The sequence below is a fragment of the Callorhinus ursinus genome, unplaced genomic scaffold (assembly GCF_003265705.2).
Source record: "Callorhinus ursinus isolate GAN/ISIS: 27379988/994484 unplaced genomic scaffold, GSC_fseal_2.0 scaffold27, whole genome shotgun sequence".
Taxonomy (NCBI): domain Eukaryota; kingdom Metazoa; phylum Chordata; class Mammalia; order Carnivora; family Otariidae; genus Callorhinus; species Callorhinus ursinus.
This window is the reverse complement of record NW_027397089.1, coordinates 11,582,798-11,702,207: the sequence shown is the minus strand read 5'-3', so window position 1 is coordinate 11,702,207 and position 119,410 is coordinate 11,582,798. Positions and strand designations below refer to the sequence as shown.

At 37.7% G+C, this 119,410-nt stretch overlaps 1 protein-coding gene across 1 annotated transcript; it reads left to right on the top strand.

The window, feature by feature from the left end:
• The first annotated feature begins 11,381 nt into the window (after positions 1-11,381).
• Positions 11,382-78,724, top strand: ETNK1 (ethanolamine kinase 1). The gene is made up of 8 exons (XM_025879726.2): positions 11,382-11,802; positions 29,384-29,643; positions 49,386-49,526; positions 52,489-52,631; positions 61,816-61,899; positions 63,771-63,931; positions 72,495-72,568; positions 72,911-78,724. Exons 1-8 carry the CDS (start codon positions 11,647-11,649, stop codon positions 72,981-72,983), a joined length of 1,092 nt encoding a protein of 363 aa, XP_025735511.1. The 5' UTR covers positions 11,382-11,646; the 3' UTR covers positions 72,984-78,724.
• The last annotated feature ends 40,686 nt before the right edge of the window (positions 78,725-119,410 follow it).

Genomic DNA, 119,410 nt, shown 5'->3' with positions numbered 1-119,410 from the left:
GGCTCCCTGCTCAACAGGGAGCCTGCTTCTCCCTCTGCCTGCCACTGCTCCTGCTTATGCTCTTTCTTTCTCTCTGACAAATAAATAAGTAAAATCTTTTAAAAAAATCAATTCGTGTCTATATAATACATAAGTTTTATATTTCTTTTATGGGTAACTAGGAAACTTTATATTAATTGGATTTTTCTACCATTCTGCCTCTTCTCCTTCCCTCCCCCCAACCCAACTTTTGATTTTTTTTCCATCTGAAGGTCTGTGTATTGGTCACCTCTCATATATTTGTTTCAGACATATGGCTTTGGGTCAAGAAGGTGTAATTTGGTTTAGCTATTATTATTTCTGGACACTGACTCAAAGTTGTAGGAGTGGGTAGAAACTACTCCTGGTTTGTTTTTTGTTTTTTTTTTTATTTGACAGAGAGAGACACAGCGAGAGAGGGAACACAAGCAGGGGGAGTGGGAGAGGGAGAAGCAGGCTTCCCGCCGAGCAGGGAGCCCGATGCAGGGCTTGATCCCAGCACCCTGGGATCATGACCTGAGCCGAAGGCAGACGCTTAACGACTGAGCCACCCAGGCGCCCCACTACTCCTGGTTTTTGTAAAATGTCTCATACTTGTCACATAGATTGAAAATCCCTGGGACTGATCCTTAAGTAACCCCATTTGGCATATTTTGGCAGCTGTGGTACTGTGAACTATTTGGATAAGATATTCAGTCAATTTTCTCTCTACTGTGCAATTCTCTTTACTACCTAATACCAGATTCTAGGCCTTATGGTCCTAACATGTTGACAAGAAGAAAGAATCACATTTTACCAAAGTCCAAATACATGAAATCCAGTGTTTCCTCACTGTCACTAATGGCCTGACACCATCATAAAAGTTAATTAATTAGTTCAGTAGGCTTTGTCCTTTTTAAACCATCAGGATTTAGCTTTGCTATACTTGAAGGTCTTCTGGATTGTTATATTACTGGATTGCCTGATAAGCTCTTATCTAGTGGGCATCCTGGTTTATCTTGCCAGTTTACGATTAATAAGGATCATTCTGCCCATCTTCATTTAAAAAACAAAACAAAGTAAAAAAACAAAAACAAAAACACCTGGTATTTTATTTAACTCTTCAGCAGCAATCTTCAGAATTTTCATATCCATAAATCCTCTAAAACAATAGCCAACCTCTGCATCTGCTTTGGATTTAGGTGACTTGCCGACATTATCACCGAGCCACCAGTCACTATGTCACTCCTCATTCTTTGCTATTGTGCTCTCTTTCCAGGTCATGTTACTCAGGGCAGCTTTAAAATATACAATGGGAAGAAAAGGAGAGTAACATGAGCAGACCTAGTGGATTACAAAGGGCCAGTGAAAGTAGGTTCTTGATACTCTCCTTACAGAATATTCTCCTTTAAGCTCTGAAAGAAGAAAGAAACATCCTTGGGATAGGCAGACCCCAAAGCCATAACTCAGTTCTGGGTTTTGAAATTCATTTACTGAACTAATGTCAAAACATTGGAACAATTCCCCTGGGTTAAGTTAAGAAAGTCTTTTACCTTCTACTATTGAGTAATAATAGAATTATCTCATTTATTTATTTTTTTATTTTTTTAAAGATTTCGTTTATTTATTTGAGAGAGAGAGAGAGAGAAAGAGAGCACACGAGCGGGGGGGAGGGGTAAAGGGAGAGGGAGAAGCCGATTCCCCGCTGAACAGGGAGCCCCATGAGGGACTCGATCCCAGGACTCTGGGATTATGACCTGAGCTAAAGGCAGATGCTTAACTGACTGAGCCACCCAGGTGCCCAGAACCATCTCATTTAGTAATAATTATTATGTACCATTTCATTTAGTTCTGATAAACATTTAGTAATAAGGACTCACAACATATTTGAGATTTGAGCCCTTATTAGGGCCAGCCATTATTTTGAATATTTGACAACCATGTATTTAAATCTATTTAAATCTTCTTCTTTTTTTTTTTTTTAAAGATTTTTATTTATTTATTTGACAGAGAGAGACACAGCGAGAGAGGGAACACAAGCAGGGGGAGTGGGAGAGGGAGAAGCAGGCTTCCCGCCGAGCAGGGAGCCCGATGTGGGGCTCGATCCCAGGACCCCGGGACCATGACCTGAGCCGAAGGCAGTCGCTTAACCAACTGAGCCACCCAGGCGCCCCTTAAATCTTCTTGATATCACTGTTATTATTACTGTTTTGCAGATAAGGAAACTGAGGATCAAGAAGATTAAATAAGTTTCTCAAATTCTATAGCAGGATGTCTAACTACAAATCTCAAATCCTTTTAAACTCCTTAGTTACCTCTCTAATCTCTGTGTAATATGCTTTAAAGAGCTAGAAAGCAAAACTATGTCCTTTGGACAAGATAGAGTAAAATCTGAAGCTGCAGTTAGTGGTTCTTACTTGTGTGTTTTTCATATGTGGTGATTATACAGGTAGTAGATATTAGCCTTTTGTAATTTGTGTGTACACAGAGTTGCTCTGAAATCCTTACCTACAACTATCAAAATATTGTTTTAAACACTCTTTATGGGATATGGAGTAGGCATAAGAGGAGAGATATTAAATGTTTAACTTAGGAATTGATGTTAAACTAATTAGGTACATCTGGGAAAGTGGAATGGTAGTAAAACAATATAGAGTGATTATTCAAATCAGTATACCTTAGGAGTCTGAAAAAGTTGTTTTGTTTTTTTTTTTGAAGATCTTATTTATTTATTTGTCAGAGAGAGAGAGAGAGAGAGAGAGAAAACGCACAAGCAGGGGGAACGGCAGGCAGAGGGAGAAGCAGGCTCCCCTCTGAACAAGGAACCTGATGTGGGACTCAATCCCAGGACCCTGGGATAATGACCTGAGTCGAAGGCAGACACTTAACCGACTGAGCCACCCAGGCGTCCCTGAAAAAATTGTTTTAAACTGTAATGCAGAACATATTTATTCTATTACCTATTTTATCAACTGACAAATTATTATTAAGTGCCTATTAAATGCCAATCATCAGCTAAATCCTAGGAAAAAATGGATTTAAAAAGAAAACACAGGATTTAAGTAGGCTAAATATCTGTTCTTTTATGTGTAAGGTGATGTTTTTGCCACTGATTTATAGAATTAAAGTATTGATCAATACTTGTGAACTTTTAATTAATAACATTTGAAGAACAATAATAAGGACTGCTAAACCCACTTCATCAAATTCTATGAAAAATATAATCTCAATATTATTTTTAAATTAGTCTGCTTTCCCCATTGATTTAAAATATTACCTTGATTGCATACTAACTACCTATGTATACTTGTTTTTTTCTCTTTCTCTTCTTTTTTCTTTTGATCTATTCATTCCTGTGTCAGCCTCACAATTTTTTTTAAAGATTTTATTTATTTATTTGAGAGAGAGAGAATGAGAGATAGAGAGCACGAAAGGGAAGAGGGTCAGAGGGAGAAGCAGACTCCCCGCCGAGCAGGGAGCCCGATGCGGGACTCGATCCCGGGATTCCGGGATCATGACCCGAGCCGAAGGCAGTCGCCCCAACCAACTGAGCCACCCAGGCACCCTCAGCCTCACAATTTATGGCTTTATGAAATGATTGAACATTTGGTAAGGTGCATCCCCTTTCATTACTCCTATAAAGATTTTTTTAAACAAATCGTCTTTTATTTCATTTTTCAAAGATTTTATTTATTTTGAGAGAGAGAGAGAGAGAGCACGAAGGAGGGGAAGGGTCAGAGGGAGAGGGAGAAGCAAACTCCCTGCTGAGCAGGGAGCCTGATGGGGGGCTCGATCCCAGGACCCTGAGATCATAACCAGAGCCAAAGGCAGATGCTCAACTGAGCCACCCAGGTGCCCCTATTTTATTTTTTTAAAGTAATCTCTCTGCCCAACATGGGGCTCAAACTCACAACCCCAAGATCAAGAGTCACAGGCTCTAACAGCTGAGCCAGCTAAGTGCCTCACCACCATACGGATTTTTAAAAGTTTTTCCTCTTATATATTTTAAATGGTTAAAAAAATTTTTTTTAAAGGTTTTACTTATTTGTCAGAGAGAGAGAGCACAAGCAAGGGAACACTAGACAGAGGGAGAAGCAGGATCCCTGCTGAGCAAGGAGCCCAATGCGGGGCTGGATCCCAGGACCCTGGGATCATGACCCAAGCCGAAGTCAGATGCCCAACCGACTGAGCCACCCAGGCGTCCCTAGATGGTTAAAATTAAAATGAAAATTTCTCTGTTCAATTAAATCCATAATTGTAATTTACAATATGCAAGACACTGCCTTGAGACCATGGAAGATGATGTAAAGACGAAAAGGATACAATTCTTGCTCTCAAGGACTTCATCTATTATGTGAAATAATGGAGTAATAATCTAATTCTAGGAATATGAAAGACAGGCAAGCTAGAACAAGCACCAATAGACATATTTTATAGAGTTAAATATTAATTAGCTCTTATAACTGAGCACACACATAAGTAGCACAGCCTTTCTCAGATGTTTAATGTGGCTGTTGTAGTTTTATACATGGCCAGACCCCTTAGGCTGTCTTAAAGTTGTGAAGTGCAGAACAGGTACAGCCTCATTTTTATATAGCATCTCTGAAAACCTAAGCATTTAGAAGCTCTTCCTTTTTCATTCTGGTGATGGAATAGAACAGAGTATTCATGTCTTTTACATTTTTTAAAAAGTTCATTTATTTAAATTTTTTAAAAAGATTTTATTTATTTGACACAGAGAGAGAGAGAGTACAAGCAGGGGGAGCGGCATGCAGAGGGAGAAGAAGACTCCCGCTGAGCAGGGAGCCTGATGCGGGGCTCGATCCCAGGACCCTGAGATCATGACCTGAGCTGAAGGCAGACGCTTACCCGACTGAGCCACCCAGGCGCCCCTGCAAATTCTTTATGATATTACTCTGGTAACTAAAGTTAACTCCACCGTAATTAAAAAAATTATGACCAGAGCCTCTGGAATTATATTCAATGATCCTTTCATTCCCTCATACAAAATGCTCATTATTTAACAAGTTATAAACATTTTACTAGTCTTTTATGTGTAGCACAATCTTTATGACTTACATCTACAATGTGGGTGGCATATGGCAGAATTTTTGTTAGGTGTTCTAAAAGATGTATAAAAGAGAGAAGTAAATTTGGACTAGGAAAATCCAGATAGGCTTTATAAGGATAGAAAATTTTTCCCTTCATCCATTCTGTGGTTCTTTGGCTGGTCTAAATTAAATTGATATAAATCAGATTAACAGAAGAAAAACAAACAAAATTATGTATATGGGAGCCCTATAAAGATAGGGAGACTCAAAGGACAGTCTGGTAATCGAGGCTCATGTAACATCCTGAGCTAAGAAAAGGGATAGTGGTTTGGGAATACAAAGGGGAGGAAGGCCATTCATAGGAAGTCAGAAGAAATGTTTGGAAAACAAAGCTTGCCCTGCTATGCAGGTAAGTTTCTTAGGGAAAAAGGTACCTCTGGAATAGCTTTTTATCCAGTACAGGCCCCCTTTCCAATGTAAATTTAGGCAGTTGAGGGGGAGGTAAAGAGCTTTTCCTGAATCTGCTGGGTTTTGATTGCCTTTAGCTCAAAATAATTCTCATGCCAAAGTGACATATTTTGAGATGGTAAATTCTGCTCCCCTTCAGCTTCATGAACATGATTGCTGGACAGGTAAGCTCTGAAGAATGAGTGGGAGATAAGTAGGTACTGGAGACCCCAATGTCATGCTAAATACAGGAAGGGGATTAAAACATGTCAGACATTTTATATGGATGTTATATTTTCATAACTATCTTCAATACTCTAGACCTGTTGCAAAGTGCTGGGCAGATTTAATGATACCCTGCAGCAAAGAATTTGTTCCAAAGCCAGAGATAATGAATGGGCTGGCCTGTGGTCTAGGAAGTAATCAGGTAGAACAGCTCAACATAATCAGAGTACTCTATGGGGATGAGAAAATATAACCCTTGACTGAGGGCTATTCTTATGTAAGATTGGCAGAATTTCAGGAGCTAACTAGGTGGGCTTAAGCATTTATTTATTTTTATTGTTTTATTTTTAAATATTTTATTTATTTCTTTGACAGAGAGAGAGACAGAGAGAAGGGAACACAAGCAAGAGGAGTGGGAGAGGGAGAAGCAGGCTTCCCGTTGAGCAGGGAGCCCGATGTGGGGCTCAGTCCCAGGACCCTGGAACCATGACCTGAGCCAAAGTCAGACGTCCAACAATGACTGAGCCACCCAGGCATCCCAGCCTAAGCATTTATTTATTGAGTACCTTTTATGTTCTAGGCACTATTTCAGGCAGTGTGGCAATAGACGAGATAGACTGTGGCTTTGCTGTCCTGGGGGTAACATTGTAGTACAAAAGATAAATTCTAAAAAAGTAAATTTGTTGATTTCAAGATAACTTACATGGTGTTAAGTGACACCTAAAAAATAAAACAGCTTGGGGTGTGCCTGGGTGGCTCAGTTGTTTAAGTGTCTGACTTCAGCTCAGGTCACGATCTCAGGGTCCTGGGATCCAGCCCTGCTCAGCAGGGAGTCTGCTTCTCCCTCTCCCTCTGCCCCTCCCCCCCACTCATTCACGACACATACACTTTCTCAAATAAATAAAATCTTAAGAAAAAAAAAAAGAACTTGTTGTGATAAAGGAAGCAATGGGAAGACCTCCTGGGAACAATTTTTGGGTAAGATCTGAATGTTAGGGACATACATGGAGAAAAACCAGTAGGCAGAAATCACAAGGAAGCAAAAACAGATTAGAAGCAAAATAGAGGGGTGCTTGGGTGGCTCAGTCGTTAAGTGTCTGCCTTCGGCTCAGGTCATGATCCCAGGGTCCTGGGATCGAGCCCTGCATCGAGCCCTGCATCGAGCCCTGCAACAAGCCCTACATAGGTGTCCCTGCTCGGCAGGAAGCCTGCTTCTCCCTCTCCCACTCCCCCTGCTTGTGTTCCCTCTCTTGCTGTGTCTCTGTCTGTGAAATAAATAAATAAAATCTTAAAAAAAAAGAAGCAAAATAGAGATAAAAACAGGTGAAAAGAGAAGAGACAGAGAAGCCAATTGTTTGCAAACTAACCAGAGGTGCTGTTGGATTCCAAGAGCCACTGCTTGATTTCTGACTTCTAGCACCACTGTTATGCATAAATACATGCATATATTCCACCTGCCATCTTTATTTTGTTGTAGGATATTCTTTTTTTTTTTTTAAAGATTTTATTTATTTATTTGACAGAGACACAGCAAGAGAGGGAACACAAGCAGGGGGAGTGGAAGAGGGAGAAGCAGTCTTCCTGATGAGCAGGGAGCCCGATGTGGGGCTCTATCCCCGGACCCTAGGATCATGACCTGAGCCAAAGGCAGACACTGAATGACTGAGCCACCCAGGCGCCCCACTGTGGGATATTCCTTATCTATCTATCTATCTATCTATCTATCTATCTATCTATCTATCATCTATCTTCAATCATTTCCCTAATGAAGGATAGCTAGGTTGTTGAGAGTTTTAGCTATTTTGAACAATACTGCAGTATACATTCTTGCACACTTTCTCATGTATATGTGTGGGACTTTTGTATGTATCTGGAATCGGAAATTTGTGAGTGGTAAAGAATACCTACCTATCTTCAACTTTAATATTGCAATATTGCTCTCCAAAGTTTTTTTCCAATAAATTTACTTTCCCATCAATAATGTACAATTGGAAAGAAAATAATAATGTAAATTGGCATTATAGGAATTCAATTTTTTCTAATCTAATGGATATAAAATGGTATCTCATTATTGTTTTAATTTGCATTACTTTGATTATTTTCCTAAGCTTATTGGCTATTTGGATTTCATCTTCCGAGAATTGATATTCTTTGCCCATTTTTCTATTGAGTGGTTTGGTTTTCTTATTAGTGGTGTTCTGAATTAATAGTTCTTTTTTGATCATATTACATAGGCAATTATATTATAAAAAACTTATCAGTCCTGTGGTGCCTGGGTGGCTCAGTCAGTTAAGTTTCTTATTCTTGATTTCAGCTCAGGTCTTTTTTTTTTTTAAGATTTATTTATTTGAGAGAGAGAAAGAGGGAGGAAGAGAGAGCACTTAGGGAGCAGGGCAGAAGGAGAGGGGGAGAAAGAATCTTAAGCAGGTTCAACATGGGTCTCAATCTCATGACCCTGAGATCATGATCTGAGCTGAAATTTAGAGTCTGACGCTTAACCGAATGAGCCACCCAGGTGCCCCCTCCTTTGCCCATTTTGAAAAATTTTTTCCCCTATTGTTAAGAGTTCTTTATATACTTTGGACACAAGTCTCTTATCAGATAAGTGTTTCGCAAATATTTTCTCCCAGTCATGTGGTTTGACTTTTCATTTTCTTAACTGTTTTTCACAGAGCAAAAGTTCTTAATTTTAATGAAGTCCAACTCACTAATTTTTCTTTCATGGATTATGCTTTTGATGTTGTATCTAAACCCAAGGTCACTTAGATTTTCTCCTATGTTTTGTCTTAAGAATTTTATAGTTTTGTTTTACATTTAGGTCTATAATCCATTTTGAGTTAACTCTCAGAAAGATATCAAGTCTATGTCTAGATTCCTCTTTTCTTGTGTATGGACACCAAATCCTTCCAGCACCATTTATTGAAAAAATTATCCTTTCTCCAAGAATTGCCTTATGCTCCTTTTTCAAAGATCAGTTAACTATATTTATGTGAATATATTTCTGCACTATCATGTTCCATTAATTTGTCTATTCTTTGCTAATACTTCACTGTCTTGATCACTGTAGCTTTATAGTAAGTCTTGAAGTTGGGTAGCGTCTGTCTTATGACTTTGTTCTTCTTCAGTATTTCATTGACTAATCTGGGTCCTTTTCCTTTCCATATAAACTTTACAATCAGTTTGTCAATATGCACAAAAATAACTTGTTGGGATTTGCATTGGAACTGCATCGAATATATAGATCAAGTTGATAAGAATGGACATTTCTTATATATATACTTTAAAGATTTATGTATTTATTTTAGAGAGAGAGAATGGGTGCTCTTATGTTTGCATGAGCTGCGGCAGAGGAAGAGGGAGGAGAGGAGCAGACCCCCCACTGAGTGTAGAGCCTGACATAGGGCTCAATCCCACACCCCCAAAATCATGACCTGAACCTAAATCAAGGGTGGGACATTCAACCGGCTGAGCCACCCAGGCACCACTCTTATATAAAGTTTTGTTTATAACATTAAGGTTTTTAATCTTCCAGAATTAATTTTTTTAAAAGATTTAATTTATTTATTTACAGAGAGAGACAGAGAGAGGGGGAACACAAGCAGGGGGAGTGGGAGAGGGAGAAGCAGGCTTCCCGCAGAGCAGGGAGCCTGATGTGGGGCTCGATCCCAGGACCCTGGGATCATGACCTGAGCTGAAGGCAGATGCTTAACGACTGAGCCAACAGGCGCCCCCAGAATTAATTTTTATACATAATCTGGAGGGATAAGTTTTCCCTCATCTGAATGGCAATTGAATGGCAATTATTCCAGTAATAGTTATTGACTAGCCCATCTTTTCCTAACTTTTAATGCCACCTCATATATGTGTAGGTCTTTTTCTGGAAATTTTATTGGGTACTACTGGTCTATTTGCCCATTCCTAAACTGTTACATAATAAATCCTAGCAGAAGGGGTTCTCCCAACTTATTCTGCAACCCTCCTTCCACCACAAATTATAGCAGCTTTTCTTGGACCTTAAGTTTTGGTATGAGTTTTAATGTCATTTTAACACATTCTGTGAAAAACCCTGTTGAGATTTTAATTATTAATACATTATAGTTATTGATTAGTTCAGTGAAAACTGAGATCTTTGTATGTATCTTTTCTTGTTTATGAAAAGATTTGTCCATTAATATAATTTTATCCATTAAGGCCTTGCACATCTTTTGTTAGTTTTATTCTTAGGTACCTAATAGTTGTTTTTTTTTTTCCTGTTAACAGATGCTTCCTTAAAATTACAAACTTGTGCAGTTCTCAAAATAATTTAAGATTTAATTGTTAAGTAATCACTACACCCTACAAGGGGATCAAACTCACAACCCCGAGATCAAGAGTCGCATGCTCTATTGACTCAGCCAGGTGCCCCTCAAAATAATTTTTTAATAATTTGCTATTATTTTATAATTCAAAATATATTTCTAAAATTCCTGAAATGTCAACTCTTTTAGTATAAGATACATATAAATTGTACAAAAATACAAGAGATACTATCTGAAATGTGAAAGTATTAGTATATTATTTCTCTCCAAATTGGAAGGATTGTGTAATGTTTTTTATAGTACGTGATTTAAAAAAAAAAAACCAAAGTCTAGAAAATGTTGATTCAAGTCCCTTGCTGTATTTTTTTTTTTTAAAGATTTTATTTATTTATTCATGAGAGAGAGAGAGAGAGGCAGAGGGAGAAGCAGGCTCCCAAGGAGCAGGGAGCCCGATGCAGGACTCGATCCCAGGACCCTGGGATCATGACCTGAGCCGAAGGCAGACGCTTAACCATCTGAGCCACCCAGGCGCCCTCCCTTGCTGTATTTTAACACTATATTTTGTTTCTCTGCTTTTTAAAAAAATTTTATTTATTTTTTTATGTTTTTAAAGGTTGTATTTATTTGAGAGACAGAGCGAGAGAGAGCATGAGCAGAGAGAGGGGCCGAGGGAGAGGGAAAAGCTGACTCCTTCCTGAGTGGGGACTCCAACTCGGGGCTGGATCCTAGGACCCTGAGATCATAACCTGAGCCGAAGGCAGTCGCTTAACCAACTGAGCCACCCAGGCGCCCGAAATAAATAATCTCAAAAAAAAAAAAAATTCTCAGTATGGTCAAACATTTGGCCTTAAAAATAAATCTTGAAGTCCTGTCGTTGTTTTACACAAATATCTCAAATTTGCCCCAAATACCATGATCTCAGTATACAATTGATGGGAATTTAGTTGCCCAACCAACTGTGCGGTCAACAGTAGAGAGCAGCTCTGCGACCAGGGCGATCCACTTAATCCCCCTTGCCCATACTCAGGCCAAATTCAGAGACTTTTCCGGGGGTTATTTCAGGGCATGCCCCTCGCTTCCCTGAAAAACTCAGCCGGAACTCAAACCCAGCCCCCCAAACGCTCCTGATCAGCTGAGCTAAAGCTTCACAGCCTTTCGGGTCTTGTCAGAAATCAGGCTCATGCCCGAGGAGGAGCCTGCCTTTTCGGACTAGTAGCAAACCTGGCTGAGTGTTTTATGACTAAAAAACCGAGCTCACAGCAGCAGGCCCATTGTGCTTGAGGTTAGAATGTCGTCTTCAGCCTCTGACGCAGACCGAGGCCCCGCCCTGCGCATGACGCCAGCGTCAGGCCAGTCCCGGCATGCTCCGCGGTCGCTGGCGGTGGAGCGCAGAGGAGCGGAATTTTTCCCGTGAACATCCTCTGCTCAGTTCAGCTGCTGTCCAGACCCGGGTCGGCTAAAGTGCCGCGTCCAGCCATTCTCCTACCGCTCGCCCGTCAGTTTGAGTGCCCCTAGCCCTCCTGCGAGGGCGCCCCGGGACGGAAGGATCCACCAGCCTGTCGGCGCCCGCCGTTCTCGTGGTCGCCGTCGCCGTCGTCGTGGTGGTAGTCTCTGCCGTCGCCTGGGCCATGGCCAATTACATCCACGTTCCGCACGGCTCCCCGGAGGTGCCCAAGTTGGACGTCACGGTTCAGGATCAGGAGGAGCAGCGCTGCCGGGAGGGGGCCCTCAGCCTCCTGCAACACCTGCGGCCGCACTGGGACCCTCAGGAGGTGACCCTGCAGGTAACGCCCACATCTCAGCACGGGGTCTCTCACAGCTCAGACTGGGCCCTGAGTTGGGGGTGGTTCTCACAATCTCTTCAGTTCCCTGATGATCGGGGAGAACCAACGGGAACGTCTTCTTCCTCAGTCCTTTGGGAAGTGACCGTGCGTTTCCTCCATCAAACCTACGAAGGTCACTCCCCCTTCCTTCACAAATGCTTATTGAGGTTGTCCTTAGGGCAAATTTTCTTTCTGGAAGCAGCTACGTAAGTGACGCACCCATTCACACCGGGAAAATTCCTGTTGATAGTTGCCCCTCCTCCCACTCCCCTGTCCCTACTAACTGCAAAAGGAGCCTTTTCCATTCCCCTTGCCAGGGGTCCTCTTCAGTCGTCCCTAGGTACCTTCTTTCCTTCCACAGATAATGCAGTAATTAATCCTTCTGATCTTTTCCTTTCCCTTCCCGCCCCTCCCCCTCCCCGGCGGTTTACTCCCATTGATGTCTCACCCTGCGTTTTATCTTCTCAAATTCTCGGATTGGCGAGTACTCGATTTCAAAGTAATAACCATGGTCATGCATTACTCGATTGATTTCTTAGGTAGCACTACACATATTTTATTTGAATCGATATTTCTGAATTTTTTTAGTCGTGTTAGTAAAATTAACCATATTTGATCTTAGATCGATCAGTGTGCCATTGTATTCATAGAACAAAAATTGGGAGAAAAAAATCCTTAGGGATCTAGGTGTTTTCTAAAAACTTATTTCTAAGTTATGATTTAGTATGTATGACATTTGAGTATTTTAACTTTTAGAGGTTCAGGATATACGGCAGTGAACCTCCATTTTCCTTGCATACACAAAATAGTTAATAATTTTGAAGGCTGAGATATTTGGTGTTTGTTTCAAATCTGAGCAATAATGTAAGAAGTAGCTCAATTATCTGCTTTATTGTGTTGACTATTCAGCAGTGTTATTGACTTAACAGTATCTCAGATTCTAAAGTAGTCACCTATACAAAGATGAATAAAACATGAATGGTGCTCTAGGGCTCAGAACAGTTCCTGACACTTGGGCTTTCAGAAGTGTTAGTTTCAGTTCTTGTTGCCTAGAAGAGTTTTGAGCATATTGAAAGGACCCATATGTTTTGGGATAGAAAATTGTTAGACAAAAATTTTGAAATTTTAAGGGAGTGTTAGCTAACTAAACAGGACATAGTCAATTCAGAATGATTTTCATGTGTAATTTAAAAAAATTAGTATGCTAAGAAAGTTAAATTAATTGAAACTTCCAGAATCGAAACTTCCAAATTGAAACTCTGAACTTCTTTAGTTTATTATTCATTACCTCTTACTACAGAAGAGTTTTATATTTATTAAAATGATTTATATTCTGGCAGTCAATTATAAACTAAATAGGTATTAATTAAAGGCAGTGCTGCTTCTTGGGAAACTTTGGTGCTGGCAGACTATGCTACTTTTTAAGTAGAGACTTTAAAATTTGAAGCTTTGAAAACTGGTGTTTCCACTGATGATGTATTTGTCTGTAGAACAGTAATAATAGCTACGCTCAGGTACCAATATGCCAGGTTGTGAGTTAGGTCATGTATAGATTTTATCATTTCATTCTACAAATAAGTGTATTAGGTAGATACTTTTTTTCTTTATTAAGGTGAAACTCAGTGAAATAAAGCCAGGGTATAGGTAAAAAAGGGACAAATGTGGTTACATCAAACTTTTTGATTATCAGAAAGTACTTGGGATTGAGTCTACCTTTTATCTATGCAGCAACTTTTTTTTATTATGTTAATCACCATACATTACATCATTAGTTTTTGATGTAGTGGTCCTTGATTCATTGTTTGCGTATAACACCCAGTGCTCCATTCAATACGTTCCCTCTTTAATACCCATCACCAGGCTAACCCATCCCCCCACCACCCTCAGAACCCTCGGTTTGTTTCTCAGAGTCCATAATCTCTCATGGTTCGTCTCCCCCTCCGATTTGCCCCCCTTCATTCTTCCCCTCCTATGCATCAACTTTTGACTTTAAGGCCTTTGGCCTCCTAATCCAAACTAACTACTTATTTGTCAGTGAAGGTAAATACTACCACTTATTTTGCTGTAAGGATGATTATGAGTTAGAAATATAATCCTTCCCTGTGCAAACAATGCTTTTGATCCAGAAGCTGAGACAGCTGTTATTCTGAATTGGTGGTCATTCATTGGTGGTTTCTCACCTTGAGAAAATCTGACTCCCATATTCTGTCATTCCAAACTCTTCTTTTTTTTTTTTTTTAAAGATTTTAATTATTCATAAGAGACAGAGAGAGAGAGAGAGAGGCAGAGGGAGAAGCAGGCTCCCCACTGAGCAGGGAGCCTGATGCGGGACTCGATCCCAGGACCCTGGGATCATGACCTGAGCCGAGGGCAGACGCTTAACCATCTGAGCCACCCAGGCACCCCCAAACTCTTTTTTATGATGCTTCACGATTTCTTTAGTAAATCTCAATGGGAATATTTCTTTTGAGATTTGCTTTTATTTCCTTTGAAGTATAAAGAAAACAGTCATACTTAACACTTCAGAAGGGGAAGTATGTATCATGTATTCAACAGATTAATACTGGTATATAGCCCATTTTTTTCAAAGAAAATTTTTTCTAAAATTTTTATGTAATTAAAATATGCTTCTAATATACCTTAGAAGCTTAGTCTAGTAATACTTATTTTACCTGGCTACTACGTCTGAGCTGAACTATTCGGAACATACTGGTAAATCCAGAAGCAAGCAAAAAAGACTTTGATGCAGTCAAAATGATACAGGGCCCAAAACTTATAGACACATGGACTGCTATATCTCTTTTTACGTGGGATTTCGACAAGTTAATTTTTTGGTTTTCCTATTCACACAAGATTGAAAAAATAAAGTATAAAAGGGGTGGTAAGCTTTTTGGAGTGTACCCTACTTAGAGTAGGCAGAGTAAATCAGAAGCAACTGTACCAGTCACAGTGCTTTTTATTTCATAATATTTTATTGAAATTCCCAGTCTAATAGGGAAGATAAAACAATCACAACATAGTGTTTTTGGAATGAAAATTCATATTCATGTGCAAAGACTACAGAAGAACATTTAAGAAGCATACTGGTTTTTTTTCTGCTGTACTACAAGTTTTTCATGTTTTTGCATGCATAGTTTTAATTATTTTTTAAGCATACATATACTGTCTTGGAAACCAGTATTTGTGTTTGGTTGTGTAGCTGCATAGCAGATTTCCTATCCCCTTTTCTTTACTTAGCTATGTTGGAGATAGTCGCTAAAATACCCTATTAGAAAACCTATAATCCCTCTTATTTTAATATTGATATTTGATATTTCGTATAATATTTATTTTTTAAAAAAAGATTTCATTTATTTATTTGACAGCGAGTGCGCACACACACAAGCGGGGAGAGGGAGAAGCAGGCTCCTTGAGGAGCCCGGAGCCCGATGCGGGGCTTGATCCCAGGACCCGGAGATCATGACTAGAGCTAAAGGGAGAGGTTCAACCAACTGAGCCACCCAGGCGCCCCTTTAATAATATTTTTAAATTTTTTAAAGATTTTATTTATTTGACAGAGAGAGACACAGCAAGAGAGGGAACACAGGCAGGGGGAGTGGGAGAGGGAGAAGCAGGCTCCCCGCAGAGCAGGGAGCCTGATGTGGGGCTCGATCCCAGGACCCTGGGATCATGACCTGAGTCGAAGGCAGTTGCTTAATGACTGAGCCACCCAGGCACCCCTATTTTATTATTTTTATTTTTATTTTTTAAGATTTTATTTGTCAGAGAGCGCACAAGCAGAGGGAGCAGTAGAGGGCGGTAGAAGGAGAAGCAGGCTACCCGCCGAGCAGGGAGCCCGATGTGGAACTCGATCACAGGACCCCGGGATCATGACCTGAGGCGAAGGCAGATGCTTAACCTACTGAGCCACCCAGGCGTCCCCCCTTTAATAATATTTTAAATGAAGAATCAAAACCAAAATATATATAGTTCTTTTAAACTATGTCTCCTTTAGTGTTCTAACTTAATAATCCCCCCCTTTTTTAAAAGGATAGTTGACACACAATGTTACCTTAGTTTCAGGTGGGTTTTTTTATTTTTATTTTTATTTTTTTTTAAGATTTTATTTATTTACTTGAGAGAGAGAGAGAGAGAGCATATGAGAGGGGGGAGGGTCAGAGGGAGAAGGTCTGCTTCTCTGACCTCTCAGCTCCCCGCTGAGCAGGGAGCCTGGTGCGGGACTCGATCCTGGGACTCCAGGATCATGACCTGAGCCGAAGGCAGTAGCTTAACCAACTGAGCCACCCAGGCGCCCTTTTTTTTTTTTTTTTTTTAAGATTTTTTTTATTTATTTATTTGACAGAGACACGAGAGAGGGAACACAGGGGGCATGGGAGAGGGAGAAGCAGGCTTCCCGCAGAGCAGGGAGCCCAATGCGGGGCTCGATCCCAGGACTCTGGGATCATGACCTGAGCCGAAGGCAGACGCTTAATGACTGAGCCACCCAGGTGCCCCCAGGTGGGTTTTTTTTTTTTTCCTGTTTTTAAAAAGATGAGTTTGGGGGTGCCTGGGTGGCTCAGTAGGTTGAGCGTCTGACTCTTGATTTCAGCTTGGGTCATGATTTCCGGCTCCAGGCTACACTTCGTGTGGAGTCTGCTTGAGATACTCTCTCTCCCTCTCCCTCTGCAGGCACCCCCCCCCCCCCCTTGTGCCCAATAGTTCCCAAAAAAAAAAAAAAAATTAAAAAAAAAAAAACAGAGTTTGTTCTTTAAGTGATAGAAATCTCTGAAAAGTCTTAGGTAGATTTAAGTAACGTATTAAGTGTGCCAGAAGGACATGATATTTATAAGAATCTTGAATCCAGTAGATAAATCTAAGAGGTCATAGTTTTTTATTCAACATAACTTTTAATATCAGCATTTAGGTCCAGTTTTCCATTTTCAGTGTTTTATAATAATAAAGTATTTGGTGGGTGGTAGGCCCTAAGACTTTGTTGAATATAGCTAAGAGAGATGTATGATGTTTGATAGGCTCCTATCAAAGATGTATATATATATATACATATATATAAATGTATATTTTTAAATAGTCTCTATACCCAGCGGGGGGCTTGAACTCATGACCTTGACAGCAAGAGTTGACACTACCAACAGCGAGGCTCCCCAAGGATGTAATAAGCTCCCATGTCTTTTATTAAGATGTGACTAAAAGGGGCGCCTGGGTGGCTCAGTTGTTAAGCATCTGCCTTCAGCTCAGGTCATGATCTCAGGGTCCTCAGATCGAGCCCCACATTGGGCTCCCTGCTCCGTGGGAAGCCTGCTTCTCCCTCTCCTACTCCCCCTGCTTGTGTTCTTGCTCTTGCTATCTCTCTCTCTGTCAGATAAATAAAATGTTGAAAAAAAATGTGACTAAAAAGAAGCCTCACATGCTAGTTCATTTTCAGGTATTAATGGCTGTGTGACTTGGACTAAACAAACAACTTGACCTCTCTTTGGGGCCTCAGCATAATGTGGTGGAAAGAGGATGGTTTTTGAATCCTGATACCACCTATTTGTAACCTTTGGCAAGTTTTAAATCTCTGTGAAATGGGATTATTATCTACTTTGGAAAATAGTAGACTAGCAGAAAATAATAGAATTTTACTATAATATTACTCTAATATTGCTTTACTACTAATGGTAATTTTACTACAGCACCAGTTTTTACTACTTTACTACTAATAGTAGAATATCCTGAGAAATGAAATACATAAAGTTATGCATAGTATTTTTAATACTACATGCCTCCAACTCTTTCCCTTCCATCTCCCTCAGCAACCCCCCCCATTTGTAAGTGGAATAATTGATCTGAAACAATTGTAATCTCCTAAAATTCAGTAATTCTGACATATGTATGTGTGTGTGTGTATGTGTATATATATATATATTAAAAGATTTATTTATTTATTTTAGAGAGGGAGAGCAAGAGTGTGGGCAGGTGAGGAGGGGGCAGAGGAGAGGGAGAGAGAGAGAGAGAAGCCAACTCTCAATGAGCAAAGAGCCCAGTGCCGGGCTCAACGTCATGCTCTGAGACCATGACCTGCGCCAAAATCAAGGGCCTGATACTTAACTGACTGAGCCACCCCGGTGCCCCCTGGTATATATTTTTTATAGCAGGCATGATGCTAATTTTAAGCAGCATTCTTTTGTACAATTAACTATGACAGAAGGTAGGCATGGGAAAATATAGGAGGGGAGGCTTCATTGAGGAGGAGATACCTGAACTGAGCTTTGAAGGAAAGATATGGTCACATGGAATGGGGAAGCATTTCTGGGCATGAAAGCTACTTTCACAAAGCTATACTCTGAGGGAAAAGAAACACAGCTAGACCATGAGTATTTTGGGCAGAATGGAGTGTGAACAAGAAAAGAAGTGGGACTGAGTTTTGAGAAAGGGAGTTGTTAGATGTGAAGTTTTTGTGCAGGAGGTGGTACTTTATTATCTAGGATATATTGGGAAGCCAGTTAATATTTTTAGGCAGGTGAGTTATATTGTGTATTATTTAGAGCAGTGGCAGGCTGTATTGAAGGCAGCAATAGTTGAATGAGATGTTTTGAATTGGGGAATAAGTGATCGCTTAGGACATTGGTTTTGAAACTGGTGGTTACCCCACACTAATTGGATGTCAAATCAGTATACTGGGTTGAAACCACTACAGTTTATTTATTTATAAACTGTATGTATATATATATATATATATATATATATACACACACACACCACATGAGAGGGGGGAGGGTCAGAGGGAGAAGCAGACTCCCCACTGAGCAGGGAGCCCGATGCGGGACTCGATCCTGGGACTCCAGGATCATGACCTGAGCCGAAGGCAGTCGATTAACCAACTGAGCCACCCAGGCGCTCACCACTACAGTTTAAAAAGATGAGTTAAAAGTGATAGGATAGATCATAGAGTCTTGCAAATAATAAGGTAAGGACTGCTTGGTGAAGCTTGTTTTAGTTTCATATGAAAGTATGTACTAAATTAGATAAAGGTATATTTTTGTCTGAGTATCACATAAAAAATGTTTGAGAAAGACTTAACCTAGGAGAGCCTGTTAACATTAGTACACAAGAGGTGCTGTCACCCAAATTAGGACAGTGGCCTGGGAGATGAAAATAAAGCACGGATTTGACATTTCAGAAAATAAATATGCAGGAGTTAATGGCTTGCAGGTGAGGGAAAAGGGAAGTTTAAGAGTTTTTTTCTTCTGTGGGTGACAAAGATGGGGAAGTAATGGTAGACCTAAATTTAAGGAATCAGGTTATTTCTCATGATTTTGTCTTCTCAGGAGTTGCTCTTTGATAGAACAGATTGGCCATAAATACATTTTTATCACCCTTTTAAAAATCGTGAGATACAACAAAGATACAGGAAAATGCATGAAACATACGTTTTTTTGTAGAACAAATACTGTGTAACCCAAACCCTGGGAAAGAAAATATTATCAGCAACCCAGAATATCACCGTTTTTCCTTCCTGGTCCTAATCTCTCCTTCCCTCTAGTGGTAGTCACAATAGCAGTTTTTTTTTTTTTTTTTAAACAGTATTTTGAAATAGTCATTTCTTTGCAAGTCAGTATTATGAGAAAATAATATATTAAGTGTATGAATTTCCTTTTACGAGGGACATGAACATGAAATAATTTAGTTTTACTAAAAAGATATATTACAATATTGAAACTTTGACTAGGAAGAAAAACCATTTACTATCCATATTTTATTTAAAAAATCAACTGTTTTTTTGTTATCTTCTACTTTTCATACATATCATACCATATGTACAATTTTGTATTCCTTTTTTTCATGCTGCCTTTCACTTTCGCATGATGTTGGTATGTTATTGACTTTAATGTTTGATAGCTATAAATATAGTATTTGGTCATGTTAAACATCATGTGAGTTAATTATTAAAATGAAGTTTAAAAATTCTGAAGAGTATAAAGTAGAAAATTAGAAAGGTTCATATCCTATCTAAGCCTGTTGACTTTGTTTAAAAAACATAACATATGTTCTTAATAAAATACTTAAAACAGATACAAGGCTATAAGATGAAAAATAAAAAGTTTAACTCCCTCAACTTCCAAGTCATTCATTCTCCCCACAGTAATTAGGTGAGCAGTTTTTGAACTTCTAAAAAATTAGCAGATTGTGGATTTGTTAGGGCACATACCTACCTTTGTTAATAAATATCAGTAAATAGGGTGCCTGGGTGGCTCAGTTGGTTAAGCGACTGCCTTCGGCTCAGGTTATGATCCTGGGGTCCTGGGATCGAGTCCCACATTGGGTTCCTCCTGCTCTGTGGGGAGCCTCCTTCTCTCTTCCTCTGCCTGCCACTCCCCCTGCTGTGCTCTCTCTCTCTCTCTGTCAAATAAATAAATAAAATCTTAAAAAAATAAATATCAGTAAATATAAATATATTCCTTTTGTATACACAACAATGCATTCTGTATGTTGCATTTTAAAATAATATATCTTAGACATCCTTCTATGTCATAAGTATAGGTAGTCTGCCCCATATTTTTGCCCCATATTTTTTTTTTTAGGATTTTATTTATTTGGAGAGAGAGAGAGAGAGCATGAGTGGGGAGGAGGGGCAGAGGGAGAGGGCGAAGCAGACTCCCCGCTTAGCAGGAAGCCCCACGTGGGGCTCCATCCCAGGACCCTGAGAGCATGACCTGAACTGAAGGCAGACGCTTAACCGACTGAGCCACCCAGGCGCCCCTACCCACATATTTTTTTAAGCATTTATTTATTTGAGAGAGAGAGCGAGCATGAGTGTGAAGCATATGCATGCTTGCACAGGTGGGGGGAGGGGCAGAGGGAGAGGGAGAATCTCAAGCAGACTCCCTGCTGGACATGGAGCCTGATGTGGGGCTCGACCTCACCCTGAGATCATGACCTGAGTGGAAACCAAGAGTTGGAGGCTCAACTGCCTGAGCCAGGTGCCCCTGCCCATATTTTTTAAACAACATTGTTTTTATTTTTATTTATTTTATTTTTATTTTTTGCATATTAAAAACAGTATTGCGTGAACTGCTTTTATGTGTATATTTTGGATAACTTTTCTAAATATGTCCTCAGAGTAAATTTTTTTTTAATTTATTTAAGTAATCTCTACACCCGATGTGGGGCTTGAACTCACAGTCCTGAGATCAAGAGTCACATGCTCCTCTGACTGAAACTTCCAGGCACCCCTAAACTTTATTAGTGGAATTATAAGGTTAAAAACTGTGCCAGTTAGGGTCATTCAGAGAAACAGAACTTCATATATATATGCTGTCTGGGCTTTATTTCAAAGAATTGGCTCATACCAGTTGTCGAGGCTAAGTCTGAATTGTAGGGCAGGATAATAGGCTAGAAACTTAGGCAGGAGTTGATGCTGTAGTCTTTTTTTTTTTTAATATTTTATTTATTTATTTGACAGAGAGAGAGTGAGAGCACAAGCCGGGAGACAGAGGGAGAAGGAGAAGCAGGCTCCCTGCTCATGGGACTCGATCCCAGGACCCTGGGATCATGACCTGAGCCTAAGGCAGCCGCTTAACCAACTGAGCCACTCAGGCGCCCCAATGCTGTAGTCTTTTTTTTTTTGTTGTTGTTTGAAGATTTATTTATTTGAGAGCGAGAGAGCCCATGTGTGTGTACAAGTTAGGGGAGGGGTAGAGGGAGAGAATCTTCAAGCAGACTCTCTGCTGAGCGTGGAGTCCTAGTGCAAGGCTCAACCCCACCACCCATGAGACTGTGACCTGAGCTAAAACCAAGAGTCAGATGCTTAATCGACTGAATCACCCAGATGCCCAATGCTGTAGTCTTAAGGCAGAATTTCTTCAGGGACACTTAAAACTTGTTTTATTTTTACATTCCTTAAAGATTGGATGAGGCCCACCCATGTAACTGATTGTAGATGTTAAGTGCTTCTACAAAATACTTCACAGCTGCATCTAAATTAGTGTTTGAGTAACTGGGTATTATAGCCAATCCAAGTTTACACATAAAACTATCAGGCTGTTTCTCACTTTAATATTGCTAAACTGTCATGAGAGTTGTGTTAATATATATACTCCTCAACACAGTGTTGGAGAGTACGTTTTCCTTATACCTTGTCCAATCCCTGATACCAAATTTAAACATTTCTGCCAGTGGGATACATGAAAATGGTATTGTTTATTATATTCCTTTTAATTTTGTTATTTTGGAAGATGATGGAATCCAATGGTTTCTTCTACAAAACAGTTAACTGATAAGTATTAATTTCCACCTTTCTAGACTTTTTACTTTGTTTAGTAATCATCTTAATTGAAGCTTGTCTTTACTATTTTATTGGCCAGAGAGAGTTTATTCATTTAAATTCAGTAATTATCATCCTAGACCATAAATACATGTCAAAACAAGTTCCCTGCTTGGTATCTTAAGTCATCCTTAGGACTAAAGAAATTTCACAGTGGCTAAATAAAGTTTAATATTTTTATCATCTCAGGGTTTGTAGTTGCAGGACAGTGCCACATACTGAAAGAAGGTATTGGATTAGTGTTTTGGGGGTCTTAAGATGACCTTCAAGTTTATTGATACCAGTTTAACTTCTGTGTCATTAAAGCTATAAACTCTTTTTGCCCACCAGGTATTCTGTATTGCTGTAAATAGCATCTGTGGCAGGTTTGGGCAATTCTGTAAGTTCCCAATTGATATGGTCATAAGTCCAGACTGAAGGGTAAATTTATGTGTCTTCTGTTTTACAATAGTAAATAAGGGAAGCATTCCTATAAAACATAATCTGTTCAGTAATGCATTCTGGCAGAGGAGACAAAACCACCTCATATAATATCTGTTCCAAGACTCTAATTTGCATCCAAACTTTCCCATCAATAGTAGCCTCCCCATATCTCCAGTTCTAACTGTTGCTCCTTTTAGAGTCCCTCACATAGGTGTTAGATTCAGTGCGTTGGGCTTCCATATCAAGGAATCTCAAAAAAGTTTCTTCTCTCTAACTCTAGGCCATTTTACCCACATATTTCCATTGGTCTTGGATCCCTGGCTACTGAGGTAGATCCTACCATCAGTCATTTTTCATCTTGATTAATTCCCACATTGGTGGCACATTTTTTTTTTAAAGATTTTATTTATTTGAGAGAGAGAATGAGAGAGAGCACAAGAGGGTGGAGGGTCAGAGGGAGAAGCAGAATCCCTGCTGAACAGGGAGCCTGATACAGGACTTGATCCTGGGACTCCAGGATCATGACCTGAACCGAAGGCAGTTGCTTAACCAACTGAGCCACCCAGGCGCCCCGGTGGCACATTCTTAATATCATCTTTGTATTTTCTTCATGTTCTGGTTTTTTAAGGTCTCCCAAACTAGAGTAAATAGAGTGGATTTGTTAGGGGCCCTTCAATGCTGGGAGACTGGTAGCAGCTCCTGTCTGTCAGTCTCTGATAAATCTCTGATAATAATGTTAGAAACTTTTGCTTCAACCTCATCAGGATCTGTTTTTTTTTATTTTTATTTTTTTTAAGATTTTATTTATTTGAGAGAGAGAATGAGATAGAGAGAGAGCATGAGAGGGGGGAGGGTCAGAGGGAGGAGCAGACTCCCCGCTGAGCAGGGAGCCCGATGCGGGACTCGATCCCGGGACTCCAGGATCATGACCTGAGCCGAAGGCAGTTGCTTAACCAACTGAGCCACCCACGTGCCCCATCAGTATCTGTTTTATTTATCTGCTTTTTCAATAACCACTAAAAACTTCCATTCAACTGGGAAGTAGATTTGCCATCTCCTTATCTTTTCCACTTGCTAGTGAACCATTCTAATTTTCTTGGTATTATTCCTGAGACTCATGATGGTGAGCTTGAGACAGCAAATCTGATCCAATATTCTGAATAGTTTCTTGTGTTGGTAATAGTAAAGTTACAGGGGGACTCATGTAGTAGGAGTCATCTTTTTTTTTTTTAAGATTTTATTTATTTATTCATGAGAGACAGAGAGAGAGAGGCAGAGGCAGAGGGAGAAGCAGGCTCCCTGCAGAGCAGGGAGCCCCATGCAGGACTCGATCCCAGGACCCTGGTATCATGACCTGAGCCGAAGGCAGACACTTAACTGACTGAGCTACCCAGGCGTCCCAGTAGGAGTAATCTTTATCACACAGTATTCACCATGACCTGGGGCTGGGACATATTAAATGGTTGAAAATCTTGGTCACTATAAAGCAGGTCTAGTGTGGCCTGCATGATAGCATATCAGCTACTTCACTTTGCATGCAAAAAACAGGACAGTTCCCCTCTTCAGGATAAACAAACTTTCTAGCCACTTTCATTCATTGTACCAGACTATAGCACTCTTGTTTGGGTTAGTCACTGCCATTAAGGACTGTCAGTAGTGAGCTGTGGGTCCTGCATTAATGCAAACATGTCATGGTCTTCAAACCATAGACTGCTTCTTAACCATTCTTATGGGCCATACTAATACAGGTTTTTTAGGGAGCTAGCTTGAGCCACTAAATGAGACAACTTTTACGCTATATCCCCTGGTTTTAGTAGTTTCCTGATTTTTTTTTTCTCCTTGCCACCTGAGTCATTTTGGTAAGCAGCTGTAAATCTACTTGTTCAGTGTGATTTTTCTCTTTTTGTGTTGGTTTTGAGGTTAGCAGCTTGATGTTGCATTGGACGAGTTGGAATCTGGGTCTGTGTAACGTCACAGTCTGCCCTAAGTGTCTTTAGCTTTCTGTTCTAGGTACTATGCTAACAATAGCCAGGGAATTGTGCATTTAGCCGGTTTCTCATTTTGCATTTTATTGTGGATTCAGTGACTAAACTCCTGGGTTTAGATCTGTCATTGCTAGGTTTCATTTACTTTTACCTCCTGTAACAGATGGCAACATGCCTGCTGTTTAATACTCCGGGTAATTTGGCAAATACCTAGCATCAGGGATTTATCATCTCTAACCCCTTCTTTATTTTTTTCCCCAAATAATGCTTTAGCAATATTACAGTGAATCTAGGATCATGTTAGTGAACTTGAGGGTGGGTCTTGATATCCTTGAAACAGATTAAGCGTCATGATACCAGCTTTTTATAAACTGTTCTGCCATTGTGTAACTTTGGATAAGGAAGGGAACTTATCTAGGCCATAGTGTTCTCATTCTACAAATTGGTCATTTCCAGGGTATTTTACAATCAGTCTGTGCACAAACAAACATTTATTGAATATGTCTATGTTCTAGGCTGTTGTTTCTCAACCCTTTTAATAATTACTCTCTAAACAGAAAGCTTAAATTAATTAAAAATTTTATTGATTTCTACCGAACAGAAATTATGTACCAAAGAATAGGATTTTGTAGGGTTGAGTTTTGATGGTCTACAAACTATTGTAATACCTAAGATTTTTTTTTTGCTCCTTTGGTGGTGATATCTGTATGCATGTAATAGGCTAAGAAATTTTTTTTTAATTTTTAATTTTTATTTTTTTTAAAAGATTTTATTTATTTATTTGAGAGAGAGAATTAGAGAGTATGAGGGGGGGAGGGTCCGACGGAGAAGCAGACTCCCTGCTGAGCAGGGAGCCTGATGCGGGACTCGATCCCGGGACTCCAGGATCATGACCTGAGCCGAAGGCAGTTGCTTAACCAGCTGAGCCACCCAGGCGCCCCTAGGCTAAGAAATTTAATTTAATTTCATATGTATATGTGTATCTTTTGACTTATGATGTAGTTACATCCTAATACCCATTGTAAGTCAAAATATCCTAAATCGAAAATGCATTTTACACATGTAACCTACTGCACATCATTAGCTTAGCCTAGCCTGTCTTAAGTATGCCAAGACCACTGATACTTCGTTACAGTTGGGCAAAATCATCTAACACAAAGCATATTTTATAACAAAGTCTTGAATATTTTATATAATTTATTGAATACTGTACTGTAAGTGAAAAACAGAATGGTTGTATGGGTACAGAGTGGTTCTAAGTGTATCGGTTGTTTACTCTCATGATGGTGTGGTTGCTTGGGAGCTGCAGCTATTGCTGCCTATCATCAAGAGAGAGGATCATACTGCATATTGCCAGCCCTAAATTCATACTCAGAAGTTGTGGTTTCTACTGAATGTGTATCGTTTTTACACCATTGTAAAGTTGGAAAATTGTAAGATCATCGTAAGTTGGGGACCATCTGTATATCTTTATTTATATCTGTATCTCCTCAAAATACTAAGGTAGAAGGCGCCTGCCTGGGTGGCTCAGTCGGTTAAGTGTCTGCCTTTGACTCAGGTTCATGATCCCAGGGTTCTGGGATTGAGTCCCGAATCAGGCTCCCTGCTTGGTGGGGCGTCTGCTTCTCCCTCTGTCCCTCCCCCCACTCATGTGCATGTACGTGCACGCTCTCTCTCTCAGAAATAAATAAAATCTTTTAAAAAAATTAAAAAAATACTAAGGTAGAAATTAGAGAAAGTGCCGAAGGACCTGTATATTTCTTTCTTTCTTTTTCTTTTTTTTAAAGATTTTATTTATTTGACAGAGAGAGACATAGCGAGAGAAGGAACGCAAGCAGGGGGAGTGGGAGAGGAAGAAGCAGGCTTCCCATGGAGCAGGGAGCCCGATGTGGGGCTCGATCCCAGGGTCCTGGGATCATGACCTGAGCTGAAGGCAGACACTTAATGACTGAGTCACCCAGGTGCCCCTCTTTTCAGTTTGAAAACCATAAAGCTTTGGGGAATTTTCTCTAAGATTACTATGAATTGAAGGTAATGAGAAGATTCTTTGAAAGTACATTATTCCTGATCTGAATATTACAGTAACTCTTTTTAATAAAAATCTATTTCTTGTTGGGATAAGTGATAATAAAAAGCACACATCATCAGGCATAGAACCTGATGAATTGCTATGGGTGTTGGTATGTGATATACTTACTGTAGTCCTTGGTATAGGATTCTGACTTTGTTCTTGAAAATTGCCTTGACTTTTCTTGACTTTTTAAAATGTCATATAAGTTGCAGACTTAGCTTTTCAATTTTTACAGAAGAAACTGGGTGAGAGTTTGATACTTTGTGGAATCTATAGATATTTGAGAAGTAAAATCATTAATAATACTGTCTTAAAATCCATAAACAATGTATATCCCATTTATTTAGTCCTTTTATTTCTCTCAAACTTTTTTTTTAAGGTAAACTCTTTCCCCAGTGGGGGGCTTGAACTCATGGCCCCAAGATCAAGAGTTCCATGCCCTGGGATGCCTGGGTGGCTCAGTTGGTTAAGTGTCTGCCTTTGGCTCAGGTTATGATCCCAGGGGCCTGGGATCAAGTCCTGCATTGGGCTCCCTGCTTGGCGGGGAGTCTGCTTCTCCCTCTCTATGCTGCCCCCCTGCTTGTGCTCTCTCTCTCTCTGACAAATAAATAAAATCTTTAAAAAAAGAAGAAAAAAAGAGTTGTATGCCCTACAGACTGAGCCAGCCAGGTACCCCTTCTCTCAGACTTTTTAAAATTTTCAGTGTTGTGATCTTGCATGTTTCATTTGATTTTTTTTTCCCCTAGGAATTTGATTTTTTTTGATATTATTATAAAAGGTATAACTTAATAAAAAAGGATTGTTGGTATACAGAAATTCAATTGATCTGTATTGAATTTTTCAAACATTAATTCTTATGTTTAATGTGTATGCTTTTTGCTTTTTCTCTGTCTGCAAATAATGATAGTTTTGTTTTTCCTTTCCTATTCTTTTATTTATTATTATTATTTTTTTTAATTTTAATTTTTATTATTTTTGCCTTACTGCACTGGCCAGGACGTCCAGCACAATGTTGAAATAGGTGAGAGTGGGCACCCTTATTTTGTTCCCTGTCTCAGGGAGAATACTTTCAATAGTTTATTATGAGGTATGATGTTATGTGTAGGTTTTCTTTGTTTTTTTTTATTTTTTTAATTATTTGACAGAGAGAGCACAAGCAGGGGGAGCGGCAGGCAGTCAGAGAGGGAGAAGCAGGCTTCCCACCAAGTAGGGAGCCTGATGTGGGGCTCGATCCCAGGACGCTGGGATCATGACCTGGGCCGAAGGCAGACGCTTAACCGACTGAGCCACCCAGGTGCCCCATAGGTTTTCTTTGGATACTCTGTCAGATTAAGGAAGGTTCCTCTTTTAAACTTATGTATGTATGTATTTTCAAGTGATCTTTATACCCAATGTGGGGCTCGAACTCACAACCCTGAGATCAAGAGTCGCACGCTATATGGACTGAGCCAGCTAGGGGCTCCAAGGAAGTCTTCATTTTATTCTTAGTTTGCAAATGTTTTCATCATACATGAGTATTAAATTTTATCATGTGCTTTTTTTTTTTAAGATTTTGTTTATTTATTTAACAGAGACACAGCGAGAGAGGTAACGCAAGGAGAAGGAGTGGGGGAGGGAGAAGCAGGCTTCCCGCTGAGCAGAGAGCCCGATGTGGGGCTTGATCCAGGACCCTGGGACCATGACCTGAGCTGAAGGCAGACACTTAATGACTGAGCCACTCAGGCACCCCAAAAGTTGCAAATTTTGAGTGGATTTGAACTAATACTGCTAATCATCTGTTTGCTTTTTAAATGTACCATTTGTGCTCAGATATAAAAAAAGAACTTGAAATTCTTGACTTAAGCTCTTGAAAAGTCCCCAAGTCCCTTTTAGAAAATATTGTAAGGGCGCCTGGGTGGCTCAGTTGGTTGAGCAACTGCCTTCAGCTCAGGTCACGATCCTGGAGTCCCGGGATCGAGTCCTGCATCGGGCTCCATGCTCGGCGGGGAGTCTGCTTCTCCCTCTGACCCTTACCCCTCTCATGTGCTCTCTCTCTCTCTCTCATTCTTACTGTCACAAATAAATAAAATAAAATCTTAAAAAAAAAAGAAAATATTGTAGAAATCTCTACTTAAGCTCTCACTTCCTCTGATTAAGGTTGTGCTTTTTTTTTAGCCATAGCATTCAAGTTTGAATTATAACCTGAATGCTTTAAACAATTTCTAATGCATGTTGTGTTAAGAAACCTTTAAAATTAACATTTAAAATTAATTTTTATAAGTTGGATATTTACCATAATGTGTAACTTATGGTAGCTTTGTATTTGTATATTACACTTGGGAACGTTATTAAAGACCTTTTATATGTTATATGTCATGCTGGAGGAGGGCAGTGTTTCTGTCTTCAGAGACTTTCCAGTTTATTAGACATAGGAGAGATTGTGTGTGTATGCACACACATTTGCAATGATTGCAGGACAAGCATAATGTGAGATATAATAGGTATCAAAACACTGTGTGGAATTACTGGAGATTGAATAATTAACACTTTTGGATCAAGAAAGTCATAATGTTATAGGAATTATAGCATTCCTTTTTGTTTTAAGTGGAATTAAAATTATACACACGTTAGGCAAAATTGTATTTAAAAGTTTTTTTAATGTTAAAAACTAGATATTTTCTTTTAATTAGTATTTAATTATTTTAAGCTATCTGCTATTTCATTCGTTAAATGTGTGTAATCGCTTTTTTCCCTCATTTTTTCTCTTTTTTTTTTTGGCAGCTTTTCACAGATGGAATCACAAATAAACTTATTGGCTGTTATGTGAGTAATACAATGGAGGATGTAGTCCTGGTGCGAATTTATGGCAATAAGACTGAGTTGTTAGTTGATCGAGATGAGGAAGTGAAGAGTTTCCGAGTGTTGCAGGCTCATGGCTGTGCACCGCAACTCTACTGTACCTTCAATAACGGACTGTGCTATGAATTTATACAGGGAGAAGCATTGGATCCAAAGCATGTCTGCAACCCTGCCATTTTCAGGTACATTTCTTTTTCTAATAATTTTTCTTTTTGAAAAATAAGAGTATTAAGTGCACTAAGGAAATTATTTTTTAAAACTGCCTTTTTCTTTGAGCAACTATTTGGTTACCTTAGAAACTTACTTTAGTTAGGGTTCTGTTTTGTTTTTGCTGAAGAAAAAAAAATCCTTTCTGTCTGCCGTCTCATTGTTGACTCTGCAAAAAAAAGGACTGTGAGATGTCGTTTTGGATTAGTCTGCTGCAGAGTATCAAGACTTCACCTTAATTAATTAATTATTTATTTATTTTACTTTATTTTTTAAAATTTAAATTCAGTTAACATATAGTGTATTATTAGTTTCAGAGGTAGAGGTCAGTGATGTATCAGTTGTATATAACACCCAGTACTCATTATATCATATGCCCTCCTAATGCCTATCACCCAGTGACCCCATCCCCTACCCACCTCTCCTCCAGCAACCCTCAGTTTGTTTCCTGTAATTAAGTTGTCTCTTATGGTTTGTCTCCCTCTCTGATTTCATTTTGTTTTATTTTTCCCTCCCTTCCCCTATGCTCCTCTGTTTTGTTTCTTAAATTCCACGTATGAATGAGATCATATGATAATTGTCTTTCTCTGATTGACTTATTTTGCTTAGCATAATACCCTTTAGTTCCATCCACGTTGTAGGAAATGGCAAGATTTCATTTTTTTTTTTAAGATTTTTAATTTATTTATTTGACAGAGAGAGAGAGAACACAAGCAGGGGGAGAGGCAGAGGGAGAAGCAGGCTCCCCGCTGAGCAAGGATCCTGACACGGGGCTTGATCCCAGGACCCTGAGATCGTGACCTGAGCTGAAGGCAGTTGCTCAACCCACTGAGTCGCCCAGGCGCCTCTTTTTTTTTTTTGATGGCTGAGTAATACTCTATTGTGTGTGTGTATATATACCACGCTTATTTATCCATTCATCTGTCGATGGACATCTTGGCTCTTTCCATAGTTTGGCCACAATAGTGGACATTGCTGCTATAAGCATTGGGGTTCAGGTACCCCTTCGGATCTCTACAGTTGTATCTTTGGGATAAATACCCAGTAGTGCAATTGCTAGGATGTAGGGTAGCTCTATTTTTACCTTTTTGAGAGACCTCCATACTGTTTTCCAGAGTGGCTGCACCAATTTGATTCCCATCAGCAGTGTAAGAGAGTTCCCCTTTCTCCGCATCCACGCCAACATTTGTTGTTTGCTGACTTGTTAATTTTAGCCATTCTGACTGGTGTGAAGTGGTCCCCTTAATTTTTTTAAAGTAGTGCTTGGATTAAAGCATTTTACATTTTTTTTTAAAGATTTTATTTATTTATTTGACAGAGAGAGAGATAGCAAGAGTAGGAACACAAGCAGGAAGAGTGGGAGAGGGAGAAGCAGGCTTCCCGCCGAGCAGGGAGCCCGATGCGGGGCTCTATCCCAGGACCCTGGGATTGTGACCTGAGCTGAAGGCAGAGGCTCAACCGACTGAGCCACCCAGGCGCCCCAAAGCATTATACATTTCTTATCACTAACTTTTGTAATTCAGTTGCTCATATTTTCAGAGTTTTTGATTACTAAGATTCTTTTTTTTTTAAAGATTTTATTTATTTATTTGACATAGAGAGAGAGAGCTCACAAGCAGGGGCACAGTAGGCAGAGGAAGAGGAAGAAGCAGACTCCTGGCTGAGCAGGGAGCCTGATGCGGGGCTTGATCCCAGGATCTGGGATCATGACCTGAGCCAAAGGCAGATGCTTAACAACTGAGCCACCCAGGCGCCCCTCTTTTTTAATTCTGTTAACACTGTTAATTTTTAAACTTTTTATTTAATTCAGTATATTATGTTACTTTTTAAACTTTATTTTTTTATTTTATTTTTTTTAAAGATTTTATTTATTTATTTGAGAGAGAATGAGAGATAGAGAGCACGAGAGGGAAGAGGGTCAGAGGGAGAAGCAGACTCCCTGCTGAGCAGGGAGCCCGATGTGGGACTCGATCCCGGGACTCCAGGATCATGACCTGAGCCGAAGGCAGTCGCTTAACCGACTGAGCCACCCAGGCGCCCTAAACTTTATTTAATTCAGTATGTTTTCTGTAAGAATAATTTCTTGCATGTGCTAGATCATTTTTCCAAAATTACTGTCTTTTACAGTTCTTTTTTTGCTCTTAAAAACTAGCGAATGAGCTTGATTTGAAAACTGCAAATTCATTCATAGTTTAAACCAGAAGTTCTCAAACATTTTGTTCTCAGGACCCCTTTAGAACTCTTAAAGGTTATTGAGGACCTGAAGAGTTTTTGTGAGTTATAGCTATCAGTATTTACCATGTCAGAAATTAAAACTTTTTTTGAATACAAGAATACCAGGCATACATTGTTAGCTGTCAGGGTGATAACGTTATCACATCACTTCATGTAGCTTCTTGAAAACTACACCATGTACTCATGAGAGAATGAGAGTGAAAAAGGGGAATAAAATCTTATGAAAGTAGTTTTTAACTTCATAAACCTGAAAGGGTTTGAGTCTCTAGGGATCCTGGATCATATATATTTTTTTAAATTGTATTTATTTACTTGAGAGAGAGAAAGAGCACGTGAGCGTGAGTGCGAGCATGAGCAGGGGGAGGGGCAGGAGGGTTAGGAAGAGAGAAGCAGACTCCCCACTGAGCAGGGAGCCTGATGCAGGGGTCCATCCCAGGACCCTCGGGATCATGACCTGAGCCGAAGACAGTTGCTTTAACAGACTGAGCCACCCAGGACCCAGGTCCCAGGTCCCCCTTCTTTTTTATTTTTTTTTAATTTTATTTATTTATGGAGAGAGAGCCTGGACCATATTTTAAGAGTTGCTTCATTAACGCTGGTGAGAATGGAATGGCCTACTATTTACCTATTTTAAACTGGTTTCAAATAATATTTAAAAATATTTTGGCATAGAAATCTATCTACTCAAACCCCAGTTTTTTTTTTTTTTTTAAAGATTTTATTTATTCATTTGAGATACAGAGCGAGAGAGAAAGAGAGCATGAGGAGGGGGAGAGGCAGAGGGAGAGGGAGAAGCAGGCTCCTTGCTGAGCCAGGAGCCTGATGTGGGACTTGATCCCAGGACCCTGGGATCATGACCTGAGCTGAAGGCAGACGCTTAACCATCTGGGCCACCCAGGCGCCCCTCAAACCCCAGTTTTTAACGAGATAGTCTTTTCCCTTATGTGAGTGTACCGTTTAGAATGTATTGAAGGATCCTGATTAACAGATAATATGTTTTTTCTTTTGTGTCACATTTTTTGTGGTCTTTAGGTTTGTGTGTGTGTGTGTATATCAGATTTATTTATAAATCCTCAATCTTTTTTTTAAAAATAATTTTATTTATTTGAGAGAGCGTGAGAGAGAGAGCACATGAGCAGGGGCAGAGGGAGAGGGAACAGCCGACTCCCCTGCTGAGCAGGGAGCCCCACATGGGGCTTGATCCCAGGACCTTGGGATCATGACCTTAGTGGAAGGCAGATACTTAACTGACTGAGCCACCCAGGTGTCCCTATAAATCCTGTCTTGTTCACCATGTTTGAGATACATCTATATAACAGGATTAAAAGTGATTAGATGCATAAATTAGGCCAAAGGAAAAGCTGGAGTTAGATTCAGATACAAAAAGTATATTCTATAAGGTTCTTAGAGAAGGGCCATATGAGCTTCCTAGCATAACTAAAGCAGGGAGAAAAATGTTAGTTTTATAAAGAGTCAGTGTCCAAAAGATTTAAGAAGAAAGTTGCTTAAGGGTAATACTTTTACTGGTGTAAAAGTCTTAACTGCCTTTGTAAAACACATACTTTTATGCATTTGACGTTGATATTCCTAAACTGTCTTTAACACACCGAATTTAAACTTTTAGTTGAACTATTGGCAGTGGTTACTGTTTGCTGGTCAGAGGTTCATATTCAGATTTCTCCTTTTTATTTATTCTATAGTCTCATGATGGAAACTGGATGCCTAGGGCAGGGCAGTTTTTTTTCTCTTTGAGTGATTGTGGAAAGTTATGGAATCTAAAGCCATGTGAAATTCTATATATGGTATTATATCTCTGTCACTCAGGATACACAGTGGAAACCAGACTGTTTCAGATTTATGGGCTGTGTGAATTTGGCCATGGTACTTAAACATTTTGTGCTTCAGTTTCCTTATCTAAAAAATGAGAATAATAGTACCTACTTCTAGGGTTGTTGTAAGGATTAGAGTTGTTAGTATATGTAAAAAGTTTAGAACAGTGCCTGGCATATGTTAAACACTATGTAAATGTTAGGTTTTATAATTATTATAATTTTTTTTCCTCAAGACTTTTCATATTTTATCTGATTTAGGCAGATAACTTGGACATTAATTAAAGTATTAAAATATTTAGGCAAATTATGGTTATTGCTAATCAGTTGACTTTATTATGTCTTTATTTTATTATTTATTTAAAGATTTTATTTTTTTGAGCCAGCAAGAGAGAGTGAGAGTGTGTGCGAGCATGAGCATGGGGAGAGGGAGAAGCAAACTCCCTACTGAGCAGGGTGTTTGTTGTGGGGCTCCATCCCAGGACCCCGGGATCATGACCTGAGCTGAAGGCAGACGCTTACCCCATTGAGCCACCCAGGCATCTGTTATTGTGCTTTTAGAAACACATTTTCTGAATTTTAAAATTCAGACTTTTTTGCTCTTATGTACTATTTATTATAACATATTATGTAGTATTCTTTAAAGTGTACGCAAGCAGCATGTAGATGTGGCATAACAAGTAATTATTGCCACCACTAAACCCCCCTTCTTGTTTGTGACAGACAAAACTAATCAGTCTTGGAACTCTTTACTTCTGAACATAGATGAGATTTCAGAGTCTTTCTCAACTAAGTGATTTTAGGTAATTACTACCCATGAGTAGTCCCTTGTTTTGGTTTTTATTTTAACTTCCTCTAAAAGACCATTTTATATTAAAAAGTCAAGATTTTAGAGGCGCCTGGGTGGCTCAGTTGGTTAAGCATCCAGCTCTTGGTTTCAGCTCAGGTCATGATCTCATGGGTTGTGGGATCGAGCCCTGCATTGGGCTCCACATCAGTGGGGAGTCTGCTTGAAGACTTTCTCCCTCTGCCCCTCCCCCTAGCTCGCATGCTTGTTCTCTCTCAAATAAATAAATCTTAAAAAAAAGTTGGGGTGCCTGGGTGGCTCAGTTAAGTGGCTGCCTCCAGCTCAGGTCATGATCCCAGGGTCCTGGGATCAAGCCTGGCATCAGGCTCCCTGCTCATTGGGAAGTCTACTTCTTCCTCTCTGCCTGGCTTGTGCTTTCTCTCGCTCTCTCTCTCTCTCAAATAAATAAAATCTTGAAAAAAAAAGTTGCATACTTTTTAAAAAAAAATTAAAAAAGTCAAGACTTATTTTTAGTTGATACTAAAAAAGGTAGTAATGGGTATGTTACTATTAATTAGAGAAATGATATATTAAAGTAATGATGGTGGCTAATACTGATACAGCATTTAATATGAGCTGGACACTCTTCTAAAGACCTTTGTGTGTGTGTGTGTTTTAAAGATTTATTTATTTTAGGGGTGCTTGGGTGGCTCAGTCGTTAAGTGTCTGCCTTCGGCTTGGGTCATGATCTCAGGGTCCTGGGATTGAGCCCTGTGTCGGGGAATCCCTGCTCAGTGGGAGGCCTGCTTCTCCCTCTCCCACTCCCCCTGCTTGTGTTCCTTTTCTCTCTGTCTCTCTGTCAAATAAATAAATACATTTTTTTTAAAAAGATTTATTTTAGAGAGAGAGATTGGAGGGGGAGGGGCAGAGAGAGAGGGAGAGAGAGAATCCCAAGTAGACTCTCCACTGAGCATGGGCCTGAAGCGGGGTTCCATCTCACAACCTGAAATGTGACCTGAGCCAAAACCAAGAGTCAGACACTCAACCAGGACTGAGCCACCCAGGCATCCCTATATGTTTTTAAATTATTTATTTATTTTTTTAAAGATTTTATTTATTTGACAGAGACACGGTGAGAGAGGGAACACAAGCAGGGGGAGTGGGAGAGGGAGAAGCAGGCTTCTCACGGACCGGGGAGCCCGATTCGGGGCTCGATCCGAGGACCGTTGGATCATGACCTGAGTCGAAGGCAGACGCTTAACAACTGAGCCACCCAGGCACCCCAAATATTTTTTTTTATTAAGTAAGCTATGCCCAGTATGGGGCTTGAACTCATGACCCCGATATCAAGAGTTGCATACTCCACCGACTGAGCCAGCCAGGCCTCCCAAAACACCTTATGTGTATTAATAAAATCAATTCACAATAATCCCAGGGAATAGTTAATATTAAGATCCCATTTTAATACATGAAGAAAGTAAAGTGCAAAGATTTTAAGTAATTTGTGTAAGGTCATTCACATGGCTAGTAAAAGTATATCCCAAAAGATACTAATGAGTAACTTAATCTTTTTACTTATTGAGAAAAGATCATAAAATATAAAGGAAAATAGTAAGGCCTTTGTTATAGCACATAAAAAAAAACTTAAGAAAATTTGTAGAGTTGAAGTGAAAAGACTCGAAGAAAATAAATGCAGACTTCCCCCATTTATTGATCTGGGATCATTTTATATAATTAAATAATTGTCATTAAGCTTTCTATAGAATTTCTGTTTTAAAAGGAAAGCTTTGCATAATTGATTTTTTTTTAAAGATTTTATTTATTTTTTTGACAGAGAGAGACATAGTGAGAGAAGGAACACAGCAGGGGGAGTGGGAGAGGGAGAAGCAGGCTTCCCAAGGAGCAGTGAGCCTGATGAGGGGCTCGATCCCAGGACCCTGGGATCATGACCTGAGCGGAAGGCAGTCGCTTAACGACTGAGCCACCCAGGCGCCCCTGCATAATTGATTTTAAGTAATCTTAAGTAGAAAGAGAATAATTACAGATTATAGTCTTTTTTGACTTTTTTTTTTTAGATCTATTTATTTTAGAGAGCAAGTGAGAGAGTGTGAAATGGGGAAGGGACAGTGGAGAGGGAGAGGGAAAGATAGAATCTCAAGCAGACTTGCCGTTGGCTGTGGAGCCCCACACAGGCTTGATTTCACAGCCTTGAAATCATAACCTGAGCTGAAGTCAAGAGTCAGATGCTTAACTGAATGAGCCACCCAGGTGCCTATTCAATTAATTATTCAATTACAGTTTTTGATCAAGAACACTGAAGTTTGCAAAAGCTCGGGGTGCCTGAGTGGCTCAGTTGTTAAGCGTCTGCCTTCGGCTCAGGTCATGATCCCAGGGTCCTGGGATCGAGCCCTGCATCGGGCTCCCTGCTCGGCAGGGAGCCTGCTTCTCCCTCTCCCACTTCCCCTGCTTGTGTTCCTTCTCTCACTGTCTCTCTCTCTGTCAAATAAATAAATAAAATCTTTAAAAAAATCTTAAAAAAAAAAAGGTTTGCCAAAGCTCACTTTGGTATTTGATACATGTCATAAACGTGTTTACATTAAATTATGACATTCTGAAAAAGATAAAACTGTGGAGACACTAAAAAGATCAGTAATTGCTAAGGGTTAGTGGGGAAGGAGGGATGAATAGGTGAAACAGGATTTTTAGGGCAGTGAAAATGTCTGTATGATACTTTAATGGTGGATACCTGTCATAAATTTGTTCAAACCCATAGAATGTATATCACCAAGTGTGTACCCTGATGTAAACCATGGACTTTGGGTGTCAGTATGGGTTTTTCAGTTGCAATAACTGCATTACTCTGGTGGAGAATGTTGATAATGGAGGAGGTGATGCTTGTGTTGGGTAGGGGACATTTGGGAAATCTCTGAACTTTCCCCTCAATTTTGCTGTGAACCTAAAATTGCTCTAAAAAAAGGTCTACTGGAAGAAGCCTTTTCTTATACTTTCAGTTAGATCTCCTTTTTTAGAATATATGATACTAATGCAGGCATATGCACATTTCATTAAAAAAAAATAGTGTTAGAGACCAAATAGCAATACTTTCAATTAAGTTCTATTACAGTTGGCTTGCAATGAATAACATTGAGTTGACTCACAGTTTTGAAAAAAAGAAGCAGAATGGAGGTTGAGAAAGGAAGGAAAAGATGACAGTAAGGATATGGTTAGTTGACAGTGTGAGTAGTAATACTGGCTATTTAGTTTATTTCACAATTAAATTTACTTCAGGTAATGTTGTAATTCTCTCATGGGATATTTAAGTGTTCAGAAGGTTTTGTTAATTACTGTAAAACAGAAAATACAGAAAGAGCTAATTGAGGGAAGGGGATATTGATAAAATAGCTGAAGTATAAATGATTTTAAAAAGGAATGTTTTATTGTTTTCAAGTAAGTACAGGGTAGTACTTTCTAAAAAAATATCAAGTCAGCAATTGAATGAATGATAATTCTAGAGCCCCAAGAAGAGGTTAGGGAAATAAATATAGGATAATGTGCTTTATATATTTAGCTTTTCTCCTTTAAAAAATGAATTTTGTATATTTTTGATAAAAAAGGTCTTTATCAGTTAATAGGGCTTATTGCTAATTTTGGATTAGTTATCACATTTTGAGCCATTGTTATTAGATAAACTGATAAGCAGCCAACAGTAAGTGTTGATTGAGCCTTAGATCAAAGTCCACAGAGCTTTCTTGCTATGGTTCATTCAGACATAGCTACTTGCCTGTATTATGATTGTTATAGAGTATCTGTTTTGAATATTAAAAATCTGATATATATTTATGTTTAGTCTAGGGAAAGAAAAAGAATTCAGACAGTCCCTGCGCTCCTTCCAAGTAATTTGCAGTGTGTGACAGACAATAATCTTGGAAAAAAGTATGCTAAATAGTATACACAGAAGAATAGAAAAGTTTTTCAAAAAAATACAGATCGTTTACTGTCATATACTTGGGAAATTAGGCAGTGTTTCACTGAGATCACATTTGAACTGGACTTTATTTAAATAATTTTTGAAGATTTTATTTATTTATTTGAGAGAGAGAGAGCATGAGCTGGGGGAAGGGGCAGAGGGAGAAGCAGACTCCCCGCTGAGCAGGGAGCCCAATGTGGGGCTTGATCCCAGGACCCTGGGATCATGAACTGAGCCAAAGGCAGATGCCCAACCAACTGAGCCACTCAGGCGCCCCAGAACTGGACTTTAAAGGAAGAGGCAGAGCATATGGAAGAGGCTGTGAAGGAATGGTATGATACGTAAAGATGAGTTGCACCAGGTTAACACTTAACTAGTAATTCAGCTTATGGAAATTTATCATGATATGTTTTATTTGAACTTTTCTGTGGCAATCAAGTATTACAGAGATATTGAGAAAAAAATTTTTTTTCAAAGATTTTATTTATTTATTTGACACAGAGATAGCATAAGTAGGCAGAGTGGCAGGCAGAGGGAGAAGCAGACTCCCTGCTGAGCAGGGAGCCCGATGTGGGGCTCGATCCCAGGACCCTGGGATCACGACCCGAGCCAAAGGCAGACGTCTAGCTGACTGAGCCACCCAGGCACCCCGAGATATTCAGATAATTTTAAAAAATTTACAGGTGGGGGTGCCTGGGCGGCTCAGTCATTAAACTGAGTCTGCCTTCGGCTCAGGTCATGATCCCAGGGTCCTGGGATCGAGCCCCGCATCGGGCTCTCTACTCAGGGGACAGCCTGCTTCTCCCTCTCCCACTCCCCCAGCTTGTGTTCCCTCTCTCGCTGTGTCTCTGTCAAATAAATAAAATCTTTAAAAAAAAATTCACAGGTGTTTAGGAATTTTCTCATCAGGTGTTTCTTTGAAACTTGCCTTTTGCTAGGAATCCTGCCTGCAGTTTAATTAAAAACCACCCAGCAACAGACATAATAGGAGGAAATGCAGTTTAAAATTAATCATTGTACATTTATCAAAAAGCATAAGTAGAAAACACTGACTTCCAGTGCTGGAATGTATTGTAGTGGAACTGGTACATTGTGAGTTACAAGTAATACTGGTAATGTTCTTTTGGAAATTAATAGGACAATATATAATAATTCATAAAAGAAAGTTATATGTTTATGTCATGACAGCTCTTATATTCAGATATAACCAAGGCACATCAGCACAAATATTATGCTACTATTGAAATGATAATTTTGAATACTGTCTAAAATATGCAGAATGGCTGATGCAGGGTTAAGAGGGAAAAAAATCAGCTTAATAGCTGAACTGTGGCTGCAATTACACAATAATTGGCTTATGTGAAAATCCAAAGGGAGTATGTAAAAATGAAATAAACTATTAGAGTGGTAGGCTTAGGGATTATTTTTCAATTAAAAAATTTCTGTTATTATAATGCTCTTAAATTTTTTTTTAAAGATTTTATTTATTTGAGAGAGACAGCACACGTGACAGGGAGAGAGCAGGGAGTCCGGCATGGGGCTTGATCCCAGGATCCTGGGTTTGTGACCTGAGCCAAAGGCAGTCGCTTAACCAACTGAACCACCCAGGCACCCCTTGCTCTTAATTTTTTAAAAGCTTCCAAGAGTGGGGACAATTAGTATTAGTGGATATTTAAGAAAATTTTCTGAAGCCTTGAAATTTTCAAATGTTTTGCTTTACTGAGAATGGGATTTTAAGGTAGTATTTGCCTTGATGTTAGTGCACTGAAGCCTTACTATTTTTTGGGTTGGGGGGGCAAATTTTTTTTTTAATTTAAATTCAGTTAATTAACATATAATGTATTATTGATTTCAGAGGTAGAGGTCAGTGATTCAGTCAGTCTTCTATAATACTCAGTGCTCATTACATCACGTGCCCTCCTTAATGCCCATCACCCAGTGGCCCTATCTCTTCACCTTCTCCCCTCCAGCAACCCTCAGTTTGTTTTCAATGATTAAGAGTCTCTTATGGTTTGTCTCCCTCTCTGGTTTCATCTTGTTTTATTTTTTCTGCTTTTCCCCTATGCTCTCTTTTGCTTTTTAAATTCCACATGTGAGTGAGATCATATGATAATTGTCTTTCTCTGATTGACTTATTTCACTTAGCATAATACCCTCCAGTTCCATTCACGTTGTTGCAAATGGCAAGATTTTTTTTTGATGGCTGAGTAATATTCCATTGTATATATATGCCACATCTTCTTTATCCATTCATCTGTCGATGGACATCTGGGCTCTTTCCATAGTTTGGCTATTGTGGACATTGCTGCTATAAACATTGGGATGCAGGTGCCCCTTTGGATCACTACATTTGTATCTTTGGAATAAATATCCAATAGTGCAATTGATGGGTCATAGGATAGCTCTATTTTTACCTTTTTGAGGAACCTCCATACTGTTTTCCATAGTGGCTGCACCAGTTTGCATTCCCACCATCAGTGTATGAGGTTCCCCTTTGTTCGCATCTTTGCCAACATCTGTCGTTTCCTGAGTGGTTAATTTTAGCCATTCTCACTGGTGTGAGGTGGTATCTCATTGTGGTTTTGATTTTTATTTCCCTGATGCCAACTGCTGTTGAGCATTTTTTCATGTGTCTGTTGGCCATTTGTAGGTCTTCTTTGGAGAAATGTCTGTTCATGTCTTCTGTCCATTTCTTGATAGGATTATTTGTTCTTTGGGTGTTGAGTTTGTTAAGTTCTTTATAGATTTTAGATACTCACCCTTTATCTGATAAGACATTTGCAGATACCTTCTCCCATTCTGTCTGTTGTCTTTTTGTTTTGTTGACTGTTCCTTTGCTGTGCAAAAGCTTTTTTTTTTTTGTACAAAAGCTTTTTATCTTGATGAAGTCCCTATAGTTAATTTTTGCCAGTGTTTCCCTTGCCTTTGGATGAAGCCTTATTTATTGAGACTAGGTAGAAGAAGGACCAATCTATGATAGTGAAAATCAGAAATCTTTAAGTAATTTTTAATTACCTTCTGATACATACAAATAAAAATTCATGGTTTATTTAGTGCAGAATTATATTAATGAAGAGATTTTTTTATAGTTTTTTTTAGTTGTATATAAATTTACTGATAGAAAACAATTTCTCTGAGGGGGTTGGGAGAAAAAAATTAATCAAGTCTTGTTAAGAACAATATTTTTATAACTGATTTATTTAATTAAAAATTTTTTTTTTTTGGTAGAGCTGCTGGGCAGTGAACTAAAAATTTCTTTTTACCTGTAAAATACATATAACAATTTACCATCTTAATTGTTTTTAAAGTATAACATTAAGTATTATTAAGTACATTCACATTATTATGCAACCTATTTCCACAATTATTTTCATCTTACAAAACTAAAATTTTTAAAGATTTTATTTATTCATTTGAGAGAGACAGACAGCATGAGCATGGGGGAGAGGCAGAGCGAGAAACAGACTCCCTGCTGAACCGGAAGCCCAATGTGGGGCTCCATCCTAGGACCTGGAGACCATGACTTGAGCCGAAGGCAGACGCTTAACCATTTGAGCCACCCACGCACCCCCAAAACTAAAATTTTATATACCTTAAACTGCAACTTTCCAATTCTCCCCTACCTCCAGCCTGGGCAGCCATCATTCTACTTTCTGTCTGTATGAATTTGACTGTTGTAGGCATTTCATAAAAGTGGAATCACACTTTTGGCTTTTTGTGATGGGCTTATTTCACGGAGCATGGTGTCTTCAGGGTTCATCCATGTTGTAGCGTGTGTCAGAATTTCCTTCCTTTTTAAGGCTAATACTTCATTTTATGTATCTATACTGTGATTTGTTTATCCATTCATCCATGGATGGACATTTGGGTTGCTTCCACCTTTTTGGCTATTGTGAATAAGATTGTTACAAACATAGGTGTACATATATCTTTTCAAGACCCTGATTTCAGTTTTTGAATATATAACCAGAAGTGGAATTGTTGAATCATATGGTAATTCTGTTTGTAGTTTTTTGAGGAACCACCATACTGTTTTCCATATCAACTGCACCATTTTACATTCCCACCAACAGTGTGCAAGGCTGCAGTTTCTCCGTATCCTTGCCAATACTTACTATTTTGCTTTTTTGATAGTAGTCCTCCTAATGGCTATGAGGTGTTCCATCACTGAGGTTTTGATTTTCATTTGCCTAGTGATTCGTCATATTTAGCATTTTTTCTTATGCTTGTTGGCCATCTTATGCTTGTTGGCTTCTTGGGGGAAATGTTAATTTACTCGTTTTCTTCTTTTTTTTAAAGATTTTATTCTTAAGTAATCTCTGCACCCAACATGGGGCTCAAACTCACAACCCTGAGATCAAGAGTTTCAGGCTCTACTGACTGAGCCATCTAAGAGCCGCTGTGTATCCATTTTTTAATTGGATTGTTTATTTTTTGTTGTCAAGCTGTTGTATTTTATATATTCTGGATATTAAGCCTTATCACATACATGATTTGCAAATATTTTTTCTCATTCTATAGGCTGCCTTTTCACTCTGTTGATTTTATCCTTTGATGCAGTTTTAAATTTTGATATAGTTTAATTTACTTAATTTTACTTTTGTTGCCTGTACTGTTGATACCATATGCAAGAAATCATTGCCAAATCCAGTGTCATGAAGCTTTCTTCCTTTTTTCTAAGAGTTTTATAGCTTTATTTTTTAAAAATTTTTTAAAAGATTTATTTGAGAGAGTGAGTGGAGATAGAAAAAGAGAGCATGAGAGTGGGTAAGGGGCAGAGGGGAAGGGAGAAGCAGACTCCCTGCTGAGCAGGGAACCTGACACAGGGCTAGATCCCAGGACCCTGGGATCATGACCTGAGCCGAAGACAGATGCCTAACCGACTGAGCCACCCAGGTGCCCCAAGAGTTTTATAGCTGTAGCTCTTACATTTAGATTTTGATTCATTGAGTTAATTTTTCTTTATGATGTAAGGCATTTGGATATCCAGTTTTCCCAAGAGCAGCTGTTGAAAAGACTGTCCTTTGCCCATTGGATGGTCTTTGTACCCTTATCGAAAATCATTACCATAAACTTGAGGATTTATTTCTGGGCTGTTTGTTCCATTGGTCTATACGTATGTCATTGTGCCAGAACCACACTGTTTTGATAACTGTAGCTTTGTAATAAGTTTTGAAGTCAGGAAGTGTGAGACCTCCAGCTTTATTTTTTTTCAAGGTTGTTCTAGCCATCTGGGGGTTTCTTAAAATTACATTTGAATTTTAAGATGGGTTTTTCTATTTATGCAAAAAGCACCACTGGGATTTTTGTAGGAATTGCACTGAATCTATAGATTACTTTGGGTAGTATTGACGTCTTAACAATATTAAGTTTTCCAATCCGTGAACATGGGATGTCTTTCCATTTATTTGTGTATTTAATTTTTTTTGGCTGTGTTTTGTAGTTTGGAATATACAAGTCTTTCACCTTCCCTGGTTGTTTTTTTTTTTCTTTTAAAGATTTTATTTATTTATTTGACAAAGAGAGAGACAGTGAGGGGACACAAGCAGAGGGAGTGGGAGAGGGAGAAGCAGGCTTCCCGCTGAGCAAGGAGCCCGATATGGGGCTTGATCCCAGGACTCTGGGATCATGACCTGAGCCGAAGGCAGACGCTTAACGACTGAGCCACCCAGGTGCCGCTCCCTGGTTAAATTTGTTCCTAAATATTTTATTCTTTTTGATGCTATTGTAAATGAAATTGTTCTCTTAATCTCCTTTTTGGATTGTTATTGTTAATGTAGAACTGCAGCTAATTTTTACATTTTACTTTTGTATTTTGCAACTTTGTTGAATTCATTTATTAGTAAAAACTATTTTTCTTAACAAAGACATTCTTCACAAATTGCATGTTTTGTTGAGGCCCAATTTATCAAAAATTTTAGATGAGTATGGAACTTGTAATTAGGACTTAATTTTTTAAAACTCTTAGCAAGGACTAGTTTTCTGTAGCTGCTGTGCTTGTGGTTGAACTATACTTTTTATTTCCATGAAGATGTTTGTATTATACATAGATTTTCTTCTTAATTTTGCTAAGAAAAGATAGACCACTAGTTCTAAGATTCATAGAAATTGACGTGAATTCTAGACTTTAAGAGAAAACTTATACAGGGACGCCTGGGTGGCTCAGCTGCTTCTCTCTCTGCCTGCCTCTGTCTCTCTCTCTCTCTCTCTGATAAGTAAATAAAATCTTAAAAAAAAAAGAAAAAAAACAAAATGTGTCTTGTCGAAGAACAAGTAGTATTTCAAATGGATGGTCACTTTGTTTTTATATAGCAAGGTATTAATTTTGTTATAATTCTTACTATATGAGATTTAGAAAAAATTCAAGATAGGTTTATTGTCAGGTAGATTAAAATCTAATAGAGGGAGGATCCCTTGGTCTTACAGTAAGTTTCTAAATCTACTCGGAGTCTGTTGCCAAGATAATGACTCTCATTCATCGAGTATCTGTTAAAGTACCTTCTCCAAGTGCTGAGTGTTATAAGAGGTAAAAGAATAGTCTTTGTCCCTTATAGGATAACTTAATGGTAGTATTTATCAATAGGGTTGATAAAACAGTCTCAATTATTTTTTTTAAAGATTTTATTTATTTATTTGAGAGAGAGAGAATGAGAGATAGCACGAGAGGGAAGAGGGTCAGAGGGAGAAGCAGACTCCCGCTGAGCAGGGAGCCTGATGTGGGACTGGATCCCGGGACTCCAGGATCGTGACCTGAGCCGAAGGCAGTCGCCTAACAAACTGAGCCACCCAGGTGCCCAAAACAGTCTCAGTTATTGCTATTATTATTTGCTGCTATTCCATTTTGAATTCTATGGGAAAATGCTACAAAACATTTTATATAACACTGAATACACTTTTACCTATTATAGATATGATACTATCATTTAATATTGATTTTGTTCCTTATATAATCTAATTTTATCAGTGTACCTATAGATAGGGCAAATATATTTATAATCTACTTTAAAAGATACTAATCATTAGCTCTTAAGCTCTGTATCCAAATCTTTGATGTAGATTTTTTTTTTAAAGATTTTGTTTATTTATTAGAGCGCACTTGCACACAAAATCAGGGGGAGCAGCAGAGGGAGAAGTAGCCTCCTCACTGAGCAAGGAGCCTGATGCGGGGACTCCATCCCAGGACCCTGGGATCATGATCTGAGCCCAGTGCAGATGCGTAACTGATTGAGCCACCCAGGCATCCCTTGATAGAGCTTTTTTTGTAAATATTACTTTTGCTATAGTATGATCATTAATATTTTAGTTTCTTTTACATTTGAGTAGGTATATATTAGTTTAGGCAGACTTTTAAAAGATTTCATGTAAAAGTAGTTCTATTTCATCTGTAATTTCAGAAATTTGTTTAGAGGAGAAAATTATATTTGATAAATTTTTTAAAGATTTATTTGAGAGAGAGAGGGAATGTGCACGTGAGCAGGAGGAGGGGCAGAGGGAAGGAGTCTCAAGCAGACTTCCCACTGAATGTGGAGCCGTTTGTGGGGCTGGATCCCAGGACCCTGAGTTCATGACCTGAGCTGAAACCAAGTCAGACGCTGAACCGAATGAGTCCCCCAGGTGCCCCTAAAGATTATATATTTTAAAAGTAATCTCTGTACCAACCATGGGACTCAAACTCACAACCCTGAGATCAAGAGCCACATGTTGTACCAACTGAGCCAGCCAGGCGCCCCATATATTTGATAAATTTTTGATAAAAATCACTATCATTTGGAAAACTTTACTTTTGTAACTTCATAGTTTATGTCCATTTACTGTTTATTGTAACTGATAGGAAATTGGTGTGAAATGGGAAATCAGTCTATAGGATCTTTGTATGTGAATGTGAATGTGAAGTTCATGTTGTCATTATTAAATGTAAAGTTTTCAGTTGATTAAATTTTTACATAAGTTTTTTCTGGTATTCATACCATGTTAGATTTGAAGGAGAACATCAGGGTTATACAATAGGCCCGTAATTATGTTTTTCTTTTATCTTTTTTTTTAAGATTTTATTTATTTATTTGACAGAGACACAGTGAGAGAGGGAACACAAGCAGGGGGAGTGGGAGAGGGAGAAGCAGGTTTTCCGCTGAGGAGGGAGCCCGATGCAGGGCTTGATCCTAGGACCCTGGGATCATGACCTGAGCTGAAGGCAGACACTTAACGAGTGAGCCACCCAGGCACCCCTGTGTATGTATTCTTGTAGACATGAATATGTGACCTTGTGGAAGGTCAGTAAAACAATAATTAAATTTTATGTAAAGCACTGTTTGCTAATTTGTTTGAGAGAGATGAACCAAGGCACTTATTCCTTTTTTTAATTAATTTTTTTAAAAGATTTTATTTATTTATTTGAGAGAGAGAGAGAGAATGAGAGACAGAGAACATGAGAGGGAAGAGGGTCAGAGGGAGAAGCAGACTCCCCGCTGAGCAGGGAGCCCGACATGGGACTCGATCCCGGACTCCAGGATCATGACCTGAGCTGAAGGCGGTCACTTAACCAACTGGGTCACCCAGGCGCCCCCAAGACACTTATTCCTAAAAAGATTGAAGATTTTGATATTTTGATAATATATTAGGCCTCTTGATAATTGGAAAATTCAAACTGACTTGAAGAAGAAGGAATTTATTGGTACATACAACTGAGAATACTGAGTTTAAACATGGGTGGGTCAAGGGACTCTAACATTGTCATTAGGGGAGTATTACTCTTCTGTTTTAGTCTGTGTTAGCTTTATATTCTGGCAAATTTTCCTTAAAAGTGGCAATTATTGGGGCACCTGGCTGGCTTGGTCAGTAGAATGTGAGACTGTTGCTCTCAGGGTTGTGGGCTTGGGCCCCATATTAGGTTTAGAGATTACTTGAAAATAAAACCTTAAAAAAAAGGGATGGCAATTATAATTATCAGAAGTTGCAGGCTTATCTGATCAGTTTAGTCATGGTGGGAGGAGGGTAGGGAGTAGGGACGTTCTTCTACTAATAGCTTCAACCAAAGTAGCATCAGTCACAGTCCTGAGATCAAATCCTTTTGGCTTAGTTTGGGTAGCATGCTCAGAACCAGTCATTGTGGAACAAGTATAGAAGGATGGAATGCTCTGGGCGAAGTCTGTGTCATCTTAACTCCTAAAATTAGTGCTGTGGATAGGATAGAGAGTTAGGATTGAGGTCAGCTCTGTATGAACCACATGAAGTAAAAGTAAAGGGGATGGAGGTTTCTCTAAAGGAACATCAGAACTCTTTTGTTACTATAAACCAGGTAGAGAATATTCACTGTAGTATAAAAATATGTAATCACAGTACTGCAGTGGTAGATTCTCTGTCTTAATTGAGCAGTTCTCAAATATTTTTGCATATTTAATCTTTTGAGAAACTTTTAAACATTTTTTTTTTTTAGAAAGGGGTAGCGGGAGGGGCAGAGGAAGAAGGAGAGAATCTTAAGCAGACTCCATGCCCATCGTGGAGCTGCTGTGGGCTTGATCTCATGATCCTGAGATCATGACTTGAGCTGAAATCAGGAGTTGGATGCTTAACTGACTGAGCCACCCAGGTGCCCCAGGAAGCTTTTAAATATCTTGATGCCTTGGCTGTACGCAAGACCAATTAAATCAAAATTTCTAGGGGTAGTACTTATGCCTCTGTTTGTTTTATTAAGTTTCCAGTTTGATTTCAGTATAGAGCCAAGCTGCAGAATTGGATCATTGTATCAGTGTTTCTCCACTTGATCTTAGCCAAAGGCCGAGAAGCGATATATATCAGTGTTTCTCAAACTTTACAGTGGATTGAGATCACCTGGAGGTCTTGTTTAGAATGCAGAGTGCTGGGGCCCACCCCCAAAGATTGTGATTCAGTAGATCTGAGGTGGGACCTCAGACATTACTAGGTAGCGCAATGTTAATAGGTCCTAGAACTGTACTTAAAGAGCATTACATTAGGGCGCCTGGGTGGCTCAGTCAGTTAAGTGTCTGCCTTCAGCTCACGTCATGATCCCAGAGTCCTAGGATCTAGCCCTGCTTCAGGCTCCCTGCTCAGTGGGGAGTCTGCTTCTCCCTCTACCTTTTGCCCCTGCTCGTGATCTCTCTCTCCCTCAAATAAATAAATAATATATATATATATTTTAAAAGAGCATTACATTAGCTTGTGAGCATCTTCCAAATTAGCCAGTTTTAAGTTCTTTAATTTATAGATTACTATTAAGTCATTTTCTCACCTACTAGTCTATATAGACTGGTAACTTATTTCTGTTTTGTGTGCTTATTCTTAATGTTAGCATCTGCTGTTCTTTGTTCTACAGATAACAAAGATAGCATGGATACAAGTATACACAGTTTCAAATTTTATTGTTGAATCAAGAAGATTGATTCTGACATAAAATCTTAACGTTTGTTCAGGAAATTTGTCTTTAACACAGTTACAGAAATTAACTTCTATAACCCATTCATCTGCCCAGTTACCTTTTTACTTTAGTCCCCTTTTGTCCTTTAACCTCAGTGACTGTAGAGGATCAAAATTCAAAATGTGTCTCTGATTAATGTCTAATGTGGGCCTTGAAATCATTTATAATGTGTATTGGTCCTAACCATTATTTATGTAATCAGAATAGACCACCTGCTTCCAGACACTCATCCTCTTTTGGACACAGTATTTATTCACTGAATTGATTGTAGGTGTTTCTTCCTACTGATGCTTTAAACATTTGTTTGCCTCTCCTTGTGAGAGTTGACTTGACAAATTATTTTGAATCTTAGGTAAAAATGAAATCGTGTTATAAAATGAATGCACATCAAGTTAGTTTACTCATGAGTAGACGTGAACCCTATGATGCTTAACATTTTCTTTTTATGCTGTTTTGTTTTCAAACAGGCTAATAGCACGTCAGCTTGCTAAAATCCATGCTATCCATGCACACAATGGCTGGATTCCTAAATCTAATCTATGGCTAAAGATGGGAAAATATTTCTCTCTCATTCCCACAGGATTTGCAGATGAAGACCTTAATAAAAGGTAAATTTACTTTTACATTTGAAATCGTTTTACCTTGTTTTGCTATAAAGTTTCAGAGATAGCTTACAAGGTTTTTGTGTATATAATCTGGTTTGGTTGCTGTCTTTGCATTTGATTAAATTAGCACTGATTTATTTGACTCTTAGGTGGCACTACATTAATATAACTGTCTCTCTCTCCCAGCCAATTCAGAAACAAAACAGAACAGCAGCAACAACAAAAAACAGCCTGCAAAAGCCTGGGGTAGGGGTGGGGAGTGGGTAGAGGTGACCAGCCAAGAAACAAATATAGAACAATTATTTGGAAGTAAACATAATATAATGATTGCTATGAATGGTGCTTTTTGCACAGAATGAGTTGGCCATGGAGCCCTTTTTAAAAGCTGTTTTAAATAGGCCTAGAGATTTGCATTGGGACAGTGTAGTAATATTAGAGTGTGAAAAAGTTTGGATTGTCTTAGTTTACTGAGACTATACTAAAGTCCTAGATAATGAGGTTGAAAATTCAATTACTGGAGTCTTACTCAGCTTTTCTAAAACTGACTCCCCAGGTTCCAAGTAAGGTATTTCATTATTTTTTATTAAAAATAAATGAAAATCTAAATAATTTAGATTCTTAGCATTTAGAATCTAAATTATATGGACATGTTTTTATAGTGATTACTACTAGTACAAAAATTAGGAATTCTTTTTTCTCCTTTATATCTAAAACATACTCCCAACTTGTATTCAGGAATTTTTCATTTTAAGAACAGTAGAGACAGGCAGGACCTATAGAGTTTTTCTTGTTTCTTTTTACTTATTATAATTCATTAGAGAAAAATAGCTGTATTGTTCTGTTGAGTTATTATTTCAGAGATTAGTTTGATTCACTCAGTGTATGTGTTTTTATTTGCAGGTAGTTTGTCAAACTTTGAATTTGATAGGAATAGTATACCCTTTTAACTCGGATAGGCAAACATCTGTAAATGTGTCCAATGTGCTAAATACTCAAGAAATGACAGCATAAAACCGCAAAATCCTCTTTTGAAATAACTATTTTATTGAAAAATTTAAAAATAATGAAATATGTGGCAGTAAGGAATGTATGATTTTCTTGACTATTTTTTTTTTAAGATTTTATTTATTTATTTGACAGAGAGAGAGACACAGCGAGAGAGGGAACACAAGCAGGGGGAGTGGGAGAGGAAAGAAGCAGGCTTCCTGCCAAGCAAGGAGCCTGATGTGGGGGCTCGATCCCAGGACCCTGGGATCATGACCTGAGCCGAAGGCAGACGCTTAACAACTGAGCCATGCAGGCGCCCCTGATTTTCTTGATTTTTTAAAGATAATGCAGAGTTCAGAGGCAGTATTGTATTGTGTGGGTTAAGAGTACAAGACTCTGGAGCCAGACTGCCTAGGATGAAGCCTTAATTCCTCCAGTTAACAGTTCTGCTGTGTAACCTTGGGCAAAAGAAAAATGGAAATAATAAGAGTAGTATATTTACCTTTTAAGAGTTTTTTATGAGGGTTAATTGAGTTATTATATACAAAGTATGTAGAACAGCGTGCAGAAAGCACCCTGCCCTAGTACATGATATACAACTAAAACATTAAAAACAATTAAAATATTAAAAATCTGGGGACGCCTGGGTGGCTCAGTTGTTAAGCGTCTGCCTTCGGCTTGGGTTGTGGTCCCAGGGTCCTGGGATCGAGCCCCGCATCAGGCTCCCTGCTCAGTGGGAAGTCTGCTTCTCCCTCTCCCGCTCCCCCCACTTGTGTTCCCTTCTCTCATTGTCTCTCTCTCTCTCTGTCAAATAAATAAATGAAATCTTTAAAAAAAATATTAAAAATCTGTTTCATACTCTGTTCCTTTTTGTTTGTATATGATTGTAATTACCATGTTCAATCCTTTTAGTTCTATTATTTCTATTCAGCTCTGTATCTTTTAAATAGATTTTTGAACCATAACAGTTACCATCTTGAAAAGAGTGTATAAGGATTACTTTTGGTAGCTGTGTGTAGAGAAGAATGCAGTAGTGGGAAAATACAGGCAGCAACCACCTGAATTAGGCAAATTCATTAAAGTTAAGTTCATTGATAGAGAATCTTTATCATATTGTAAAATGGAAAATAAGGCTGTAATTTGAGAGACTGTAGAGAAAGAATGAAGAAAGCTAAGGTTAAAGTGTTAAGGGAAGAGAAAGCATAAACTAACAGCAATTTTGTAAGCCAGATGGTGCTATTGAGGAATGAGTGGTAGTACTCTATTTTTGTTTCATTTTATTTTTATCAAATGAATATAAATATAGTGTAATAAATAGTACAGAAGAGTGTAGAATTAAAAAGCCATGATCTCCAATCCTGTTTGCCACTCTACCTACCATACTTCCCTGTCTCACTACTCTGAGACAATTTCTATAATAGATAATGGAGTATTCTATGATATGATTGTCATAGATAATATCTGATGATTATCAGAATTGATTAGGTTTATCAATAGTAGATCATGTCTGTTGACTTTGATAGATAAATTTAGCTGACTTGTACTGCATTCACCCTTCAAAGCTTGAAATAGATGTTTTAGTTCTTTAATAAACTGTCTTTATAACTTTAATATACTTAAGCTTCTTTTTATTAAACTCTTTGTGTCTTGGAGATAAATGTAAAACATTTAGAATAGTGCTTAGTAAATGTTAGCTATTAAGTATATATATTACTTTCCTTCCCCAATTTTGTAATAATAGATTTTTTGCTTTTCTGCCCTGCATTTTAACTTGCTTAGTTTCATTTTATTCATATTCAGCTCATTAAGTAAAGATTTTCCTTTATTCCAACTTGCATAATAATTGGCTTGTTTTAATTCAGGAGTCTATGCAATTGAATGGAAAGAATTTACTAAAAATAGATTTTAATCTTTAAACTTGAAAAAAGTCATTAATATAAACAATATATAACACTTTTTTTTTTTTTTTAAACAAAAGGTTCTTAAGTGATATCCCAAGCTCTCAGATTCTTCAGGAAGAAATGACTTGGATGAAGGAGATTCTTTCCAACCTGGGCTCACCTGTTGTGCTGTGCCATAATGACCTATTGTGTAAGAATATAATCTACAATGAGAAACAAGGTAGGTATCTGACCTTAGCAGTAAGTAAAGTTGATTTCTTTGATGTTCTTAGTGGTCCTTTGATCTTTGTATCAGTAAATTTAATTCAGATCTAAGGATTAAAAACATTCATGAAGTCTTTAAAGATTTTCTTTATGTTATAAAGTCATGGTAACTGCTAAATTAGGAATATATATTCTCTATTTGTATAAAATATGTTTCTTAGAAAGTTTGGTTCTTGTTAAGAATTTTAAATGAACAATAATAAAATGACTGTTTTTAAATTTAACTGTGAAACCTATTTGGTAATTCATGGTTTGAAAATGTACCTGCTTATAATGGGGGTTATTGAAAAACCAACTGACATTGGACTGCTCTTAATAAGTTATAGGATTTTCTCAGTATTGGGAAGGACAGCAGTATTATCAGGTGTTCTATTACCTGTTTATTCTGATTTGTTCGATATTTTGATGCTAGGGAGAGAGCCACAGGTGGAGGAAATGTTACATGTACTGGTTGAAATTTATATCTATTAAAGTAGTAATCAAGAAGCTTTGGTAAATAGTTTTAACATTTTTTTAGGTATAGATAGTGATACATTTTGGTGAAATGTTTTCTGTGATCATATCTTGCTGTATTCAAAATCTCTGTTTCCATATTTAAGAGACACTGGTTGTATATTATTATTGGATAAAGTGGTTTGAGGTTTGGTTGCTAAAACATAGATGCCCCTTCAATGCTAAATTGAAATTTGAAAATATAATTTTGGTTGAAGGATTATTAATTCAAAAAGTTTGAAACTATGAAACTTACATTTTAAAGGAAACCAGTTTTGAGTATAGTCATTATAGTTGGGAGATTATTTTCAGTCAAGAATGTGTTTTTGTGAAGATACTAAAGCCAAACAATTCTGATTTAATGGTCATAATTCTATGAAATTACTATCATGACCATTCTTAATAGATTTTAAGTTGAGACTGTTCTAATGCAAAGGTTGTTAATATTGTAAATGACTTTAACTTGAAGAAAATCAACCAAAGAGCACTGTCAAGGATGGTAGACTGAAGCACATATTCTTAAAAACATGTTTGAGTATCTTTTATATCTTATATTTTAGTATGGATTAGAGATTCTATTTCTTAAGAATACATTGAGCTGACATCTTTATTTTGAATATTGTGAAGTCTTTGTGTGGAAGCATTTTTTTAAAAAAACTTAAGGTGTGTCCTAAACCATGGAGTACTTGACAGTGTCCTTTATTATTTATTGTCCATTTATTTTTTCTAATTGCCATGTATATATTACTTTATATACTAGTAACCAAATCTCAATGCCATTTGTGAGACAGAAGTATTAGTTATACATTAAAGCGATGTATTAGCTTTTTTAAGTTCAGAGCAAGACCAAATAACACATTCTATATAATGGAATTTCAAGTGAGGGACTTCATCTTACGTTTGAAGTGGACACTCAGCTTTATTTTTAACTGCAAGTTAATCAGAGAATCTGTTATTTCCTTTGGAATATATTTTAACTTTTCATATTTTTATTTTATAAGTTTCTTTTGCATATTCATTTCACAGAGCAAACTTATAAAACTAAAATATAAGGGACCAAAAAAATCAGATTACTTTGTCTTAGGTATTAAAAAAACGCATTTTTACTTTTAATCAGTTGCCAATCTAAATTGTTTATCAGTGATATGAAAAGTTCTCATATTTTCAAACAAAATCTTTCTGTTTCAGTTTGACTCTTAAGATTTCAAGATTGTCATTTGCTTATTTTACCAAGAGTTACCTAAGTCATATTTTTGTGTCTAATTTTTCTTCCCTACACAGAAGAATGAATTTCACAGTTCAACAAATGTAACTATTTTGATATATTTTTTTAGAGTTTTCCTTTCTTCTAGGAGTGTATTGTGTACCATTTGTTTCTTCTTGTCTTTGTTGTTATATTTGTATGTTATGGATATGTTCTTTTTCCTTACCAGTGGTTTTATAGTGTCTTTTAGGAAGGCAAGTTTGGACTTTATGGCATCCATTAAAAAAAAGGAATCAATTGCTATGTGTTTAGTTGATACATAGCATTAAGAAAATACGGTTGGAATGTTCAAGTAAGAATCTAAAACTCATGAGAGTGTGGCAAGAGCTTTGTTCTGTGTATTATCTAACTTTCAAATTAGGAGCTAATGGTTTTGAAGTAATATAACTATGACATATTTGCCTTTAGTTATAAGGAGAAGATACCATGCCTTGTGCTTAAAAAATTGTAAACTCTATAAATTTAGTAAATTTAATGAACAAAAAGATTGTAGCATTAGTACTTATAGCTGCAATCTCAAGGAGGATAATTAAAATTAGAAATAGGGACTGCAAAAGTTCTTTACCTTAACTGGTTAACTTGTTACAGTATCTAAAAGCCAAGGGTGAAGTCTTTGGAGTTTAAAACAATTTCTACATAGAATAAGTGATTAAGCTGCATATTATATTCACAGATGTGTTTAATTTGTTATCACTTGTTAAGTCATTCGTGTGATCTGAGTTCAGGACTTCACTATTTTGTACCTACTTGAGTTAAAAATATGTAAACATAATAAGATGAAAGCTAAGGGATTGGCTTTAACATCATCAAGGTTAGTATCTCTCTGTAGTATGTTTCAGACCCTTCATTTCTCAGAAGTGCAGATTTTAGTTAAACTTCATGAATTTATACTGGATCAACTTGTAGTCTCCATATGTAATTTTCAACCATAATAACTGAGATTTTGTTTATTGTCATCAGGTTAAACATTTCTAAGTAACTCTTTTTTTTTTTCCTAAGTAACTCTTAAAAGCAGATGTATTAGAGCTTAATTACAACTAAGAGAAGTTAGAAAGAATGTACATGTTGGAACCAGGCACACAGGTTCACATCCCTGCTCAATCACATATAGAAGTAGGTGATACTAGACAAATTATTTTATCTTTTTTTTTTTTAAGATTTTATCGTTAAGTAATCTCTTACACCCAAAATGGGGCTTGAATTTATAACTGCGAGATCTAGAGTCACATGCCCCACTGATTGAGCCAGCCAGGCATCTGCATTTTATCTCTCTCTCTTTTTTTTTTAAAGATTTTATTTATTTATTCATGAGAGAGAGAGGCAGAGGGAGAAGCAGGCTCCCAAGGAGCAGGGAGCCCGATGCGGGACTCGATCCCAGGACCCTGGGATCATGACCTGAGCCGAAGGCAGATGCTTAACCATCTGAGCCACCCAGGCGCCCTGCATTTTATCTCTTTATTAAGTGTTTATATTTGATCCTTGACTTTCTGCACCAGAATCACCCAGGGTACTTGGAAAAAAATGTAGATTTGGGGGTCCCATCTAAGGCTAACTGAACAAGAATTTCTATAAATGGGCTTAGGAATCTGCATGTTTAACATGTTTCTATGCACTGCTTATACTTTTTGATAATCTAGAACTTTTAATTTGCTTTATTTCTAACTTAGAGGTAATATCTATTTCAGATGGTTGCTGACAAAATTTTAGATAATGTATATAAAGTACACAGATTGGAATAGGTACTTAGCAGCTCACAGCTGCTGCTATTATAATAGGGGTTGGCAAACTTTTTTCTGTAAGGTGTAGATAGTACATATTTTAGGCTTTGTGTACCATATTACAGGATCTGTTGCAACTGTTCCACTCTGTTGTAGCACAAACACAGCCACAGAAATACATTAATAAATGTGTTCCATGCTATTTACAAAACCACACAGTGGGCTGGATTTGGCCTGGGCATACATAGTTTGCCAACCCCTTTATTATGTTTGCAGGATGAATTTTACAATGTGCTTGATTCTGAAAAAGTGAAAATAGTTACCATAAGCCAGTGGTTGACTATGTCTTATAGCTAGGGGAATTATGGCTCATAGGTATGAGATGACAATTCAGTTTGTCTTTTAAGTACAGCTTACAGATTTTATCTTAGCTATAACTTGAGTGAGTAAAGTTTAAAAATGTATATATGTATGTGTGTATGAATATATAAGTACATATTTATACACACACACATACACAAAGACTGTGAGCACCTGCAGTTTATAGGCTTCTGCACCTGGGAATGTTACAGGAGATGGTAGGCATCACAGGAAGAAATACTGCCTCTACCTCTTCTCACCATGTCAGTTGACAGGACACAGGAATATGGGAGAACAGTGAGCTTCCTTTCTGAAGGTAATGTGGTAGCTGTCAATATTTTTGAAAAGGTAGTGCCAGGAATTAGGTGATTGGTAAACAGCGGCCCCATTTCTTGCCTTCGGTGAAATGACATCTTAAAAAGGTAAGGGAAGAATACTTAATGATATGATGATAGAATATATTATATAATAAGAGAACTGGAAGCAGGGTTCTTGCTTCCAGATCTGTGAGTCATCTTTTAAATTAATCATTAATTTAAAAAAGAATTTATATTAAGTAGAACAAATTGTAATATTGCTTATAGACTAACTGACTTCAATTCTAATATAATTTCCACTAACCCTTTAACTGCTGCCATGTTAGAAGTAATTGCTAAAGCTTTTGAGTATGTTTTCTCATGTCTTGGTGCTCTCTCTGAATGTTTATTGGTAGCTGTTTCATTTCTCTCCCTCTCCCCATTTCTTCATTAAAAGTTATATAAAGATCTAATATAGAACTTTAAATTTCAGTAATGGCAGTCATTGATTATTTTCCCTGTCAGTGAAATACAAGATGCTGATTTACAGCTATTTAAAGAAATACACATGAGTGGAAGAAAAAGGAAGCTTTTTATGGGAATTACAATGTAAACCAGGGTTTTCTTTAGAGTTTACACACTGTAAAGAGAAAGTGTGTGAGGCACCATTCTCAATCACTCAGTTGGCTCTAAATCTTACCCACTCTAGTTATTATTCAAAGATATTGTGGTTTGGTTGTTTCATTGATATTTTAATGACATAGTTTTTTGTTGTTGTTGTTGTTGGTTTTGTTTTAAAATTTAAGTAAATACAAATGTATTTTTGTATTTGGTGACCTGTATTTTCCAAGGTGGAGTTTTTATGAAGGATAGTCTTAACCTTGTTTTAACTTGTATTCTAGATTACTATTTAGCATCAAATAAATTATCCTTAAATCAGGTTATTAAAAGCTTAAATGGACTGTAAAAGCCTAAACTATTAACTAAACTCTTAAGGAAGAGCTGCCTAAAATAGTTACTAGTTTAGTGTTTTTTCTTTATTTACTCATACGTTCATTCCCACTATATGTTCAAGCATATACGTGGATAAGAATGTCAGAACTGCCATACTTTGTTTTTAGTGTTTAATGCTTATTCCTTCTTCCCTACCACCCATTTAAATAATGTGTGTTATCATTGTCTCAGCATTCTATGCAAAAACCTCCATTGATAAGCATTTTAATACTTACTGTGTGCTAGAAATTACTCTGTGGATTGCATGATTAAAGATGAAAGGGACCTATTGTCCTTCCAGGAAGCCATAGTCCATGTAATGGAGAAGTCAGATCATGAAACATAATTACATTCAGAATGATGAGTGCTGTGGTGAAGGTATACACAGGTACTACTGGATGCCGGAGTGAGGGATGAAGGGAAAGTTTCTCAGAGCAGAATATTCCTTTTCTCTGTATAAGAGAAAAAGCAATTTGCTAACAGTAGTGTAATTATGGTTATTTTTTCTCTTTGTTCTCTTTCTGCCTTACCTAACAGCTGCAGAGCAAGTAGAGTGACTTGAAAAGGTTTTCAAGTTCTCATATTGGTTATTTTGCTTTTTATTTTTATCCTTTTCTCCTTAACAACAAAATAAGGGAATCCAAACAAATGTAGCATGTGAATTTTATAGCCTTAGTTAAATAAACTAATTTTTGGGGTTTTAAAGTACTTTAAAAATTGGCTGTTTTCAACTACACTGAGATTTGAACAATTAAACTCAGTAATGTGTGGATTTCATTTCTGTGAAGATATGCAGGAAATAAAGTAATGAAAGGAAAAATGTAGCTTTTGAAAAATCTGGTTTATAATTTTATTCATTAATCTTATGATTCACCCATTAGGTGTAGTCAGTGTGCTAATTATATAAAGATAAAACATAGGCTTTGCCCTTAAAGCAGTGCTTCTTTACTCTTTCAGAGGTCAGGGATCCCTTGAGAATCTGGAAAATTGAGAATGTCCTCAGAAAATTAACATACACATAAAATTTTGTAAAAAATTTTAAGGAGTATCATTTTTTTTCCACCCTTGAAACCTCAATTAAAAATTCATGTCTTAAAGAATTAACAAGATAGTCGTGCCATCTGAGCTATTAATTCTTAATAGTGATGTGGATGTTCCTCTATAAACAATTGGAAATTTTAGAAATCAGAATTTAAATTTGTATAAGAAAAAAGTTCAGTGTATTTTCTGTTAGTAGGAAAGCATTTTCCAGTAATTTGATTTTTCTGGCACCCAAAATAAGTGAAGTAGGACTCTTTAATTTTATTTTGTTGCAGAAGATTAAATTTAAGGTTGAGTTCCACTTTGTTTGCAATAGTTTGAAAAAAGAATAGTTAATGCAGATTTTTTTTTTAAATTTTCCTTTTAAGCTTTGTGTCTTGTAAAATGTGAGTTTGCCAAATTTTCTTCATCTGCTACAGATTAGGTATGCCATTGTTGCTGCCATGTGGCGGCGCACCCCGTGCTTCTTAAACGCACTGACTGGAGGTTTATCGCATCACTTGTTCACATGCACGGAGCCTGGTAACAGCCTCATCTGTATCTTGTTAGCTTCATTTTCTTATTTTTTAAATTTCATTATTTATAAACTCAACATTGCATTTAAAAATAAAGGCTAGTTTTAATGAATTAATGCTGCTACAAAAAGTCATTGCTAAAATTTTCATACTGAAACAGATTTTAACTTTTGTTAAAATGATCTATGCTTTATTTAAATTGTATTTAAAGCAGGCATTTTTACCTGCCATTTTAACTGTATTTGCCAAATTCTAAATATAATTTTGAAAGTTGAAATTGAAGCTTTTGTTTATGTGGCAAAAGTAAGCTTCAGGACTGGGCTGTGTATTTTTATTGGCATGTAACAGTTAATATGAGCTCTACAAGAATTTGTGTTTAAAGAGTTAAAGTGATCAACAGCTACGATTTAAAAAACTGTGTATTAAAACGGTTTTGGTTGGCTCAGTTGTGCAACCTGTTGAATCTTCTTGAATCCTGATTTCATAAGACCGGTTGGATAGGTATATCCCAAATTATTGTGTTTATTAGTCTCTTATCTATTGACAGTTTTGTTTAGAGAATTCATCTTAATCTTTTTAAACTGTTGTTTTTTTCCTCCTAAAAGTAATGTTTATTGTAAATAATTTAAAATACAAGGGAAAAAAGGGCACTTGTCTATCACCTGTAATGAAACCAGTTGAAATGTATTGTTTTGGTTAATTTCCATTCATCTTTTTCCCCCTATGCATTATATGTTATTTCCTCTCTCTCCAGGCATACTTTTTTAATAATTTGGATCACTGTGTTTACTATTTTATATCTTTTTTTCATATAACATTTGTAATTCTCCTGGTCATCAAATAATTTTTGAAAATGAACATTTTTTTCATGGCTGCAGAGTATTTTATCATGATGGTGATTTTCACCCTTTTATTCCCAGAACAAACTCTAAAACATGTTCTCACTTCCCATTCTGCAGTTTAGTAAAGTGATTTGGTTAACTTTAAGACTGTGGGATAGTTTTTTGAATTCAAGACTATGATACTTGTGGTTCAATTGCAGTGATTTATTGTATTCACCAACATTTTAAAACCTTAAATATATTTTGTCAGTATGCATGTAGATTTTGATAACTGGGTTTTGATACTCTGGAGATGCTTACTTAATTTACTCTAGACTTATTTATACAAGTTTAGAATTACATATTAAATGCAATTACATTAAAATTTTTTTTGCTTTTATGTAAAATATTCCATTTGCCATGATATTTTTGTGTCATGTAATTCTCTTTTTCTGAGTTTGGATATGATCAACGTATATTCCTAAATTAAACATGTATATCTGTATCAAGATCAAAAGCTCTTTTATTTAGGAAATGCCAGTGTGTGTAGACCAGGAGTTTGTTTTGTTACTTCAGTTTGACGTTTAAATGTGTAATGAGGCATTTGCTATGCATTTTCTTGGTATAAGCTGCTTAGGAACTGTTCTTACAGCCATCTCTGTTTGTGTATCCATTTTAACTGTGTGGCCCTGTAAGCCTTTGAGTTTGTGATGCCTGGTGTTGACAGTGACCCATTTTTATTTTTATTTTTTTGATGTCTCTAACTTTCTCTCTCTCTCTTAAACTTTTTCTCTTATCTCTCTTTTAAAAGACCTATTATCTTTGTTGAGACAAACTCTCTATAATACTTAGTACTCAAAAATGAATGTTCCTGAGCAGGAGTATGTTCCTTGGGCAGGTGGAACAGGATTGTCTTTGGAAAAAAAGGAATGAAATATGCATATATATTTAGCATTAATTTAGAATAGGAATCTAGCTTATGTAAAAATTTCTCAAATTAAAAAAAGTTTACAATAAGCCACTATACTTTTGTTCTTTTTAAAAGATAACCACCTTAATGCTGCTCAGGTATGCAATTGGAAATCTTATTTACCTAACATTGCAGGAAAATATGAGTTTATAGCAACCAATTTCTTAAATTAGGGATATTAAGTTGATCAAGTATCATAGCATAACTGCAGAGTTCACAGAATTCATCTTTTAAAGTTTATATTTGATTTGTATATGTAAAATAGCTTGTCAGTTTACTTTTGGACTATCATACTTTGTTAAAATTGCACAGATTATTAATTTCCAAAGATAACTATTCATTTCTAATTAAACTTGAATTTTTAAGTAACTGATGCCCCCTTGTGGTGAAAGGGATATTTTGCTTTTGTTTGAATTCGGAGAATGATTATTTTGACTTTAATATAGTGGACATTAATGTTCACAAAGAAGCTGTTGACAATATGTAATTTGAATTTTGTAAAGCTCATTGCCATAAAATTCACAGCCTTACCCTGTATTGTCTCAGAAGTGCATGTAACCAAGCACATACAATGAGACAAAATTTTGGAAGCTATTTAATTACAAATAGCATAGGGATTTTCTGATCTTATATATGATTTCTTATGTCTTTGTTTTTGTGTCTCACATAGGTGATGTACAGTTCATTGATTATGAATATTCTGGATACAACTACCTGGCATATGATATCGGAAATCATTTCAATGAATTTGCAGGTAAAATCTTAACTAATAGAACAACATATATAACTTTGAAATGATACTTTTAGAATTTTTTTTTTTTTTTTGGTTTGTAGTTTTTCTTCAGAGAAGTTCACCTGGGAGTAGGAACAACATTTTTTAATGCTTTTCTGACCTTGTTGTTTGTTTTTCTTTATTTCTGGAGGAAGGAGAAGAGATGACCCTTTCTTTAATTCCTTAAGGAAAATAAGAAAAGAAATAATACTTGTGGCTTAGAGTAAGACCTGATGTAGTATAAGGTGCTTTATAAATCTCCTCTCATTTTCTTCCTCCACAAGAATCCTGTCACTTAGGTTATTCCCAGTTTACAAATGGGGAAAGTAACTTACCAAGATCACAGTAAAATACAGAGAACTAAGATTTAAAAAATTTTTTTTTAATCAATTAAAAGCCTTTGTTATTTCCATTGTATACTTGAGCTTTAGGACTAAGAAGCTCAATAATTTGTGTTTTTTTGTCTTTGGCTATGAATAATTGAAAAGCATTCCATTTATCCCTGAAAATTCATCTTTTATCACTGTTAAGTATAAAAGTTTTAGGTTTATGTTAAAAGGAATTAATTTAAAATGCATTTTATGACTATATTTAGAAACACGACATGTTCTAAAACTAAAGATTCCCCCTGGAAATTCCCCCTGGATGGTATATACTTAGTAGGAACTTTTCATTGCTGAATTTATATTTGTATAAATTTATGCATTTCTATATTTTCATATACTTCAGGTTATCAGACTGGGAAAAAGTTGGGGAGGATTTTAATTTACATGTTTTCAGTTATTTTCCTACACCAGACTTTTCATATACATACTATATCCCCACACATGTGCTGTACATATTTTCACATATCTTTGGGAGGGAAAACAGCTGTGCATATAATGAGATATCACCATATCCTTGTTAGTATAATGGGTAGTCACTGCTATGAAAGAGGAAACTCCAGTGATCCTAGGATGATTTTCTGTAGGAAAAAATTGAGCTAAAGCTTGTAAGTTAGGTAGAATTTGAAGGAAGGAGGAAGAAAATGTCAAGGTGAGTGTACCTGCTTGTAGGATATAAAACTGATGGAGAATTTAGGGCTTGGGTTATAAGACCAGGGAAGTAAGGTTTGGATCAACTTATGCAGAATGTTGAGTGCTAGGCAAAATAGTATGAACTTTATTTTCTAGGTTAGCATTTTTCAAACTGCACATCTTAAAACCAAATTTGCAGGGTAATTATTTTAAAGCAAGGAATGGAAAAGAAAAGAAGTAGAAAATATCAGAGTTGGAAGGTATAGTTAGAGTACATATTGTTTTGTGGAACTTAATACTAGGAGAGTATATCAAGTTTCAATATAAAATGTATTTCTTACCCCGGGCATAATGGTCAAAAATGTTTTTAGAGCTGTAGTTCTAGGAAATGCTCTAAATATTAGTGTGCATAAGAATTTCCTGAAGTGCTTATTAAAAGCACTTTTGATGTTGGTGATGATGAAATGTATTGTGCTTTAGAATTTAAGTTGGAATGCATTATGATTTTTTGGTTTATTTTAATAAATGCTATTAACATCTAGTTAGGATTCCTATAGGGATTTTTTTTTTTTTTTTATAAAGATTTTATTTATCTGACAGAGAGACGGAGCTAGAGAGGGAACACAAGCAGGGGGAGCAGGAGAGGGAGAAGCAGGCTTCCCGCGGAGCAGGGAGCCTGATGTGCGGGGCTCGATCCCAGCACCCTGGGATCATGACCCGAGCCAAAGGCAGACGCTTAACAACTGAGCCACCCAGGCGCCCCGTCCTCTAGGGATTATTAAATACATAAAGATAATGTGTTTTTAAAATCTTTAGAGTACTTTTTTTCCATTTCAGGTGTGAGTGATGTAGACTATAGTCTCTATCCAGACAGGCAACTACAGGGCCAGTGGCTGCGTTCTTACCTCGAAGCCTACAAAGAATTTAAGGGCTTTGGGACTGAAGTTACTGAAAAGGAGGTGGAAATACTCTTCATTCAGGTCAATCAGTTTGCTTTGGTGAGTTTAAATATAAACAATGAAAGTTGTTTTTTTTTTTTGGTAAGATTCTTAATATAATTTTAAAAAGCTTTTAAATTTTCATCATCTTATAAAACAGTTTCCCATTTTGAATTTTGTGCATTTTTGTTCAAAATAAGGACAAAACACTGTTGTTTACAGTTCCTCTGTTGTAATGCTTTTGAGGACAGAGATTTTGTTTCATTCACTTACATATCCCTAACCTCTAGAAAGACAGTGCCTACCCACACGGTAAATGCCCAGGAATAATTTAATGAATGGATTCTAGTTAGAGTTAGGGTTAATTGTGAAGCACTTCTTTACATTATATCTATTCTCTTTATGTTACAAAAAACATATAATCAAGAACAGATTTATGGGAAATGAGGTTTTCCACAGTACAGTTAATCATCACATCTTAAGATATTAAAAGTAGATTGGAAGAACCAGTAGAATTGTTTTCATAACCAGTATTTTGTCTTTATCTTCTTTGATAAGCAGTTATTTCAAGACCCACTTCTCTGTACTCTTAAGCACATTTGTTTTTTAAAAAATAGTTCATTTAAATTACCTTTTGAGAATGTGATGAATTAGAATGAGCTTTCAGCTAAGGTGTTACACAAATTGAATACTAGTTTGAAGTTATTTTAGCTACTTATTTTTAGTTTTAATATAATTTGGTACAGTTGACATGGGGAATATTTGCTGTGTTGTCTTTACAAATAGACCCTGTTGATGGTTCATAGGTGTACTGTTTCCATTGTCTTAAGAGCAGCATTTTCCCAGAGCCATTCAGAATACATCTCAAGTAAGAGGATGTGCAGAAACTTGACTCATCTTCTATTCTGGTATCTATTTTCAGTAGAACTGTTGACTAAACTAATGGCATGCTCTCCAGCTGGCCCTAGGATGCCTGCTGTTTCTTTATATTCTATTTAAGCATGATCTTAAAGTAGGGAATGTAGGGTTTTTTTCTCACAAGGTCACTTAATGAGCTTTAGAATCACCCTAATACTTCTGTTTAGCCAGTTTCTATATTAACATGAGGAATATTATTGTTGCTATAATTTATATTTTTTATGCACCCATTAACATAAATTATTCCTAATGCATTGAATTTATTAATTTCCACAAAAAGTCCACATACCTTATAAATTCTTAGTCAAAGAACCACTGTTTACTATTAGAGAGCTAACTTGGGTTCCTTGTAAACTTTTGATGGTAAAAATTCAACAACTTTGGATACTGTGGTTGTATTATATATACATGGTATTGAAAAATAATTCTGGATTGATTATCAAATTGTTTATAAATATCTGTTAATCAGATATCTAGTAATTATTATTACTTTGGGTCATGTAGATTGGAGGCTTAAAAGAAGAATAAAACAGTGCATTTCTTCAAAGTACTTATAATTAGGAAGGGCAAATAATGTACAAAAAAGTTCTTTTTGGGTAACATTTAACGCCCATCCCTATTTAAAATACTTAGCAAATTAGAATTGGAGGGAAACTTACTTAACCTGATTAAAAAAACAGTATTTAACCTGGTTTTTTAAAAAAGAATATATGAAATATACAGCAAACATATTCATGAAATGTCACATGTTCAGTAGAAGGTCTTATAGAAAAAGAATTAGAGGATGGTTGAGACAAAAAACTTCAGTACCTTTTTAATAATGCTGCTCATTTAGCGTGTCTTCAATTTACATAATCTTTAGTTTTCATGTAATCATTACACAGTAAGTTTATGCTCTGAGATTCTCATACCAGTTTCCAGTTTTTCCCCATTAAGAAACCATTGAGAACCAGTTATGAAGCCAAGTTTCTTTGAATTCCTCCTCTTATTTAAATTGTTCTGGAATCCTCTCTCTTTTGAGGTGGGTTACTTTCTTGCATCAGGGCCTCTTTTGCTATCTTCAGAATAGAAAGAATATAGCAAAATTTAGATGAATGCTCACATTTGGCTTCAGCCCCTCTTACTGAGATTACTAATTTTCCTGAGATTTGATGAATCTGCCATTCTTTTTCAAGATTGTTTTTGTAGGTTGTTTTTTTTTTTTTACACTAGCCAGTTTATGTAATTCTCTTACCAACTCTTAATTTCATCCCACAGTCGTTTAGTAAATGTCTGTCACAGTCTCAAGTGTTTGAATGAGTAAATAATTGGGAAGGTAGGGGGAAATAAAAGCAAACCCTCAATCTTTTTTCTTTATCATCTTTCATGCGCTCTTCAGACCACTGCAGTCTTGTCTTCTCCTCTCACTATTAAAAAAAAAAGTTCATGTCAGGGTTACCAATAATGACATAATTACTAAGTCCAGTTTAGACTTTATCTTTTTTTTTTAAAGATTTTATTTATTTATTCATGAAAGACAGAGAAAGAGAGAGAGAGGCAGAGGGAGAAGCAGGCTCCCAAGGAGTAGGGAACCCGAAGCGGGACTCGATCCCAGGACCCTGGGATCATGACCTGAGCCAAAGGCAGACGCTTAACCATCTGAGCCACCCAGGCGCCCTAGACTTTATCTTTTTGTAAACTTTGTCTTTATCTTACTTGCTCTTCCCATATCATTTAACAGTATTTGCCATTGATTTAGAATTTTCTCTTTCATTGCCTTTTGTGATAACCATTCTTCCTTGGTTCTCCTCATTTGTGTTTTCCTCCTCAGTTTCCTTCCTTGACTATTTTTTCTTCCTCTTTTCCCAATCCTTTCATAATACTGGTATTCCCTAGTGTCCTGAATATGGGCTCTCCCCTCTCCTTTCACTTTATATACTTTCATTGGGTGATCTAATTCCATGACTTTTTTTTTTAAGATTTTTTTTTTTTTTATTCATTTGAGAGAGAGCGAGCGAGGGCAGGAGCGGGGGGGGAGGGTCATTGGGAGAGGGAGAAGCAGACTCCCCATTGAGCAGGGACCCTAACTTGGGGCTCGATCCCAGCACCCTGGGATCATGACCTGAGTCGAAGGCAGATGCTTAACTGACTGAGCCACCCAGGTCCCCCTACCTAATTCCATGACTTTTAGTGTCCTTTCTGTTAATGATCCCAAGTTGAATTGCTTTCCTCTGCCAATCTCCCGATTAGTATCTGCCTCTATCTGGTGTTCCTTTTGTAATTGAGCACAGTATGTCCAAACTTGAATTTTATTTCATGCACCCTGTCTTCTGTCCCATTATTTATTCTTTATTCTGTCTTGGTTTAATTAAAATATCATCTGAATTCTGTTTTCTGAAACCAGGAAAGGAGGAATTTTCTTTTACGTTTTGAGTTACTCTTCATTCTCACATTTTTTCTATTTCCAAATTCTGTTACTCCCAGTTCCTAAGATTCTCTCAATTCTAACCCTTTCTCCTTAATTGTATGATCTTTGACTAAGCTCTTAATCTCTCACCTGTGTTAGCCTTTGCCGATCTCTTTGCCTCCAGGTTTTTTCTATCTGTATTTCATCCTGTCATTTAAAAAGTTACCTTTTTTTTTTTTTTTAAAGATTTTATTTATTTATTTGCGAGAGGGAGAATGAGAGATAGAGAGAATGAGAGGGAAGAGGGTCAGAGGGAGAAGCAGACTCCCCGCTGAGCAGGGAGCCCGATGCGGGACTCGATCCTGGGACTCCAGGATCATGACCTGAGCCGAAGGCAGTCGCTTAACCAACTGAGCCACCCAGGCGCCCTAAAAAGTTACCTTTTTAATAACTAGATCTAATTCATGAATCTAATTTTATCACGTTCATACTTTATGGTTTCCTGTGACCTATAGAGTGAAATCCAAATGATAACATTCTTCAAATTCTTATTTCCCATTTTCTGCCTCCCATTTCTGCTCTAGCAGAATCATCTTGTTTTCTGTACGATCCATGATGTTTGAAGCCTATATGCTTTTTTATAATTATTTCTTCCTACCTAGACTGCCCTTTTCCCTGCATCCTCTGACAAGTTCCTCTTGTTCCATTTGGACATGTCTTAAATACCGTTTCCTCCTTTGGGACTCTTCCTTCTTTGATCACTTGTCACAAAGACCTCATATACATTATAAAACTGAAAACTGAGATGATAAGTGGGGAAAAGAGGGTTTTTTAGGATTTTATTTTTAGAGAGTGCGTGTGCATTCTCACACATGAACACACACACACAGGCAGGGAAAGGGGCAGAAGGGGAGAGGGAGAGGGAGAGGGAGAGAATCCCAGGTAGACTCCACTCCTAGTGGGCATGGAACCTGAGCATGGAACCCGACCAACGCAGGCCTCCATCCCATGACCCTGAGATCATGACCTGAGCCACGTGGGATGCTCAACCGACTGAGCCACCCAGGTGCCCTGGAAAATGGCTGGTTAAATGTTTGTTTATTGCTGAGGGCATGAGCAGACTTGTAAATATTAAAAGACTTCACGTGTCATTGATTGTTTACTGTAACTAATATTAAGATGGTAAACAAAAGTAGGTATTTGTACTGTAAAATCAACTAGAGTATACATAATGGGTTTTTAAAGCTGTTCAGAGTCTTTAGACACATTATTTTCAGACTTTGGATTATTTCTAAATGAAATCTTAAGAGTTTTTAGGGGTTTTTCAGAAAGGATACATTTTAGTTATTTGTTCATCATATAAAGCCTTGAATTTTTCTTTGCAACAGAGATGAGTAGCCTAGAAGTTAAAATGCCCTTTGATAGACTTACCTATCTATAAATTCCAAATCTGAAAAAAATAGGTAAATCACACAGAACATTACATTATTTTATTTGGACTTAAATATTCTCTTTGCCATTTTGGGGAATACAAATGATGAATGGACTCTTTCCTGCATTTCCTTTTCATCCATTTAAGACTCTAATTTTACATATAAATTTTTCATTTTTCACCCTGTAAAAGGTATTAACCTGCCAAAATGAGATTTTTGTAAAGTTTTATGTATAATTCTTGTCTAGTGTAGAATCATTTATTTATATGAATGAATGCTGCCTGAGGTGGAGGGAAGAGCTGGTTTGATGTTATTTTTAGGTGTAGAATTTCCCACTTTCAGTCTTTCCTACTTACAGAATTAGCCTAATAGGAAGACATTACAGTAGCATCTACAGATGCTTTTTGTATCACTTAAAATATACCTAAGTGATTTAGACTAGTGGATCTCAAACTTTCTGGTCTCAGGATTCCCCCTTTACACTTCAAGATTTTTTTTTAAGACCTCTATGAGCTTTTGTTTGTTTAGGTTAATTGTGAAGATTTATCGTATTGAAAATTAAATTCAAATTATTAAGTAAATATTTTTTAAAATAATAAACTTCTAGGGGTGCCTGGGTGGCATAGTCCGTTAAGCATTTGACTCTTGGTTTTGGCTCAGGTTGTGATATCAGGGTTGTGGGATTGAGCCCTGCATTGGGCTCTGTGCTCAGCATGGAATCTACTTGAGAGTCTCTCTGCCCTTTCCCTTTACCCCTCTTGATTGTTCCCCCTGCCAAAATAAATGAGGTAACTATTTTCTGAAACAAAAACAATTAGAAGAATGGCATTATTTAAACTTTTGCAAATCTCTGTAATATCTGGCTTAATAAAAGCTGGATTCTTATAACTACTTTTGCATTTCATCTGTTGCAATATATTGGTTTGGTTAAAGTATATAAAGAAAGTTCTGTTTCACACACGTGTTGTTGGAAGAGGTGAATATTTTGCCTTTTCAGATAATTGTGGATATTCTCTTTGCTACTTCACCAAAACTCAGCAAGATCATTTCTTAAAGGTTAGTTGTAATGTGCAGTCTGAAAACATCAGTTAACTTTTTGCTCCAGTACATTATAATCCATTGGTTTACCTTGCACTTTGAATGGCTCTTTTAGTAGTGTGTGATTTTGTAGTTTTAACATTAGTAAGTATTATTTGGAAAATACTGATTTGAGTTTGTATAGATCTTACAAATACTGATACATCTTATATAAAAATATCACATCCATTGATACCACAATCAGTATCATCAGAAAAAGTTTTAAGTACTGTATTGAGAAGCTGTTAAGCTCACAGGGTCAAATACAGATTTTCCAAAGTTCTAATTTTAGGTTGAATACTTGAAGACTATCATTGGCAACAACTACTGTCAATTAGTTTCATTGAAATGACAAGTTCTCTTTTTTTAATCTGAGAAATATCTGCCAAATGTCCAAGTCTAATAACTAGTTCGAATATCAGTTATTCTTTCAAGTAAAAATGATTTTCCATTAAAGATGTACAAGTTCAGTTCACAACTCAGTCATAAATGTTTTTTCTTAAAAGAATCTTCCTCCTTTGGGTAGAAATACAATAAAATGAATAGTTTCAGTGGCTTCATAAAGGACATTCTTTAGTGAGACTGGCCTTTTACTGTGTGTAGTGATGATGTGTGTGTGTGTGGATGTTTGGTACTGCTGTCTTGACATATTGTAAGGTACCAGTAGCTTCACCCACCATTGCTTTTTTAAACCATCGGTGCAGATACTAAGATAGTCAAAAAGGCAAGTAACACATTAATAATATTATAAAAAATAGTTTTGGGCCTCAGGAATCTCCCATGGTTGAGAACCACTGTTTTATACTTTAAAAAGAAGGAAGGTGCATCTCATCTCATAATTCACTTCTCAATACCTGAGACATCCTTGGGTAGAAAGAAGACCATTTTTGAAAATTTTTATTATTTTTATCATTCTTATTTATATAATGATTTATTAGCATTTTATTGAATGTTTGTTACATACTGGATATAGAGACTAGGCTCCAATGAATCTTTAAAAAAAAAAACTTGTTAACATAAACAGCATTTAAATGAAAAATAACTGTTTTCTAAAACAAAAAACAATTAGAAGAATGGCATTATTTAAACTTTTGCAAATCTCTGCAGTATCTGGCTTAATAAAAGCCAGATTCTTATATCTACTTTTGCATTTCATCTGTTGCAATATATTGGTTTGGTTAAAGTATATAAAGAAAGTTCTGTTTCACACGTGTTTTGGGAAGAGATGAATATCACATCTTCATTTTACAGATGGGGAAACAAAGGTACAGATGGGTTAATTAAATTGCTCAAAGCCATACAGCTAGTAATTTTTGCAGTTTGACTCCAGAGCTCAGCTTTTTTTTTTCCCTAAGTTAACCATTAGGCTTCATGTACATGTACTTTAGGTGTTTACTCTTTACAACATTGTTTATTCTTTCTATATTTGATGGGAAGTTATATATTCTGATAGTGATTTTTTTGAGGAAGTTAAAAACAAATGCAATAATTTTAAAATAGATATTTTTACAGCAACATACTGTAAAGAGATCTTTAGAGGGTAAAATTTTTTTTAATGTGTATAATTTCTATTAATCCTGTGTGGAATACAGAATGGCTAATAGAGTCTCATCTTTTTTTTTTTAAAGATCTTATTTATTTATTTGACAGAGAGAGAGACGATGAGAGAGGGAACACAAAGGGGGGGAGTGGGAAAGGGAGAAGCAGGCTTCCCGCAGAGCAGGGAGTCCGATGCAGGGCTCGATCCCAGGACCCTGAGATCACGACTTGAGCTGAAGGCAGATGCTTAATAGACTGAGCCATGCTGGTGCCCCTAGTTTCTCATATTTTAAGTGATGATTTGGACATTAAAAATTTGTGACTTATTGAAGGTTGCAAAAGGAGTTAGTGACAGGACCTGAACTTGAACCCTCACAGTTCTCAATTCAAATTAAGAATCCTTTCTCATACACCATGTTGTTTTACGTTACCAAATTGGGTTGTTTGGTTGTTTTCATACCAAGATCACGGCTGTGGAGTAATTTCTTTTTAGATACCTTTTGTTGTTACTATAGGGAATTTAGCTGAAATAAGACCCTTATAAAGTCTTTAAGACTTTTTTTTTCTAGTTGTAATATTTCTAGTTGGAATAGACTACTTCGTGGGAAGTGGAGTTTTATGATTATCAGAATCTTAAAATATTTTCGTGTTTAACTGGAAATAGATTATAAAGCACACAAGTAGTTATTTTACAGTCCCTACACATTCATCTGTTTTTCTCTTGAAGTCTTAAGACCCATTTTTCTCTGACATAAGTAAAATCATGTTACTTTATGTCATGGTTGGTTATGCAGAATTGTTGGGCCAGTAAAAATTGTTTTCAGATGTTATGTCTAGAACATTTTTCATATTTAAATATATCTTTTGTTTTTGAGATTTGGGCTTTTTTGTTTATATTTTTTATGTCAAAAAACAAAGTCTTTTGGTAATTATGTATTTTATAGGAAAGCCTGTTAGCAATTATAACCAACATCTATTAGTGCTTATGCCGAACTCTGTCTCCACAAAGCAGTTACAGGAATTGGGCGCTTATGTTTTAAGCAGTTATAATATATTCTAACCTCTTTTGGTGTGGACAGAAGTGATCTGTAGCCATCCAGGTAACCGCACACTTTAGTATTACCTGTGTTTTAAATATTTTATATAAAAAAAAGCATCAAGACAGTATTCTGCATGGAGTTGATGAAAAGGGGAAACATTAATTATTTGATAATTGTTTTATAGAGAAATATATTATCATAATTCTTGATTATCCTTCTCTCCTTTTTAGGCTTCTCATTTCTTTTGGGGATTATGGGCTTTGATTCAAGCCAAATACTCCACTATTGATTTTGATTTCCTTGGGTAAGTTTAATTGTGCTATATGCATTACATTTGTCCCTGCTTTTTTTTTTCTCTTTTGATGTACACGTAGAACCCATAGGGTACACTGTAGTTATTATTTTTAGTCAAATGTTATAAGGGTTGCATACATTTAAATAATTGGTCTGTAAGGAAATCCTGGTATCATCTCTTAAATACTGTATTAGGAAAGTGTCCAGTAGGTGGTGCAATAAACTAAAAATATGTCCTTTGAAAAATCCTAAAACTTTAAAAAAAAAATCGGTTTAGAAGGGTGAGTGGAAAATGAAGAAGGATTAAGTTTTTCATTTTTTATTAATTCTGTTGTTATTCATTTCTCACTAGGTATGCAATTGTTCGTTTTAACCAATACTTTAAAATGAAGCCTGAAGTTACTGCATTAAAAGTGCCTGAGTAAAGAAGAGATTTGATTATTCTCAAGTAGCTGAACAATGCTTGTGTATCTTTTCTTAAGAAATTTTGAAAAGCCAATATTTGTTAAAATTCTGTTGTTTAATTTGGTTATCTTGCTTTACAAATTATGCCTCTAAACAACCAATCTATTTTTTAAATAGACTGAATGATGTCAAGAAGTATACCTACTGCTATCAGTATGTGGTGGATTAGAAGTTTGTTAAATCTGCAAAAAGGTATAAATATGTCAGTTTAATCCTTTCTTTGATAATTTAATCTATGTTATATGTGAATTATTTATTATAAATTTAACATAATTCTGTGACTGCTTTCATCTGTTTCATCTGTTGGTTGAGTGTAAGCAATGGAAATGTTCCAGAGAAAACTTTTTTAAAGTTTTACTTTAATAAAAAAATCTAGGTGTTCAGTGTAACCTTTTTATCTTGATACACTATAAGAAATATGAATCATTCACTCTTGAAATGCCAGATACTGGTATAGATAGCTTAGGGTGTTCATAGAAAAGTATCTGTGTATGAGGGTAAACTATATTTACTGTCTACGTTTAGTGGTACATCTTTTTGAATTGAATATTGGAAAGTTTTTCTGGGGGGGGAATATATCTTAAAATTAAATTCTCCTTTCCATACATAGTCTGGCAGTATAAATATTAATATTTACCTATAATCCTGGAATAGATATATGATTTTATGTTACCAAAATCTGCATTAAATAATGTTTTCATATACTAAATATGGTCATTTAAGTTGCTAGTTCTTAAAATTTGATATCACTTTTTTTAAACCAAAAATTTTGTTTTACTTATTGAAATATTCTGTGTTTTTGTCTGTTTAGCTAGTAGAACAAATGCTCATTTTTGAAACAAAGATAGAATGATTATCATACTTGGGAACAAGAAAATAGCATTTAGATAGATTCTTTTTTACCTTTCAAGATTCATTCCTTAAGACTTTGTTTCATGTTTTAGTTTGGCTCCGTCTTTAGAGTGATAGCAAATGATTGCGTGATATATGTAGCTTCAGAGAAATAAAATTAAAAGCAGTTAAAAGAAATAAGGAACATTTAGGACATTGATCTGATACACTTAAAATCTAACAAAATGTGAATTAAACAGAAATATTCATGGTAGGAGGGCTTCTGTTCTAGTTTCTCTTGATTTTGTTTGTGTATTTTTTATTTCGTTTGGGAATGAAAGGGTGGCAATTATATGGAAGGAAGTTAGATCTTTGCAATAAGTAGGCTTCAAGTTTTGAAGACTGCTTGCTGCTGTGTGGAGTTGAGCAGTCGTTAACTTTACTTAGAAAATTAGTCTGACAAGCTTTGCACTTTGGTCACATAAGTGCCCATGTACAAAGTTGACTTAATGAATCTGCATATTCAGAATATGCAACTACAAATATATCCTCTGAGAAATCTTCTGGGGAGTTTGATGTATTATTCCAAATGACTTATATTCTCAGATAAGTGCTTTAAAATACTTGGATTATCTCAAGATGTTTAAAGCTAATAAAGTAAGTAGAAACACTTAAAGGCCATTTTAAATGGTAAATTCTAGTTACATAAATAGAATCTTAAAATCTGCTTGTGTCTATAACAGTGTTAGACTAAGATTTGTTTTCTACCTCCCCAATGTTACAAATGTTCACTTCTGTTTTTATAAACCATATTACTATAGGATCAATAGAATTTTACCTAATTGACTGAATGGAACCAATTAAACAATTAATAGCTTTTTACATAATGTTAGAGTGAGCTTGAAGAATTGTTTTTGGTGGAATTTTCATCTGTGGTTGGAACATTTTCTTAGGACAATGAATAATATGTAATACCCTTGATTTATTTTTTATTTATTTTTTATTTTTTTTGTTTTCTAACTTTACTTAAAGTGCAACAGTATATATCTTGGAGAACTATGGGAGGAGAGAAGACCAGTTTTCTACTTTACTCCATATTCTTCCAACTACTTTGAGTAGAGATTCACTGAGCCTTTGCTGGTAGATTGTGCATAGCTGCTAGCTGTGATACTCAGAGAGGTTCATACAGAACTGAATGTAAAGGTGAAGAGAGCCTCTCACTTTAGCCCTAGGAGTACGCAGTGGAAGCTGGAAACAAAATGAGACATTTAAGATATTTTCCCCACTCTGTGGCTAGATTTTGGGTGTAATGATGCTCCCACATCCTGTACAGGTTTTTGGGATCATGCTGCAGACTAATAAGAGGATTCAAAATTGCTTCCCTTTTTATTGACCATTTAAAGGATTCTAAAGGAAAAACATCCTTCTAAAATTTGTCCTTTGGCTTGCTGAGATAGTCTGTTGCTTTTTTATGTTAAGCTAAGGAACTTGAATGCCTTACCTAATAACTCAGCTGGTAGTAAGTTCATTTTGTAAATAACGAAAAGGGTTGTTAGAGAAGTGGCATTCATGTATACTCGTTGTTAGTCAATAGACCATAGTGGCCTGGATGCTTTAACAAGCAAAATTCCACATTTTTTCCTTTTGTTCCTTATATACTTGTATGATCTTACCTGACCAGTAATATATATATATATATATATATATTTTCTTTTTTTTTTTTTTTCCCTCCTGACCCTATGCTACCACCTGATTTTCTGGAAATCAGAGAGATGTGGTAGTAATCATACTGTTCACATGGTCATTTGAGATCAACATGAGCACAAAACTCAACTAGGTCTGCCTGGAATGTATATAAAACGGTGTAAATAAAAATTTGTAAAGTAGTGTGAATTGTATGTTGCATATGAGATTGAGTATTGTTTTGCATTTTCTTTTGTAGATTTTTTTTTTTTTTTTTTTTTGGTAAGCAAATGATTCAGCTCTTCGGTTTTAGACTGGAAATAGCCAAAAGTTCTGGCTGCACAGTGGGATAACAAGAGGAACTGGAAAAATAGGGTTTATCAGTTTTTGTTAATGTCAGTACTTATTTATTTAGCCTCTCAGTGCCTAATATGACTTTTCTTCATTCTTTAGTTGGCCATTAGTTTTTGTGAGATTAGGTTCCTATAAGCAGTAAATTAATACACTGCTAGAGCTCCTTTCTTTGAGTCATGATTCTAAGCTAAAGCAAATTAAAAATATAATGTGATGATTGCAGACTGAAGTATTATCCTTTCCTATTTTCAAGGTTGTTAACTTTTTTTCTACAAAGAAGAAAAAACCTTGAAATTTTACATGTCTCTGTATGAATCTAAATCCCATATATATGAGATATGATAATAGCTCTTGGTTCAACTTAAGCATATCTCATTTGGCTTCTCTAAATATGAAGTTGTTCATTAGGGGATTGTAAAAGACAAAAGATGTAAGTCATGAGTAATCTTTTAATGACTGCTATTTTCATCTTTGCTGAACTACAAATATTTATTTCAGCTTATAAATAAGTTACTAAGCTTCCAGAATTAAAGGAAAAAAATTCCCCTAAGCACTCACAATTAAAAATTAAAAACCTTCACTTTATATAGGTTATCCTTTTTTATATTACACAAAGATTTCTGTATCATTTTTAATTCCTTCATAATAAGAATGAGAATACTATCAGTTTGATTTTCTGCTTTAAATTGCTTTTAATAAGCATTTTAGATGCATTCCAAAGTGATAGAGACTTAAGCTTCTAATATTAATCAGTCATTCAGTTGATAGACAAAGTTACCAATGCTTTATGCTAGGAGGAGAATTTTGTTATGGGCAGCAACTTACACTACTTTCCTCAAAAGGCAAACACAAGTAATTATTATGCACAAAGGAAATGAATTATAAGTATGTGGTAAAGCAGCATTCTCTTTATTTCAAAATTGATGTGCTCTGATTTTTCTTCCTTAGTTCATTAGATTTAGAATGTCCTTTGACTGGAAACTTAGCTACATATTAAAGCAATCTGTTTTGCTTTTCTTTTCTTTCTTTCTTTCTTTTTTTTTAAAGATGTAGTTATATTGAACCACCTTTTTTTCCCCAGTTACATATCACTTGTGTGATTACAGTGTTATGTCTTGGGTTTGATGTTTTTGGACAGAAAAGCATATCAGTTATTTTAAATGATATTTCCCCCCCCCATCTTTGAAGCTTAGTCTGTAAATGTGTTGATATAAAAGAAAATGCTTGGGTTTGCATTACTTGAATACTTGAAAACTGAAATTAGTAAGGTATCTTACATAATGAATTAGATTTTTCTTTTTTTTTTGAATTAGATTTTTCTGAACACGGTTTTTACACAAACAACTTTCATTTCTGGATCATAATTTGAAATAGAAGGTTTCAACTCTTTGGGAAAAAATGACAGGCTTATAGAAAAATACCCTTTTGTGTTTCAGGCATCCCAAATTCAACTTTTTTTGTAGGTTTCTGTCCTAAAACCTGCTTTCTCTTTTCTCCTGTAGTTAATGCACTTACTACGCTATAGATGTTATCAAACAGCAGGTTAAAGTAAAATCTCTGTTCATTATGAATCTTTCAGCTTTTCTAGTTATGAAAAATTGCTCTGTAAAATACTCAATCCCTAAATATAGGCATTTTTGTTTACATCTTACCCATTAATGGTATAAATACCATTAATCATTTTAACAAAACACAAGATGTTTATAAAAATTGAAAACATGTTGTATTTCAGCTAGTTAGTGAAGGGTAAGAAGAAGCTGGCTTTGAATTGTTTCATTAGTTAAATTTCAAAACTCTTTAATAAAGGAATTTTCAGAGATAGGTTGAGACCCAGTAGTATCCATGTAAACTAGCTTTTATGGCCTGGAGAAAACGCCCAAAAAACAGTAGAGGAGACGAGAAGATTTACTTGCCATGGTTGTGGTGTGCTGCTACTTCAATTTAGGTAGTGACATACTAAAATTTTATTGTCCAGTAATCTGAAGAAATTCCCTGTTGTTTATGTGTACTAAACTAACTATAAATTGGTGAAATCTGCTAAGCGGAAACTTTTTAACTGTACTGTATTGAGGAACCTTTTTACAGCTGGGTGAAGTTTCCATGATACGAAGTATTTGAATTTTAAAATATACTGTTATCATAAGAAATAAGACATGGCATTATTCCATGTTCTCAAGTAATAATTTCCTTATTGAGTTTCAGAAGAAAAAAACAAAATGAATAATTGTAACTGCGTTAGCTGTATGTTGAATTGGAAAATTGTGGCATAAAGCTTAAATTTGTGTTTATCAAATGTGAACCATAGTAGTATAATGCTGCTTTGTATATACTGTAAGTGCTACAAATAGTCTCAGCACTGAAAATGTATTGATACCTCTCAAATGAATGCAAATTTTGATGTAGGTGTTTTGATATGCCTCAGAAAGTATCTGAGTGTCTGAGAACTTGTTAATCTGTTAATGGAGATACTTCCTGTTTTTCATTGCATATTTTCATGTTTAAAATCTAATTTTTACATTTTTACTACTGTTAATTTAAGTGTAAAATTTGTTCTGTGGATAAAAATGAGGTTGCCAGTGAAGAAAATTAAAAACAGCCTCATTCATGTAACTGCTTAAGTAAAAATACATTTTTGCTGTATGTTCATAAACTTTTAATGAAGTTGTTTGTATTTCTGTTTGAATATAAGTGATGTTTAGGCTTTATTTCTGTTTAATAAGGCCTTTCACCATTGATTAAATGAAGGAATGTATCTTTTTGAAGAGATTTATATTCTGTAAATAAAAATTGGTTGTAACAATAAAGTTGGGTTCTAACTGCAGTGTACCATAAATCTTGTTATTTCAACTTATTTTGGTGGTTTTTCTTTTTTGAGGGGGCAGAAAACAAGACTTTTCAAAATGTGTAACTATGTATTTGAAGTGATTATTTTTTTAAATTTTTTTATTAACATATATTATTTGTTTCAGGGGTACAGGTCTGTGATTCATCAGTCTTACACAATTCACAGTGCTCACCATAGCACATAACCTCCCCAGTGTCCATCACCCAGCCACCCCCTCCCTCCCACCCACCTCCACTCCAGCAACCCTGTTTGTTTCCTGAGATTAAGAGTCTCTTATGGTTTGTCTCCCTGTCTGGTTTTGTCTTGTTTCATTTTTCCCTCCCTTCCCCTATGATCCTCTGTCTTGTTTCTCAAATTCCTCCTATCAATGAGATCATATGATACTTGTCTTTCTCTGATTGACTTATTTCGCTTAGCATAATACCTTCTAGTTCCATCCACTCCATTCCCACCAACAGTGTAGGAGGGTTCCCCTTTCCCTGCATCCTCGCCAACATCTGTCGTTTCCTGACTTGTTGATTTTAGCCATTCTGACGGGTGTGAGGTGGTATCTCATTGAGGTTTTGATTTGGATTTCCCTGATGCCGAGTGATGTTGAGCACTTTTTCATGTATCTGTTGGCCATTTAGATGTCTTCTTTGCAGAAATGTCTGTTCATGTCTTCTGCCCATTTCTTGATTGGATTATATGTTCTTTGGGTCTTGAGTTTGAGAAGTTCTTTATAGATTTTGGATACTAGCCCTTTATCTGATATGTCATTTGCAAATATCTTTCCCCATTCTGTTGATTGTCTTTTGGTTTTGTGGACTGTTTCTTTTGCTGTGCAAAAGCTTTTTATCTTGATGAAGTCCCAATAGTTCATTTTTGCCCTTGCTTCCCTTGCCTTTGGCGATGTTTCTAGGAAGAAGTTGCTGTGACTGAGGTCGAAGAGGTTGCTGCCTGTGTTCTTTAGGATTTTGATGGACTCCTGTCTCACATTTAGGTCTTTAACCATTTTGAGTTTATTTTTGTGTGTGTTGTAAGGAAATGGTCCAGTTTCATTCTTCGGCACGTGGCTGTCCAATTTTCCCAACACCATTTGTTGAAGAGACTTTTTTCCATTGGTCATTCTTTCCTGTGAAGTGATTATTTAAATTTATAATTCTCTGGTTTTATATAGTGTTAAAAAGTTTTGAAAAAAGTTTGCTTTCAGAAACTTAATTGAGATGAGAGTGGAATATTATGTAACTCAGTAAACAAATTCTATTTATTTAGTTTAAAAATTCATTCTTCTAACCACTATACTTTGTATCTTCACTGTGATTAGGGCCAAAAACAGATAAATAAACTCTCTGGGACTTAGCATCTTAGTCTAGGCAGGGAGTATCCATTCAATCAGCATTTATTAAGCTTTAATTATCAGGTAATGTGATAGATGGTGGAGATACAAAGATACAATCTCTACCATCAGATAATCGTGAAGATTAATACTCCATAACAAAAGTAGTCAGCTCTGTGTGTGTGTGTGTGTGTGTGTGTGTGTGTGTGTGTGTGTGTGTGTGAGAGACAAAATGTTTTCCAATTTGGGTTTATCTAGTGTTCTCTAGATATATTTCTATTAGAATGAGGTTATGTATTGCCAGCCAAAATACTACAAAAGTGATGTGTCTTTATGAGGGTATCACATCTGAGGAACTCATTGTTGATGTTGATTTTGATCACTTGGTCAAAGTATTGTTCTGTGTCTTCACCTTGTAGTGTTTATTTTTCCCCTTATGGGGGAAATAAGCAATCTCTGGAGAGAGAGAAACTTTTAAGAGTAACTATGTTGCTTGTCAAACATCCCATTTCCCTCCCCTGACTTAGCAACACTTGATAGTCGTCTAAACCAATCTTTATGATGGCTGCCAAATCTCATTTTTCAGTTCTGTTACATGATACACATATATCAGCATTTTATTGTAAGGAATCCTCCGTCTGTGTGTGTGTATCTATATCATCTACCATTCATGTAACAGTATTTTAAGTATAGACTCTTAGGCTTCTATTTTATTTAGTAGATTATAATCTGTTACTATACTTATTTACATTGATGTTAAAATGTCTGAGATTTGGCTTGGGGGAGCCCCATCAGATCTGGCTCCTTCTGATGTACCAGAACATGTTTTGAGCACTTTATTACTTTATAGTAAAATAAGATGTTCCAGACTAATTTTGGAACCTTCCAGAGCCTTGGAATCAGCCATTTTTCCAAGGAACTTTTTTTTTTTTTGAAAATGGTATTTAGAAACTTAAATCTGAGAACTAGGTATGCTCATTAGTTCTGGGATATCACATCCTAGGCCCTTTTAGCTGGCAGAGCAAGGAAGCACACATTTATATGTAATATATTTTAGAAATTGTGAGTGAATTTTGAGTACATACTGACACTTCAGTTTGCCTCTCCCATTTCGTATTTATTTTCTCCCTTTACTCTGATTATATTTTGTTAAGAATACTATAGAATTAATGTGCCCTTTTCATTCATTGTATTACATGAGGTATGAAATGTTAATATGTTTTACTAGTGATTTTAACCTTAGTCGTTTGATTAAAGTGGTGTCTGCCAAGTTTCTCCCCACCTTTTTTTTTTTTTTAAAGATTTTTTTATTAGCGGGCCTGAGAGCTCTAGCACGCTAGCGCGGGGAGTGGGGAGGGAGCAGAGGGAGGAGAAGCAGACTTCCCGCTGAGCAGGTTGCTGGATGGGGGCTTATCTCAGGCCCCTGGGATCATGACCTGAAGCTGAAGGCAGACGCTTAACTGACTGAGCCACCCAGGCGCCCCTCCCATTTTCTACTTTTTTTTTTTTTTTAAAGATTTTATTCATTTATTTATTTGAGAGAGAGAGAGAGAGCATATGAGGGGGGAGCGCATGAGAAGGGGGAGGGTCAGAGGGAGAAGCAGACTCCCCGCTGAGCAGGGAGCCCGATGCGGGACTCGTTCCCGGGACTCCAGGATCATGACCTGAGCCGAAGGCAGTCACTTAAGCAACTGAGCCACCCAGGCGCCCCCCCATTTTCTACTTTTAATTAATAAGCATCTTGTGGGAGGAGATACTCTGAAATGTGATTTTTGTGCTATTCTAGCATCCATTAGCAGTTTTTGCTTGCAGCAGTTAATTGTGATGTTTGCCTGTTGCTGATACTCTATTTCTCTCTTTCCTTCTACTTTCTTTCAATTTTAACTAAATTTTATTGTGGGGAAGCTATATTCCTTCAGTTTACTTATTTATTCAACTGTATCAGAACACAAGGATATTTAATTCTGTAGGCTGTAATCTATTACATTTTGTTGCTCAATCTGTTACAGTTTGGTGATTGAGAGCTCCTTTGAGTTGGCTGCTGTATCCTTTCAATATGCTCATATTGTTTCTGGAGCACTTCCTTTTCTGGCAACATAAGGCTTTCCAGGGTAGGCTTGTACCTTCCCTGCCCCAACCCTCAATTCAATTATTTCTTCAAGGAGCCCTGACTTTATAGAGAATGAGATTTAGAAACTAAGATCTGGGTGCCAGGTGTGCTTGTTGTTACTGGGTGTTAACTGCTTCTATATTCTGTCAGGTGACAGTATCAGGAAATTTTATATATATATTATGTATTTATATACATTAAATATATAATATATATTTATTATGACTTCATTTTTAAATCATTTAAGACTTACAGAAAAGTCACAAGAATAGTTCAGTGTACTGCCATATATCCTTATTCAAACCCTCAACATTTCACTTCCTTTTCTTTTTCTCCTTATTTTTGTGAATTATTTGAGAGCAGTTTGCACACATAAATCTCATTTACTCCTCAATACTTGTATTTCCTAGGAACACTGTCTTCTCACCTCCATTTTTTCCTATGTGTGTAATGTGTTATTTTTTTCTGGCTCTTTTTTTCCTTCTCCCTCCCTCCCTCCCTCCCTCCCTCATCTTTCTTTCTTTCCCTTCCTTTCCCTTCCTTCCCTCCTTCCTAGCACAAGCAGGAGGAGGAGTGGCAGGGAGAGGGAGAGGGAGAAGCAAGGTTCCCTGTTGAGTGGAGAGCTTACATGGGGCTTGATCCCAGGACCCTGGGATCACGACCTAAGCCAAACGCAGACAGTTAACTGACTGAGCCATCCAGGTGCCCCTTTTCTGGCTCTTTTCAAGATTTTTTTCTCTTTAGTTGGTTTTCAGCGATTTGATTATGATGTATTTAAAGGTGCATCCTTTGTATTATCCTGCTTAGGTTTTGACCTCTTTCAATCTGTAAATTTATCTTTTATCAAATTTTGGGGAAATTTCTGCCATTTTCTTAAGTATATATTCTGACCCATTCTCTTTTCTCTGTGAGTCTCCAGAGACTGTTTGATATTGTTTGACAGGTCACTAATGTCCTATTCATTTTTTCCCCAATATCTATTTTCTTTTTTTCAGGTTTGGAATATTTCTATTGGTCTGTTTTCTTATTTCACTGATATTTTCTCCCATCTCATTTCCAAACTGCTGTTACGCCTATCCAGTGACTTTTTTCATTTTGGTATTATTATTTTCAGTTCTGGACTCTCCATTTGATTATTTTTAAAGTTTCTCTTTCCTGAGATTCCCTATTGATCATGCGCAGAGTCATCTTTACGTCTTTGAGTATAGCTGTAATAGCAGCTTTAAAATCCTCGTCCACTAATTTCAACAACTGAGTCATCTCGGGGACTATCTGTTGTTTAGGTTTCTTTTGAGTGTGGCTCATATTTTCTTCTTTCTTTGTATGTCTAGTAGTTTTGATTTGTATCCTGGACATTGTGATTGACATGGTGTAGAGACTCTTGATTCTATTATGATTCTCTAAGAAGTATTGATTTTCTTTGTTTTAGCAGGCGGTATAACTTTGGTAAGAGGCAGCTAAAATTTTCAGGTTTTTTTTTTAGCTTTAGCTCGGCTGCTTGGAGTATGCCCCACTCATGCATATTTCAGAGGTCAGTCAGAGATTTGGGCAGAGTAGATGTATGCAGATTTTAGTGTCATCTCTCTCTGGGTCTTTTTGAAATATCTTTTCATACTTTCCAGCTGGTGAGGTTGTTTGGAACTCTGTCCTCTTGTTCTTCAGGTAAGACTGCAGGTTTTCTGAGTTTTAGTGACACCACAAACCTCTGACTTGTGGCTTGCCCTCAGGCATAATGTTAGTAAAATGGGAAACTCCATCTCATTCTCTTTTATCTAAGTGTAAATTCTGCCCTAGCTTTAGTTTCTTTTTGCTATTGCTCTCTAGAGCTTTTAGATAGTTTTATATATTATATCTCAGTTTATGATTATCTGTGGGAACCCTGGTCCAGTAGGAGTTATTCCTCCGTCATTCAATGTAGAACCTTTTTATCTTAGCTTTTTTAGTTGGGAATATAATTGAGACCTTAAATTGGTATGAGTGTTAAATGTTCTGAGATTTTTTTCTAAATACTTTTTTCAACCAAATACTATATATTCTAACTTGCAGTGTTTTAATTACTATTTTCTAGGAATTGCATAACTTGTTCCTTCTTACCCAAGAGTTTAATAGAAAGTTGTTTAATTTCTAGGTGGAAGGACCTTTTTAATTTTTGGTTTTGTTCTTAATATCTTGATTTATTTCAAGTGTTTGTAATATTTCTACCTGATGGAAATTATTGATGTTTTGACTTAATATATGGTCCAATTTTGGGAATGTTCCATGTATTTTTGAGAAGAAGATATATTCTCTCTTGTCAGGATGTGGTGTTATACACACACAGTCTATCCTCACTATTGATGGATTCCATATTTATGAATTAGCTTATTTGCTGAAATTTATTTGTAACCCCAAAGTCAGTTCTTGGGGCTCTTTTGTGGTCATTTGCAGACATGCACATGTGCAGAATGATGAAAAATTTGAGTGTCTGACATGCACATTCCCAGCTGAGGTTGAACAAGCTGACACTCTGCCTTCTTGTTTCACCTCTCATACTGTAAACATAAATATCCTTTTCACCACATATTTAGTGCCACGTATTTCACATTTTTGTGCTTTTTGCATGAGTGGGGGGAGGGGCAGAGGGAAAAGCAGACTCCTGGCGGGGCCCAGAGCGGGTGCAGGGGGGTGGGTGGGTACCAGGACCTGGAGATCATGACCTGAGCCAGAGTCAGATGCCCAACAGATTGAGCCACCCAGGGGCCCCCTCCCTGAGTAGATGTAATGTTTCTTGATGTGAGCTTTCTTTATAACGGGGTGCTAGGTACATAATGGGACCTGACTTTGTTAAATAAATGAATCAAAGTATTAGGAAGTATTTCCAATCAAGCAGAAAATAAAACCGTATTTGATCTTGGAGAGAGAGAAGCCCTGGAAATGACTGGCTGGAATAACTTTTCCTGAACTGACATGACACCTGAAAAGCTACTTCACTGGGGAGGCTGTACTTAACTGTTTTGGAAGTTAGAGATCCTTTTTTTTTTTTCTTTTTACCATATACTTCTGCACGATTTGGTTTTATTTAGTTGAGCCAAAATTTACAGAAGTATGTAGATATTTTGTTAACTGTCACTGATTTCCTAGAGGTGCCCAGAATATAGTGTTCTTAGAACCTACCACGCTAGCAACTTTTCAATACCCACCAGAGTATATATTTTTTAAAATATATGTTTATAATTGAGACAAGCAGTAAAAGATTTTTTTCCTTTACATGAGTTCAGTCAAAACCTGTAGTTGTTATTCTCATAATACTATGTAAATACTTTTATTCACAATAAACCAAGGCAAGCATCACTGACTTTATTATTTAAAGTAGCCATCATTAATAATTCATTATGCAGGGAGCAACTTACTTTTCTTTAAAGATTTGGCAGTTGAGTTGGATTATGTCCTATGTTCCTTACCCAGGATATCACAAAAGAGGAATCAGCCTAAAACAACTCTTTGGCATATCAGGGTTTTTTCTTTTTTCTTTTTTTTTTTTTTTTACTGTATTATTTTAATTAAACACAAGATCATGAAACAAACATCCTTGTTTCTAATGCAATTTCTCTAGTTGGTTTTCTCAACTATTTATATTGTGAATCTTAATAGTTGAAAATTTATTTGGTCTCTTATAAAAACATGTATTAATAATTAGTTGATAAAGGATTGCCATTTTAATCTCACCACATTTTAAGAATCTAACTCAAACTGTTCTCTTTTTTCCCAGTTTTGTAACACTTGGAAAGAAAAAATTTTATTGTGTTTCTAGCAGTTTTTTTTCACATGGAAGCAGAAGGCTGTGTAGGTGCCTTGTAAAAGGCTGTCTTAAGTGACATCCCTAACAAGAACCCAAAGCAATTCTGTTAAAAAAGATTTCTGAGTTCCAGCTTTGAAATATTCTAAAGAGAAAAGTAAACAAGAAAGAAAATGTAACTGCTTGACCACATTTGCCAGTGAGTTTACTTCCTTGGTTAGAGGAGCAATTTTTTTTTTCTCTTATGTTAGCTGATACTGTGTTGACAACATCAGCCCAAATTATCTTTTGCAATAAAAAATGGAATCTAAGGGGGGTTGCTAATAGCACCAGACTTTGTAATGGGTTGAGTGGAATTTAGTTTCTGCTTTTCTTTTTCCTTGTTAACTCAGAGTATCTCATTGGAGACATCCAGAAACTAGAAGTAAGTGTTGGGTAGTGGAAAGACCCTTTTCAGGTGACAGAAACTCCCAATAATGACCATGGGTTTTATGGGCTTCGTTTTCTCATTACAATAACCAAAACACCTTTGAAAGGATGTCATAAAAATTGGGACTCTTTCATATAATTTTGTCACTTTGCCATATCACTTTTTTTTTTCCTTTGTTGCATTCTCTACTTAAAATTCCTATTCAGACAGTACGCGAGCTGACAATCCCACTTTATCAGAACACTGGCTACCACAGGGATGTACCTCTGGAGCTCTCAAGTCAAGTCTTTGATCTGTGAAATATTATGTAGGTTCTTTTTTGAACAGGGGCCATTTTTACCTAGTTTTTGGATTATTACACACTGAATGTATTGCCCCCGAATTGATGTGTTGTAGTTCTAACCCGTAGTGTGGCTATATTTGGAGATGGAGCTTCTTAGGAAATAATTAAGGTTAAATGAGCTCAGAAGGTGGAACCCTGATTTGATAGGATTAGTGTCCTTATAAGAAGAGACACTAGAGAGCTTACTCCCTCCCTTTCCAAGTGCACACGTGAAGAAAGGCCATGTGAGCACATAGCCTTTACAATCCAGGAAGAGAGTTCTTGGAAACCAAATCAAACGGCACCTTTATTATGGACTTCCAGCCTCTAGCCTGAGAAAATAAGTGTCTATCATTTAAGCCACCCAGTCTATGGTATTTTGTTATGGCAGCCTGAGCCAACTAATACAGATGTTAGGAACATGGATTGTCTTAGAACTTTTCTATTGTAAGTATATAAGGGAAGGGGTGTGTGTGTGTGTGTGTGTGTGTGCATGTGTGTGTGTGTGTTGGAGGTGGGGTTTAAGGGATGGGAGTATGTAAATATTAGCTGTTTTACAGGGTACTTTCTTTCTCGCCTTAACTGAGGATAGCCTTTCTCCTGAGGATACCACTTAAGTCACAGTTCCCAAAGCAAAGTGCATTCTTTCGTTAAGCCATGTGGCTAGGGCTCAGAGCACTGTGGATATTTTCCTAGCCTCTCACTGCTATTTCTCTCCAACAAACGCTTGCCCTATGTGAGGTTCATGAAACATGGTTATATCATACTCAACTTGCCCTTCATATGATTATTTCTTATTCTTTGGGTTATACGTCCTTACTCATGAGGGGCTTCAGTATCCGAGCCACAGTCCTCTCTTTTTCTCACTGCTGCCATCCCCACAGAAAACTTAGCTGTACTGTGAATATCCCTTCCAGTAACTCAAGCTGAAAGTTCTTTGGCTTCTTCAAATTTTAGTGTTCTTCATTTTCATTTCATATCAATAGCCTATCTGCGTGGTCATAGTCTGTGCCTAATTCATCATCTGAAAGTGTGCCACAAAAATGTAAAACTTAATTATACCAATCTTTGGTCCATCGACAGATGAATGGATAAAGAAGATGTGATATATATATATATATATATATATATATATATATATACACAATGGAATATTATGCAGCCATCAAAAGGAAGGAGATCTTGCCATTTGCAATGATGTGGATGGAACAGGAGGGTGTTATGCTGAGTGAAATAAGTCAATCAGAGAAAGACATGTATCATATGACCTCACTGGTATGAGGAATTCTTAATCTCAGGAAACAAACTGAGGGTTGCTGGAGTGGTGGGGGGTGGGAGGGATGGGGTGGCTGGGTGGTAGACATTGGGGAGGGTATGTGCTATGGTGAGCACTGTGAATTGTACAAGACTGTTGAATCACAGATCTGTACCTCTGAAACAAATACTGCAATATATGTTAAGAAAAAAAAAAAGAAGAAGAAGATAGCAGGAGGGGAAGAATGAAGGGGAAATCGGAGTGGGAGATGAACCATGAGAGACGATGGACTCTGAAAAACAAACTGAGGGTTCTAGAGGGGAGGGGGCTGGGGGGATGGGTTAGCCCGGTGATGGGTATTAAAGAGGGCACGTTCTGCGTGGAGCACTGGGTGTTATATGCAAACAATGAATCATGGAACACTACATCAAAAACTAATGATGTAATGTATGGTGATTAACATAACAATAAAAAATTTAAAGGGAAAAAATTAAAAAAATAAATTATACCAATCTTTGGTTACATTTTCCTGTTCATCTAGATCTTTTTTTTCCTTTCTCCCTTCTTTTTGTTCCACCTTACCTTTTCTTTTAGCTCATTAAAACCTCTGGAACTTGGACCCTCTTTTGGCCTATCACTGTTGCCTAGACTAGACACTGGTGTGTCACCTCAGACCCTTGTGCCAGGCATCATTAACTACTGACTCCCTCCACTTTTCTCCCACCACTGTCCAAGCAATCTTTAGGCTTGGCTATGTCCAACCATGTGCCTCATCCACTCCTAGCCCTGGGGCTGGCCCTGCATGGTGACACAATTCTGCTAGTTGATGCCTCTACAGTTCCAAAATCTCTAATGTAGCCTGGGCCATTAAGAGCACTTGGCTTCCAGAGCAGAGGGCTGAGTTAATTGTATTCATCCGTTAAATCTGTGTTATCACTGTTGGTCCTAACAAAGCCCTTCTAGTTAGTTCGCTCTTTAATTTTTTAATTCATTCCCTTTTTATCCATATCCTCTACTATTCCCCTACTCATAAACAACCATTTTTATTGTATATCTCTTTATTTGAATGTAGTTTTACAATATGTGTGTATAGTTTTGTGACCCTTTAGTTTTAATTCATATAACTAATGTTATTGATTTCATTCTTGTTCTTTTTCACCAAGTACTGTATTATATTTATTTATTTACTTATTTAATTTAGGAGGAGAACACAAGCAGGGAGGGGGTGGAGAGAGAGAGAATCCCAAGCAGACTCCACACTGAGCAGGGAGCACGATGCAGGGCTCGATCCCATGACCCCAGGGTCATGACCTGAACCAAAATCAAGAGTCAGATGCTCAACTGAGCTACAGAGGCACACCACCAAGTACTATATTTTAAAGATTAATTTGTGTAGCTATGTGAATACCTCTAAGGTACTGTGTCTTTCAGCGGCACAGTACTTCATGGTGCTCATCCAACACATTTCACTTATCCTTTTTCCCAGTGATGGATACCCAGGTGGCTTCCAACTCTGCCACCACCAACAGTGATATGATAGTGAACTTCCTCACTATATATCAACTAGTGGATACAAGTAATAATTTCACTGGGATATAATCCAAGGAGAAGAATTGCTGGGTCATATAGTATGCATATATTTATTTTAATCAAGAAGAGCCAGATAGCTCTCTGGACTGTTCTAATGCTCAGACGCTTAACTGACTGAGCCACCCAGGCGTCCCTCCATTTTTACTCTTAAGATGGTTAACCTTGGGGCACCTGGGTGGCTCAGTCGTTGAGCGTCTGCCTTCGGCTCAGGTCATGGTCCCAGGGTCCTGGGATCGAGCCCCGTGTCGGGCTCCCTGCTCCACGGGGGGCCTGCTTCTCCCTCTCCCACTCCCCCTGCATGTGTTCCCTCTCTCGCTGTGTCTCTCTCTGTCAAATAAATAAAATTAAAAAAAAAAAAGATGGTTAACCTTAATTACAAACATGTTCATATATATTTATCCTAACAAGGTAAGTATTTAAACTTGCCAATATTTGTATATTTATGGCAGATTTGGAAATGTGCTGCTCAGATCTCCCTTCAAGAAAAAACTTTGTATGGAGTGTGATTAACTGATAGTCTCCAGCTGTTAGCTCCTTTAGGCTCTGCCTCATTCAAACTGACATCACATTCCTTTCAGGGCAGCCCCCAGCCAATGGTGCAAATACCTAAGGATTTCTGCCCTATGTGGGACTCTTCCAGTGGGGAGTCTTTGCCCTGGAGCTCCCCACTGATCTAGCGGAGACTGTCAGGCCTGCTTCATGGTCTGGAATTTTCCCCTGACAAATCCTGCTTCTTCCACTTTTCTTTGACAGGTGCTATTCCCCAATAATAAGCCTTTTACATTTCAAACTCTTGTCTTGGCATTTGTTTTCCAGAAAGCCCAACTTGCAATAGTTGGTGATGAGTTGTCGAAGAAAGCAGCAATAAGATAGGAGTTTGGAGCTGGTTCACTCACTAGTAGATGGTACACAGACAGACGCTGGTACTAAGTGGCAAACCAATTGATCATGATTTCACTGATGATGAAATAGGATGGTGTGTTGGTGGATGGAAATGTATTGGTCAGTGTGATCATTTAGGAGTTTGAAATAACAGGAAGAATGATAAATCTGAAGATAATAGAATTGGATTGTTGTCAGTAAATTGCATTGACACCCAGCAGTTGGATAATGAAAAACGGAGGTCAATTAACAGAGGATTGCAAACCAAGTAATAGAGCTCATCTCTTTGATAGCTTAAAGGGTTGGGAAGTTGTATATGCTGAAATTGGATATATGAGTCCAGAAGAAGACTCAACAGAGGACTATGTTTCACAGGGAGGCTTGGAGGACACACCATTCACCAAGGCCATCAGGAATGGGCAGGTGAAAGGTTGCCAGCATCACCAAGAAGTTCATTTAATGGCCTTCCCCTGGTAGCCAGGGTTGATGGTTGGAGAAGCTATCACAGAACTTATCTCAGCGATAGCAAGGATGATAGTGCTCCTAAGCGTATAGGATAGATGGTGATGGCTAACTAGGTGTTCATGATTAGCAAAGCAAACAACAAGCCTGAGGTAGCAGCCAAGGGAGCCTGACCAGTTGAGAGTTAATGGAGATTATTACCATCATTAGATGTGAGCAAGCAGAGCCCCTGCCATGGGCCCTGTGCTTTGGAGTACTTAAGTCTTCCTCTGGTGCCTAGTCCCAGCTGGGGCCAGGACTGCCATCCAGGCAGGATACTGCAAGACTAGACCAGGTCCCACTGGCTCCAGTTCCCATTTTTCCCCTTTCCGGGTTCTTTGGCCCTCTGCCCTACATCTGGGGTCAACCAGGTACCCCAACAAGCCCAGGGACTCATGCTTCTGTGGTGGTCCTGGAGGCCCGTGGCCAGGCCTCAGTTAGAGAGGACAGTTGGATGAATGGATCACTCTTGCTCATCACATTATTTATCTCATGGGATCATGACAGCAATAGGCTGATAAAAGTTTAACAACTAGCTCTCTCCCAAAAAAACCCTGAAGTTTGCTGATTCTCAAGGCATAAATATTCTCATGATGACCAATTTCAGGCTACTGCCATGAAGTCACTGAATGCAGAGCTGGGAAGAGATGTTAACAGTTGGCTGTCATGAGCTAGTACCAGTCACCTCTAGCATATCAATAGATCATTTAAGACTACTACTGAACTAGTTCCGACATGCTGCTTTTGGAGTGACTGACTCCTATAGGACTTCAGAATGAAGCTAGGATTCTGGCCTACCAATGGTCCACTGCTGATTTTTGGGATTGAACCACATGTAGGCCCATGCATTGATCTCACTGATAGATGTTTTGACCATGGTACCAGCTCTGTTCTACAGCACCCAAGGGCAGGTGGCATGGTTTTAGGCATCCTTTACTCTGCTACCCATCCTCCTGCTGGTACCCAGAGTAGTCACTCCACTCCCTCCTTTGGCTCAGGAAGTTCTCTTGGGGGTGATTGCACCTAACTCTTTTGAGGGTTTTCAAGACTATTGCTCTGTGAAGCAGAGGGTTTTCAAGACTATTGCTCTGACTGATGTCTTCTTTTGCCTTCTTTTTGCAAATAAGACCATTAACCTCACTCCCATGGATTCCTCATCCATTCTTCCTGCTGGTGATAGTATATGGAAGACAGTGATGTCAAATAAAAAGGGACTATATTCTTGGAATGCAATGTTATGGCCTAAAGAGTTCAAGAGAAGACATGGTTGGAAGATACACTATTCTACCTTTTCACTGTAAAACTCCAAATGGTAAATTTAACTTTAACACATTATTGTTCACATTTTTTTTCATACTCTGGGTAAGACTCACATTTGTAGTTATCATCAATAAAGCACAGGAATAACTTTGAGAAAGTCAGTGGAAGCCAGTATTCATGGAAACTACAAAGGATGATAAAGGATCATAAGTAACGATGTAACCAGCATTAAATAAATGGTATAAAGGAACTGCAGGCAGAGACAAGAAGATCCTTATTGTTTCAAAATACCCTGAAGAGCCATCACACTGTGGTTAATAACAGTGTTGCTACTTTTTTTTTTTTTTTAACAGTAGAGGATGTGAAATTAGCCAGTAATGGTGCATTTGAGAATAAAGAATTAGGAGATTGTTCCTAAACCTAAACACAAAGAGATGGTTTCTGGACACTACAAAGAATACTTATGTTCACTGATAGGGCAGAAAAACAATATGTAATTACCTCTTCTCTAACTGTTATGCTAAATCTTCATTGATAAGTCACTACACATGGGGCCATGAATTTTGCAATTTAAATCTAATTTAAATACAGACCAGGCTCCACAAAACCTTTGCTCAGAGCCCTATACATCTAAGGATTGGCTCTGGTGAAGATGGTCAATAGAAAATAGCATCAGAGATGCTAAAGAGGGGCAAAAGAGATGAGCATACTATATGTAAATAAGAGCAAAACTGGATGAGCAGAAGCCTGAGGTAGTTTTGCTAATAAAAATCTCCTGCCCAATTGTTAAGAATAATTTTCAAATTTGAAATCCATTTACAGAAGAGTTGGCCTGATCGTCAGGAGGATGGTAAGTGCAACACCATAGTTAAAAAAACTGCAATGACTTGCCAGTCCTTATTTGAAGGGACCTACATTGAGAATGTACACTGGAGAAAGAGGAATTGCCTGGAAAATCTGAGGTCTGTTGAACACAGAGTAATAACTGGAAACAGAAGTATCATGATGGTTCCCCCATTAGAGTGGGGAGGTGTAGAAATCAGGCTCTAAGTGGAGTCCCTGTCAAAGTCTGGCTGTATTGGATCCATTGGGTTCATAAAATTTCTTGGTGGTAATTTTCCCAGTACCCATTGAAAACTTGGAATTGAGATATTTAGAAGTTGGAGTACCTTCTGTATTGGATCCTTGGCCTATGAAGTTTTGTCAGTCTTTGTGGGGAAGGCCATGTGGAAGACTTTGGCACTGTCCCCACTCAAGCCAATAGAATAATCAAAAATATTATTGCATCCTGAGGAAGATGGTGGAGATTAGTCCTATTCTTAAAGATCTAAAGGATGCAGAAATGGTAGACCCTGTCATATCTCTAATTTGCCAGTTCGGCTCTTGCAGAAAGTGGATGGCTTTCTGTAGGGCTTGCAGTTTTTGAAGGCCATAGCCTGCTGAAGCCTTCTTTGCCTGGCAAAGTAATAAAGCTATTGTTCCTCTTTATCCTAAGCTCTGTCTTTGTGTTATATTTTGCCTCCAAAGCATGGAGGTTGGTTTTTGACAACAGTAGTAACATCTGGGACAAAATATGAGCAGCACCAAAAGATATAAGCAGATTGATTGAGCAGATAACCTATCCCCTATGTCATCATATTTGCACCATTGTCCCTCTTCTAACTCACACCTATGGTCATATGGGAGGTCCTGTCTGACCAGCTGAAGGAAGGAGAATGAGCCTCAATTTGGTTTATAGACTGGTTGGCTTGGTATGTAGATGTAAGCTGGATATGGACAGCAGCTGAATTAGTGCTCCACTCAGGGTGACCCCTGAGGGTGGTCTTAAAAAATATTGATGAAAGAAAACATTTCCAGTGGACAGAGTACTATATGGTACAATAGGCTATCCACTTTGGGTGGAAGGAAGTTATACTATATAAGGATTAGTAAGCAGTGACAAGCTGGTCAGAGATGAATAGAGATTGAGACATCAGTGATAAGATCTGAGATAGAGACATATAGATGAATATATGGGAGTGGACAAAAGTGTAAAGATCTTTCTGTCATACATTAACATGCCCCAGGTAGAATCCACCATCGTAGAGGCACTAGTCAACCAGGTAGACAAAATGGCTTGGCCATTGACATTAGCCAGCCTTTACCAGTGGCCACCCCAGGGCTAGTATGATAGACACATGAAGTGGCCATATTAGCAGTGATGGAGGCTACGTGTGGACTTAATAGCATGAATTCCTATCTACCAAGTTGGATCTGCTGCCTTTGAATGTCCAACCAACAAAAGAGAACAACCCTAAGCTTCTGGGATGGCCTAAGTCCTCTTTTATAGGTGTTACTTTCCAGTGATCCTTTGTACTCCCAACTTGTCTCTGTTTCTGCTTCCCAGAGAACACCTCCTGGGATATGTATTTTCCAAGAAGGCATTATTTGTGGTGATTCTTCCAAAAATATATCATGCTCCTAAAAACCACTATTTCACCCCTGTACCTCCCTCTTTCTCTAGCGTTGATCTTGCCTCCAGTATAACAAAGAATCAAAAAGTCCCACCACATCACATCTTCAAAACTACAAGTATTATGTATCCTCATCATCTGCTTTTCTGCAGCTTTAGAAGTAGAGATGCTTTAATGCCCTTTATCTCGTTCAATACCAGTGCCTCCCTCTGTGTCCTCTCCTTTATGTTCAGTATTTCCCCTTTAATAGCTTTCCTCACAGGACATGAGAATACTGAAGTTTCTTACCTTAAAACAGAGAAACAAAATAACAATAAGTAGCTACCTCCCTTTACCTGCACATTTCTGTATTTAATTTCATAGCCAAGGTTCTTGAAAGATTAGTTTACTCTTGCATATCTTTCCTTCTTCTGCCTTTTTTGTTCTTTTCAGGCCCTCAACAGATTGAATGATGCCCACCCATACTGGGGAGGGCCATCTGCTTTACTCAGTCTACCAATTCAGATGCTAATCTCTTCTAGAAACACCCTCACAGGCGCACCCAGAAATAATGTTTACCCAGCTATCTGGGCATCTCTTGGCCCAGTCAAAAGTTAACACAAAAAACGAACCATTGTAACATTCAACTTCCTCTTTCATCTATTATGGTTTTAGTTTTTTAAAAATTTTTTTTCAGAACAAAGGGGTTTTAAAAATGAATATGTGATATCCATTCTAATGAGAGCAGATAGTTTCTTTATTGGTTTTCTTTGTAAATCAACCAGTGTAAAATTTTTGGTGAAACCTAAACTTAAATTTCCAAGCACTTGGCAAGAATCAATCTATCCACTTACCTCTGGTTAGGAGAGGGAAGCCCAAGTCTAGTGAAGCAGATCAGGATACACTGGGCAGGTACATGGCCTGGATATTCTTCTTGCACTAACTCCATGGATACCCTTCCTATTCTCCATGGACAAAGGTAAGTTCCTAGTATTCTTCAAGTCCCTATAGTAAGGATGGAGCCAGAGTGGGGGGTTGGGGGTAGGGCGGGTGAAACCAAGGAAAGAAAGGTTATGTGAAAAGTCTGACTCCTAATATTGACACACATCACCTTTTCCTCCTAACTCCCTTGTCTCCAGATCATTTCCATTCACCGACACTGACCTCAAGTACATATTGATCTCAGTATTTGACACTACAGCACATATGACCACTTGGTTTAACCTTCTGTAAAATTCCATAGATCTTCCTGTTATTGAGATTCAGATGCCCTTTTAAATTCAGGCCAGCTTCCTATGTTCTGCTTTCCTGATGGCCTCGGGGACTCAGCCTCCTTTCCTTTCTTCTTCCTCTTCTTTTAAAAAAACCCACCACTTTATTTTTCCCCCTTATTATAAAGATAATACCTGTTCGCTGGAGAAAAATTAGAAAATAGAGAAGCCAACAAATTATTTATTTTAAAGATTTTATTTATTTATTTGAGAGAGAGAGAATGAGAGAGAGAGAGCACCTGAGAGGGGGGAGGGTCAGAGGGAGAAGCAGACTCCCCACTGAGCAGGGAGCCCGATGCGGGACTCGATCCGGGACTTCAGGATCATGACCTGAGCTGAAGGCAGTCGCTCAACCAACTGAGCCACCCAGGTGCCCCGAGAAGCCAACAAATTATTTAAAAACCTATTTTCATTTTGGTATATATATTTTCCAAATTTCCGTTATGCATGGTTATCTTGTGTTTATAGGTGTATGTATGTACATAAATCTATTGCATTAGTCCACCATAGGAATGAACACACAGACAGAAAGACAGACAGACACACACACAATTGACCATGGTTGTTTTATAACCAGTGTCTGTTTTTTGTTTTTTAGGAGAATAATTTTCCATTTCATACTATATCATTTTTAATGGCTGCCTAGAATTCCATTCCACAATTTGCTTTGCTAAGCTCCTGTTCTGGATATTTTGGGTTCCTAGATTTAAAAAAGAACTTAATACTGCTGTGACAAACACCCTTATGTCTAAACCTTTGTGTGCATTATTAATTTCAATTCTTACAAGTAGAATTCTGGGTCTAATGATGTGCATAATTTTTTAAAAATATTTTATCTATTTGAGAGAGAAAGAGAAAGAGAGCATGAACGTGAACAGGGGGAGGAGCAGAGCAGGAGGGAGGGGTGGGGGAAAAGAATCTCAAGTAACTACGCTCAGTGCCGAGCCTGAAGTGGGGCTCCGTCTTATGACCCTGAGATCATGATCTGAGCCAAACCGAGTGGGACACTTAACCAACTGAGCCACCTAGGCTCCCCGATGTGCATATTTTTGATAATTTTTTTTTGTATTTACTTCCAGAAGACTTGAACACAGTTTTACTCCTACCTGAAATTTGAAGATCCTTGCAACACTGGCTAATTATTAAAAAAACAGCAATCCAGTAAGTCCCGAATGGTATCTTCTTTCCTTCATTAAAGCTTTGGCCACCCACTTTATTTCTCACCCCCTATATTTTGGAGATTAGATTCCCACAAATAGCTTTAGGGTAGAAGGCAGCCAATCCATACGCATGCCTTTCCGGCCACTGGGCTAAGTTCTGGGAATGCTTAAGTAAATCCAGTAATCCCCCCCACTTATCGGCAGTTTCGCCTTCCGTGGTTTCAGTTACCCCTGGTCAACCGCAGTCCAGAAACAGATGATCCTCCTTCTGACAAATCGGCAGAAGGTCAATAGTATGTAGCACTACGTCATAATAGCTGCTTCACTCCATCTCGTCACGTAGGCATTTTATGGTCTCACTTCACCACAGGAAGACTGGTGAGTACAGTACAATAACATATTTTGAGAGAGAGACCACGTTCACATAACTTTCATTACAATATCTTGTTATAATTGCTCTTTTGTTATTAGCTATTGTTAACTTCTTACTGCACCTAATTTATAAGTTAAACTTTATCACAGGTATGTATGCATAGGGAAAAAATAGTATGTATAGGGTTCAGTACTGTCTGTAGTTTCTGGCATCCACGGGGGTCTTGGAACGTATCCCGCGTGGGTAAGGAGAGAGAACATAGCACTGTTCGGGTTACCTTACATTTGAGTTTAAGGGGACTGAAGACAGGGGTTTAGAGAGACTAGGAAACACATTCTTATGATACTGTGAGTTAAGAGTAATAGCTGGGGGGGGGGGAGGCGGGGGCGGGGCGCCTGAGTGGCTCAGTCGGTTAAGCATCTGCCTTCGCCTCAGGTCATGATCCCAGGGTCCTGGGATGGAGCCCTGCACAGCGGGGAGCCTGCTTCTCTCTCTCCCTCTGCTGCTCCCCCTGCTTGTGCACCCTCTCTCTCTCTCTCTCTGTCAAATAAATTAAAAAAATCTTAAAAAAGAGTCATAGTGTGAATGAGCTATTTGGGAACCCTCAACTGGGAAGTGAGGTCAGCTCTGAGTGTTAGGTCTGAGTGTTAACTCAGTGTCAGAGTTAAGACAAGCCAAGATTAGGCGTTAGCCAGGCATAAAAATGGGTTTTTGGAAAGTGATAACAATATGTGCCAAGGCAAGGAAGTGGGAAGCACAGAGTGGTTTGTTGGGGACAGCAAGTAGCCTGGTGTGGCTGCAGCAGAGTGTGTAAGTTGGGAGAACGGCAGTAGAAATTGGGTTATGAGACTAGAAAGCAGCAGAAACTGGGTTATGCAGGTTGGCAGAGGTTGGGTGTCAGTATTTACGATTCTTTCCTTGTGGGTGTCGAGGAGTGCCGGAAGGTATTAAACAGAGTCACATGGTTAGAGCTCCGTTTTGGAGAAGTAAGTGGATGCAGCGTGGAGGGTCAGCTGGAGAGGCTGCTGACTGGAAGCAGGGAGGCCAGCTAGAGTCTAATGCAGTCTGTTTGCAGCCAGACAGCAAATGCTCACACAGGAAGAATGTGGACGGAGAGGATTGATTTAAAAGTTAACACAGGTGGGGCAACCCTCTTGGGTCTCCTCCCTCTTTGGGAGTTTTGTACTATCACTCAATAAACTTATACTATCCCTCAATTTTAAAAAAAGGTAACACAGATGATAGAGCATTTGGGCTGTTAGGGCTGTTGAGTGTGAGGGAGGTGGAGTGTTCTGGTGTGGGTCATTGGTTGAGTAGTGGGGCCTTTTTAGCTTTAGAATTCCTTCGGTTCTGCATTCCTAACCATTTCCTTTGTCTTATGGTCCCCCCTCCCCCATACTCTAGGAATACACCAAGCTGCTTTGTCATACACTGCAAGAAAAATGACTTCTGTGGAGTGGGGAAAGGTTAGAGAAAGGTGAGAAGGAAGCTCAAAGAGGAGTTAGAAATTAAGATTAAGGGGCGCCCCGGTAGCTCAGTTGTTAAGCGTCTGGCTTCGGCTCAGGTCATGATCCCAGGGTCCTGGGATCGAGCCCTGCATCGGGCTCCCTGCTCATCGGGGAGCCAGCTTCTCCCTCTCCCTCTGCTGCTCCCCCTGCTTGTGCTCTCTCTCTCTGTGAAATAAATAAATAGAATCATTAAAAAAAAGAAATTAAGATTAGTCAAGCTGGAGATAAAATGATGAAAAGAGGATATAAATGTAGGTGATGAATGTTTATTACCTTGATTGTGGTGATGGTCTTATGGGTGTGTGCATGTCTCCAAGCTCATCGAATGGTATATATTAAATATGTCCAGTTTTTGCATATCAGTTATACCTCTGTAAAACTGTTTTTTTTTTTAATTAAACAAACCATTAGGGGTTTGGATAAAGTGAACGAGGTTCTATCTGTTCATAAAGTCCTGAAATACCAAATTAGGAGCTAACCATGAATATATAAAAAATTTTGGACAATAAAGCTTAGTAAATGTAGGGACATTGTGACAATGAGTGGAGGTAAGATCTAAAAATATTAGAAGAGTCAAGAAAGTTTAAGTTACAAATGAGAAACCTCCAGACTGAAGCTTAGGGATGGGCTTTAACTCAGTTGTACCTGGTGCAGGGGTAGACTCGATAACCCCACAAATGCCTACAGGTGTGAAAAAACATCATGGTTTGCATATTTGGGGGCAATATCCTAAAAGACCACAAGGTGGTAATGTCAGTACACAAGTCTGTCCTTCACTCTGGTTGCTTCCTCTTTTTCTGTTTATATTTATGCCTTTCTCTGTGTTTCAGTCCTTTTAATTTCTCTGCCCATTTCTGCCTTACATGTCTTCCCTTTTCTGTGTCCTCCTTAACTGGCCGTCATTTGAAGTAATGCAATTTTTCCATTATTCAGTGAATAGAGCTTTGTCATGGAATTAAACAAAACATGTTGTAGAAAAATGGAAACCTGTATGAAAGGGCACAGAATAGTACAGTGAATCCCTATGTACCTATTTTCCAGCTGTGAAGTTATCAGTTCATGGCCAATCTTATTTTACCTATATCTCCACCCATTTCCCTGCTTTTCAAATTATTTTGAAGCAAGCTCCAGTTCTGTAACAAGTTCATCTGTAAATATGTCTGTATGTATCTCTCATACACGAGGACTCTTAAACAGAACAGCCAATATTACTCCAAAAATGTTAACAGTTCCTTAATATTACAAAATCCAGTTAATGTTCAAATTTCCAATGCCTCCCCTATGTACATTTTTAAATATTACTTTAAATTTGTCTTTTGGAATCTGTATTCAGATAAAGTACATACACTGTAACCGGTTGATTTTTTTTCCCTCATATTTTTTACTATATATATTCCCAGCTTTCTCTCTCTTTTTCAACTTGCAACTTATTTGTTGAGGGAACTAAGTTATTTTTCCTGTAGTTTCCTAGAGTCTAGATTTTTGTGATTGATGTCAATTTTTAAAATGAGTAGCGAAGCATTTTGTAATTTTCTAAAACATTTGAAGGTGAAGCTAACCACTTGCTTTCTTTGTTTCTTTTGCTGAGCTTCTGAACACTGATGGAAAAAAAAATTATACCGGTATCAATACAGATCAGATCATCATTTTTCTTGTCCTTAATATGTTTTATTGTCCTGTTTCAAACCTCTACTGTGCTTCCTAAACTCTAAGGCATATTCTTTCTGCAGCCGGCCTGGACTGCACTGGTGATCTTTTCTCCTTTATTTTAGATTGACTTTTCCATTGGTCCTTGTGTTCTGGTCTCACTATCCTAAAATAATTCATGGTGTGGGGCAAGTGGGAGGGGGTGCTATGCCTGCTGGTCCATGTGTCCTGGTGCAACAATTTGCTTTCAGTCCTCACCTGTGTGCCTCAAACTCTTCTCTCTAGAGGTTCTGATGGTCAAAAACAAGTGGCCCATCTTCCATGCTCTTTTTATAGCTACGGGCACAACTGATCATCCCCAAATGTGCCAGGCTCTGCTCTTCTGGATTCTGTCTTCTGGTGTTTCCAGGAACACCTCTTCCAGTTCTCCTCTTGATTTTTTTCACTGTTGCTTCTTTGTTTCTTTGGCTGGCTTCTATCTCTTAAATTTCCCGGCTGCTCATGGTTTCCCTGCTCCCCTCTTCTCACCCCTAATAGGCTCTGCCTGGTTTTATCCATTTCCATAGCTTCAGCACCATTTCTAACTCTGTGCCGATGCCTCCAGATTCTCTAAAGCTAGTCTCAAATTTTCTCTTGTGCTCCAGTCCCTCAACTTTAATTGGCTTGCAACATATATCAATCTGGAACTCTGCAGGCACTCTGAAACAGTTCTGTCTTATGAGTTCTGGGTCTCCGTCACCATCCATTCAGTTTTCCAAGCTAGATATTTGGGTCACCTAACACTCTCGTCTATTAAATCCAATCAATCTCTAAAGTCTTTGATAGTGTACATGCCGTTTTGTATCTCCATCTGGGTCTAACCTGTACCCTTCAGTGGGAAACAAAGCCATGATGGCACTTTACTTAGGGCATCATCAGACCTGTTACGAACTGAGGCAAAGAGTTTGTTTTGAGAAATAAAGGAGGGCAAGGATCTGAGGGAACCATTAACGAGCGCAGCTACCATTTCACATGCAAGAAGAAGCAGGTTTGCCGCACGCGCCTCTCAGGGAGGGAAGAGAAAATGTCAAGGATTGTACTGGGAAGGTGTGGGAACATTTTGTGTGAATGTGGATGTTTGGTTGAAATGCCTCTAAGGCCCCAAGATAGCACCACAGGCTGTAAATAGACAAGGAGAAAGAAGCCAGAGGAGGAGTGTGCTTCCTTGTGAAGAATACATAGATTGTGTACAACTCAGATGGGTCAGGGGTCAGCGGGATAAAAAAATGTCGAGCGTCCTTCCTTCAGAATGGCATCCCAGAAGAGCTATGACTAATTGATTCTGGATTTGATGTTTCCTTCTGCTGCTGCTACTGATTCTTCTAGAATGATTAAAAAAGGTTGAGTTAATGAATTCTGCTTTACAGCATCAAGGAGACCTGGTACATTTGTAAAAGCCTCTGGTGCTAGGGCAAAACAGAATTCCTATGGATATTCTAATATGAATTGGAAATGTTCCATTAGTATGGAGAGTATCAGGGTGTGTGTTTTCTTAGGTTGATCAGGAGATGACTCATGCTGTCACCTGGGGGAAATGTCTGTCAGCATCTCCCCCAGCCCTTACATAGCTCGTATTAATCACTTGCATTGATGTTACCCACTGGTATTCAGTCTGGAAGGATCTGCAAAAGGTTAATCTTTCACAGTTTCTTGGGATTTGGAGGGCAGCATTCTGAAAACCTAGTTTTAATTTTGATAAATGAATTTAGCAAGTAGTTAATCCCTGAAAAGGACCAAGATTTACAAATCAGTCAAGAGATGAAGTTAGCAGTTTAGTATACACATGGGATGCTCCAATCACAAAATAAGCACTTTGACAAATTGAATGAGAAGTAATCGAATGCCGCATATGGAGATAAATTTATTACTAGGATTTGCCCCTTCTCTCTGTAGAGACCTAGTCTGTCTTTCCTTCAACAGGAGACCTTTTTTGGCAAACCCAGCTGTGCACTGGTCATTTCTCTATTTTTACCTCTTTCAACGCTTGGTGTATTACTTAAAATAACAGAGGTTCCTTGGGAAAAATTTTGCTCAATCTCGCCATCAGGCATGTTTGTTCTTCTCCTGAACAATTTATCCTGTGGATACAATGACGTTTGTAACTGACCGCGTTTCCTGTATCCCTTTGAGTTCAGGGACAGAATGAAATTTTACCCTACCTGGCAATAATAGATGAAGATGTAGTATGAATTGAAGTGTGTTAATTTTCTCCCCTAAATTTTATTCTCTTTTGCCTTTTGACTTTTACTCTCTCTCAACTATTTAATCAAGAGCCATGTGTGTATATCTGTGGTAGGGCTAGAGGAGGAGGGTCATGGGTTTTTGTTTTTGTTTTTGTTTTTCTGGTTATAAGCTTTGCTCCTGGGCATAGCATAGAATGCTACATAATTTTTTTCAAATTAAAGAATTTCTGAGAACATGCCATAGTATTTTGGAATAGCTTTTAGAGTTATTTTTTGCTACATATTCCCCCTTTGTCCCACAAATACTTGCTCAAGTAAATTGCCCTCTTCTTTTTTTAATTAATTTATTTTAGGGAGAGAGAGAGTGCAAGCAAGTGCAGGGAGCTGGGAGAGAGAAACTTTAGCAGACTCCTCACTGAGCTGGGAGCCTGAGGTGGGACTTGGTGTCAAGACCCACAGATCTTGACCTGAGCCAAAACCAAGAGTCAGACACCCAACTGACTGCGCCACCCAGAGGCCCCTTAAATTGCCCTCTTTATCTTACTCTTCCCTAGAGCCATCCTTCTAGAATGCAGATCTGACCCTTCCATTCTAACATTTTTGTTCTTAAAAACCTTCACTCCTTCAGTGGTTTCTAACTGTTGCTAAGACAACGGCCACATTCTGTATATGGCATACAAAGTCCTGTGTGACTTAGCCTCTATATCTTTAGCTTTCTCCCACTTGCCACCTGTCACTCTGTGTTTCACACATCTTAAATAATTTGTGGTTTCCAGCTGTAATTAAAGTCTGTAGTCAGTTGAATTTCTGTGAATCAAAACAGAGATTACCCTAGGAGGGCCTGACCTAATCAGGTGAACCCATAAAAGAAGAGAGATCTGAACCATGAGAGAGATTCATCTGCTGACTTTGAAGAAGTAAGCTGCATGTTGTAGGAGGACCTTGTAGTTAGAACCTGAGGGCAGCCTCTAGGAACTGAGAGTGACCCCCAACCAATACTCAGCAAGAATACTGGGACCTCAGTCCTACAACCACAAGGAACTGAATTTCGCCAACATCCTGAATGAACTTGGAGGAGGATCCTAAGTCACAGATGAGATCATAGTCCTGGCCACACCCTGTTTTCAGCCTGGTGAGACCCTGAGCAGAGTATGTAGTTAATCTGTGACCAAACTCCTGACCCACAGAAACTGTGAAATAATTAATTTTTTAAAAGATTTTATTTATTAGAGAGAGAGAGAGAGAGCGAGCAAGTATGAGTGGGGGGAAGGGCAGAGGGAGAGGGAGAAGCAGGCTCCCCGCTGAGCAGGGAGCCCGATGCGGGGCTCGATCCCAGGACCCTGGGATCACGACCTGAGCCAAAGGCAGATGCTTAACGACTGAGCCACCCAGGAGTCCCTGTTTTGTTTCGTTTTAAGCTGCTAATTTTTTTTGGTAATTTGTTCTGCAGTAATAGAAAATAAATGCAGAAGGAGACAAGAAGGATGGAAGGAGGGAGAGATGGGAAAGGAAAGAAGAGAGGGAAGGAGGAAGGGACATCGAGAAGGAAGAAGGAATGAGGAAAGGGAGGAAAAAAGGATATTTGGTCAGTTTCCATCTTTTGCTCTCTTTCCTAAGACAGAAAGACATACTTAAGCACCATTCATAAATTTCAAGGAGAGTAATAAATAAGGCTTCATCAACTCCTATGTGGTTTTTAAGCTACTAGATTATCCTTTATGGAAAGTTTAGGAAATTTACTAAAGTACATTGTAAGTCCGTGCCACCTTTGTTTTGGCTTATTTCTGTGAAAGTCAAAGGACACTGAAATGTTAAGATTTCTAAGGGAGTTTGCCTATCTCTTTCCACCCTATTGAGATTTTTAGATTTTTGCTTCCTTATTAGGCTTTTCAATATCCTTTTGCACTTAAAATTTTTGTTTAAGACATATATGTTTAAGAGCCATGTATGGTAAATCATATCATATAGAAAATAGCATATATGTGTACAGTTTAAAAACATCAATAAAATAAATCATTCACACACCTATTGCCCAATTAAAACATTTCATTTGGTATTAATTTGTATTTCCTCTATGACTAATGATTTGAACATGTTTTAATATATGTATGGTCTATTTGTACTTTATCTTCTGTGAGATGCCTGTGTGTCTTTTGTCCATTTTTTCTATAAGGTTATTTGTCCTTTTCCTCAAAGATTTATAGAATTTCTTTATAAAATATGGATATTATTCTTTACTGAGTTATATGAGTTGAAAAGTAATCTGTTTCCAGATTGTAGAATAATCTTTTATGCTCTTTTTTAAAAAAAATTCTATTTATTTAAGTAATCTCTATACCCTATGTGAGGCTAGAACTCGTGACCCCGAGATCAAGACTTGCATGCTTTTCCAACTGAGCCAGCCAGGCACCTCAGTCTTTTGCTTTCTTAATGCCATCTTTTGTTGAACAGTAGTTTTTAATTTTAATGTAATAAAATTTATCTTACAATACATTTATCTTCTTCTTTATGGGTTATGCTTGTTTGTCACTAAAAAAAAATACCCTTTCCCCTTTACAAAGATAGTTAGAAGATGTATTTACTTTTTTTCTTAAGTTTTAACGTTTTGTCTTTAATATTTTTATTATTTTTAATAGGCATAGCTAATTTTCCTAGCACCATTTATTGAGTGGTCCGTCCTTTCCCCAAGATCTATAATGTCAGATCTGCCATAAATCAAGTTTTCATAAATGCCTACACTTTATTATATTCCATTTTTTCATTTTTCTATTCTCAAACCAATGCCACCCTCTCTAACTTTTATTCAAACTTTTCCTATAAGGTAAAGTACCTGGTTTTTTCTTTTCAGGAGTGTCTGGCCTATTCTAGTCCTTGACCTTTTCATATGATTTCTCCTCAACATTTCATTATGAAAAGTTTCAAAAATGAAAAGAAGTTGAAAGAATTGTGTAGTAAGCTAACACCTCTGAACTCACTACTTAGATGCTACAGTGAACATTTTACTATATTGATTTGTCACATAACTATCAATCTCTCTATTCATCCATTAATCTACATGTGAATTTTAAAATAGCTTTTAATGACTCATAAAACATTACTGGACTATTAATGGAACTAAATTGAATATATAGAACATGTTAGTGATAATTGACATGGTTGCAATACATATGTGTTTATATAACCCATGAAAGTAGTATATCTCTCATTTATTTATATTTTATGCCTTTCAGTAAAGTATTATATTTTTATTCTTGGTGATCTTACAAAGATTTATTAAATCTATTCACACACTTTTTTAAAATTGTTGGCTTTTAAGTGATATATTTTTTTAAGATTTTTAAATTTATTTATTCCTGAGAGACAGAGGAGGAGAGAGAGAGAGGGAGAGAGAGAGAGAAGGAAGCAGAGGGAGAAGTAGGCTCCCAAGGAGCAGGGAGCCCAATGCGGGACTCGATCCCAGGACCCTGGGATCATGACCTGAGCCGAAGGCAGACGCTTAACCATCTGAGCCACCCAGGCGCCCTTAAGTGATATTTTTAAAAGCTATATCTTCTAAATATCTGTTCCTGGTATATAAAAGTATAATTGACTTTTTAATATTGATTAATATTAATCAGCTACCTTGTTAAAATCTTTGGATAGTTCTAATAGTTTATCTATATAATCTTTTGAGTTTTCTATATATACATAATCATACATTCTGTGAATAAAGATGGTTGTTGATTTTTCCTTTCCAGTTCTCATGCTTTCGACTTCTTTTTTCTTTCTTATTTTACTGGTTCAGAGAACCTGTATAATAGGTACAGAAGTGATGGTATCAGAAACGGCCAACAGACCCATGAAAAAGTGCTCCACATCGCTCGGCATCAGGGAAATCCAAATCAAGACCTCAATGAGATACCACCTCACACCAGTCAGAATGGCTAAAATTAACAAGTCAGGAAACGACAGATGTTGGCGAGGACGCGGAGAAATGGGAACCCTCCTCCACTGTTGGTGGGAATGCAAGCTGGTGCAACCCCTCTGGAAAACAGTATGGAGGTTCCTCAAAAAGTTGAAAATAGAGCTACCATACGATCCAGCAATTGCACTACTGGGTATTTACCCCAAAGATACAGATGTAGGGATGCGAAGGGGTACGTGCACCCCAATGTTTATAGCAGCAATGTCCACAATAGCCAAACTGTGGAAAGAGCCAAGATGTCCATCGACAGATGAATGGATAAAGAAGATGTGGTATATATACACAATAGAATATTATGCAGCCATCAAAAGGAAGGAGATCTTGCCATTTGCAATGATGTGGATGGAACTGGAGGGTGTTATGCTGAGTGAAATAAGTCAATCAGAGAAAGACGTGTATCATATGACCTCACTGATATGAGGAATTCTTAATCTCAGGAAACAAACTGAGGGTTGCTGGAGTGGTGAGGGGGTGGGAGGGATGGGGTGGCTGGGTGATAGACACTGGGGAGGGTATGTGCTATGGTGAGCGCTGTGAATTGTGCAAGACTGTTGAATCACAGATCTGTACCTCTGAAACAAATAATGCAATTTATGTTAAGAAAACAAAAAAAGAAGAAGAAGATAGCAGGAGGGGAAGAATGAAGGGGAGTAAATCGGAGTGGGAGACGAACCATGAGAGATGATGGACTCTGAAAAACAAACTGAGGGTTCTAGAGGGGAGGGGGTGGGGGGATGGGTTAGCCTGGTGATGGGTATTAAAGAGGGCACGTTCTGCATGGAGCACTGGGTGTTATGCACAAACAATGAATCGTGGAACACTACATCAAAAACTAATGATGTAATATATGGTGATTAACATAACAAAAAATTTAAAGAAAAAAAAGTGATGGTATCAGCCTTCTTTGTCCTATTTCTAATTTTAAACTTAATGCTTTAAAATTCTCACCATTATGTTGATGTTTGCTGTAGGTTTCATCTAGTGTGTGTGGGGGCAGATGTTTTAGTTTGTTAGCAAATTAGAAATTTATTTTTTAAGCAAATTATGACTTTCCATGCAGTTCTGAATGTTTTGGGATTTGAAACAATGAATTTGAACCTCTGAGAATTTCTTTTTAATGATGATAAAATTTCTCAAAGGAAGATCTCTCTTTCTCATACTTTTATTTTTAGCTGCTCCCTGAGTACCCATTCCCGACAGCCACCTTTGCCCTTAGCTTACTATTGCATAAGCACTCAACAAACACCCTTAAATTAATACCAAAAATTTATATGTTTCTGGTCCTCGGAGTTGATGGTCCATTTTGCATGAAAAACTTTTTTTTTTTTTTAAGATTTTATTCATTCATTCATGAGAGACAGAGGGGGAGGGAGAGAGAGAGAGAGAGAGAGAGAGAAGCAGAGGGAGAGGCAGACTCCCAAGGAGCAGGGAGCCTGATGCGGGACTCGATCCCAGGACCCCGGGACCATGACCTGAGCCGAAGGCAGACGCTTAACCATCTGAGCCACCCAGGCGCCCTTGCATGAAAAACCTTTACTGATCCACTTTATTCTCGTTCATCCTAAAGCTGATGTGTTGCTTGAGTCAAACTGTAGATGTCTGTCTTTACATCTTACCCAGAGCCACCGTCCCCACCCCCCCCCCCCAAAAAGGGGGGGGGGGACACATCTTTTAGTTCTTTTAGTAATCAGAATTTCTGTGAGTTCCTTGTAGAACTTTTTCCCAAATAAAATATTTAACTTCCAGCAATAAGCACAGGTTAGAATCAAGGTATCTAAGTTGAGACAAATAGGTAGAATGGGGAAAACTGGAAATATGACTCTTTTGAACTGTATTTCAGTCCTGGTGATGAGCACAAATTCTTTCTCTTTGTCTAGGCCTCCAAATTAGTCAGCTGTTGCCAAAATAATGCCACATACCAATCTGCCCTGAACTCAGTGGCTTACCACAGCATTAATTTTCCTAGCTCATGGGTCTGCAGGTTTGTTGGGGCATATCTGTTTCAGGATGCTCATTAGTCGGCTTTGGCTCTAGGCTTCAGGTTGAGTTTAGGTTTGTTCCATATGTTTTTTTAATTCTCCTTGGATCAGCAATGATATCAAGAATGCAAGATGACAAGTCAAATCAAACACACATAATTCCTCTACTTGTGTTACATGTGCTAACAACACATTAGTCAAAGCAAATCATATGGCCAAGTCCAATATCAATGGGGGAAGAGGGGGAGAAATGTACTTTCCCCACTATAGTGCATTGTAAGGTCCAGAGCAGAAAGAGGGAGGGAGTGAAGACCCAAGAACAATAATCAAATCTACTACAGCCTTTCTTATGATTAAATGAAATAACATATATAAGGTGCTTAAGACATAGTAAATGCTCGCTAGGGTTGCCTATTACTATTGTTATTATTTTGTGTGAAACAAGAATTAAACTTGTTGATCTTTAGAATCCTTGGTATATCTAAATTTTTTATGATTTTGCTTTTCAGTTTACTACTTAAGATTTCTTCTTTTCCCCCTTTTGTCACTCTGTTCCCTTTCTATTACAATATAAATAATAACTTCAGGGAATGTTTCCAGATTTTGGCTTTAATTAATAAATCTCTTTGGATCCTTATGATTATAGTCTTATGATGTTTAATACTCTCAAAATCTTTATCTGCTATGAAATTCAGTGCTGCTTGGTTGAAGAAACATTGGTTGTTTATTTACTCTTCTCTGTCTGCACTGGTTGAATGTTATCTTGTGCAGATAACTGCTTTTGATTCAAAGAGGCAACATGATTTCAGACCTAATTACTACAGAAGTAATTGCTCCTTGGCAAATGGGACCCGCCAGTCTGCCCAGACTTCAAATGTCAAAGAGCCAACTGAATACAGGCATGTTCAGATCCTCTAATGGAAATCCATTACCCTTCTCAGTCTGGCAGTCCAAAGGACTAGGATTTTAGCCACCCAGTTGCAAAACGGGACTCTTTAAAGCCCTGTTTCATCTAAGACCTAAAGACAATAGAAGCACTGTGTGCCAAGGGTGCGGGGTTGCGGGGGGCAAGCTCTCTTAAACACATTTTGAGAAGATGGCTGATACGAACTGATTTTACAGAGGATCCACTTCTAATCTATGAAGGAAGTTGGAGAGATCAAGAGGAGGTGGCTGCAGATATGAGAGGTTTTTTTTTTTTAAAGATTTTATTTATTTATTTGACAGAGAGAGACACAGCGAGAGAGGGAACACAAGCAGGGGGAGTGGGAGAGGGAGAAGCAGGCCTCCCGCCGAGCAGGGACCCTGACGCAGGGCTCGATCCCACCACCCCGGGACCATGACCTGAGCCGAAGGCAGACGCTTAACGACTGAGTCCCCCAGGCGCCCCAGATAGGAGAGTTTTTAGAGATCGTTTTTAGTACGCCGCTTATCCTCTTCCCTTATTCAGATGGACTAAAGGAAAGACCTCTTCTATACCTCAAGTCAAGCAAAATGGGCTTCAAAGGGATACATTGGAGATCCTGATGTTGTTCTCTGCAGTCCGGGGGATGCAGTTGACTGGTGTCCGAGACAGGCTTGGAGCACCTAAAAGTAAGATGCTCCGGCTAGAGCTTCCTGCCTTGATGGTGGGACAGGGAATGACACACGAGTCTCTTCCGTGAGTTAAAGGTGGGCCACATGTGAGAAAGAAAGCTGGCTTCGAACTGCCTTAGAATGCTGCCCAGGTATCTTGGGGTAGAGAGGACAAGGGGAGCTCATCTGAGAAAGGCTGCAGGTGTGTGGGGGAAATCAGGAACTGGATGGAGGACTTGTGAGTCATGAACCTGAGCAAATGAATTCTACTTCTGCAGGTAAGCAGTCTCAGTGAGGGCAGGGGTCTCCAAGGAGACCATGGCACTTCCCGAGCGAGGGTCAGCTGTGTAAGTCAAGCCAGCCAGAGGGAGCCAGTGTCAGATTGCATCAATTTTGGTCAGGCAAGGCATCTCTCTCTGTATCCTTACTTCTCCCTTCTGTCTTCTGACCCCAGTCCCACTTTCAGGCTTTCATGGGCGAGGGGAAGCTGACAAGAGTTGGGTAGAGGAGGGGGGAGAAGCAAGAGAGGAAACTGAGAAAAAGTTGAACGTGCAGGTCCAAACTGGGAGGTGCAGGTTGAAATGGGGAACGAGGGAAATTTTAACTTTAAACCCTGTAGTTTTGACTTGATTTTTAATCATAAAATGAGACTTTTTCAGACAAAATGACTTTGTTATCTGAGAATGCCTGGAAAAACCAGTTCCGTCTTCTCAGAATTTCTTACAGGAGGAAAGGAAGAATCAGCTCCATAGAATGAACCAAAATTGAGGACGACAGTGAAGAAGTAATGAGGTTTTCTGATTGAATTCTACTAGTTCTACATGTCCACACTGTCAGAGATGATTTTTTTTTCTCCAGGCAGTTCCTTGACTCGTCATTCCAAAGAGTATTGGTTTTCAACTTGGGGATCACGATCACCCTGGGTGCTATACCTTCTCTTTACTGGCACAGAAGAAATCTGGGGGTGGGAGCAGAGGAAGTATATAAACTGAAAGGTTCCCCAACTGATGACATCCCTGTTCAGCACCCTCACTTGAAAATTCTTCCTGTAGGTAGAACTCTCCTGAATGGTCTCCAGTGTGACTATTAGAATCACCTGGAAGGATTTTTAAAATTTCAGATTACTGTGCTTCACTGTGGACCCACTGTGGGGGTTTAGGAAGAGTCTTACAAACCTTTCAGGTGATTGTGGTTCACCGAGCAAAAGGGCTGACATTTGGAAGGATGGGTGAGATATTTTGAGAGTGCTGGGGTATGCGATGAATTTATTGCTCTAAAAAGACAAGATATGCTGGTGAAAGGGTGGGTTTTTTAGAGTTTCTACTATGTTTTCTTTCTTTTTTTTTCCTCTTCACCTCTCAACATTTAGATTGCTGTCTTAAGCCACTGGATAGATGTTAGAGTCTTTAGGGGTTGGTCTTTCCCCACTCTATCGGAACATTACTTCTATTCTAGTGGCTTCTTGGCCATCTGGTAATTCTGTTGACAGGAGCAAAAATGGAAAACAGAGGGCACTCGTAGCCCACAACTCCAAAACATAACAGTTGTCTGATTTTCCACCAATCCTGCCAAAACGAGGCCAATGACAATATTGTTTCTAACCCACATGCCTCCCTAAGGCCAATTTGGAAACCTAACTCTTGTGGCAGAACAAGTCCGCCACTGATGGAAAAGGATCAATAGGTTAAAAATAAAGATTGGGTCCAGGAGTGTTGCCAGCAGCATGAAATGTGCTTCATCAGTAGGGTTGGGTATGGGGTAATGATAATTCTAATTTTCTTTGTCTTTTGCTTTGGAACTCTTTGCCATTGTTGAATAAGGACCAAATGAAAAGAAATGCACTGCTTTATTAGTGTTCTTTTAGCCAGTATATTAATTATTTTTCCTGACAAATGTCTGCGAGGAGGGGTGTTATAGTAGCCTGATTTATGGCTACTTTACTTTGCAAGTCATATGCTCATGTTAGGATAGCACAAATAGAGGAATATTTTAAGTGCCAAAAGTATGAAATGTTAAGCTTTATTTCTGAGTGATTTTATTTTTGTTCTTGATTTAGAAGCATTAATATATTTTCCTGACAACTGAACAGTGAGGGAGATGTTTTGGCTGGTGTAAATACCTATAGGCTGAAGAGGAGTGAATCTATCAACTTACTGAGTTTTGAGTATATTAGTGAGTTGGAGAAATTTTACATAAGCCATCCTCTTTACCTAAGTGAGCACTGGAAGATAGTAGGACTGGGGAATGGCATTTTATTGTTCTTAGGTTGAAGAGATGAGGATTAGTTTGTTTGCGTGGTGAGGAAAAGAATATGATAATTATTCTCAAATGACTGAAGAGGTCATCATAGGGAAGAATTTTGTGATGCTCCACTGGGCAGAATGAGAGCCCTCTCCCTCAATCCCCATATTGAATTGGTCCCTAAGTCCTGATAATGATCTCACTTCATCTCTCAAATCTTTTGGTTCATCCATATCCTTACTTCTACTACCTTGGTTCAGACATATTTCCTATTTGCAGAGGAAGAAGCAGAGAGAGCGTAGGAGAAAGAAACAGGAAGAAACTTATAAACACTTTACAGCTCTCTTCTCTATTCTTTCTATGTTTTCCCCTTTCTCTGAGTCATTCTCTATACTTCAGTCAGAGTAATTGTTCTAATCAGAACCGAACATCCTTTCCCGATGCCCCAGTGTCTAGAGAATGAAGTACCAAACTCCTTACGATGTACAAGTCCCTTCTTAATTTGTCCGGTCTTGTAGATTTGTGCCAGTCATACCTTTTATCCCACAGCCTTTTATTTTGGACGTACCGAGCTATTTGAATTTTCCTAAATCTATCACCCTGTCTTATGCCTTCTTGCCTGTACATACTCTTCCTTAGACCTGGAATGTTCTTTTTCTTTTGATTCCTACTCACAATAATTATTAGAACTCTCTCTAATACCATGTTCTCTCTGAAGCCTTCTCTGACCACTCCTTTAGCAGTTAGTGGCTTCTTCCTCCATGTTCTCGAAGCACTTTGTACATCTGTGCACGGGCATTTATTAATTTCATCGTCAGATTAATTCCATTGTCAGGAGGAGGCGGAGGAGGAAAAAGTGGTGGCCTGAGGACAGAGTCCAAGGAGCACAGAGGTACCAGGTACATGAATGAGGAGGTCATCTTGGAATCACTTATCCCTACCCTCATGACACTGTAAACTTCCTGAAGGTAGTTGTATCCATAACCCCAGCTCTTAGCACACTGTGTTTCTGCAATGGAGCTGTGTTGAAGGTGTTTACAAGGAGGTTTTCATTCCAGTGTGAGTTACAACTTTTAAACAATTATAGTTGTTCAAAAATTGAAGAGGCTGCCTGATACAGAGTAGGTGCTTAACAAATAAGTAGAATATTGAATGAGTTGTGAACGCTTGAATCTCCTGTCACCAGGAAGTATTCAAGATGTTTGACAGACTCATTCAAGCATCATAAGTGCTTCATGATGAACCACTGAGGAATTTCCACTGAGAGTTATTGGACTGTACTTTCACTATATTTGAAGCACCTTTATGCATATCTGTCTATCTATCTATCATCTATCTATCTATCTAAATATATTTATAGATATAGATATAGATATCCAACTATCTAATTAAAACAATACATTTTTTCCAGGTTATAATTCTTTCTCTTTTTTTCCACTTGAAGATTTGATTTAAAATGATCAAGTGTGAATATTATTTAAAGCATTACTTCTATTCCTTTTAGTGACTAGGGCTATTCATACCTTTTTAATTCCTTTAAAGAGTCTTCTGGGTAGTTCTTGCTGCTATTGACAACTAAAGTACCTACATGATGGGAGTGAATTGGAAAAAGTAAACACTTTGGAAGGAAAAAAAGAAACCTCATAGTCTCTCTTCAGAGTTAGAGAAAAAGAAAAGGAATTACACAAAAAGGGAAAGTGGCAGAAAATACATTTCATACTCTAATTTTTATGACTGACTTATATATGACAATTTATAAGTTGTATCTATTTGAATATAGCATATTAATGTAACTTTATTATTTATCCAACTTTTCAAAATGTCAAAATTGATATAGGAATGGTACTAGCTACTACTATGATATACCCACCAGCGAACAGTCCTTGTTAGCCCAGTCCTTGGCATGAAGTGATTCCCTGATACTATCACTGAGATAAACAGTTTATCTGAGAAGAGAATCGCCCCTGACCCAAGGGCAGGATGCTATCACACAGAGGTAAGATGGAGATATGGTTAGGGATAGGGGTAAGCTGGGGTAACAGAGAGACAAATATTATAAAAGCCTCAAGCAAGAGAAGTTTATTTCTCTGTCATCTGAGAGGTTGGAGGTGAGCTGGTAATCCTGGGATAGTGGGCAACTCTGCTCTGTAGGGATATTCAACCAACCAGGTTCTAGTTAATGCTCTGCAGTCCGGAGGGTGGCTCTTCTCAAATGTTAGCACACACTGGGACCAGCTGAAGGGCTTTTAAAAACAGAGTATTAGGCCCCAACTCCAGTTTCTGATTCAATAGCTCTGGGGTAGGGACCAAGAATTTGCATTTCTAACAAGTCCCTTGGTGATGCTGTTGCTGCTGGTCAGGGGACCACAGTGAATAGGCATTGCCCTAAAGTGCTGACTTCATCCTCACAGGCCCACGGGAAGGGAAAAACAGAAAGTGAAAAAGATATGACCCAGAGTTTACACATATTTCTTCTGCTTAGATTCTTTTAGGCAGAACATAGTCAAATGGCCACACCTACCTCCAAGAGAAACTAAGAGGTGATGACTTTCTATTATTAAAAGGAAGAAGAAATCCTTCCAATATCGAGTATTTGATTGATGAACAAGGCATATCAGTTCAGTTACTTAGGTCTTCTGTAGTTACCTCAGCATTGTTTGTAGTGTTCACTGAACAGGTCTTTCACATCTTTATCAGACCTATTTTTAAGTATTTCATGTTTTTGATGCTATTGTAAGTGGCATCATCTTTAATTTTCAAGTGTTGCACATACAGAGAAATACAATTGTCAGTTCTCTCCAAAATGATTTATAGATTCAGTACAAATCTGATAAAATCCTAGCAGGCTTTGTGTGTGTGTGTGTGTGTGTGTGCGCGTGTGTGTGTGTGTGAGTTCATGTGTGTGAGAGAGATATTGACAAGCTGATTCTAAAATTCATATGGAAATGCAAAGAATCTAGAGTACCTAAATGATTTTGAAAGTTAAGAACAAAACTAGAAGGCTAATACCACCTGATATAAAGACTTATTTTAAGGCTACAGTAAGCAATAAGATATGGTAATGGTGTAAGGATAGACAAATAGATCAATGAAATAGAATGGAGTATAGAAACAGACCCACACATACATGGCCAACTGATTTTTTGAGAAATGTGCAGACATAATCCAATGGAAAAAGGATAGTCTTTTCAACAAATGGTGCTGGAATAACTAGATGTCTATATACAAAACAAAATAAACTTCATGTTTATTTTGCAAAAATTATCTCAAAATCTCAAAATGGATCATAGACCTAAATGTGAAACCTAAAACTATAAAATGTCTAGAAAAAAGCAAAAAATCTTCATGATCTTAGGTTAGGCAAAGATTTCTTAGATATGACACCACAAGTCTATAAAATAAACTATTGGTAAATTAGAGCTCATAAAAAATAGAAACTTCTCTCCAAAAGGTGCTGTTAAGATATTGAAAAAACAAGCCACAGAGTGGGAGAAAATATTTGCAAAGCAAATATCTGCTAAGAGACTGCATCCACAATATATAAAGAACTCTCAAAACTCAATAATATGAAAACAACCCAATTGAAAACGGGCAATAGATTTAAAAAGTCTTTACCAAAGAAGCTATATGGATGGCAAATAGAGACATGAATACATGCTTAATATAATTATTCATTAAGGAAATGCAAATTAAAACCACAATGAGATACCACACAATGAGATAACATACCTATTAGAATGGCCAAAATCAAAAAGATTGACCTACCAAGTGCTGACCAAGATATAGGGGAACTGGAATTCTCAGATGATGCTGTTGGGAATATAAAATGGTACAGCCACTTTTTTTTTTTTAAAGATTTTATTTATTTATTTATTTGAGAGAGAGAGAATGAGACAGAGCACATGAGAGGGGTTAGGGTCAGAGGGAGAAGCAGACTCCCTGCCGAGCAGGGAGCCCAATGCGGGACTTGATCCAGAGACTCCAGGATCATGACCTGAGCCGAAGGCAGTCGCTTAACCAACTGAACCACCCAGGTGCCTAAGTACAGCCACTTTTGGAAAAGTCTGGCAGTTTCTTAAAAAAGTTAAACATACCCTTATAGATGATGATCCAGTCATTCCAGTGTAAGGTATTAACCTAAGGTATTAACCCAGTGTAAAAGAAGTCATATGTCTATGCAAAGACTTTTTTAAAAAAAGGTTTTATTTATTTATTTGCCAGAGAGAAAGAGAGAGCATAAGCAGGGGGAACTGCAGGCAGAAGGAGAAGTAGGCTTCCCACTGAGCAAGGAGCCCAATGCAGGACTTGATCCCAGGACCCAGGGATCATGACCTGAGTCAAAGGCAGATGCTTAACTAAGCCACCCAGGCGTCCCTATACAAAGATTTTTGTATGAATGCTCATAGCAGCTTCATTTGTAATAGCTCCAAACTGGAAAACAGCTGAATGTCCCTTCAGTAGGTGAATGGATAAACAAATTGTAGCATATCCATACAATGGAATGCACTCAGTAATAAAATGGAAGGAACTCCTGATATATGCAACAACATGAATATATGTCAAAATGATTATGCTGAGTGAAAGAGGACACATATAGACTATATATTGTATGAGTCCATTTTTATAAAACTTTGAAAATGAGAACTTATCTATATTGACAGCAGGTCAGGTGTCGCCTGGTTTGTGTGGGGGGTAGATGGGATGGGTAGGTGAGAGAGATTACAAAAAGCACAAGGAAATTTTGGGGGTGATGAATATTCATTATCTTGAATGTGGTAATGGTTTCATGGATATGTATATATATATCTCGAAGCTTATCACATTGTACACTTACTGTGTTTATCGTATGCTTATTATAGCTCAATAAAACTGTTTTAAAAAAAGGAAGAAAAAAGATATAAGGAGCAGATAGCATATGGAGTTATTTGTTAAATTTATATTGATTTTTTAAAAACTTGCTAGAATTCAATTGAACTAAATGGATGTTTGGCTATTTTCAGCTATTTAAAAAAGTTTCATGTGCATAAAAGTCTAAGCATAAATGTGGTTCAAGGACTATTTAGTTACATTATCTTATTGTTACTAAGTGGGAAACATGTACCTAGGGTCAGATGATTGAGAGAAAGATATCAGAAGACCGGGATTTTAGTTCCAGATGTTCTGGAATTGGCTTATTTATCTGACCATTCTAATTTGCCACTTGTGAAATGGCCAAAATAATACTTAACTCAGAGGACAATAGTGAGAAAGGAGACAGAATAGCAAAAGTGCTGTCAGATTGTTTGAAGTAGGAATCATTGCTATTACTACATATCTCCTTCTCCTGTGTTCTCCTTAGTTTTGCCACTGCCTGGAAATCTCTTTTGCCATTCAACTTCAATTGGCATCTTTCCTATTTAAAGCAAAATGTGTTGAGTCGGCAGATTTGACTGACTTCTGAAGCCTCTAGTGACTCGGAGCTGACAAAACTCTTAACTCTTTTCTGCCCAGAAACTGAAGCTCAGGGATTTGTCAGTTTCAAGTTGCTTTCCAGGCTATTGTGGCTTTTCCCTGATCCCCGAGCACAGTGTTGCAGGGGCCTCAGACTGAGTGACAACTGAGTGAGTCTGTTTCTATACCCAAAGGGAAGGTTTGAGTAAAACCTAGCTGCTGTAAGAGAATTAGGGGAGGACTGGAACGCATTGCTTGACAGGTAGAAGTGCTAGGATTTCCCAGAAGCGTCTCTATAGGGCGAGCCATTTTAGTTGCCTATATCTGTGGCTGGCACAGAGGCTGCCAGTCCTTGAAACACTTGAATGCCTGCTTCAGAGAAATAGCACTGAGGTGTCCATAAGTAACAATAACATTAATCACTAAGCATTAAGGTTATAATGAACAGCTGTTGAGGCCAGACCAGACTTAGAGGATGATGGGCTTTTGTAAAATACCTCCTCAGTGACAACGTTTCCCTTTCCTATAGGACAAAGGAAAACTTCATCCAGAGGGGTATTGCTAGTGTTTAACAACAGGCTCTGGGTATTAGGGAGAGGCCTGATTTGTAGTATTTGCCAATGTCTGTGTTTTAAGTGCTACAATCATGGCCAATTTCAAGTTTCCAATAAATTGTCAACCGGCTGAGAGAATTCTAGAAACTTTAGGGTGGCTCTCAAAAGCCAGTGAGAACTTCCTCCAGCATGCTTCTGGATTCAACAACCTAGTGGGCAGGGCAACCCTAAAGGAAAGATATGGTCATTCTCCATGTCTGCGCTCAATCTCCCTCCAGACTAGTGGGGCCTGTTACAGTTTCTGAATTGCCCAAGATCACACAAACACTCGGAGACGGAAAGGAGACTCCTAAAAACTAAGGAATAGATATGATACTGTCTTTTTCCTTCTCATACCTTCCAGTTGGCCATTACGGTTTGCATCAAAACTAAGAAGATTTCTCAATTAGCAGGATCAAAAGTCCTTTTAAAGAAGCTGATTTTTCATTTCTGGGCTGAAATGGTCCTCACAGATGCTGAGAAAGAGGATGCTGTGATGTTTGTCTGGAACATTTCCCAAGCACACTAGTTCTTTTTTTTTTTTTATGTATAATTTGCTTTATTTTTATTTTATTTTATTATGTTATGTTAATCACCATACATTACATCATTAGTTTTTTTATTTAAATTGCTTGTTTTTATTTATTTATTTTTTATTATGTTATGTTAATCACCATACATTACATCATTAGTTTTTGATGTAGTGTTCCATGATTCATTGTTTGCATATAACACCCAGTGCTCAATTTAATACGTACCCTCTTTAATACCCATGACCAGGCTAACACATCCCCCCACCCCCCTCCCCTCTAGAATCCTCAGTTTGTTTCTCAGAG

Excerpts from the sequence above, each read along its gene's own strand:
- ETNK1 (XM_025879726.2), top strand. The coding sequence starts at position 11,647 with ATGGCCAATTACATCCACGTTCCGCACGGCTCCCCGGAGGTGCCCAAG. Across the intron at positions 63,932-72,494 it reads AGGTCAATCAGTTTGCTTTG|GCTTCTCATTTCTTTTGGGG; the intron begins GTGAGTTTAAAT and ends TCTCCTTTTTAG. Across the intron at positions 72,569-72,910 it reads ATTGATTTTGATTTCCTTGG|GTATGCAATTGTTCGTTTTA; the intron begins GTAAGTTTAATT and ends ATTTCTCACTAG.